Source organism: Chelonia mydas, chromosome 21, assembly GCF_015237465.2.
Source record: "Chelonia mydas isolate rCheMyd1 chromosome 21, rCheMyd1.pri.v2, whole genome shotgun sequence".
NCBI lineage: Eukaryota > Metazoa > Chordata > Testudines > Cheloniidae > Chelonia > Chelonia mydas.
In genome coordinates, this window is record NC_051261.2 from 3,343,327 (window position 1) to 3,487,505 (window position 144,179).

Genomic DNA, 144,179 nt, shown 5'->3' on the forward strand with positions numbered 1-144,179 from the left:
ATTAGTAAATAATAATCATGCCACAGACAGGCAATGCATCTGTTCAGCACCAAATTTCCATGGAAGTTGAGGAGACAGCATTAGCATCAGCCAGCCATGAAGCTCGTAGGAATTTATGGAACAGCAGGGCTCACAGGCTAGGGTTCTCATTAAACCCTTGTAAGGGAAAGAAGAAATGTTAGGGGCTGGGAGGAGCCTGACGCATCCACTAGGGATCTTGCGGTTGCCAATCTATTTTACAGCACTGCACAAAGCTTGTGATGCTGCTCACACATTTCTTTGGCTATTGATTAGGAAGGGCGGGTTTTTATTATGGTAGGTGGAGGCAGAGCAGGAAGAGAGATTGCTCGAGCCATTTATGGTGCTCTGTTCAATTCAGCAGGATGCTACTAATGTGTATCAGGCACTCCGATCCCACAACAATGGGTGCATAAAATTAATTAAAACAGGCACTTCTAATGAAAGGTTTGTTAAGGTTTTGACGTGCACAAAAAGTAAAACTCAGGGGGATCATTCATTGGAGGAACCGCTAGCCAATGTCAATAAGGGACTGCAGGATCAGGCCTTGTGCCAATACCATAGACCAGACCTGGAAGGCTTACTTCTCCCCCGGACTCACCAGTTTTGCTATGGCTTTGTTAGCCCAGTGTTTGCTTTTATATATTTATTTATTCTTCCATGTCTCAGAAATTTGTCGGCTCTTAATCAGAAAATGTTCTCGTGAGCCCGGCTGCCATTTGAACAAAGTGTCCATTCTTGCCTACAGCATTCCTTGAATAGTCTCCTCTTTCTTTTTGTGGCAGCGGGGGGAATATTTGTGTTCATAAAAGAAAAGCCCCCACGATTCAAGAAATGCTGAAGAAAGCAGGTAGAGATGACTCTGGAGATCCTGGGAAGAATTCTGAATTAGATAGCGCAAACCTGGTGTAATAGTCTTGGCCCTTGGTACATTGAGAAATCCCTTCTCCACGCTCTGTGGAAGATGCACTAAGAGAAACAGTTAACAGCTATCTTTAGGTAGAAGAACAAAATGCTCTTACATTCATTTCACTCCTTATGCTCATCTAATTACGTTAGTTAAGCGAGGTACCCTCTTATTGATTTTAATTACTTGCATCATTTGGGAAGTAATTCACAATGCATTCCTGCAGCGTGCCTGTCCCAACTGCATGAATCTTATTTGAGATCAGTGATCTCATGATACCAGAGAGAGAGAGAGAATCTGTCAAAGACGTGATTCTTAGCCCCTCACCTAGCCTGGTGATGTCACTAGTGTAGGATTCTTTTATTGGTGTTTTCCATTGCTTCCTTTAGGAAGGTTTAGCCTGGTTCTACAAGATACAAAATTAATTTCTCTACTGTCATGGGAAGAGTTTTTATAGAAGGGAGATGAGTCAGAATTGGATCACCAGTTGTTACTTGCATTAGGCGCCTGATTCAACTCCCATAGACTAATGGAAACATTCTCATTGTCTTAAATGGAGGTTGTATAGGGCCCTAAGATAGTAAGTTATTTCATGCATATATTTTGTAGCTTCCCTCTCCTGGTTTTGCTGTATTCATATCCCCATCTTCAACACTTTTCCTTTCAACCCAAGTGCTTGGCGGCCAGTGTAGCTACCTTTACCACGCTTATTGAAATTCACTCGGTTTCAAGTTAATAACGTCACTTTAAATGTACACCCTGATCTTTGCTCTGTCCTGAAGCATTTCATATTGAAGCCTTTCTTGGTTTTCAGGGCCACTGGTGTAGCTAGAATAAGACACTTTGGTGTCCAGGTAGAATGCCCTGCTATTGAATGCTTAAATCATCCTGGTGTGATGCATCCTCTGTGTTTAATGTTCTGTGTTTAAATATTTTAACAATGGTTCATAGCTTTGGTGATATGTCAATAAGCAGAAGTTGGATTGAGTACTTACACAAGGCATGAACACTAAATGCATTTCAGAAATACCACTTCTCCCAGAGATTCTGGCTTGCTATAGTCCAGATCAAAGGTAGCTTTTAAGGGAGAGGACAACTAAACTTTGCAACACTGAGAGCAGCGCTGGCAACTTGCTGGATCCTGATAGCTCTGTTTCATTTGTGTGCACGTTCACATAATTATCAAAAAGAAGAAAAAGAAAATGTCTCTAGGGCAGGAGGAAAGATGGAATTAGAAAGAGAAAGGGACACAACAAAACATAAGTAACAAACTTCAAGCATTTGCACACACCAATTCTGTGTGCATATCAATGTAAATCTGGAATAAGTCCCTTGAAGTCAGTGGAGTTATTCCAGAGTAAGTGAGGTCAGAATATGGCTCTTGGTCTTTGAAATCAGCCAGAGATAGGGGCCTTCATGGAGAAATTATTTTCAATCCTTAATTTCTTATCTGTTTCTATACCACGGTGAGTATAAGATAGATAGATAGATTAGATAGATAATATTTGCTCATGCTTGTCTGGAAACTGCATGGTGGTTGAGCTCATCAGCAACAGGACCCTGCAGTTGCTCACCTTTGTCCCTACTCCGCAGTTACGGGCACTGGGCATTTTGACTTTTTAGCATCCTGGCTAATAAGGCGGGGGCTATCCCCCTCTCCGGAATAGGAAAGCATGCCGTGCTGGTCTTCTCACGGAGATGCCAGAAGGTGAGGCGCTGTTTCCCAACTAGCACACTATGGTGAAATAGACTCGCCTCCCAGCTGCTATTGCCTGCCTGTCATTCAGTTTATGAATATATTTCAGGAAGCTCCTTGTCTCTCTGTATCCCTCTTTCCACCCCTACCTCCACCCCCTTCCACAGCAGCTGCAGATTAATTGGCCCTTTGATATCACCAGTGGTTTTTGCCAAAGACTCTTGTCTAGCTGAAGGGCGGGGGGGTTGGGGGGTCCGTTTCCCCTTAAAAGAAGGCCCAAGCTGCTCATTTTGTTTCCCATGGCTACTTTCCCTTTAAATGCCCTCAAAGTGAGCAGCTCTGCAGCTCCCAGAGGGTGGCTAATCAGACAGCCCTCGTAGTTGTAGGCTGCAAAAAATCCTTTTCTTTACAATTCTCCTTTGATTTTTTTAAAGCTGTCTTGGGTAGAGTTGGCCAGTATGGGATTTCTCCCCACCCACCCACACTTGTTTGGTTTGCTTTGCTTCAGAAGCCTTTGTGAGCTTCAGATTTAATTAGGATGCAAAAACAATCCCAGAGGAATGTTTAATTAATACTATATAGTGACAATGGGGGTGATTAAGCTAGTCTGGGCTGCTGCTATTTATACAGCAGAGCGTGCCGGGCTTGTACGAAGTGAGAGTATCAAGGCAAAATGACCCCACAGATATCTCTGTGCAATGTTATTTCTCGTTCTAATTGTCTGTTTCAGTGCCTTCCCCCCCTTCATGTTCTCTCAAGCAGAGCAGAAGAAACAAGGTTTTAGCTTGCAGTCTCTTGTTCTGCTTCATTACACAGCCAAAGCTTTCAAAGGGGGAATTCCCCACCCCCACTCCAGCCAAAGAGCATCCAAAAACAACCAAACAGACCTCTTGTGGACAACAGTGCCTTAAAGCTGATGAACAAGTAGCCTCCAGGAAGTCCCTTCAAGCAGAGAAATAACCCAGAGAAAAAGGACTCGGAGCTGCTCTCAGAGTGGGATGTCTTGGTACAGGAATACGCAAAAAAGAGTCATGGATGACGGCTTTGCCAAGTACAATCACAAGCCCTCTACCCTTTAGCAGAGAAGGAACTGTGTAGTAGCAGGGGATAACAGTCTTTTACTCCAGGGTAGCCCTATTTATATCCCGCCAGCTCAATCAGGCCATTTTTGCTTTGGTCCTTAAAGGTGAACAGCAACGCTCTATGAGCAAAGGCTCATATATATGGGCCTGCTTTCTTTGACATGCGTGTGAAACTTCACTGAGTTCCTTGGAACTGTATGGCTGTAAGCGTGAGGAGACTCAGGCCCCCTATAATGTAAACTCTTTAAGGGCTAAGCATGTCCTGCGAGATACTGAGTGCCCTCATCTCTCATTGAAATCTGTGGGAAGGAAACTGAGGGCACTCAGCAACCGTGCCGCCCTCTCTCTCTCTCTCGCTTTTTGTCCCACCCCCTCCATTACACCCCCATGAGAAGAGGAACGGGATTTCCAGGGGCAGTGTGCCTTACCCAAAGCTAGAGGCGCGGCAGCTGTCAACACTGGCTCAGCTACAACCCCTGCCTTTGTTGGGGTCAATAATTCATATAGGAAAGGTTTCCATGGGTGCTTCAGAGCAGGGAAAACAAAGACGGTCCCAGGGTCTGTGACCCAGCCCCAGCAAGTACTTTTCCAGCGCAGGGGTTTCCAGGCCATTCCATTCCACTCACTGCATTGCCCACCACCGCCCGGTCCATCTTCCACAAGCTAGTTCACGGGTTAACTGGGCTGTCTTTTTGCCTTCATAGGTTGAGTATAGGATCAGCTCTTGTGTTATCTGACCCTGTTTAGCTCACCCCTGACTGCAATTGGTACCCAGGGAGGAGGGTTTCTGTGCTGAGAATCAGGGCTTATCTGGTGGCAGGGCCCCTCCAGGGTTCAGCCTGCTCTTAGTTTTACCCTCCGTGAGCCTGCCCTAAGCTAATAACTGTCTCCTCTGCAAAGGAAGCCTGGAAACTGCTCCCTCTGGAGTCCCATCAACTCCACCTCCACTACTGTAGATAGTGTCACCAGGTGGCACCAGGTAGAGTTCTGGACTGGGGCTCAGGAAACTTGGGTTTTACTCCTGGCTCTGCCATTGACCTGCTGGGTGACCTTGGGCAAGTCACTTTCCTCCCCCTCCCTCAGTTTCTCCATCAGTAAAAGGGGGATAATGATACCAGCCTCCTTTGTAAAGCATTTTGAGATCCACTGATGACATGTACTGTGTAAGACCTAGGAATGATTATTCTATTATTATTGGCTCAGGGGCACCTGGAGAGTGACATGCAGAGTGAGTTTTGGCTACACTGGGGCTCTGGGATGTAGCACAGAGCACTCACTGTCCCCTCACCAGTGGGAGTGCTCAGTGGCTCAGGATGTCCTCTTGGAATCCTGTGACCTGGGAGTCCTTGGTCAGCTCAGCCCCACACTCGCTCCCCACAGTGGGGCTGACTGATGCAAACCCTCAGTGCATTGGAGCTCTTTGTGCCATGCCCTGCGCAGCCATTGTAAGACTGCAGAGAGAGGGAGAGAGAGAGCGCTGAGTGTTTCCACGATGCCTGCTGCACAGAGCAGAAATAAATCCCCAGCTGGCAGGAATAACACAGTAAGGAGACGCCCGTTCAGCTCCCAGGGTTGTCAGTGTCTATTTGGGAAAATCACTATGATGGGCAGCTCAGAGAGACAACAGCTGTTTGATGCTACTACAGTTCTGTCTGACGGCCTGGACACCCACAGGAAGCAATAAGCATTAAACCCTTTAACCAGGAATCAGGTCTCGTCCCTTCCTTCCCGCTTGACTCTTTCCATCTATTTGCTTTTCTTCCTTCTCATTTTGTTATGTTAATTACTTTGAGCTGTGCAGCCGAGTGAGCCTGGTGTCACATTCTGGGGTACAATGTAGACCAGTGAGGGGCTGTGTCACCATCAGCCCCACAACCTTGGGTGCCTCGCAGTGCTTTGCTGTTGTAGCTCCCAACCTGGGCCGCTCACAAACAGCATTCAGGTCACACCCTGAGCATGTGTACAGCTCTGAACCCAGCAGCCTGTGAGCAACACACTAGCCACACTCTGACTTCCAGCAGCCTTGTTACTACCCGTAGGGTGAGCCCAGCACATTCCCCATCCCGACTTTCCCCCCAAAACACGTGTTTTGCACTGTCTAGCCCTCTCCTGGGCCGCTCAGATATTAGAGGTCCATTACCCGTCCAAAGGGTCAATAGTCAAGTTTGCTTCTTTAACGGGAGTTACCAAACAAACACAACACTGGATTTGTTTAGATTAAAAATAGAATAAGTTTATTTAACCACAAAGAGAGAGATTTTAAGTGAGAACAAGCATAAGGTATTAAAGTCAGAAATGGTTACAAGAGAAATAAAGCTTCTTAGTACCTGAAACTTAACAAGCTAAGCTTAGTTCAAGGCAAAATCCTTACCACAGGTTCCCAGCAACAGGGCTGAGCAGATTCTCAGAATCTGCCCCCAAAGTCAAAGGGCTGGTTCCTTTGTCTTCTTAGGTGAAAGAGAAAGAGAGAAAGAGATAACCTGGGGTGGTTTTGCCCCTCACTTTTACAGTCCAGTCACCCTTTGAAATGCATCTTCCTGAGGGTTACCTCTAGATAAAGTTCCTTACACCTATGAGGGTGGAGACATGGAGTCTCATGGTGAAAGAGGTTCCCAGTAGTTGTTTGCTAAAATGCAGACAGATCTGTTCCTGCCCCCTTCATTCCCAAAGAATGGCTACTTGATGGGTGATTGGCAATTAACTTTGATGACAACTGATTAGAGGTGTCTGCTTCTCCTTTATCTTTGAGAAACTGGTTTACCCCCTCCCCAGACTTGTCTGGTAAACACATTGTTGTCACAATTTCAGTTCATGTTCGTAACTGTTAATACACATTTCACATGTACATTACAGAAGAATATTGATGATCAGTGTGTGGTTAGTTTTGAAAGGATACCTCACAAGGCATATTGTGCACAAAGGTTGTTACAGTAGCGTGTGAATACAGGGGTGCTTTCAGTGGAAGTGGAATGAGTGGAACCCTGGAATTGGGGGTAACAAAGAGGAAGATGGAGTAATGCCTCCCCACCATCCTATACTCAGGGCAGGTCAGAGAGGACGCTGCTCACATGCGTAATTCTACACGGCCTTGCCCCTGGTGTAGCAAAGTGGATGTCAAACTCTTCCCTCATTAGAGCAGTAGCATTTCACACCCACTCTATTCATAAATAGCTGCACCAGGTGCAGTTGAGAATCAGACCTGTGCATTGCCCCAGAAATCAGGTCTCTTCCCTTTCTTCCTGCCCACCTATTTGCTTTTCCTCCTCCCCATTTTTCCATGCTTGACAGTTTGGCCCGAGGGGGGCAACCCACGCCAATTTTGCTAGTTGCTTTTGTAGTGGGGGCGTCTGTCTTGTCGGAAACAGATTCATTTTGCCTGAGCCACCGAAGAACCATCAGCTGATGACTTTTGATTAACACCAGGCTAGACTGGAGTGGAACCTGCCACCGAAAGTGGAAAAGCTCCGTGACACTTTGCCCAAGCCATCCAGGCTCATAGCCACAAAGCTATTTAGGCACACACATCCGGTGTTAGGTGCACAATTACCTTTGAGGATCAGGGCCCTAGTCCTGCTGTGCTTTTTATATCCAGGGTGTTTTCATGCTGTCCCTGTTCCTTATGCAGCTGGAGATAGTCCTGGAGAGCTAGAAGCTTGGTGCTGCATGACATATAGCACAGGAAAGGCTAGAGGAGTTTGTGCTGGAGGCATAACCTCATATGATTGTCCTTCCTCCTGCCCTGAGCCTCCCAGCTTCCCAGACACATCCATCCTCTGTTGCTTTTCATTTCAGCAGACACTTGCCTTCGATGGGCACTTTGAGTCAAAGGATCTTTCTGTCTTTTGCATGGCTCTTGTTTGCCTGGCACTTAGCAGCGGAGAGGAAATGCTTGGCAGATGTTTTCAGTCTGCACACAGCACAGTCCACATGGCTCAGAAGGATCATGGGGACATACCAGAAGTGCCTCAAACTGCTCAGACTTTCCTGACAGCATTTCGAATGCCCCCTGATATTCCATTGCCTCTTTGTTTTTCTTCCCCCTCCCATTCCCTCCTTCACAACCTCTCTAGATGCCAGGGCATATTGCAAAGATGCTGCTGCCACTTGCTACCTTCCCATTTTCCAACACGAAAGCTGGGTGCTGAGCTGTCAATCTGCAAACCCATTCAGCTCCATTGCCTGCGAGCGCCAGGTACGCTGCCTTCTGCCCTGCTGCGCTGATGCTTGTTGAGAGAATCATACACATTGGAGGCCTATTAGCTCAGGTGCAACTGCCTCTGGCCAAGGCAGGTTTGGTCCATCCATCTAGGGCAGCGATTCTCCACATTTTCCATCCCAAGACCTCCATCCCATTTGGCCGGGATTTAACAACGTGGGAAGGGGAGGCCAGTCACAAACCCCATGACCCCTCGTGGGGGTCACAACCCCTTGGTAGGATGTCCCTGAACTAAAGTAGATCACTCTCCATAGTATCAACTCACTGTTAGTGCATCTTCTAGTGTTTGGTCCAGTTCAGTTGTGAATGTCCCAAGGCCCTCTCCTTAAATCCATCCCATTTCCCCAGACCTACCCCTTTACTCTAAACAATCCCCTTTTTGGTACTGATCCATTTCAAAAGTTTTGAGATCTTGAAGGAGGTCAGGTGCCTGCTTAGTCATTCTGTAGCCAAAGCGATAGACATTCTGGTTCTGCATCTCACCCCACCCATCACTTGGGCCATCACTGACACCTGCGTAACATGGGTGCTTTCCCAAACGTGCGGAAAGGAGGAGTTTTGGACAAAGGTCAGGTGGATTTGAGCCCCTCAGAGTCCTTGGGACCTGATCCAAAGCCCATTGAAATCAAAGTGACTTCTTGCATTTACTTCAGTAGGATTTTGATCCAGTTAAGTGATGGAAAACAACCCTTGGAATGAAGAGTAGGAAAGATAAAGACAGGTCCCGAAGGCGTTGGGAAAAGTTGTGGAACAAAAAGGAAAAGGGACAGTGTATTTCATTACGTTCTTCTCCTTTGCTTCATCATGTGATGTAAATCCTAGGTGTGTTTGTGCTGGTCCTTAGTGAATAAGTCCTAAGCATGTAATCCAGTTTGTGGGGTTTGCATAAGCTGAACAATTTCCCTATTCAAAGCCACGGCTTCTGGGCACTCAACTCTGCACTTATCACTCTTGCTGTAAGAACGGTCCCAGGTCTTCACAGATTAGAGTCCTGCTATCTCTTGAAAGAGAGAAGAATCAGATAACTTCCCATAGAAAGATCTCCCCACTCTTCTCATGCCTCAGATAGATGGCAGACAGGGTACTCAGCAGGAAGAGAACTTCATTATTTTGTTTTGCAATTTTTTGGCATCAAAATTGAAACTGTTTGGGTGAAATGTCACTAAAATTGTCAATGGGGCAAATTTGCACTTGGCTTTGTTGCATTTGCTTTTTTTTTTTTTTTAAGTTTGGTTAACAATTAAATCCTTCTGAAAATCAGGTAGTTGACAGGGGTGAGCCGGGGAACGTTACTAGAGATTTTCCTAAGAAACTCCCAGAACTGGGGGTGCTATTGCTCTGACTCTAAGCCCTGCCATTTTTGCACGGCTCCACCAACTTTGCTGCCTTGCAAGGCTCTGGGTCAATCACAGCAGCAGACTTAGCACAGAGCAGGACATTTCCCTTTGCAATGAAATTAGCAGCCCTCAAATACAGACATGTCATTGCAACTGATTTCTCCCACTGATCTGAACGGTGCACCTTCGCTTTCTGCGGGAGCGTGAAAATCTTCCCAGGTCCAAATCCTTCGCCTCAGGGTGCCAGGATGCTTCTCCTTTCAGCATGAGTCTGCCACTCTGCACTGTTTGCATTGCCTCGATTTGCACACGCAGCACAAGCAATCCCCAAGCACCCCACATGCCTGACCACATTGTTTCAGGATTGTTCTTCACAGAGTCTCGTCTCAGAACCCTGACATTTTGGTTTGCAGTCCTTGTAGGTCTCTATCTCGGACGGTCACTCAGCTTTACAATTTGTTTAAGTATAAATTCTAAGTGCTCTCTCCTGCATCCCGTACATGAGCAGTAAGAATAACTTTGTTAGCTAAAGGGCTGCAGGATAGACCCCTAATTTTTGTATCCTTATTATTATTATTATTCAGGTTATGGTAGCATCTAAGAGACCCAACTGCTGCACCAACACACGGTAAGACACAGTCTCGGCCCTGAAGTTCACAGTCTAAATAGGCAAGGAAGACCAAAGGAGGGAGAAAAGAGAGATCATTATCCCACGGTAAGGATGAGGCGGCACAGGGAAATCTTGCCTGAGGTCAGGCAGGGAGTCCATGGCAGAGCCAAGAATTGAACTCCAGCCTCTTAAGTACCAGTCCAATTCCTTCCTCCCATCCTGCTGCTCTATTGCGATAACTCTGTAACGTGTTTTGAGATCTGCCATCAACGTAATGAGAGCACATGGAGTTTGCATTATGGAGGTAACACACACACGTGCACACAGAGGTTGGAGAAACCCAGGGTGTCATACAGCTCAATTAGTTCCTCCTTTTTTAAAATGAATTTTTGTGTTGCAGATGTTCCATTGGTCAGACAGCCCTAGAGCCTCCATGTATCCACAGGCAGCCACACAAGCCTCACCCCTTCTGTCCCTTGCCCATGTGCCTCAGCCCTGACCAGGAGGGATTGCCATCTGTGGAGTTCAGTCTCCATGGTCCATCTAGCCCTTGGAGTAGAGATCCCTCAACTAATTCTGCATAGGCCACTGAACAGCCATGCGACTTTCAATCCATCCTCCCATGCACCCATTGGCAAATCACACGTGTCTCCCACTTCTGTGTCTCTCTGCCTCCTTGGGGCTCAGCAGAAGGGCCTCAGTTGCTCAGATGAGGAATGTGATGGCTAATTTAAATGGAGAGGATGAGGGTGGATGGCTCTCGGTAACCTGTGTGCATGAGGTCAGCGAACGAGCCTGGCAGCATCTGCCACGCCTTCTCTTTTGTCATGTGCTCCTAGTTAGTGATTCACGAACAAAGAAAAATAGCCTAAGAAGTGAAAAGTTTAGTTGACGCAGGCTGCAGAGTATGCTGGTGAGTGTCACCTCCCGCCCCGCATCCTAGGGTCATCCAGCCAGGACACATAAGATTACATTTCCCAAGAGGGCTAGATTATTCCAGAGATCAGCACCCATACTTGCGGCTGGATTCTCAACAGCACTCAGTCTATGGTGACACTAACAGTGAGGTTTTCAAAAGAACCTGACATGCACAACTCTGAAAATTTGGCCTTTTTTTTTTTTTTTTTTTTGCTGCCTCTCTGGATGTGCTCAGCTCTTTTGAAAATCTGGCCCCACTTGCTGAGCACCTGAAAATCTGGCTCAGTGCCAATCACTGTACCCCTCATCAACACAATTTGTTATTATCCCATTATCCGTGATTTGCTCAGTCTTGTGTCGCACTCTCTGTTCTTACAGATGACATTCTGTTTATTCCCCTGTAATTATTCTGGAATTAGATCTGATTGTAGAATTGTTACATGAAATCATAATGTTTGAGTCTGTCTATTTGCTTAAGATGTTGGCATTATTATATTGATTTTTCAGAAAATTTGTCATTTGCAAGGCATTGCTTTTTGGCTGGGTGAGTTCTTGCTTGCAAATCTGAGGAAATTATCTCTGTTTTTGCTATGGGTGGAATTTTCTCCTGCTGAATTAATAAAAAAATATTTCTAAAAATAAACAGCGAATGATTTTTTCTTTCCACAGACCATCCTCCACTAAATAAATCAAAAATCAAAAATGAAAGGAAATGGCAAATAGAAAGGCGATGGAGTGGGAAAGTGACAATGTGCAACTGCACAATACAATGGAGTACAAATGAATGCTTTTGAGGGGGAAAATCATTTCCAGGGGCAAGGGATAAGCGCAGCATTTAGGTTCCAGTCCTGCAAACACAGACAGCTGCTTAACTTCATGCCTGTGAGTATCCCCAGTGAACTCTCATATGTCAAGCTAACCATGTTTGCAGGTCAGGCCCTTAGTGGTTATACAGCACGTCTCAGCCATAGATCTGAAAGTGCTTTTGCAAAGCTAGATAAGCATTCTCCCTGTTTTACCAGTGGGGAATCTGAAGCACAGAAAGCATCCCCTGATTTAGCATGAACATTCAGAAGACCTGCCCCCCTCTTCTAACTGAAGGCAGTGAGAGCTACATAGAATCATAGAATATCAGGGTTGGAAGGGACCTCAGGAGGCCATCTAGTCCAACCCCCTGCTCAAAGCAGGACCAATCCCCAACTAAATCATCCCAGCCAGGGCTTTGTCAAGCCTGACCTTAAAAATATCTAAGGAAGGAGATTCCATCACCTCCCTAGGTAACGCATTCCAGTGTTTCACCACCCTCCTACTGAAAAAGTTTTTCCTAATATCCAACCTAAACCTCCCCCACTGCAACTTGAGACCATTACTCCTTGTTCTGTCATCAGCTACCACTGAGAACAGTCTAGATCCATCCTCTTTGGAACCCGCTTTCAGGTAGTTGAAAGCAGCTATCAAATCCCCCCTCATTCTTCTCTTCTGCAGAATAAACAATCCCAGTTCCCTCAGCCTCTCCTCATAAGTCATGTGCTTCAGTCCCCTAATCATTTTTGTTGCCCTCCGCTGGACTATTTCCAATTTTTCCCCATCCTTCTTGTAGTGTGGGTCCCAAAACTGGACACAGTACTCCAGATGAGGCCTCACCAATGTCGAATAGAGGGGAACGATCACGTCCCTCAATCTGCTGGCAATGCCCCTACATATACATCCCAAAACGCCATTGGCCTTCTTGGCACCAAGGACACACTGTTGACTCATATCCAGCTTCTCGTCCACTGTAACCCCTAGGTCCTTTTCTGCCGAACTGCTGCCGAGCCATTCGGTCCCTAGTCTGTAGCGGTGCATGGGATTCTTCCGTCCTAAGTGCAGGACTCTGCACTTGTCCTTGTTGAACCTCATCAGATTTCTTTTGGCCCAATCCTCTAATTTATCTAGGGCCCTCTGTATCCTATCCCTACCCTCCAGAGTATCTACCTCTCCTCCCAGTTTAATGTCATCTGCAAACTTGCTGAGGGTGCAATCCACACCATCCTCCAGATCATTTATGAAGATATTGAACAAAATCGGCCCGAGGACCGACCCTTGGGGCATTCCACTTGATACCGGCTGCCAACTAGACATGGAGCCATTGATCACTACCCATTGAGCCCGACAATCTAGCCAACTTTCTATCCACCTTATAGTCCATTCATCCAGCCCATACTTCTTTAACTTGCTGGCAAGAATACTGTGGGAGACTGTGTCAAAAGCTTTGCTAAAGTCAAGGAACAACACATCCACCACTTTCCCCTCATCCACAAAACCAGTTATCTCGTCATAGAAGGCAATTAGATTGGTCAGGCATGACTTGCCCTTGGTGAATCCATGCTGACTGTTCCCGATCACTTTCCTCTCCTCTAAGTGCTTCAGGATTGATTCCTTGAGGACCTGCTCCATGATTTTTCCAGGGACTGAGGTGAGGCTGACTGGCCTGTAGTTCCCAGGATCCTCCTCCTTCCCTTTTTTAAAGATGGGCACTACATTAGCCTTTCTCCAGTTGTCCGGTACTTCCCCCAATCACCATGAGTTTTCAGAGATAATGGCCAATGGCTCTGCAATCATATCCGCCAACTCCTTTAGCACTCTTGGATGCAGCGCATCCGGCCCCATGGACTTGTGCTCGTCCAGCTTTTCTAAATAGTCCCGAAGCACTTCTTTCTTCACAGAGGGCTGGTCACCTCCTCCCCGTGCTGTGCTGCCCAGTGCAGCAGTCTGGGAGCTAACCTTGTTCGTGAAGACAGAGGCAAAAAAAGCATTGAGTACATTATTAGCTTTTTCCACATCCTCTGTCACTAGGTTGCCTCCCTCATTCAGTAAGGGGCCCACACTTTCCTTGACTTTCTTCTTGTTGCTAACATACCTGAAGAAACCCTTCTTGTTACTCTTAACATCTCTTGCTAGCTGCACCTCCAGGTGTGATTTGGCCTTCCTGATTTCACTCCTGCATGCCTGAGCAATATTTTTATACTCTTCCCTGGTCATTTGTCCAATCTTCCACTTCTTGTAAGCTTTTTTGTGTTTAAGATCAGCAAGGATTTCACTGTTAAGCCAAGCTGGTCACCTGCCATATTTACTATTCTTTCTACACATCGGGATGGTTTGTCCCTGTAACCTCAATAAGGATTCTTTAAAATACAGCCAGCTCTCCTGGACTCCTTTCCCCCTCATGTTATTCTCCCAGGGGATCCTGCCCATCAGTTCCCTGAGGGAGTCAAAGTCTGCTTTTCTGAAGTCCAGGGTCTGCTGGACTCTGCTGCTCTCTACAGGTGTGCTCAGTACCTCTAAAAGCTAGGCACAAAGCACTCCAGGTCAGGGACCCAAAGACTAAAGCAACTAAATGCAGCGGCTGCTTCTGAAAATTTTGGCCCAGGGTCATAGACTAAGTCAGTGGAAAGGCAAGAAAGGCAAGGGAGTGGAGACTTGGTCTCCAGCAGTTCGGACTCTCTGTCCCAGGCCCTGTTCATTAGCCCATATTTATTCAATTGTGTTATTTCTCTCCATTTATCTCATTCCAAATCCTGCTTTGTCACAAATTCTAAATCACTTACTTCTTGTTGTAGGCAATGGGATGACAGTTGTGTGGGATCGAAGAGTGGAACTAAAACATTAGGATTAAATATGTATAAAAATGACAACTGTGCAGCATTCATTGAAAAGAAAATTACCCCACACTCAGGGAGATGCTCATCAAAGCCCCAATCCTGTAAAGACTGACACACATGCTTAACTTCAGGCACTCGGAGTTGTCCCATGGAAGTCTGTGTGTTGAGCATATGCGTTCGTCTTTGCAGGATTGGGGCCCACATGTTTATCTGGAGGTATTCTTGGTCGAAAGAAACTCTCACCCAAAATAATCTACATGCTGCCATGAATCACAAAAGAGTTTTAAATATACCAAAAGCCCAGTCTGTTATAGGCCGCTGGCAGAGTCAGGAAAAAGCCAGTGAACATTTGGCTTCAGGTGTCCTCCATGAGAGAAATACCCTTGCCAGAGAACTCTGCGTGGTAGTATCACACTGCCTGGTAGCTCATGTTTTATTCCCAGCTTCCCAGCCACATCAGGATTCACTGACTAAGCCAGGACAGATGCTCTTTGATGCACTTATTTTAATAGTTCAGTTATCTGTGCTGTATGTGACTGTGATGGGGCATTTAGAACCTGGGGAGAAATTGGCCAAGAAAATGTTAAACCTACTCATTGAGCAGAGGCGCTTCAACCAGTGTCTGCCCTCTGTGCTGTGATAGCCACAGAGCCCAGACACGGACTCAGCTGCAGCAAATTGCACCACTAAGGGGGAAGCAAAGGTTACAACAGCAAAGAGCAGACGCAAGCCTGTTTTCTTGGCTTTAGACTGACATTGGCTTAGGAAGCTCCTTCTGCCTTTATCTGTTTGACTAATTTTCCTGGGGCTAACTGTAGGGGATTTGTCTCATGCACTCGGGCCTAGTTCACCTGACCTGTCCCAATGGTGGAGGGGTAACGGGTTAGTCTCCCAGTGGGTGCGGAAGGGAAGCTGCAGCACTGATGCTAGGTCTAGGGAAAGTGGGATAGGAGCCCGCCTAGCCCAGTACATTGAAATGCCTGCTAGGGAGAACTGAGGGTCCTCCTCGCCTAGCATCTAGGAGGCCCTATCCAGGCACTGCTCCAGGGAGTTATGTTTGGTCTATCTAGGAGCTTACAGCACACTCCTTCCTCATTCATCGCTAGGGCTGCACAAGAACAACTGTCAACTAAGATCTGAGTGAAGATGATAACTCTCTGTGGCTGTGCACTCAGGTTTTTTTTGTTTTTGTTGGCTCTATTCCAATCTCAGACGTGCAGCAGGAACCCATCCGAGAGTCTGATCTCGTCATCGGAGCCTGTTCTAGAAGTGTTGCATATTGGACTTCCTTTGGAACAGCCTCTGTTACGGGGGAATCCAAATTTAGGATAAACCACGTTAGCATCAAGCAACACTGAGAAGACTAACAAGACAAACAACTGTAGGCAAGATATTTAGCTGGTCAGTTACCTCTTGAGAAGAGTCCTCTCTTCCTTTAGTCTCAGTTTAGGGAAAGAGTTCTGGACGCTAGATCACTTAATTTACCTTTAACAGGGGGAAGCCTGTTGAACAACCACTGGGTTGTGGGATCGGACCAACACTAGGAGTTTCCTGAAGAGGTGAGATTCAAGAATACAATACCTGGCTCTTACAGAGTGCTTTTCATCAGCAGAGCTCACCGTGCCTTATACAGGAGGTCAGTATTATTATCCCCATTTGACAGGGACACTGAAGCACAGATTGGTGAAGTGACTTGCCCAAGGTCACCCAGCAGGTTCAGGGGCAAAGCTGGGAATAGAATCTAGGTCGCCAGTGTGCCAATCTGGTGCCACATCCACTAGCCATGCTACCCTTTTGGTAGCCAGTTCAGCTGAGACAGAAACAGAGCTGTCGGTTGCAGTCCTCATGCTGGAGCTTTAGATACAGCCAAGAAACCAGGGGATATTTACAGGATAATATTTTTCTCACTTTTTTTTTTTAATCATAACTCAGCTGCCACAGCCTTCCCACTCCACCTCAGTACAAAACCCCAGGACCTGACAACCCAAGCAGCCTTCCAGCCAACAGAACACTTGGTAGATGTTTTTAGCTACAGAGAAAAAATACTGGAGAACAAAGGCCTGTAAATCAGCAGTATCAAGCGATCATGTACAGCCAGAAGTTGACACACTTATTTATTCTTGCTGTACATCAGAGGCCCTGATGGATTTTGTGTCAGAGCTGAATCAATATATTCAGGTTGGGCACCTCTGCACTAAGGCCAGCTGGAGCATTCATTATCCTTTAGTCCATTAAGGCTTGTAATCTAGAGGGGATGAATAAATGTCTCCCAGCATTGGAGTCATGCAGGGAACTGGTGTCTTCTGCCTGTTCTTGCCCCCCCGATTGATGTACATAAAGTCCATTAGAAGGGTTGTGGGATACCAATTGCTCCTCTTTGGGGCTTTTTGCCTTGGCCAAACATTCCAAAGCTTTCCCATTAAACACGGTTGGCATTCAATGGGACATCAGTTTATTTCCATGTAGGGTGGACTGTGCAGAAAGCAGGGCTCTGTGGGTAAGTTTAGCCTTTCCCAGTCCTTCATGTGCTGTGTGAATAGGAAATGGTCCTGTACGTTGTGTTTATAGCCACGCAGAATTACAGGACTTCTCTAGCTCAGCTACAGTGATTAGTCGCTGCTTTGTCAAAGCCCAGTCTTTGTCCTATGCTCTGTGCATGCCTGATCATATCTTGCCCTTTGTGGCTACCACCAATTATTAGCTGTCACATGTACCAACTTGTAAATATGGTCATTAATTATCCCCATAGTACAGACAGTGAAAATGAGTCATACGCTGAATGACTTGCCTGAGGTCACCCAATGAATCAGGGATAAAGCTGGGAATAGAACCCCGAGCTCCTGGCTTCTTGCCTCTCAATCTCTTTATTAACCTGATATCCTAAAAAAGAAAGTTGTAGTGGGGGGTGGGGCCTCCACTCTCTGAAACAGAATTCTGTCTGACAGTGAACACAGTCGGACGACGGGGGGAGAGTGAAGGTTGTTCCTGGTTGTTATGCATTCCAGTAGGAAAATGTCATGAGCCTCTTTGGTAAAGCTCCCTCTGCCCAGACCCTGGGCGGAGCCTAATTTAGTCATCTACACCATGGATCCCCTGCAACTCCTTGTGCCATTTTATCCTGAAAGGCTATTCCCTGTTGAGCTCCTGCCCCAACCCTTCCGTGTCACTTATTCCATGTTCCAAGTGAATATGCAGAAAATATACTTGTGGCAAACTGTTGGGTTTTCAGGGCTGCCTTTTAGCTTGTGTCTCAGGTTCTCTTCTGAGTGGGAAAATATGTATAAGACCAATACAACCTGCTCCCAGACCACTGACCTTCAAGCCTTGTATGCAACCTATCTCAGCCCCTCTTTTCCAGTGACACCACTAGGAGCTTAATAATTCAACTATTAAGCCCATTCACATGAGAAAGTCCAACTCCACTTAATTTCCAGTCATTTATTCCCAGGGAGTAGTGGTGCCAAGTAAACAGTCAGGGGTACTGTTAGTATTCCTGAGACACCCAGTATGGAGGGATTGATTCTTAGCCATGACTGACTAGGACGATAGACTTTTAAAGCACGTTTGGCACTGCTGAGAATTAATTCTGATGGCCTCTGTTTATGCCCAGCAGCCAAGGCAGTTCACCATCACTGTGACCCCGTTCTGATCTGGTGGGGGCAAGGGACAGGTCCAGTTCTCCAGGCCAATCCTTGGCCTCTCCAGCGAGGCTGCAGACAAGGATGCCAGTTCTGGGGTAGTTTCTAGGATGTTGGCATCTGTTCCTTAAGGCCTGGACTGAGAACTTCCACAGTGCAATCCAGGTCAGTGAGGGGCTGTCACCATCTGCCCTGAAACCCTGGGAGCTCCACAATGCTTTGCTGCTGTAGCTCCCAACCTGGGCTGCTCACAAACAGCAGACAGGACACACCCCGAGTTTCTGTGTAGAGCTACAGCCCTGGTCCAACAACTCTGACCCCAGAAGCCTGTCAGCCACACACCAGCCACACTTTGGCTTCCAACAGCCTTGTTACTACCTGCAGGGTGACCCCAACACACTCTCAGTCCTGAATTTTCCCCAGAAAACACGTGTTCTGCACTGTCCAGACCTCTCCTGAAGTCCTCAGATTGACCTGTAAAGGGTCAAACATCAGTTTGCTACTTTAACTGGAATGACCAAACATTTCATTTTAAACACAAACATTGGTTCTATGTTTAATATAAACAAATGAAGTTTATTTAACAACAAAGAGAGATTTAGAGTGAGAACAAGTATAAGGCATTAAAGTCAGAAATGGTTACAAGAGAAATAGATAAAATGCTTCCTAGTAACTAAAACTTAAACTAGACTTGGTTCAAAATAAAATCCTCACAACACGTTCCCAGCCACAGGGCTGACCAAATTCTCAGGTGAGAACACCTCCCAAAGTCCAAACGCTCCTATGTCATCTGAGGTGAAAGAGAGTGGTAGAAAAAGTGATCCCAGGGTGCTTTTGCCCCTCACTTTTACAGTTCAGTCCCCCTTTGAAATGGATTTTCCTGAGGGTTACCCCTAGATAAAATTCATTCCAGCTGTGAGGACAGAGACATGGAGTCTCATGGTGAAAGAGGTTCCATGTTGTTTACTAAAATGGAAATCGATCTGTTCCTGTCTCCCTTTGTTGCCAGTGAATGACCACTAGACTACTGATTGCCAATTAACTGATTACACCTGGCTAGAAGCATCAGCTTGTCCTTATTCTTTGAAAAAGCCATTCACCCGCCCACCAGATTTGTCTGGTAAACACATTTCAGTCATAATTTCAGCTTATGTTCTTAACTCTTAATATGCATTGTGTACATACATTACACAAGAACGCTGATGATCAGCGTGTTATTAGTTTTAACATGATACCTCACAAGGCATCTTTTGCACAGAGATTACTATTATAGCGCATAGGGTGTGAATACAGGGGTGCTTTTGGTCACAGACCACTAGCTGCTCTTCTAGGAATCCTGTTGCCCTAGAAGCCAATGGCTCCATATCCCCTTTTCAGACGTGAGATACGGGTTCCTAAAGAACATAGTTTAAGAAACGGCCTAAGTGGTTTGTCTGTGAGTTCCCAGTGGTGCTGAGAGGCTGTGTTTATGGACAGTGCAAGCAAACTGGGATCCATCCAATGTATTTTGGGGGAGTTCTATGGCCTGTGTTATACAGGAGGTCAGGCTGGACGATCACTATGGTTGTTTCTGGCCTTGGAATCTATGAATTTTCTGGGGTAGAGCACGTCAGTGTCAACAGCTGTCAGAGATGGCATGGTCAATGACCTGCAGGCTTAGCTGAACTTCTGTCACAGATACTCTTTTGGCAAGTCCGTCCCTATCCTTCTCTGTCCTCAGCTGTAACAGGTGGCTAACTACTTACCAGAGCTGGCTGGGAATTGTCTGTTCAAATTGTATATTCTGAGAAAGGAAATTTTTTGGAACTTTTCATGACACAAAAAGCCCTGAAAGGGGGCTGGGCGAAAGGGGCTGTGGTCTTTTTATATGGTCATTTCCAACAGCATGCTGTGGGGAGAAAAGGCAGATCAGCAAGGTGTGGTGATCCCTGGCACGGCAGAGAGGTGATTGAATGTATAGCCAGCAGCCTGAGCTGCTCTTTCCCCATCAGCCTGTTTCTAAGCGAAGGCGCTGAATCTCACTGATTTATAAAGTAAAGGCAACTTCCCAGGCAGACTAAATGTCAGGTTAAATATTTTATGCATTGAAACAGTTGCAGGTCTGACATAAGTCAATTGAGAGAGACAAGGTGGGGGAGGTGATATCTTCTATTGGACCAACTTCTGTTGGTGAGAGAAACAAGCTTTCAAGCTCCATGGAGCTCTTCTTCAGGTCTCAAGATAAAGAACTCTGTGTAAGCATGAAAGCTTGTCTCTCTCGCCAACAGAAGTTGGTCCAGTTAAAGGTTTTACCTCCCACACCTTGTCCCTCTAACATCCTGGGACCGATGCAGCTAATACTGCAAACAACGTGGGTCTGAAGCCAGGACTCCTCCTGTTCTCCGCTGGAGAACCAAGGGGGACATGAGGGAAGGTGCCCATTTCACTCACCATCAGCACGCCCTCCAGAGCACTGACTCTGTGTTACCTGTGAGAGGAGAGACGAGGGAGGAGGAGTTATCTTGGTGCCCAGGTTCCACAGGAAGAGATGCTGCACTGTGGTCAGCCATTCACGTCAGGACTGATGAATCAGGTCAGAATTTAAAGGAGACTCTGGGTGGAGACAAAAAAGCAGAATAGGTTGTTACAGGGCCGGAACCGGAGGTTTGTCGGTGTCCAGCAGCCTCAGTAGAGAATCCCCTTACTATTCATTACAGATAAATCCTACCAAATGAGAAGCTAAGACTCATTCAAAATACCGAGCTCAAATGGACAGAGGCAGGACCCCAGACGTTCTATCCTCCAGAAGCAACAGCAGGTGCCAGTAGAGGAAGAAAGGGAAACCCATGCAAGGTCGCAACCTGTGGGCATCAAAAATTGTAACCAGCAAATACAATCGAATATAGCAGGTTATTTTAACCAGGTGAGATACTGTGTTTAATTCCTGCACTTCAGCAGACCCCATTCCTTCAGGTCTCATCAGACAACAAAGGAGGAACTTTGTTTTTGAGACAGTGGGACAAGAAATGAAAAAAGGTGGCAGTAATGTGCTAGGGTGGGGGGAGGTTTCAGGCAGACAGCCTCCACCAAACTCCTGGTGGGCAAAGCAGCCCCTTTAAAAACCTAACTGCACCATTGTGGCCTTAAGATACAACAACATGAGTGCAGGAGACCATGTGTGGTTCTCCCCCGAGAAAGGACCTCTCTGAGAGCTCAAGAGACCATCATTGTCTCATCCCACTGCTTTTGTAAATGAACTAAGAAGATGCTCAGACGGCCATTAGCTGGAGCACTGGAGGGGCTGGCTCACGACGCTGCTGTAATGCTCGGCCCTGTAATGCTGGCTGTGCGCGTGGTGGGGTACAGTGCAGAACCATCAGCCTCTTCCGTTACCTTTTGTGACTCAAACTTCAGCTGTTGCAGTGGAAAGCAGCTGTCAGCTGGGCTCTCCTTGCGGCCGGCCTCACTGGTGCCTCTCTGAGAGCCTCCCTTGTGATGCACACAATGGCTGGACCCCAGCCAGAGGCAGGGGGACTGGGGAACGGCTGCTCCCCCATTTCCTTTCCTTTCCGCCATTAGCACAAAGGGGTCATTATTAGCCACAGAGTCACTGATACGAGGTCAAGAGAAATGACTTTTGGCCAGGGTCGCTGGAACAGTTTACAGAAGCTGCTGTGAATATCTTCAATCCAAGCTCCCCATCACGCATTTGCAGCTCGTGCAATGGGAACGCAGAGGCAACAAGTTTGCCATGAAAGAGAATCAAACTTGTTTCATGGTATAAAAGTGGAAGTAGCTTTCTCGGGAGGGGACACTCACTCAGGATCTGCTAGAGAGGGCAGGGTGGTTCTGGACAGGACACTGCCTTCGACAAGTCACTTCACCTCTGTGCTCCCTCCCAGGCGTGTCTACTTTGATGGAAGGGACAATCTCTCCTTACAGCTCTGACCAGCACAATGAGACATCGCTCACAGCTGGGGACTCCAGCTACTCCTGGGATGCAAATATAACAACAAGGGGTGCTACATTGCTTTGAACTTGGTTTCTCAGTTAGGGTATTAAGTAAGAAGGGGCTAAATTCACTCTTAGGATAATGGGGCACCAGAACTGCCACCAGCAAGTGACTATGCCAGCAACGTACTTTTCCATCGAGCCTTCTCCCAGAGGAGTCCCGAACTCTTTAGCAGAGGAATCACTTGTGCAGGTGACTGGGAACGTGAGCTGTGTCAGGCCCCCCTCCCTACTTCGTTTGGTTACATAATACAGACAGTGCAATCTGCAGGCCAGCCTGGATCATTGGCTCCCTCTTGTCAGTTCTGACATTTGTTTGTATTTTTGGAGGAGCAACAAATTTGCTTTTCTTCTCTGCAAGGTCAGCCAGGCGCGCCCCTCACAGCTATGTGCCCTAGTCAGCAGCAAGCCCACTCCATGCCTCAGTGCGCCTTTGAGGCGTGAGGCTGGCAGGGGGTGAGGGAATGTAAACAGGGGAAGCTGCTGGGACAGAATGGGCCTTTCTGAGTGGGATGAACTGGCTTTGTCCCATCCCTGGGAAAAATCCACCCCAGCCTTTCCCCTGAGCCTTGTGCCTGTAGGAACAGGGTACTGGTAATTTAGCAAGTGATGTATGAACACTTATACAGGTCAGGCTCTGTCCACAAAAACTGTAGGTTCATTGCTCAGTAGCAAATCTCAAGGCTTTGATTAAATGAGCTCCCAGCTAATGCAGGCTACAGCCCCCCCCGTCACACTAATTCCCTCCCAGAAAGGGGAACTGGCTTTCCAAGTGGCTGGTAAGTCAGCCATCCTTGCACACACTGCACATTAAACATTTTGACCACAGAATTTCTTTACTGATGAATAATTCAGACTAACAGTGCAGGGACACAATGGGCACTGAACTCAGCAGAGTGGTTATGAGTTCATTTTCTTACCAGTCAATTTGTTTTAAGAGGTCCTGCTGAAAGCACCCATAAGCTAAATAGCTGGTCAGTTCAGTTTCCCTCTCTCTGTGCACCATCTTCTCTAGAAACAGGCTCTCAGGCCTCATCAGAAACAGGCCTGTATGCAGCTCGGGAGCTGTGTTAGGAGGCAGGCTGGCCTTTGGTGGGTTTGGAGGAATAAGCTATGAATGGCCTGGGAATGACTTAAGAAAAGACACCTGAGAAAATACAACTCAGGCAATTGCACCATAACTGGGATACAGGCACAGGAGCTAAATTGCCACAGAGCTCCACCCCCAACCTTCTCTAGCCAGCTGTCAATGAAACACCAAGCTAGAGGCCTTGCACCCTCAAACGCCCACTGACTGGAGACCACTCTAAAAGGCAGGATGGGGGACATGAATGTCTGCTTCCTTTTGTCATTATTTTAATCTGTGACAAATGAATGCAGAGCAGGTGTGAAACGCCACCCTGCTGATGTGAGAGAGACAAGGCAGGTGAGATCATATTTTTTATTGGACCAGATTGTGTTGGTGGAAAGGACAAATTTCTGAGCATTCTGATGTGGTAAGACATGCCACTCCTTTGCACAGATGTAAATGCTAATGCCGCGTGCAAAGCAGTGGAAAATAAGCCGTCTCTTTCCAGCAGCATCTGAAAGCTGCTTCCCCTCCCTCCAATTACTCCTTCATGAAGTGAGTGTCCTATTCACCACACCTGGGATCCAATAAAAGCAAATGTTACCAGTTGCAAGGCAGAAGCTATGTAAATTTGTATCCAGCAAATCAAGAGCGGGTGTTCCTTCACTGTTGTTGACCGAGGGATGTGCTTTCCCTTTGGTGATACATCATGGGTGTCCTGCTATGTGGAAGCAGAGTCCTTGCATATGTCCTTGCTTAGGTCGGGCTTATTATATTGATTACGAACAAGATCCTGTAAGATTCTCCCCAAATCAATTTGATTTTATTTCTGTAACCAATGTCAAAGACACCAGTGTTGAATCCCAGCTCCTATAGGGGCTCTGGGACATTTAGCAGTTTTGTCCTCTTCTCTTGCATTACACTTTGGCTGGAAACATGCTCCCTGAGGCTCTCATTTTAGCCGATATGTTTGAGATACTCAAGCAACTAGAGATAATGCACAATGCATGTTACATCCCTGCTTCACTTTTGTGTCATGGTGGCAACAGTTTTAGCTATGTGAAGCTGAAGCTACAAAAATAACGTTACAGCCACCTTACGCAGGGGTCAGAAAACTTGCCCGGTGCAGTCATTGCCCTGTTTAGCTCAGGATTCAGGGCCAAATCCTCCCCTTCTTTTTAAAGCATTCCATGGATTTGCTCTCGCTTACTCCTTAGTGCAGGGCAATAGAGAACCTAGCCCTTGAATAGCCACTGGCACCCATGCAGAGCAGATGTAAATCACTACTTTGCCAATGAGGTAGCATTTTGCAACAATACATGCTGCAAAGCAATGGAAATTAAGGCTCCTTCTCTATCTACTTCCCTCCCCTTGTTTAGCACTGGCCTTTCCAGAATCCTGCCAGAGCCATTAGGAAAGGGATAGATAATAAGACAGAAAATATCACAATGCCACTATATAAATCCAGGGTACACCCACATCTTGAATACGGCATACAGTTCTGGTTGCTCCATTTCAGAAAGATATATTAGAACTGGAAAGGTACAGAGAGGGGAACAAAAATGATTAGGGGTATGAAACATCTTTCAGCTGAGGAGAGATTAAAAAACGGGGACTGTTTTGCTTAGAAAAGAGATGACTAAAGGGGTATTTGAAAGAGAGCTATTCAATCAGGAATGGGGTGGAGAAAGCGAATAAGGACAGGATTTTAATTCAAAGAAAACTGTACAGTCAACCTGTGGAACTCATTGCCAAGGGATCTTATGAAGGTGAAAACTATAACTGGGTTCAAAAAATTAGATAAGTTCATGGAGAACAGGTCCATCGATGGCTATTAGCCTAGATAGTCAGGGATTCGACCCTACACTTTGGATGTCCTTAAACCTCCGAGTGCTAGAAGCTGAGACTGGATGAGACAGAGGATGGATCACTTGAAATTGCTCTGTTCTGTTCACACCCTCTGAAGCCTCTGGCACCGGCCACCATCAGAAGACAAGATATTGGGCTGGGTGGACCATTGGTATGACACAGTATGGCCGTTCTTATCCTCTGCACCTTCCACTTTAAGTGACCGTTTCCTTGTACCTCTCTCTTTGCCTAATTGCTTCTCCACCTCCTGTCAAATCTCAGCTGACAATGTCTTTTCTCTCTCTGTGTGAATGATTTCACCCTGCAAAGCGCTTGGGATATAGATGAAAGATAACGTCATATTATTGCACAGTATTTGTCTTTATCCCCTAATTGCTGACTACAAAGTTCCTTGCACCTTTCTCTGAAGCATTTGGTACAGGCCTCTGGCAGAGGTAGGATACTGGGATAGACGGGCCCCTCGTCTGATCCAGCTGCCTGGCCTCCCTGTGTTCCTCTGCTACACTTAATGCTTCTGCGCAACCTAAAGTGGATCAAGCATTTAGTTCAGAGAAGACAGACATGCGCATCAGCACTAGACAGAATATTGGCTGGAACGGAGGGATGAGTCCCATAGAGCTAGGATTAGTTCTGCGCAATCTGACCCACGTGGCTCTTACACTTTGTAGGGGATGCTAGCGGGAGCACTTGCAATTCTGCCCTCAGGAGCTTCGAGACGTTATTAGCAAGCATCACCCTATACATGCCGTAGATATATAGAAGGGTGAAATCCAGAGTTCCTGTCATGTTTGTCTGTTCAAGGCTTTTTCTATGAATAATGCAGCCGTGGATGCTATTAGGAGCCAGCTCCTGAGGCTCCCAGCAGGGGATAAATAGAGGATAAAAAAGATGAAGCTATTTCCACACTCATTCCCCAGCCTAGTTTAAAAAAAGAAGAAGAAAAAAAAGACTCACCTAGCCCATTAAGGAGCCCTTGCATAAGACACTGCGTTGTAGGGAAGCACGGTGAAAGGGGAAGCTACAACCTACATTAATAGCCTTCAGGACGAACTCCAGGGGATGCTCCGCTGAGCAAAAAGAACACTTAGCAGCTCTGCTGAAACGCACGCTCTCTTTTGCTCCTAGAGTCTGCACGAGCCTCCTAATTCCTTAGCTCAGCAACCCACACACAGCACTGCGTGATGATGCTTAAAACGGGCCGTGGCTAACACTCCATGCATCTGAAGTGGTGGTGTTTTACCCATGAAAGCTTATGCCCAAATCAATCTGTTAGTCTTTAAGGTGCCACCAGACTCCTTGTTGTTTTCATGGCTAACAGGGTGCCACCCAAATCAGCGTGTGCACCAGCGAGGCATTCCCAGGGTGCTCAGCCCCCCGTGGCCAGCTGCAGCACCTTTCTGGGCACGTCAGTCCCCACGAGATGATGTGGTGGGGTGAAACTGTTAGACTGACAGGCCTGGAGACAGGTTGCCCTGGCTAGCTATAGACTTCTGTCCGCAGCACTCCTGCACAACCCCACAACAACAAATCAGCCCATACAGCCCTGCGCAATGAGAGGAGAGAGAACAGTCTGCCAATGCACAAGGGATTCCAGCTCAGACAGATGGCGGCTGACCGCATCTCTCCCCATCCCGTCGCTCCCAGTGGGGTGATGAGCTGAGCACGAAGGCCGAGCTGCACACTGCGCAGGACGTGATGCTGCCTGGCTGCATGTGGGATACCAATGAACCCCCTCCCACACTCCTTCCGCAGTGGCTAAAAACCGCTGCCTTGTGTGTCTTACACACCTCTCACCTCCAGCCTGGAGCCTGGCTTTGGTGAGCGGCAGGAGTTTAATGAAACGTAACACATGGTCATTTTCACAGCCTGCTTGCCCTTACGTATGGGCTCCCTGCAGTGAGCCCAGTGTTTGTCTAGGTAAACAATGCTCTGCCCTGCCGCAGCCTGACAGATTCCCAGGGTTCAAGCTGGCTGGGTTACCAGACTTTGCACTGTGAACGGGGACAGCACAGCAACCCTGGCTATGGCACAGGGTTAAAGCCAGGAGGGAGGGATCCCAGACCGTGCCAGGGACAGGAACACTGGCACCACGTTTGCCCTGAAGGGGTTCAATGGCTTTTGAGGTGGATGTCGTAGGGGCCAAGCTGTTGGCGATTACTCCAACCAGATGGTAACGGGGCGGGGGTCACTATTCTGTGTACTCCAGTAGCACCCGCTAAAAGCAGAGCTCTGCTGGATGGGGCTTTGCGCACACACACACACACACACACCCCACGCTGTGCATGGACAAAGGGCAGAAGGGGAACCAGGCACAGAGCAAAGTGATCCAGTCACCCAGCACGTCAGTGGCAGGGCCAAGACAAGAACCCAGCTCTCCTGACTCACACTCTGGTATCCTACGAACCGGACCACACAGCCTGCAGAAGCAGAACCTCAGAGTGGCACCACAGAGCCCCCGTGAACCATAGCACAATAACCCTGGCTGGATGCCGCCTCCTTCCTTGGGCTGCCAGGCTCATGGGTGGTGAAGGCCAGTGGATACCAACACCATCGCCACTTAGAGCCAAAATGTGATGGTTCTCGGGGTGCCTAGGACTGAGCGTCACCTTGTTACTCCCTGCCTCCAGCGTGAGGGAATCTTTCCTGTGGGAGCTGGGTGGCAGCTCCCTGGCACTGCCAGCCCTTCAGCCCTCTGCCAGCCTACTTCCCCTTAACACTTGGCACTTCCCAAACTCTCTGGAAGCATCCCCCTGTCATGCCCAGCCTCCGCCAATGGACATGCTCAGTGATTACCAGGGTCCCTGAGCCCAAGGGAACAGAGTATGCACGGATTTGTTTAATTCAACTGAGGATTCACACTTTGCTTGATACCACAGCTCCGAGGGGAATTGATAATAAAAATAAGTTGAACAAAGAACAGAAATTCAAATGAGTAGTAGGTAAGACAACTGGAAGTAGAATTGGTTACACATAAAACTAAACACCGAACGCAACCCTAGAGGTCAGGAAAGGATTGGGATTAGTTTTCCCTTTTCAGCAGCAAAATGGGGGCGGGCCAGAAAAGGGGAAAAAAAACCCCCAAAAACTGGAAAGCCAAAATCTGATTTTTTTTCTTTCAAAATGGTAACAAAAAAAAATTGTTCACAAAATATACTTCCATTTTTTGACTGGCTCTGATTATACGGAACAATCTTCCATAGAAATTGCGAGACTACTCATGATCCAGCTACTCCAGTATCCTGTCTCTGCTAGTGGCCAGCACCAAATACTTTAGAGGAAGGAGAAAATAAACCCAGTAACAGGTAGATGTAGGATAAAATGCCCTCAGAGGACATTTCCTCCTGACTCCCAATGCTAGATGTTGGTTTATGCCCTGAAACCCAGAGGGTTTATATTGCTTCCAAAACTCTTCTATTCATATTTATTATAAATATATATTGATATCCATAAATGCCCAATCCTCGTTTGACCCCTAAAGTATATCCTGTGGCAATGAGTTCCACAGGCTAACTGTGCAGTTTGGGAAAAAGTACTTTATCTGGCATTGGCCAAATATGGACTAGATGGTACCTGACCCATCAATCTCCTCACTACCATCTCTCATTCGAAATTTTGTTGCCACAAATCTTCCCACCTAAATGTTTCTTTGGGGAATAATTAGAGAGACCCCTCCCCTCCATACTAAAGGCAGGGCTGTCTAGTCACAGCAAGTGACTTGTTCTATTCATATTTGTGTAAATATCCCCAGTGCCTGCCTTCTCATTAAATCTGCGTTTCAGGATTTCAGTCCTGGGGAGCACCCATTAATAGCTCAATCACAGAATAAAATAGTCACTTAAAACCATTTCACTTTGGCTGAAATTAGCATAACAATGCTTCAGTTGACAGGGGCAACAGGGAAGCTGTCTGCCCTTGTCTGCCCTTGCAACAGGGACCTGAATTACGATCCCAGTGGGAAAACTGGCGCACACCCAAGCAAAGGGGTTTAAATGAAACATTCATCAGCAGCCTTGTAAAAATTAAATATTATGGGCTCACTGAATTGGAGCATGCTATAAAACACAGCAATAGGGAGATGATTCCATGTGTTATTTAAACTATAAGGATTTTATTGCTCACAAGGAATAGCTTGAGTCTTAATAAACCCATCTGGCCGGTGAAGGCGTATGAGGCTTTGGTCTGTAGAAACCATCCAGAACAATAGGAGGTTGCATTTCACAGCTTTTTATGGAGCTTCCTGGCTGTTAGCACTTCCCACTGCCCTTCTACATAATCTCTCTGTGATAACAAGGGATGCTTTGTGCAGCATAAATAATTTATTAAACAGAGAAAATTAATGGGACATTGCTATCTTAAAAATTCATTTTCTCCAGGCACAGTAGCCCTCCATGGAACCTCAGAAGTACTTGAGATAGTTAAAATTGAAACAATTTTTAAAACCCGCTTGCTCTATTTATACGGATAACTTCTTCACATTTCACGTTATCTCAGGCCTTGTCTACACTACAAAGGGTTTGCCACTATAGATGTAGTGGTAGAGATACACCAACCACCTTCCCCTTAGTGGGGAGAGAACTTATTCTGGCAAAAGAGGAGCTTAGACCAGTCCCCGGAGTGAAATAAGGCTCTGTCTGCACTTAGACGCTCCAGCAGCTGCTCCAGCACTTCAGCGTCGACACCCAGTGCAGTGACGGGAGGGGTTCTTCTCCCATCGCGGTGTGCGTAATCCACCGATCTGCTGCGACCTGCGCTGGGGGTTAGGACAGCTTACCCTGGAGATGCGCACCCATGCCAACGGCACCTTTCAGTGTAGCCCAACCCAAACTCTACTATCAAAAAGGACTTTCCCGCTGGTATAACTGGGCCGAGACACTAGTGCGTTTGCCGGCAGAGCTGTGTGGGTCAGGGGCGCGGTTTTTTCCACACTCATAACAGGCATAACTATGCTGGTGAAACTTTCTGGTGTAAACTAGGCCTCAGCCACAGAGAGCCAATGTCAGGGTCTGCATTTCTGTGGGGCAGGGTTTGTGTTGCAGACTTCCCAGTGGAGGTTTTTTTAGATAACAAGAACTATATCACGCACACGTTTCGGCCCTGTCTACACTTAAAAGTTTTGCTGGCATAACTGTCAGGGAAGGGTATACTTCCAGCCCCCCCCCCCCCATTCCTGACCAACATAGTTATACCAGAAAAAGCCCTAGCACAGAACTTTTGGGCCAGCATAACACTCTTTTGGCAGTACAGCCGACTGAGTTCAGAGACCTGGTAATAGCTATGCTGGTAAAAGCACTCTTACTGCTTCTACAAGCTGTCTCTACACTAGGAGGGTTTTCGGAGAGATCGACATCAGCCAACCCTTTCTAGCGTAGACGAGGCCTTATGTTTTGCAAGATTATTTATATGACCAATCTAATTAACGACCTCAATTGGTGCTGAAACTGCCACTGTACAACAGTTGTCACACACACCGCAAATGCTCTTCTAGCCTTAGCTAAACACCTGTCCATTGACTTCCCTGGGGTACAGCGGGCTGTAAACTAGAATTTGGTCCTCCCTTTAGAAATGTTTCTCCAGCTTAAACATGGAGTTTTAGGGTGGTGCTGGAGATAAGAAATCAAAAGCAGCAAGGGAAGTGTCGGGGGTATATTTGCAGATCCTTATCCAGAATGCCCATGCAACTCAAAGTTGGCGGGTTAGGCACAGGTAGAATTTGGTTTTCCGCAAGGCATAATCATGCAATAATTTCTTCTTACAGCCACAAGCCTGTTGGCACATTTGGGTTAAAAACAACATCTGCAACAACGTACAGCTCAGTTTTTAGTAAGACAGGAGTTATAGTAATATATATTAGCTGATCAAACTAATGTAATAATCCTTAGATGACATTGTCTCCAGCCAAATAAAAGATAAATGTGAGCTGATTAATTTCAGTTGGAGAACAGTGTTTGTACAGATGGTGGGAGAAAACATGAACTAGTTCATGAAAAGTGTAACTGTACTGCAGTCAATGGTATTACACCCAGGATGACTTTAGGGCCTCTGAGACTCAACTGAAATTTTAAATGTGCTCCCTCCCTAGTAGCTAAATGCTATTTTGTGTTATTGGATGTTTGGAACAGGAATACTTTAAAATCAGTGCTTAGGGAAGATCTTTACTCAAGAACGTTCTAGATAAATGCTGAAATAAACTCTTACTGAAACTGACAAAACATTAAATTATGGGCTTCAGGATACATCCTGTCTGCAAAGAAGAATATGCAGCTCCCACTGAAGTGAAGAGCAGAAGTATCTCAAGGCAGAATTTGGGCTATTTTATTTAAAATCCATTAGTTATATATATTTTTTAAAAAGTTATCCAATGAGAACACTAGATCTTTGTGTAGGATAGTAAGCAAGTGCATCAAGGCATCATTCTGGAGTGTGTGCCATCCATAAACAAGGAATTTTCAAAAGGATTCTGCTTTATAGGAAATAGATCTGAGAGCACGAAATCTGGACCAAAATTGCAGGGTGTTCGGCTTCAGCACGTGTTCAGATGTCAAGTTCTAGCTCATCTCAAACAGGAACTAATTTCACATTTTAAACAGTTTATTAAAAAAATTAGAGAAGTAAATTAAACCCCCCATTTTTAAAAACCAGATTTCTTATACTATGCATCATGCAAAGCTGTTTTCAAACAGTGTCACCCAGTGGTAAAATGAGAAATATGCAGAGAAATATGCACTCCTAGCTATCTTCGAGACACGACTGACTTCCTGAGGAAACTACAATCCATCGGTGATCTTCCAGAAAACAACATCCTGGCCACTATGGACACAGAAGCTCTCTACACCAACACTCCACATAAAGATGGACTACAAGCCCTCAGGAACAGTATCCCCGATAATGTCACGGCAAACCTGGTGGCTGAACTTTGTGACTTTGTCCTCACCCATAACTATTTCACATTTGGGGACAATATATACCTTCAAAACAGCGGTACTGCTATGGGTACCCGCATGGCCCCACAATATGCCAACATTTTTATGGCGGACTTAGAACAACGCTTCCTCAGCTCTCGTCCCCAATGCCCCTACTCTACTTGCGCTACGTTGATGACATCTTCATCATCTGGACCCATGGAAAAGAAGCCCTTGAGGAATTCCACCATGATTTCAACAATTTCCACCCCATCATCAACCTCAGCCTGGACCAGTCCACACAAGAGATCCACTTCCTGGACACTACAGTGCTAATAAACGATGGTCACATAAACACCACCCTATACCGGAACCCTACTGACCGCTATTCCTACCTACATGCCTCCAGCTTCCATCCAGACCACACCACACGATCCATTGTCTACAGCCAAGCTCTACGATACAACCGCATTTGCTCCAATCCCTCAGGCAGAGACAAACACCTACAAGATCTCTATCAAGCGTTCTTAAAACTACTATACCTACCTGCTGAAGTGAAGAAACAGATTGATAGAGCCAGAAGAGTACCCAGAAGTCACCTACTACAGGACAGGCCCAACAAAAAAAGTAACAGAACTTCACTAGCCGTTACCTTCAGCCCCCAACTAAAACCTCTCCAACGCATCATCAAGGATCTACAACCTATCCTGAAAGACGATCCCTCACTCTCACAGATCTTGGGAGACAGGCCAGACCTTGCTTACAGACAGCCCCCCGACCTGAAGCAAATACTCACCAGCAACCACACACCACACAACAAAAACACTAACTCAGGAACCTATCCTTGCAACAAAGCCCATTGCCAACTCTGTCCACATATCTATTCAGGGGACACGATCATAGGACCTAATGATCCTATGTGTAGCAGTTCACACGTTTAGCACCCACAGAGACTCCCCTGCATTCCTCTGTCACCTATTTTCCCCCATGCCTGGAGCTCTGTCCCACAAACTCATCCCCAGTCTCTCTGCACATCCCTGGTTCCCCTACTGCTTTACCCCCACCCCCTCCAAACTGTCCCCGTATTTTTGTTAAGAGTCCAGGCTACATACAACATTCCCAAGCAGTAAATTAAGCTGATGCCTCTGATATGTGAGGACAGCAGCAGGGGCCAGTAGAGACATTCGTCTGTGAGCAGCTGTGTGTGTGCGCGTGCGCTTCTCCTGCCCATCAGGCTTTGCACCAATGAGTGGGTTGGATGGGATGTTCCACCCATGTCACAGAGTCATGTGACAGAATGCCATCATGTTGTGTTACACCTTGCCTTGCTCAGCCAATTAGTTAATGTTTTGAAACTGTGGACTAAAAGATGATGTTCTAAGTTTACTAAGTGAGAGGGGAAAAACACCACCAAGTTCATACCACCACCTCCTGCAGCACCTGGATTTGTCTTGGCAGGCTCCCATCCTCATGCGGACCACACCCAACTGTTTCACATGAAGCAGGGTGCTTTGGCTAGGTTGTTGTAAAGAGTGCGCTAGTTTGTTTAGGAAAAAAAGATATTTCCCTTTTTAATGAAATGTTTGGGACCAGGATAGCTGTATTACTACAGCACCACCTAGTGGCTCAGTTAATTAGACAGTTAAGATTAGATTTCTATTTTTATACAACAGACATCCGTAACCATCATCAGCAGTTACTTTATTACTAAAATCATTATTAAAAATAATTTTACATTTAGTAAAGATATTGACTAACCTCCAGGGACCACGTTTCTGGTCCTTCTAGAGACAGAAGTGCATATTCAAGTCAGTGAAGGGACGCAGCTAAGCAACTAAACTTTTTCCTAGTAACTGATGAGCGTAGATACATGTGCCGTATCATTCTCATTCAAATTCTTTCATTCAGTCTTCTCGGAGCTGCATTTAGAACTAGGATCTCCGCATAATTCAGCAGCTGCACCACTACCACACCTTTTTGAAAACACGTTTAAGGAAGTTCCTGGTTTCCAGTAAAATTGCATATCGATTCCTGAACAATCTTTTAGCTACAATGCAGTTTTGGATTTTGTTCTTTTGGACAAAAAGGGCTACAGGATTGCTTGAATTTACTCCATGGTCACAACAGCGGAGATAAAGACCTTATTCTCTTCTGACCTACTCTGGGGCAAAGCAGGAGTAAGTCACCAAAGTCGATGGAATTTCGGCAGTGTAGATCTGAAGTGGGGAAATCAGGCCAAATATCAATAGCAGAAGGCTGTTATTTTTTTTGCTAGTACACAAACAAGAGTGAGTTTGACAAATACATATAGGTCTCTCCACTCCCCATATCCTGAATTTTGTGAAACCGGGAGGTTTTAAGTTAAACACATTCAGCTCGCTGTACTCATCAGACCAAGTTCACCAATCTCTTCGATACTAATATTCGCTGTGAGTTTTGCCTAAAAAAGTAATAGCTGGTGGTAGCTTCTGTGCAATTACATTTACTCAAAATCAGTTCTCCAGTCCACAGATTCACTTGAGATGTTGCACATAACTTCATTCTTGGGCTCCTGCCCCTGCAGCTTAACAATATTAAAACAAAGATTCCCTCAGTGAAATACACGATCATGTCAGACTGAAAGATCATAGACCTTGATACAGTACTAAACTAATTTTTTTACATACAAAAATAATTATACAGAGGGATATTTTCAGCAGAATACAATCTTTAAATATTCAAGCGAATTTACAAAGTATTTAAAAGCAACCTGATGGTCTTTACTGTGTAGTCTGATTTAATACATCAACAAGGGCCAGTGTGGAGACAAGTCATTAGCATAACCGCTGTGTGCTTGGGGTTTATTATAACAGAAGACTTTAACTACTGCAGTAGCAGGAAGGAATTCACAAAACATTTCTTTATGAAAACCAAAACCTGAAAACTAACAAAAACACACAAACAAAATTAAAATGTACTAAAATTTAATCATTCATAAAAGCTGTAATTTAATCTGTGACAGTAAAACACAAAAGCAATATTAGAGTTGGTTTAGTATATTATATATTTTTGCTTTGAAAGCCATAGAAATCAGTTATCCCAGTTTTTTCCTATAAAAGACCCATTTTTCCAAAGCATTATGCACAAACATTTTTAATTAGAATATAATGGCAGAATGAAAATAATGATATTCCATAACTTTTAAATATAAAATGAAGTCAATGATTCAAAAAGTTATTTGCTGCAGTGAGTTCAAAGGGAAAATTCATATAGTATATATCTATATAGTAATAGATATAAAGTATAATGGTTGAACATTTTTAGCGCTTGACGGGGAAGGATGATGATAAAAAGGTCAATATGAAATAATGTTAATTATAGTAGCAATATCTAACATTTGAAATGCATCCATGCTCTTTTGTATAATTATCAACTAGAGTCAATTATATTTATTTTCACATCTGTTAACTGCTATTGCAAAGGAGAAATACTATTGTCTTAATTTCCAAAAGATATACACAGAGCAATTTCTTTTTCCAGGGACCTTGTGCAAACCATTATAAGATCTAAATTCTTCACATAATATATAAAAACAGGAGAAGCCTCTTCAGATATGTTGTTACTTTGTCATTTTTTGACATCTGGAATGCTGGCACTTTCCAACTGGGCAACAGTTCTTCATTCCTGCAATCTACGATTTGTAAAAGGAAAAAAAGTTAGGGTCTTTCTTAAATCGTCATAGAGATGAAAGATCTTAAACAAAGGCCCAAAGATCATTGCTAACAATTGGCCACAGAAGGAAAAGCTGAGAGCAAACATATACCACAATGGACAGCATTCTGACAAAAAGGGGTTATTTCACTTCATCATTGTGATTTGTTTCCACTGTAACTTCTCCATATGCATTTAGAAGTAGAGGAAGAGAAAAAATTGGATTCTTTAGAGACTGTAAACTCTTTGGGACCGAGATTTTTATTTTGTATGTGTCCACAGTGCAGTGCCATGAAGCCCCTCTCCTGATTGGAACACCTGGGTACTACTGTCACAGCAACATGGTCTGCATTTCATCTGAGGCTACAGTATTCCAACTCATCCGGCTTGTATCCATTCACTAATGCTGGAAATCAGGAATGCAAAAAATGGCATTGCTGTGGTGTTATTTCATTAACAAAATGGCTGAATGGAAAGATCCCTTATGGTTTTCTTTAAATGGATAATGAGTTAGTGACCTCATTAAAGCCGCTCTTGAAAGCGTGGGTTGTAACAAATCGATTAAACAAATTAATTAAGACGAGGCTCACAAACAATGGCAAGCACAGTAGAGAATCTGATATTTTGAATATCTGTCTCAGACTTAAACATTTCCATTAACACAAAACTACTAGCAATTCGTCAACAAAACTGCATATCCACATTTTTACCAGTAATTTATCAGCAGCATGTAGCCTGCGTGTATACTCACTTTACTCCAAAAGTTGCAAGTGAAACACACCTGCTACACCACGTAACCTATCACAGTGTTCCATTTGTTCCAATGAAAAGGATACTAGCTGCAAAGCTGCTGCCATTAAGGACCAGCAGCAAATGACTTCTAGTACTGACAGACCAGCAGATGGCACCTCTTCTAAACGTCACGAGGTAGGTGTGTTAAGAATGGAGTCTGCTTGGCTGATGATACACTGGCTAAATTCAAATCCATAGCCTGAGGTACAGGAAAGGGGAGAGGTGTCTGGTACTATTTGTACCATGCTATTGATTTTTTTAAACCATATTTCTTTCCCCTCTTTACTTGTAAAGCATTAGGGTCTAGCCTGCAAATCACTAGGAAAGGATAAAGGTAAACTGCATAAAGCCCCAAACCACTAGGAACCAGCAAGGTATTCAGGTGACTGCTCCAACTCTGACCAATCTGAAAGCTATTTAAAGATGAGACATGTTTACATTTCATGAACTAAGTACATGATAGTTATAGAGATTAGAGAGACCCAGGACACAATGGCTGGGCAGAGGACCACTGATTCATGCAATCTTCAGAAATTAAACAAGTCATCTTAGAAATCTTATGGGAGTTAGTTTTTCCCCAAAGATACATGGCTGCTGCAGGACCAACCGATATACTGCTTCTCCAGATAAACTCTACCTGTACAACGTTAGCAGAGTTGCAAAACATGCATCTATTGATAGATTAGGGGGGAAGAGCAAGATACGTTGTTGGTAAAGTTTAAGGCAACTTTAAGGAACTGAAAGCCCAGAGCAGCAGCTGACTATGTCCACTTAATGCTGTCTCTAACTCTTTTAATCTAGCTGGGCTGGGCTACCATAGCTCGCACGGTACACAAGAGCATCTGCTTGTCTGGGGTCCTGAGACAGAGGGCGCTCTGCATTGCATCAACAACAACGTAAGATTTTTCTTGTTTTCTGCAGATGGCTCTCCTACAGAACGAAGTAGTTTCTGGACTGGAGGGGGAGATTTACAAAGTAGCATATGTACAGCCAGCACAGTAGCCTTAAGGGTATAGTGCATGGAAGCTGTGTCACGCCAGTCTCTGTGAAGGAGCACAGGCATGTTTCTGTCCAAAACACGAAGCGTAAGGAAGGATGGTCTCCTTTCAGGAGCACTTTATACCAATGATTGTAGCACAGAGCATCCTGCCGAGATACGCAGGAAGATTATTTATGGCACGTGTCCAACCGCGGTATTTTTTTGGTGGGCAACTTTTCATTTCTTTGCCATTCAAACTCCTGCCTCTCCCACCTCAATTTGTGATTGTCCATATATCCCCTCAGGCTGCGCAACAGCGGCAGCCACCCCAGAAGCCACAGGAAGGCCACTAGATTTCAGCAGGGGAGAAGAGGGCAACCAGAGGGCTCTGGGTCTTCCTTGCCTCTCACCTGGCTCAGAGCTGCTGCATGAGGTGGGTCTTAAAGCAGCAGGCATGACTTTTTTTTAGGCTTCTTCTTTTCCACTGGTGTTTTTCTATTTATCTGTCTGACCAGGTCATAAAAGATCTGAAAGAGAAAGGAGCATTTAGCAAACCACGAGTCACACAACACTTGAATTGCAGAGGAGGCTAACTAGGCTGGTTGGCAGGTTGGTACGTTTCCTTGGTGGCTGAAAACTTAAGTTCTGGAATTAAAGCTTGTGTTTCATTACAAAAGTTAAGGAGCAGAACATTCAGTGTCAACTTGGGTGAGCACAGGGGGTGCAAGAGTGACTTAAAGCTCACCTTTGCCTCCTCTGCTCCTAGTGCAGGCAGGTCCCCCTGCTCCATGTCAGAGCAGCACAGGGCTGCAGTAACTGATATCAGGCAGCAAACGGCCAAAAGAAGCTGAAGATCAACTTAAGGCAGGGGTATCCTGACTCTTGCACCGTTCCCTCTTGGAAGCTGAGCTGGAAGTGGAAAGAGGCCCAACACCACTGGGGATCATCTTTAGATAGGAGCTACCCTCCCGGGGCTGATTAATATGGCTTCAGGGCAACATTACACTAATGCCACAGCATAAAGTAGCTTCATCATATTGGAGCATCTGGCCCTCAAGTTGCTGCCTCGTCTCCTAAAAACCTTCCTTCAATCTGCTCTGTGGGAGATCTGCATTTTTCAAGTTCTGCTTTTGCAGTACACGTTGGGGCTATCTGGTGACTTACCTCATCCCTCTTCTCTGTCCCAAAATTGTGGGGAACCCCAGACTTGGCTAATCAAATTAGCACGAAAGAGCAACAGATAGCTGCCGTGCACTGAAAACTTCTCCAGAAGGCACCAGTCTCAGTGTCTCCTTACTGCTGTATGAGTGCATTTCCTGTTAACTCCTTTGCTACAGGTTTCAGAGTAACAGCCGTGTTAGTCTGTATTCACAAAAAGAAAAGGAGTACTTGTGGCACCTTAGAGACTAACCAATTTATTTGAGCATGAGCTTTCGTGAGCTACAGCTCACTTCATCGGATGCATACTGTGGAAACAGTATGAAGTGAGCTGTAGCTCACGAAAGCTCATGCTCAAATAAATTGGTTAGTCTCTAAGGTGCCACAAGTACTCCTTTTCCTTTGCTACAGTTTGCTCTGCCTACAATGATAGTTAGCAGCTTATTCATGGCAAAACTAGCTCTGCAGGAATGTTTGGAGCTATCTCACAGTATCAAAGAGGATTCTTTATCCCCTCGGAAACCCCCACCCAACTCATTGTTTATTTTTTCCTTTTCCGATATGGCTGATGACTCACAAATGCCTGCTGATTCCAAGGAGCTTTAAAGACAAGAAAAAAATATCTGTAGAAATGAACCGCAGCATCTGGAAATGGAATATTTTCCTGATATTATCTCCTTTACAGCACTGAAACATAGTCAACTGGTTTTAAATTAAACGATAGCCAGCATCATGGTCAAGCTTTAAAAATAAAATATGTTAACAGTATTTAACCAGCCTTTCCCCTGCTAGTGACAAGTAGCTTCCAGTAAAGTATTTATAAGCCAGGGACCAAGATTTTTGGTGCCCAATTTAAAGATCTTTAAAAAAGCCTGAATTTCTGAAAGTGCTGAGCAACCCCACTCTGAAAAAGAAGCCACCTAATAAATCTAGCTAGGCAGGCAAAAATGGAGGTACCCAACAATCAGAAGTCACAGTGGAAAAATCTAGGCTCACACTGTTAGGTGTTTTTAGTGGACGTGAAAGATTATTGCTAAATGTTTGCATAGAAGATCACAACAAAGGAATGACATTCCCTCAAAGAGTCAGCTAAATGTAAGAGTGATATAAGCCACCAGAAAGGTGAACTTTGAAGATCTGCTAATGAGTATGTTCAGCATCATCTTTTCAAAGAAGATGCTCAGAAGTTTTCTGTGTACATGCAAGGTTTAACAGTCCATTTTCAGATAATGGCAAAAGGAATTTAATCCCCCTCGCCTCCATATTTTAATACATTTAAAGAGCATCAAATCCAATATTAGCCAGAAAAATCAAAAGGTTGAATAGCCAAAGTGTTGCCCTTAATAACTCCAGCCTAAACAAACACATAGCATAATAGTTCACTTTAGAAATGGAGTGTTCCTTCTCTTTGCTTTTCCCAGCTTTTGTGTGTGTCACAACCAGATTATGAAAAATACATTTGTGATATTGTCTCCAATTCACAAAACGAGAGTGTTGTGGCAGTGTGTCCCGTCAGGCTCAAACACTATGGGGATAGGTGTCCTGGAAACTGGAATATCTGGTACAAAGACAAATTTCACAAAACTGATTAAGCTGCCACTTGTGAGTCAAAGAAATCTTAGTTCCCATGACAATGGTCCCTGAATAAATGCATGTGTAAAGAAGCAATCTTGGGTAACTGGGGGTTCAGATGCTTGCCTGGACTATATAAAGATTAAGCCTACAAATTTGTTAAAAAAACCCTATAAAGCCCCATTAAACAGAGTGCAGACATTAGTGTCCATGGTAATCGTCTTCTCTATGACATGCTAGTGGAGTGAATACACAGAGAGGGAATGGCAATATCTTGGTTCACTCATTAGGAATGATTTTATGTAACGGTCTTGTGACTGCATTTGATGCTGTCTCTCACGAGTTAAACATATTCATTGCATACAAGTGAAACTCTCTCCCTCCTGCACAGTTCCTGGTGTATGTTAATATGTTAAGATGCCTCTGGCCACAGAGTTCTCAGTCATCAGTATGTCGAGTGTGGAAATCTTATGTATTTAAAAAAAAAAGGGGGGGGGGGGTTCTGACTGTTCTGTGAAGCCCACTGTGAAGTACTCTGCAACTGATGCCCTGGGTTCATGGTATCATTTACACTGCACTGGGGTCCACGTTTTACTACAATTTTAATGTTCACTCAGGGTTGAGTTAACAGTCCCCTGCATCTGGGGCTGACTCCGACTGCCACTTAGTGCAGCATGATGTGCCCTTCTCCTTCTGACTTGTCACCTTTGGTGCTGTGAACTTCACATGAGCTGCCAATCCCAGGTTCTACTGCTTTTCCTCATCTTTAACCCCCCATTTGGGCCCACCTTGAGGGCGCTTCACCCTCCATGGCTGCAAACCTGGGCCCTGTCAGCCAGGAAATGCTCAGTAGAGGCTAAAGAGCTCAGTATTGCTGGAGAGCAGGTGGAGCCTGAATGCCAGAGCCTTGCCACCACAGAATGCTATACAAGGTACACCTATTTGCACAGGTGTTTTCCAGTTGGACCTGTCACAAACTGCCCTGACAACACTCTTGTGCTGGGACTTGGTCACAGTAAAATAGCAGCTTAAGAGAGGAGGACGATATGTCTGTTTGGTAGGGCACCAAGATACTACAATACAGCTAATCAACATATGTAAAGCAAATTAATTTTGAGCAGAGCAAACAACACGACTAGAAATATGCTGGGAAATACGCAAACGCCAGTATTCCGAAGACGGCATCTTAAGAAGTTACATACCCACTTGGATAAAGCTCATTTTGGGTGAAATCCCTCCATTTATACCCTCCACTTCTGGCTGAAGTGCTGTGCAGGAGCCATTTACACTGAGATGAATCTCACTTTTTGGTACTTTGGAGAGACTGAAGAAGGGCATTTCATTACAGTGAACGGAATACAGCTATTGTACCCAAGATCAAGACTCCAGAAGCATCCTAAACCTAGATGATCAAGACGTGTACAATGGTCTGAAGGCTGTATTAGTGATATTTCTATGGGGGTGGTGAAGTTAGAATATACAAAGGACAAAAGTGATTCACTATTGCCTAGCAATGGAACAGCTAGTACTTACCTCATTAACATTGATTTTAGACTTTGCAGACGATTCTAGAAAGGCACAGTTACACCATTGTCTTGCTAAGTTCTGACCCTGTTCTTTGCCAACTACGCGTTCATCTTCCAGGTCACATTTATTGCCAACCAGAATCATTGGAACCTGTGTGGAGAGACCAAGGAGAAGCATATGAGCAAACACTGTTCCAACAAACACACACTGCATATAACCTGGACAGGCCCAGAAAAGCCATCAGGGACAAAGGTTATTTCTTCAAAAATCATTGTCTCTGTTTGACAGGGCTACATTTCATAAGCACAAGAAAAATGATATAAGCTGGAGTATATAGTCCACAGAGTTAGAGCTACATTGAACTCACAGACTAGACTACAGTTCAGGGACTGCGGGAAAGGGGCTGAAGGAAAACTGTGGCATGCAGCCACCATGACCAAGTTTCACTGACAATTAATCACACCATCTAACAAATGGAAATACTGCAGTTTAAGAGGTTACATTATACAAGGCTTATTTTGAGGTCATCCACTAACATCACGCTAGTCAAAAACATAATGTATTGTTGAGATGCTTTCAAGCGACAAGAGGTTAAACTGCATGCCATCTTAACTTATGTTAGACAACAGGGTATACAGCATATTTCCAGAGATATATGCTGAATGTTGTCAGCCCTAGTGACCCGGCAGTCTGTTGTCAAGTCATAGAAAATAAATGGGGCCACCTTTGAAAAACACTGCCTTGATTTGGAACGAAAGGGACTAGATGCATGCACCTAGGAAAAGATTTCCATGGCCTTCCACATGTGCGGTCTCTTTTCCCATTAGGAGTGCAGGACCATGCTGCATTAACAGTTCTATGCACACAAAAGGGAAAGCCTCCTGCAATAACAAACATACTGGACAATTTTATGTTCATATTATAGAAGTAATTTAGCAAAAATTGCAACTAATTGTTTGTAACAGACTCATAAGAATCTTGATTAGTAGGACTGGATGAAATGCCATTTCTTCATTTAATTACACTCATCTTGTTTTAACATCAAAAACTGCTTACTGCCTTTGTCATATGAGTAACCCGCACCACTATATCCTAGGCCCACTGTAGTTAAGCTCTGCTCAGGAGGTTCAATGAGTAGAAACAGCTGTAGGTATGGCACAAAATGAGGGCAAACCATCTGTTAAACAGTCTGATGAAGGAGCTACCAACTGCTGGCTGTTTGAGGAGCCACCTGCCCATTCCCTCAGGAGGCAAGACGTGCCTAAGGGAGCCCAGGGTCCCTGCTACATTTCCTGGGGAGTGTTACAGGAACAGGAGTGCCTTCAGAAAGTGACCTTGGCTACAACACACACTTGTTACTGATTTATTTACATTAGACAGAACAGAATGGAGTAGTCTTTACACACATCCAAAGAGCTGGGACAGTTTTTCAACAAACATGAAAGCAAACAATAGATGGAAATGAAGGGTTTTCTTGCACACTGGGAGAGGGCCAATAAAATTCTTTTCTACTGTAAGTTCTTCAGGGCAGGGACTGTATTTATCCTATATACTGGACAGAGCCACACAGGTTGTCAACATTCAATAAATCAAACATTTCCCTTTCTAAGAATACATTCCCCAAAGCTTCCATGGCAAACAATCAGATGATTGTTTTGACTGTTTGATTGTTTCTACAGTTTTGACTGAACTAATTCTGAGTGTTTTTAATGGCTATCAGATTGTCACAATCCAATACCATGCGACAATCTGATAACCATCAAAAACACTCAGAATTATGAAGTGAGCTGTAGCTCGCGAAAGCTTATGCTCAAATAAATTGGTTAGTCTCTAAGGTGCCACAAGTACTCCTTTTCTTTTTTCAAAAAATGGGAACATTTTTTCCAGCAGGCTTTAGCAGTAAGACACCTTTGAGGTGGTAACAACCTGTGAATTTCAGAAGATTTTTCCTGTTTCCCCTCAGCCTTGTGTTCTATTGATGGATATCCCTGCACACCACCAGGGAAGAACACATTTAAAATGACAGGGAGGAAAGCCAAAAAAGAGTTGGTAGGACTTCATATTTAAAGCGTAAAAGAATGTTAAAGAAAAGAGCTCTCACAACTCTACAATGTCTAATCTGTTTTACATCTCCTGTAAATGAACTCTTTAAGCAACTACAATATAGTACAGAAAGTCCTGGGTTGCATACCATTCTTTAAAATCCTGCATTTCATATAAATCCCAGTTCCTGAAATACTGAAATGGAGTTAAGGTAAGAAATCTCCAGCTCCTTGAGCATTTTTAAGCACACAGGTAACATCAAGATCTGCACTACATTCCACTTCTGCATTTTACTTACATGCACAATGCACACACCACTGTTTCCCCATAGCACTGTAAGAGACAAAATTACAGAACTGCTGATAGTGGGTGTGCATGCCATTCCCTTTCTGCACACAAAACTGAGCCACAAAACCTGTACTTTCTGGATGGAAAATAAGTTGCTATACGTTTCCTTCAATAATGTATATAAGCACTATAAAATTTCAAATTACTTTTATTATTTAGACTTAATTTTGCACAGAAATGTTCTTAAGCAGAGTCTTAGTCAACTACATTTAAGACTCATTTAAACCTCAAAACAATATGGTTTCAAAAGAGATCAGACAACATTTTATTTTTGGGAACTACGTTTTGCTTATTACAGCAAAACCTGAAGTCATGAAACAGAAGCTGCAGGCAAAACAAAATCTCTGTTTCAGATCAAACCGTTCTACGCTACACAAAATATAGATATTCACAATTACATATGCTTAATTGGAATCTCTCTCATTTTGTATGAGACCAGAAGAAAATATCCATTTTCCCAGACATGGACACTGATGTAGAAATGTAAATATCTGAACACATTCAAAACTAACCAAAGGATGTTAAAAAGCGGTACAGCAGAAAAACGGAACACGTAAATGAGGTATACATTTGTCTAGATATGGGGAGATACGAGACACATGGTTGTTTTAAATGGCAAGAGTTAACTAACTGCTCCATACCAATGAGATTTCTAGACTTATTGCAATAAACTGAATTTGATTAAGTTTGGTTTTGATCATTTTGAAATTCGAACAAGACAGCAATTTATACTTTTCTTGCACATAAAACATTTAACAGTTAAAATGCTGAAATTTTAAGAGACTCATTCTGCTAGCACTAAACACAAGGTCATCTATATTCTTTTTCTCATGAGTACAAGGAAAAAAATCTTGTTGGAAATTTGAATCCATGAACTAACATCCAACTAATTAAAATCAATAAGTAAGTTTTAATGATCATGAAGCAGAATTAAAGTAACCGTGTCCATTGTTTGATTAATTTGACCAACCTATGCTACAAATGCCACGGCAAGCAGTGTAGCCGGTTGAACAGCTCAGTGCATTGACCTAAATGCTAATAAAAGAATCATGCTACCAGCAAGCATAATCTCCACGTAATGAAGCTTAGTTTTATTTAAATAAAAAGTTTACCAAGTTAAACCAGAGAGGGGATCAAAATAATTTAAAAAGCAAAGTAGCCAAGGTTAAGGAACAATGAAGATTTACTGGTAAATACAAAAGTTAAGAGACTACCCTCAGTTTCAAAACACATTTAGCACCAGGGTAAGTTTATCCTTCAGAGCAACCTACTGGATTGTTCAAACAGCTTTTTCATGAATGGCTATTTAAATACAATGCCTATGGCTTACTTATGATCTGGCCTAAATATGTGCAACAACTCCAGGTCTGTTTACTGATCCTCAGCACTACTCTTAACTGGATGAGTGTAAGAAGATAAGGTAACAACATGTAAATGAGAAGCTACCTCTAGCATCCCAGCTCAGCTTCAAGGACCATATAAATGACTGAAGCAATCCACTTCAAAGAAAACAGTTACTTTTGTTGCCAGTGGTTAAAATCTTTTTCACGCCCCTCAGGGTAAATCCTTGAAAAGATTACTAACTGTATTAGTCAGAGTTTAATTTCAGCTTCCTGTCATCTAAACATAAAATGATGAAGGTCACAAAACTCTACAATTCACCCCAACACTGTCCTGTAAAACATCTGCAACTTCAACTCCATCAGAAGTTTTAGAAATATAGACTTATTTAGAAATATAGACATCATGAAACACAGAACCATGCAACAGAACTAAAGCCTCTAACGACAGGAACAGTTCCATCCACAGGGTCCAGAGGCACAGCGTTATTGCATATTATCTCCTCCTACGATGTACAGGCTGATCAGTACTTTGCCAGCTAAAGGATTCAGTGTACGTTCTTTTTAAAATCATTCTTCACTTTTTTTTAAGTGTTCTAAAAATTACCTAACCAATAATTAATTTCTATCATTAGCTGAAAATTTTTCAAAAACTAAAACTAAAATTATTTATTCCACAGCTGTTAGACGCTCTTGGGACTATAAGGTTTTTGGAAACAAGGACTCTTGTAATAGAATAGTGGGAGGGACAAAGAAAACTGTCCTGAGTTTATAAGTCTCAGGAATTTTAAAAGCTATATATAAAAGTAGACCCTTGACACACACACTTGCATATTCAGAGTCTGAATTACATGTTCTCCCTGAGGCCAAAATTCCCACATCTGGGTGCCTAAAGTTAGGATCATAAACCCAGCCATCTAAATACAAGTTGCCAGATTTTCGTAAGTGATGAGCACCCACGTATCCCACTGTAATCAATGGGAGATGCAGGCTCTGAGCATATCTGAAGTCAGGCCACATAAATATGTAGGTGCCTAAATATGGACTTGGGAGTAAAACTTTCGTACTGGTCTAAGTCCCTCCTCCCAGGGCTACCATACACGTGTTTAAGTTTTCTATCTAAAACCACTGTAACTAAAAACAGTACTGCGTTCAGGAAACAGCCCAAGACATCCTGCTCTATTCAACCTTAGCAACGAGCTTTCAAGATGAGCCAGCAGGATAAATATACAATTGAAAAAGTAGCTATTGACAAACTGCCAGTCAAGTTTAAATGATATGCTGTTCCTGCAATAATCACAAGTTGATGGCCTTAATGCTCAAAACCAACACTGACAGGTTCTGAAATACAGCAATTTTTTTTGTTCATTGTAGAGTAAGCAGCAATGGAAACTGAACAGAAGCAACACAACCTCACCTTAGACCTAAAAAGGATTTATAAAAGTTGCTGCCCAGAGGGCCTTGAAGACTAAAATCCTCTCCTTCAGGACACAGATAGAAACACAGGATTCTCCAGGGAACTGATAATGGGATACAAAGCCTTTACCTACTGGTCAGTAGTGATTTAAAGTAGTTACCCATTTGCCAGCTGTTTGGTGGCCAATGTGAAAACGACTTCTTGGTGGGCAGGTATACACATCAGAAACACTACCACAGATGAAATCCTTCTTGGCAGTCTCAGCAGAGACCACAGACCAAAAGGCCATGGAAACTGGGTCACCTCCTCAAACCTAGATGCATGCAGATCACATGCCTTGGACATTCATTTCTACAAGGTAAAGATCACAATGAAAGCACAAATGTGGTTGGTACAGGTAGCTTGTTAGAGACTTACAAATATTAACTGTTCAGGTTTGAATTCTGCAATACAGTTTGCTTATGCAAACAGAAACCAAGCTACTACTCAGCGTCTAGAACCAAGACTTCCTGATCAGCAAGTGCAAAATGAATTTTTATTCCCCAGACCAGCTACTACATAACATTATCACTTAAAAGGTTACAATAGGTGCATGACAAATCTCCACTCACCCTAAAATCACTCAGTTGATATTAATGCAAAGTAAAAAAGTATTTTCAATCTCCAGTGAGGACTGGGGAAATTTTCTTGCAGAAAGAAAACTGACTTTGACCCAGTTTATGAAGACAGGAAATTGAACATGTTTTCAAAATAAAGTTTTTTAAAAACTAGTCACTGGCCCACATATGACTATAAGCTCTTTGGGACAAGCTGTTTATCTGTATTCTGTATTGTTACAGCCAAACAAAAACCATCCAACACACACTGAAATAAGCGAGTCCTCGGTCTTGGTCATGTCTCAAGCGAACTCATGGGGAGAGGGGGGAAGAGGAGAAGGGGTTCAGTATTCACTAGAGCAGGGTAGGCAACCTATGGCACATGTGTCAAAGGCAGCACGCAAGCTGATTTTCAGTGGCACTCACGCTGCCCGGGTCCTGGCCATGAGTCCGGGGGGAGGCTCTGCATTTTAAATGCCACTTCTTAAACATTTTAAAAACCTTATTTACTTTACATACAACAATAGTTTAGTTATATAATACAGACTTACAGAAAGAGACCTTCTAAAAACTTTAAAATGTATTACTGGCACGCGAAACCTTAAATTAGAGGGAATAAATGAAGACTCGGCACACCCCTTCTGAAAGGCTGCCGACCCCTGCACTAGAGTAACAGATCATACGAAACACATCTCTGCCTCATGCAATATGACCTAAGGCTATGTAACTAAGCACACTTCTCAATGCTGCCATTATTATCCATACAGCTGGAATAAAGGTAAGAAGCTTGGCTAACAAGACTTCTTCCCTCCCACATACTCAAGCTCTTATTTCAGTGCAGGTTGCCTCATCTTTAGGCCATATAAAAACATACGTAGAGTTAAAAGAAAGCTTGGCAACACGCTTTAACCAATTTTATCCATCACTAAGTTTGTGACCCACTGCAAAAATTCGATTAATCTTTTTGGCGACTAGGCTGAACACGTCTTTTCCACTTATAGCCCAGGTACAACACATTCAGGATGATTCTTCACATGTAAGCTTCCTCCTCACTCTATGGGAAAATTAGAGGAAAAGAAACTGAAGTACAGTAAAATTTGTTTAATTTTTTAAAACAATAATATTCTGATATAACCCATCTAGAAAAAAGAAAATGCCTATACTGGGAAAGACTATCAAAGTTAAAAACCAACTAAGGACAGATTTCCAAAAAAGTTCCGCAACCAGCATTTCCCATTGTTCTCACCAGGGCCACCTGGATGCTGAGCATGTCTGAAAATCTGGCCAAGTTGTTTGTATGCCCAATGGGAGAAGAGCTCTTTTGAAACAAAATCTACCCCTAATTTTGGATGCTGAGCTCTTGAAAATCTGCTCAATAAAGTTAATGTAAAAAAAAAAAAATTAAGTTTTTCTAAAACATCTAGCACAAGCTTACTACACAGTAAAAAACATTCCTAGGCAACAGGAGTCTTCAGTCATCCATCAGCTTGCTCGAAAAAGCCAAATACCGGCTTGTTTACTTATGGAAGGATTTCAATAGCTCACAAAGCAAAAAGTCCTTTACTTACATCTTCAGTGTCCTTAACCCGTAAAATCTGTTCCCTCAGGTCCTGTAAGTCATTAAACGTGGACTGTGCTGTAATAGAATATACTAGTGCAAACCCTTGACCGTTCTTCATATAGAGATCCCTCATTGCTGTAAATTGCTCCTGTAATCAAATATTTTAAAAGGTAATTAATTAGCTATTAATACATATAACAAACGTTTCAAAAGGAATCCTTTTATTCTAATAGAGATAAGAATGTAGTAGCTAACATTACATTTACATTTTTACCCCTTACAGAAATTCAGTGAAGCCTATGAATTTAATGAAAACATTAACTCAATTCCTTCCCTTCTTTCTCGCCCCTCCTTCAGGAGGAAAAAAACCCCTGTTAGAACAGACAAAAATAGCAAGAAAAAAAGCCAGAGGATGCTATAGAATTAAATCTGGTAAATATCTTGCAGTGATAAATATGGACTAATGTACATCTAAAGCATACTACTGTTAATATTTGGTTAATATTTGAAATACCAGCGCAAATGTGTTATTTCGCTGCCAGAGAAGCGACAGTCTGCAAATATGTCCCTGCTCTAGTACTGTGCAGAGACTGCCTAGGTGCCACACACTTGTGGTTTTTTTTGTGAACACCAATGTGTAGAGGAAAGAGTGAGCTCACATTTAAGCACATGTAACTGTACAGCAGTCATTTGCTGCACGTAAATGGCTTGAAGGTTCAATGTGATGAAACATAAGGGTATGCAAGAACGGGCTGGAAAATCCAGGGACTGACCCAAGAGCTATCTTTTGCACAAGTCAGTGAAAGAACCTTCACTAGAAATTCTAACCATACTTTGATTTCTATCTGCCTGTGCTACTTTCAACATCATGGTATCCAAGTGCTTCCCAAAACAAACAGCAATTGTGTTTTAAAACTCTTTTAAGAAGCAGATCCTCCTCCCATAGTGTTCTCAACCACTGGAGTCTGTTTGTTTAGTGACCCCCCTCCCATAGGATGATAAAAAGGCTTGGTAGGCTTTCAGAAAGCTCGCCTCTTAGTGGATGCTAGGAGGAGGGGGATGACAGGGCTTCCCCCAGCATGGAACAGCTGGGCAGCACAGAGAAGCAGCAAGAGGGGCAGTTGATCTGGGCAGGAAGGGATTCCCACAGGAGGCACAAGGCCCTTACATACTCCAGTCACATGGGCTATGGGGGTGGAAAGACATCCTCAGCTGCTGCGAAGGAGAAGCCTCTCTTCAAATTTGCGCTCTGGACAGGCTGCTGTTTCATCGTGCCCTCCTAACATGGAAAGCAGCTGAAGGAGAAGAATGTCCCTTCCAGCACTATCTGAGGAAGAGCCACAGCATGGAAGGCCCTGTTTGTTGGAGGAGGGTCCTTTAAGAAAGGAGGAAGCAGGCCCAAGTGCAGCGGCTTGACAGGGAACTTTCTTTGTTTGAAAAAAATAAATACATCATAGTTTCAATGATTCAGGACCTTCAAGTCGTGTCCATTGTTAGCTTATGGAATGGTGTAGTTTTATGATGGTCATCCCATACCCACCTTTGTCCTCTTATAGCTTGTTACCATCCCTCATGTCTCTGATTGCCAGCTCTTTGGGGTAGAGACCATATCTTTTGTATGTGTTTGTACAATGCTCAGCACACTGTGAACTCTGGGCAACACCACAATACAATACATTACGAATGATCATCCCTAAATTCTAGCATCGTGTTATAAAGATACCAGTTTATTCCTATGCAGAGTTGATAAGGTGTTTAGAATTTGGAGGAACACTAATCCATTCATATCCCATCTGTGAGAGAAATTCAGCTGGGTAACATCTACAGTCACTGAAGAGACAAGGTGGGTGACGTAATATCTTTAGTTGGACCAACCTGAAACAACCTTTCAAGCTACACAGAACTCTTATTCCAGTCTGGGAAAGGTACTAAGAGTGTCACAGATACATACAAGATCGAACAGATAGTTTAGTGTAAAAGTAGTTAGCACATATTATAAGAGACCATTCAAGGTGTAGTGGCCCACTAACATCCCACTAATCATAGGACAAAAAAGGTTTCAGAGTAGCAGCCGTGTTAGTCTGTATCCATAAAAAGAACAGGAGTACTTGTGGCACCTTAGAGACTAACAAATTTATTAGAGCATAAGCTTTCGTGAGCTACAGCTCACTGCATCCACTGCATGCCTCCGATGAAGTGAGCTGTAGCTCACCAAAGCTTATGCTCAAATAAATTTGTTAGTCTCTAAGGTGCCACAAGTATTCCTGTTCTTTTTTCGAGAACATAGTGATTGTGTGCAGTTTTCCTGGGTTTGGCCGTGTTCAGGTGACAGATTCACCACACTGGCTTTTGGGTTACTTAACAAAACACTGCAGTTTAGTGCAGCTGCAGTCAATCTAACATTTTCTTTTTGACAGGATGGGGCTATTTCACTGACAAATCCTTTTAAAATGCAACTTCATTTTTAACTTTAAAAATTCTATATTTTAGATTTTTCTTACTGTCCCTGCTGTATCGAGGATTTCAAGCATACACTGTTGGCAGTCTACTTCCACTTGCTGGAAAAAAAGGAAGAAACAAACAACAGTAAGAAAAAAAATATATAATATGCTCAAAAGTGTGCAAGTGTGAGACATATAGAATTACAACCAAAGAGCCCTTTAACTTACGTTTTCCTTCATCCCTCCTCAAACCCACAAAAAAACAAACCTGTTAAATTTTCCAAGTGTTCCACTTACTAAAAATAATTTCAGATTAAAGAGGGTAATTCCAGAAAAAGCAACTCTTGAATACGAAGGTTTTAACAATTTTTTCGCTTTATTGTCATGCACAAAAAGCATCACTTTCTTTCGTTTTCTGGTTTGGAGCCTTTAATCGTGACAACAATTATTCTTATCTCTAAAAAATGTGGTTCTTTACATCAATCTGAGTGGAGAATGCAGCTCTAAGGATAGAATTACATCAAGCCACTGTATCAAGGATTCGAACAAGAGCTTCTGCTTTGTAATTGCAAGCTCATTTCCAAAAAGGCAGTGAAAAATGTCATATGCCTTCAAAGTAAGCAACACTCATTTAAACTAAACAGTGAAGTGGTCTGTTTTTTTTAAAAACAATGACTATACTTCAGTACTTAAATCTGTGATATTTGTGTTATTTCCTTTACTTACAGTAGGAAACGTTGCAAACGCCATGGCATGATAAATTCGGATTCATTTATTTTTAAATGGCAATCAGTGTTATGTCAGCATACCATGAACTAAGACTCCATGACATTAAGGGTATGGCTACACTGTGATAAAAAATCCTGTCGCACCAAGTTTTAGAGCCCGGACTGCGGGGCTAAAAATTGCAGTCTAGACATTCAGACTTGGACCTGAGCCTGGGCACCCTCCCCCTTCGCGGGGTCTCAACGCCCAGGCTCCAGTCCAAGCCTGAACGTCTACACGGCAATTGTATAGCCCAGCAACCTGAGCCAGAGTCAGCTGACCTGGGCCAGCCGCTACCAAGCTACAGGTCTTTTAATTGCACATACCCTAAGGCCCTGATTCTGCAAAGTGCTCTATACTGGCACAGAGAACCAGCTGCATGGATCAGTGTGCAGGACTGGAGGCTAACAAGCCAACCTCACTACACTAACACAGATCCAAACTCACACCCCTTACGCAGACAAAATTCGCAGGACATGGAGAAGTTTTGCCTGAACTTAAAAAAAAAAAAAAAAGAAAAAGAAAGATGCAGTATCAGGCCCTAAAAGGGTTGATAGAAAATAGCATAATTTTATACTGTACCTTTCTGTATGAATCTTCTATTGTGGGGTCATATTTTTCAACAAAAATTCCCTGAACAAATTGTACAGTCTGAAAAAAAGGGAAAACAGTTAAAGAATAAACTCCGATATGGCCTACTGACCTTCAAGTAGCAGCTCTTCAAAAACAGAATAGTGTAAATTCTGCATCACATCAGTATTGCCAACCCAAGCATTCAAAGTCATGAGCCAGGACAAAAATTTAAATCTAATAAAATCTGGGGGTTTTGGTTGTTTGTTTTAGTTTTGAAGTCTTCAGTGTGTACGGTCATAGTTTTAAGAATTTCTCAGCAACCACGAGGGCTAGAAACTTAATTATTTTTTAAAGTGACAGCTGAGCGTCTCACAAAATCTCACAAAGGAACTGGGCCTTCAGGAAAACCACCAAATATTGAGAGACACAATAAAATCTGGAAAGATGTCACCACTGTGAAAGCCTCTGTATTTGAGGACTAAGTTTCATTTAGAGCATCTCAGTCTTATTAAAATGCAGTAACTTAGACTGTAAGCTCTTTAGGGCAGGGACAGGGGTGTTTTGTTCTGTATTTGCTCAGCATGTAGCACTGGGGTCCAGGTCCATGATTAAGACTCTCCAAGGTGCTAAGATAATACAAATAAATAAAATATTAATACTGACAAAGATATACAGCAAGATTTCAGAATGACATATTTAAAAACTATCTTTAAATCATTCACCTCTTAGTAATTGTAATTGTTTTTATAAAAATCAAAAAACAAATACAAACCAACTAGAACAGTGCACCATACATTCAACTACCACAATTTATATTGAAACAGAAGAAAGGAGATACCACTCGTTTCAAAACTGAAGTTCTTTCCTCTCCTATGCACGCACTCAGAGTGAAACTAGAATGGGAAGCTTTTGACATGGCTGGTATCTGGATATCCAGTATTTATCTTAAATTTGTAAAGGACCTTATATTTTAACTCTGTTCTTTTAGGGCTTTTGGATGGAAACTTATGCTTTTCCACCAACCACGCTATGATTTTCTACTTTTGCCTTGTGAGATAGATGAAATTCCCTTTCACCTATCCCAGGGCTTCGCAAATGTCTTTCATAGTATGGATCAAATCTGAATAGAAAGGCATGTGCTTTAGATATTTCCTCTCCCATCTGTGATTGCAAAGCATCCCTGTAACAGCAGCAGCAGCATTTGCTTACATAGAAGAGTGAGGTTTTTAGCTTCTTTTAATGTGATTTAATAGCGGGAAATGAGGAGAATGTAGCACCAAGTGCAACCAGCCAGATCTCTGCAGGTCACAATTTGAGAAATTCGGAACTGCTCTATTTTCAGGGTGGCGGATTTTTTGTTTTAACCAGATACTGCTACATAATCTACTAGATAAACTTGGGTCTGTGAACCAGGAACTACTAAATTCTAATGCTAATCTGTCCCTGGCTTGCTACATAAATATAGGTAGTAGCAACCTCTGTGCCCCACACACACACACACACACACACACACACAAATAAATAGCAGGGCTCAAACATGCTTTTGCTCCTAAATAGATGGTTTCAGATTTTGAAAGAGTAGCACACAGCCAGGAATCTGCAAAAGACATCACTATATTCTGGAGAGTACAAAATGCCCACTGGTTTCTTTTAAACTAGCAAGAAAACAATTTTCTAGCTTTCATGCTAGAGAAGATTTCCTGCAGATGGGAGGCATGTGGCCTCACTCAAAATCTCAACTCATTCTGTAGTCTAGAACAGTGGTTTTCAATCTGTGGTCCCCAGACCTCTGTGGGTCCGCAGACTATGTCTAATACTTCCAAAGAGGTACATTATGCAACTCCATTCAAAAATTTTAAAAGGTTGAAAACCACTGGTCTAGAAAGACAAAGTCTCTTCTTCTCTACCATTTCCCTATCACACTGTATGGTGGTTATCTCAAAGGTCTCTTCAGATAGAAGATCCCAGAAATACCACTTTAAATGAGATCATCGGTAACGCAATCAGCCATGGTGTTATGTAAGGCAACAGGAGCCCCACCACAACAGACAGAACTCCTTAAGAGTGTGGTGATTACACCCAGAGACTTCTGAATGGTTACTACCAAAAAGGGTACAAAGACTTTGTTTTTGGTTAAGAGGCTAACACTGGAAAATGTGATTCAGTCATGACTCAAAAAAACCAACTGTATCTCATTGGTATACTGTTAATAGTTTCCCCAGGTTTGTAAGTCAGTCTTCACACAAAGGTGCTAGAACCTGGCAGACCACTCTGAACAGCTTCTCCTTCTAATGTACTGTCCCAACACAACTCATTTTGTAATCAATGTAGGGTGTATCTAATAGAAGAAAGTTATTAACTGAATCCACAGGGCCTGGTTTTCAGAAGAAACTATTCAACCGCAGCTCCAACCAAACACTACGCGAGCTGCCGGGATCAACACTTCTGAAAATAAAGTTCCTTGTTTTCCCCATGTACAAGACTGCCCATTGCACTGGAACATCACTGTAGTTACATTTAACTACACTGTGGCTCTATTTGTGACCTAGGATTACTTCTTCACCTTCCAAGCACTCTACAATATTTGCTGATCTCCACAACACTCCTGTGAGGTAGGTAAATAGTACCCCCACTTTATATGTAAGGTAACTGAGGCAGACAGGAGAAGAGAATTCAGAAGTTCCTGGCTCCCAGCCACACCTTGCTCCATTACTTGTATTACTCTCCCTTAGCACAGAGCTTGAATGTTTGCTCATTTTGTGTTTGTCCAATTATACATATGACCATTTGCAGCCAGATGCTGGTAACTTTACTTTCTCACTGATTGGCCAAAGGATCTTGCTTGCCATTAGAAAGGAGCAGAAGTCCATCACACAACAGATGACTATTAAAAGAAAGCTTTAAAATAACGGCACATTCGTTACTATAAAGAACTTTCATTATACGGCCATTAGTGCCAGAGGGCAAGCCAGGAGAAGTGTTGCACTATCAGCATTATATTGGGAAGCAAGAGTCAAAACAAGAAAGGAGGTTTTGCAATAAAACACCACCACATTGTGTTCTCAACTGTCATTCAAATACAGAACTGAATACCAATACCAGCCTCTTTATAAGTCATTTTAGTTTAAGTCACTTGGGGGTGGGGGAGGAGAGAGAAATTTTAAGATTACTATTGGCTAGGGTGATCAGACAGCAAATTTGAAAAATCGGGACGGGGTGGGGTTGGGGGGTGAGAAATAGGAGCCTATATAAGAAGACGACCCAAAAATCGGCACTGTCCCTATAAAATCAGGACATTGGATCACCTACTATTGGCAGAAAACTACCATAGTTATACTGTGTTTTAATCCCTTCCACTGTATTATTTTAAAGCCCATCAGAACCTCTCTTCTGATGGCTATCTTGTAAATAATTTACTATTTTGTTACCTCTCAATGCCATCAGATCTTGACTTGTTTATTGTTAATTTTTTGTTCCCCATTATCAGCATGTTAGATCAATCTGTCCATATGCAATGCAATGTATGGTTATATAATGTCAATAATGGCATTTGGCTTACCAAATATCACCGGACATGCACACTGACATTATTCTTCATTCATTCCAGTTGTATCACTGGTACAAAGCTGCTGATCAGTGGAGTCACCCCCCCGCCCCCAACTTTACAGTGTTGTAGGTGAGATGAGAATCAGGCCATCATACATATTACTTATAACAAACAAAAAACAAGTTTATTTGTCCACAGAAAAGATCTGAGAATTAATGAGTCTGAAAAAAAAAAAATCTAACTTTTACCTAAAAGTTAAATATTTGGAAAAACAAAAGTTTGTTTTTCAATTAAAAAAAGCTGCGAGACTGAACTGATTTAGATTTTACATCACAAGTGAGGAAACTTCTCCAAAGTTTGACATCTGTCTGACATTTTAGTGGCATGTACAGTAGGTTAGAAAGAGTCTCATCGCAGGACTCCTAAATCACAAATATTATATTCCTGATGGGAAAAACAGACATAGCCTAGGGGACTATTGGGGGACCAGGGGGTGAAGAGCCTCATTATTAATTGCTGAAGTTACCATGGAAGAGCAGGGTTTTATACAAACACGTTGTTAAGAATAAAGTTTTACACCTGCATGACACCTCAGGTTATTATGGGGAAAACGATTAAATAGTGCATCAAACCAAATGTATTGTTTAACAACCTGTATGCTTTACACCTCATCTGTCTTCTCTCACTCACCCTCTGGATTCTGCAAGTAACTTACCAAGTACATCAGCTTTTCATCTCCACGTGTAAGTGAAAGGATGCAAGAGAAAACAATCTTACTATCCTTAACACCTTATTTTTGCCTACATTAAAAACAATTGGACAGCTACTCCCACCCCTACGTGACAGGTGGCAGGGTGAATTTGCTTGCTTTAATAAATTCCCACTAGTCCCTCCCTGCCTACTCCTTTCAGTAGTGAGCTGGTTGATTTAGATGTGTGATACACAGCTTGACGCATGCTCAGTACTACAATGAAGGACTGAAGTCTCCATTACAGTGCATTGGCTTTGCTGTCAGCACTGCAACACAAACCACTGCGAAGCAACACACATACTTCAGAAGTGAGCAGCGCCAGTGTTATCCTGCTACACTACCAGTGGGCTGTTTCTTGCCACATTAGTTTCAGTCTAGTTCCATCTGCAATGGAAAACACGCAGCCTTCGAGGAATGCCAGCTACCCTGCGCCTCAGGCATCCGCAGTTCACAAGCATTCAAGCCAATACTCTGTGCTTCATTTTATTCTAGATTACACATTTTCAATTTACAAAATATATATTTATATGCTAGGTTATATACATGCAAACTGAAAATAAAATAGCAACACAAGTCTTTTCACTGAAAACAATCTCAGTGCTCCATCTTTAAAGATTTGGTAATTTTAAATTTAATACATTTACTACTTGAGCAGTTCAATAGCAGTAATCAAATCAAGTGTTGGGTATGCAGAAAGTAACAAAAATGTCCCGATAGTGTAAAATAGTACTATTTGCAACGAGACACTGGTGAAATTTTTGATACTGCCCTCCAATGCACAATTTTCAAGTCAGATACTGAATGCTCACTCACCAAAGCAGACTTCCCAACGCCTCCTGAACCCAGGACCACTAGCTTGTACTCACGCATGATGTGGTCTGTTCAAATACAGGTAATCTGAAAAACAGGGGGAAAGCATGGAATTAGGAGCAATGTTTGCAAGCATCACCTCAGAAACATTACATGTTTTCCCGAAGAACCGCTGACATAGCACGTTTATTTGTAGGACAGACTAAGTACAAAAATCTCTTGTATAGCTAAGTACAAAAATCTCTTCAGCAGCAACAAAAAGATTTTTATTTTAAACCTGGGTACCCAAGCAAATGTGTACTTTGATGGCTGTAATTTACTGGACTCAGTGTAGCAACCTTCAAATTCAAAAAAATAAATTAAAAACCCACAATGTTCTTTTCACCAGGATGCTGGTAGATCTACAGAGTCTTTTTATTGTTTCTGTTCAGTATTATTATACGGGCTGGGATTTACCTTTATTTGTTTTACAGACGTTCAGTTATTCACCTATTTCAGGGAATGTGTGAGGAGTCTGACTCTGGAATTCATTTCTTCCCTTGGGACACCAAAACTTAGATCTGTTAACTTTCTGGGAATACTACAAAGTTAGTCTTGTCTTTCAGGTATTTGGGAAGAAAGAGGGTCAAATGTGGAGTTATTATGGTGATATGTTTTGCTGTAATGATAAACGGGCATTTTGATATGTATCCATCCATTAAAGAGAAACAATTCTTCCCTAAAATCTATCTGCACAAAATATTACTACTCGCTTATGGCACCTTTCCTTCACTCTTCCAACGCTTAATTGCATAAAACTACAAGCAATTAAACAAGAAAATTGAACCAGTGAAATAAAAGCATCAGAGTTTACTTCACCCACCCACCCACCCGCAACAGGGAATGATTTAGGAGGTCAATATTTTCTTTCTGAAAAAGGTCAGGCCTGACTTAATGCTGCCAAGTCAGAAACCTCTCTGCTCTTCCACGCAACGCCTGTGCCTTTTTATGGAAATCTCTCAACTCCCTATGCAGCACAAGAAAATTTCTCATTCTCATCAAGATGCCCTGACAAATAAGGAGAATGACAAAGCCAGCGATAAACATTTTACACTATGTTTACATTATAAGCCAGGCTTGGCTGCCCCATCAACAGAGCCCAAGCAAACAATGACCTCACCAGCTAATTATCTGTTCATTCGTCCCCCAGTAAAATAGCACTTTCTTCCCAAGTAAGGATTCAGAAATATGAATGCTATGAAACTGGATAGGTTTAGTTTCTCAAAGGGATTTCAGACTAACTTTGCCACATGATTTATGGGCCTTTCTAGGTATAATCTTATGATTTGTTGTAAAAATAAAGATTTATTCCCTGTAGCAGGATATAAAAATAAACGAACTTGCTCACTGGAGTTAACAGTGTACAGAGGGCATGGTCTGTGTTCCCAGCTCTGCCACTGATTCACTCTGGGACCATCGGCAGGTCATTTATAACCTGTCAGTGCCTCAGTTTATACATCCATAAAATGAGGGTGAAGGTTGTAACACAAAAATTCTTGACAAGAAAGTTGCTCTATGACTGCAAAGAACTACTGATGGGAAACTGATCCTGAACTCCAAAGATGCCTTGTAGCTAAATTACCTGGAGTTTATGTTCTTGAACAAGATGAAGAATCCATAAGTACATCCCATTTGTTTTAAGTTCAAAACTGACATAGTATGAGACAGAGAGAAATCTAAAGGCATTACCTAAAATTACCAGGCTGGATGATACATAAACAAGTCTGATGTGTTTCAATTAGAGGATCAAACAGTCCCTCATTATAAAAAACACTAACATCAGCCTTGATGGAAACATGCAAGATTTTGTAAGTATGCATGCAAAGTTGTACATGCACTGTTGAACTCATCCAGCTTGCTCAAACTCTAATCTGCAAGTGCAAGTCAGATGCTGCATGCACAAACCAAAATACGTACAAACATGTGAACAGATTATAGCACCTGCCTTTTAGAAAATTTAGCCCACTATGTTTACTGGTTAGGAACAGTAGGGATGGACTGGATCGTCACTTTAAGATAAGCCTTTGTTTTAAAATGTTACGTTTATAACATTTTGCCCTACGATAACTGCAGTCCTGCTGCTTAAATGCTCCATTTTAACCCTTGTTATAACATGCTTGACCTGTGAGCCAATGTTGGGTAACCCACACACAAAACTGATCTTGCCTAACAATCTCCGTTTTATTTATTTCTCGCTTTTAAGCTAGTAAAATTTACAACGGTTCTACCTTCCTCCCAACCTTAGATCCGATCTAGCAAAGCACGCAGGTGTGTCTGTGTGTGTGGTGGTAATGGTGGTGGAAGAGGTGTTTTCTGGATCAGGGCCTTAATGCTCAGCGTTTTAAGAGCTCTGAGTACTGTAGTGAGCTCATCACTGAAGTGAACGTTCATATAAAGCTATATTAATTTAAAAAAATGTATCCTAATAGATTAGTACAGTGCGACAAAAAATTAAACTACACTTGTGGAAATAAATACAAGTAATTTTAACAATGTAATACTATAGCTTTTTTTGTTTATACGTTCATTTACTCATTAATTTGCAACATTTGATTATCTGCAGTGGGGCTCCCAGTCAGGGTTAGCTAGAAGATTCTACCACACAATGTCAGTGGAGAAAAATTTACTGCAAGTATCATCTCTGAAGCCCTGTCTTGTGAGACCAAAAACCCACAGAGGAATGCGCCACTAACATTTTTAGGTCAGGTTGATTTATATAGAAGGCTACATCTTATGGCCATTAATGTATCAATGCCCTTTATAACTAAAACAATAAATCTAAAATCTTGGTCACTATTTTAAGGAGCCAATGCAGTAACAACCTACAGGAATTCTTTGCAGAAGTAAGATTATTTGAAAGTTAGCATTTTGAATGAGACCTAACTACTCACTGTGGGATCTGAGTAACTCTCAGACAACGAGTTTATCCTCACAACGTGTTTGTGAAGTAGGGAAGTATCCCCATTTTACAGATGCAGATATTGAAGCTGAGAGAGATTATGTGACTTGCCCAAGGTCACACAGGTCTATGGCAGAGCCAGTTACTGAACCCAGTTTGCTCGAGTCCCAGACCAACACCTTAACCACAGACCATCCATCCATGCTCATGTGGTAATGGATGCATAATACACCACAGAAATCAGAGAAAAGAGACCTTTTAGGTCAAATCCCATCTACAAAGATACATAATTTATGAAAGCTGGACACAAACCAGAATCTCCAACTGTCACATCAGTTCTAGTATATGCCTCATGTGGCTAGTGTGTTTAACAATTGATTCATCTGTAGCCACACAGAACAGTAAAATATGTTGCAAATAACTCTGCTCCCTGGGCCCTCTGGAAAAAGCCTTCTAGTTCTCTGCAGGATTATCCTAGCAGCTTTTATTGAAAAAATAGTTGCAACTGATTCTCTTGAATATGAGACTGTCTAATGAGTCATTGTGGTTCAATGGTGCACAGGACAGAGAGTCAACAATCCAGTGCTCTAGTCACAGTGATTCAATGGCAGAGCTGGGACAAGTCAGGCAAGTCACTTCCCCTCTCTGAGCTTTAGTCTGCTCTGTGCAACAAGGCTCCTTATGGAAAAAGGCACTTTGAAAGTGCTAAGTGCTATTAGTTAGTAGAAGTCTTACTCCATGTGGTGTGGCCTGAGGCTCTACCTCTTAATTCACACAGGACTCTGCTAAACCTAGGCCAAACCAAATCCATCTCTCCAGGTGGGACTCCACCTCCTGCTTTGGACAGGAACTCTGTCCCAATGCAAGTTTCTCACACCAGACCGAATGGTCACCTACTCATCTCTCAAGGTATCCTTGTGCCTCCTTTGTTGTGGCATCAAAGCTCTTGAACGCCTCTTTTTTTTCCTTTTCTTTTCTTTTTTAACTCCTTGAACATAAAAGCAGGATTAATACCCTCTGTGCCGCCTCTGATCTTCAGTGGCCTGGAGTGAATAGCCTTCATAAGTCTGTATATCATTGCGTAACGGTAACTCAACAGGAAATACTAGCGTTTCAGAAATAGTGTCAGCGGACTTGGTAACACGGAGGGAGGGGAGGGAAAGGAAAGCAAAGCAAAGCAAACCAGGAGTTGAGAGCAACCAAGTCTCATCTTAACTACTAGATTCTACAAAGACACAAGTCCTTTTTTTTTTTTGGTGGTGGTAGAGGAGAGCTAGGGAGGAGTGAACACTAAGGCAAGTTGAGTTCTATGGCACAAAAATTACAAGAGGATCTCAAGTTATTAATGAGCCAGACCACAGCAGCAATGCACGGAACACACTGAGTACACAGAAAATCACTGACAATGTTAGATGCAAGAGCTTTTCAAAGGGAGAGCAGTACATCCTCACTGGACTGGCAAGATAAAGTTTGTGCAGTCCAGAGTCTGACAAAATACCTGACATCATCCTCTCTAACTTGTTAAACAACAAGTCATTGGGGAGGTCTTCTTATGTTCAGTTCAGGGCCCTATCCATTGGACCGCAGAACCTCTTCTTATGACCTGAACTAGACACAGGCAGAGGCTGTTTTGTTTTAAATCAGTACGCTGGTTTTGAGGCTAAAGATGCATCCAAGTTTTCTTTGAAAATTCATTTTGAATGATGATTTTGCACCTACCACCATTTTGATTTGAGCCTCATTTTCCAAAGTTATAAAATACAAACAATACTAAGGCCAGGTCTACGCTACAGACCTATATTGGTATAACCACGTCACTCATTGGTGTGAAAAATCTACACCCCGGAGCGACGCAGTTATATTGACCTTACCCCTCCACCCCCTTGCATGTAGACAGCACTATGTCAATGGAAGAGCTTCTCCCGGCTAACTTAGCTACTGCCTCTCAGGGAGGTGTAGTATTGTACATGAAGACAAGCCCTTACTCACCTACCTATGGCTGTGAACATCTTAAGTCCTGTAGCTCAGATCTTGCTTATGTTCAGTATCACTGTCTTCCCCAACCTCCCAGATTTTACAGCTGGGAAACCCGAGTCAGAGAGGTTGAGATCAACATTAACTTTGGGTTCCCATCCTTACACAACTTGGGGCTGTTTCTCTAGTGCTGATGAGCACCCCACTTTCACAGACTTCCACTTTGTAAAAACCGTGAAACTAAATGCAATCTGTGCAGGATTCCCCCAGTATGGCAACTAAATATCTAAAACCAGTTGAACAATATTTCCCTGAGTAGCAACATTTGCTTCCTTTTTTCAAAACCATCATTTTGGACTGAAAAAAAGAAGGGGGATTCCTTTTAATTAACTGTGGGTAATATCGAAAGTAAAATCTATTATTAGCATTTAAAAGGGAATGGATTTTAAGGGAAGTATAAAAGCAGCTTGTTTTATCCAGTCTACCCTTTTTTTTCCACACTCTGGTCCCTCCCATTCAAAAGCACAATAATCAAGTTAAGGCTTAGATTTAGCCATGAACACTTTCGCTTCTTTTTTTATAGTCAAAAACACATGTGGGAAAGTTTCAGATAGGGATATTACAATAATTCTCACTTTTCTACAGTATTTTCCAGTTATGTTTTTTTTTTTGGATACAACAGGAAATCAAAGATCTTGACCTCTTGTGACTAATCTAGGTACTTATACGGCCATTACATGGATTAATTATCCATGGCACGTTTGCAAGATATTAATATCTGTTTATACAGCACCAACAGAGTGCTAGGGGCTTTTCATACAGGCATTACTACTATGCAATATCCTGGCCAATTTTTCATTTGGATAATTTCATTATGTCTATCTAAATTCCCCTTAGGTTTCAGTTAGACGCAGTATCATTCATTTCCACCCATAACTTTCTGTAGTGGTACTATGTGCTGTTAAGCAGTGACTACCCTTTAGTGGTGTATGCAGTGAGTCCTCTGGATAAAAAGTACTTCTTCCAGCTCAGTGATGGAGCACATTCGCGAAGCAGTTTAAGAAATCTTATATTGCTCTATGTATGGTGTGGATAAATAGAAGTTTTCAGTCCCCAGGGCTTTCCATTGGGCACCTATTACAAGCACTAATTCCATTTAAAAACGAAGAACAGAAAAATATATAAGAACTACAAGTCCTCTCTGGGGAACTGAGTAACAGCTGCTTATTTGATAGACATCCACTTGAAAGGGCCAAGAAAGCCAACAGGCAATCACAATAAGCACACTTAAGTTACAAGACATATGTAGTAGACAGCATTTTGACCGGCATATGTTTGGTATTATATTAGTCAAATAGGCCAGGATACAAATAATTGAATTAGAACTGCCCTACACACATGCAGAAAAAGCTACCTATTTAAAATAGATACTGAATGGGCAAAGGGCTGGTTTCTGATAGTCAGCTCTTGGAATAAGCAGCAACCCTAAATTACTGAATATCTCAGGAAAGCAACTTTCAAGAACAGCAGTTATAAATCCGCTAGGTCTGGATCTTATCTGCAGCAATGGACAAACCTCATGGTCATGTAGAGAGCGAGCGAGAAAGCGCGAGCGGGAAAAAACGAGTGCTCTACAGCCTTAGCTAACAGCCAGCTGCCCATTAGCTCATGCAGTAGAGGTTCATGCACTAAGCTCCAGACATCCCCAGTTCGATCCGGCCTGCCTACGAATGGAGTCTGTTGGCGTTACAGTCACACCACTGAAAATTTGGCATCACAAGATTAATCTCCCCTGGCTTGTTACAGTTTTTCACTTGCCCCAACAATCAAAATGTAGCTGTTTGAAACGATGATTTTTAACACAGAAGGAAGGGTGTTAACAGACAAGACAACTAGGCAATGAAAAGGACCTGTTTCTAGAACCAGAATTAAAATACCCTCTTATTTTCTTCTACTATTACTGTCACAAATGACAACTTCCTCGAAAGCATAAGAAACTGGGACATCTGATCATTTATGGCAGCATCCACAATGTGCAAGGTACTTTGCAGACACTCAAGAAGAGATGGTCCCTTCCCTGTGGAAGTCAGTCTAAAGACAAATTAGGAGAAGGGGAACAAGTGTTATTTTAATACAAGTTAATTAGATGCACTATAGACAGCCTAGCAGAAGTGGGTCTAATAGGGTATGTCCATACTGCAAAAAACTAAACAAAAATCACACCACAACAGCGAGTCTGAGGCTGGGCAGCTGATTTAGGCTCACCCGGCTCATGCTATGGAGCTATAAATAGCAGCGAAAACATTCCCACTCCCTCTGAAGCCTAGGATCTGAGACCCACCCCCTGTCACTAGGTGTCATAGCCTGTCATAGCCAAAGCAGGAACATCTAAATGGCTATTCTTGGTCCCATAGCGCAAGCCTGAGTCAGATGACCTGGGCTCAGACTTGATGCTGTGGGAGGCTTTTCTGCAGTGTGGATCTATTCTAAGAGAGACATAAAGCCCCAGTTTAGCAGAGCACTTGAGCATGTGCTTAGGTCCATCCTATTCAGCAAAGCACTTGAACGCATGCTTTAATCCCAATACGTTAGCATGTGCTTAAGTGCTTTGCCAAATGAGGGCCTAAATAAGCAAAGCGTTAGGTGTCAGTGCAAAAGGAGTTGGGAAAAGGCATGCATAAGGGCCATGTGGGAGAAGACACACAGGGTACGTGTCCACAGATATTAAATACCTGCAGTGGGCCCAGATCAGCTGATTTGGGCTCGCAGGGCTCAGGCTGTGGGGCTGTAATACTGCTGTGGAGATGTTTGGTTTCAGGCTCCAGCCCAAGCCCAAATATCTACTCAGCAATTTTTAGCTCTGCAGCGTGAGCTCGAGTCAGCTGACCCAGGCCAGCCATGGCCATGCCTCAGGTCTTTTATTCCAGCATAAAAATAAACCTTTTTAGCAAAAACGCAGCAAAAAGGTTGATGAGATATGTTCCTGTTGATGTAAAGGACGGGACTCCTGCTCACTAGGTAAGTGAATTTGTCTATTTTAAATCTATTTCTCCAAGCACTGTGTATCTTTGGGGCAAAATAAGTCATTCTTTGTTCTGAGAAAGTGCTTCGGTGTATCACTGCAACCATGCTCTCAGAGGATCCCAGTGAGGGTCCAACTATTGAATTATTATTATTATTATTGAATTATTACCAGACCTATATGTTTGGCCAATTGTTAACTCAGTATGAAAGCAGAATGAAAACTGTTTGTTATATTTATTGGGATCCCAAATGACACCATTTTTCAGCAAGACAGCAGATGCCAGAAGTAGCTCAGAATGCCTGTTTTAATTACACAGTCTCTTCACACAGTTCACACGCAGTGAAAGATAGCATACTATCAGAAGAGGACAATTTTATGTATTGCTCAAATAAAGTGAAGTGGCATTCCAGGTTTAAGAACTGTGTCATTTACCAAGATGAGGATTTAACACATTTGTTGCAATACAGAAACAAACATGCATGTTTGAATTGAAAGGGCTGATCAAAGGCTGATCAATCCTATGAAGGGGTGACCAAGAGCAACGACAGCATGCAGCACTTAAAACAGCTCTTTACATTTTTAAAACACTCTACAACCACAATTAATCCTCGTATCATCCCTGTGAAGTAAAGTAATACTCATTTTATACCACGTAAAAACCGAGGCACAAAGTAGTAACTAGCCCATAGCCACAGGGGAAGAGCCAGGACTGTAACTTGAGCAATGGACTGGGAGCCAGGAAATCTAGTCCATTACATCATATTCCTTCAGACAGGAAATACTGCACTAAAGGGCTCAATTGCATTTTCACACACTGTGCTATTTAAGACCAGCTAATGTGCTTGTGCACAGACATTAAGACAGATTTTACACAAGACTTAGGTAAATACATATACTGTAGCACTACAGAAGCAGAACAAAAAAAATTAAGACATTTGTCAGCCAGCCTCTATTTTTAAAAGCATTTACTCACAGCCATTAAGAGGATTTAAATAATTCTGACTTTATAATAAATATAAGGATGATCTCTGGGAAGCCCTTCTGGAACGAACAGCTAGTCCAACCCCTTTTTCTACTCCCCCCAAAAATTCTAGTCACTCACCAGGAAATTCCTAACCTGCGCCAGGGGAAAAATAAGCAAACCCACCACTGAACAGATGTTGGGTGTAAGAATTTCACACTAACCTGAAATGTGACACAAGCTCTTTCAAACATAACTGTTGAGCACAATTTTATATGTTTGAAGAAGGCGGTTTACGTTTGGTTGGTTCCCCCTTCCTCCAGCAACTGCTGACGGAGCCACAAGTAACATTAGGTATGTGTGTGTTGCTCAGTGTGCGAAGGCCTCAGCAGAAGTGTGGTTTGATGATTTTGCATATCCTGGTGAAATGTGCAGCATGACTGAAGACACGTCCCCCATTTAAGCAAGACAGTGACAAAGGACATTTTTTAAAGCATAGTAAGTATCTACATTGCTGATTGCCCCTTTGAGAATACAGAGCTGCCTTCACAAGTGCATGACTCGCAACACTGTGAATGGAGATAGAAGTAAAAACACACCAACTTTTTGTAACTGCAGGAAACACAGAGGTTTTTGGGTTTTTTTAAACACACTTGTATTACACATTTAGTAATTCTTAAACCTTCCCTTCTTGCTAATCCAACCCCCATACTTTTATAACTGGCAATCCCATTTAAATATGTGCTGAGAACATGAAAAACTCATACCTTGGCATACAAGATCTCTCATCAGTGTTAACAGCCCTACTGGACGTTTTTTCCAAGCTCCCTACAGGGGATTTGAAAGGATAAAAAAAAATGCAATTTAAAATATTTCAAAACACTTTTTAAAAGGATACTGTACCATACAGTTTACAGAGCAGTCATGGTTTTGGTTTGAATTTCAAGCCATTAACTATTTTGTTCCATCAAACAACTTTTGGCTACTGGAATCAAACTACCCCAAACACACAAAGGTGCACTGGCATCACCTCTGGAATAATGCAAGTTTGACTGTTTTAACACACATTGAATAATAGATTCACAGTTTCTAAGGCCAGAAGGGACCACTGTGATCATTTAATCTGACCTCCTGTGCCCACAGTACTTCCCCCAAATAATTCCTAGAGATCTTTTACAAAAACTTCTCATCTTGATTTAAAAACAGTCAGACTCCACCATGACACTTGGTAAATTGTTCAATGGTTAATCACCCTCACTGTTAAAAAATTACCTCTTATTTCTCATCTGCAATTTGTCTAGCTTCAGCTTCCGGCCATTAGATCATGTTGTACCTTTTGTGAGACTGAAAAGCCCATTACCAAATATTTGTTCCCCAGGTAGGTATTTATACACTAATCAAGTCACCCTTAACCTTCTCTTTTCTAAGCTAAATAGATTGAGCTCTGTGAGTCTATAACTATGAGTTATGTTTTCTAATCCTTTAATCATTCTCATGGCTCTTCTCTGAACCCTCTCCAATTTATTAACATCCTTCAACTGTGGACACCAGAACTGGACACAGTATTTCAGTAGCAGCTGTCCCAGTGCCAAATGCAGAGGTGAAATAACCATGGGTTTATCTTCAACCTTCCCAAGGTCCTCCAAGTCCCTAATTTTTCTCTCCCCTTTCACCTCCCAAGGATAGGCCATACTAGTCCTGCAGAGCTCCTCAACTCAGCAGACCTGGGCACAAAGACCCAAGGAAGAGCCTTGAACACATACTCTTCTCTTGGTACCTTTCTAAACAAAACCATTAGTGTTAAGTACGTCCACGAGAGGCCAGGGTCAATTAGGAAACCTGAAAGTGAATACAGTTGACCAGTCCCCTGCATTCGTGATCTTCTCAAATCACCCATGGAAATTGCTTTTGAAATTGGAGACAATGTATATTGGATCAACAAGATTTGGAAAAGACAAAAAGTAGAAAATAGTTTTATGGTATGACTTGCAAGCTCAGTCATAAAACACTTTATACAATTACAGTTGCATCCGATGAAGTGGGCTGTAGCCCACGAAAGCTTATGCTCTAATAAATTTGCTAGTCTCTAAGGTGCCACAAGTACTTCTTCATACAATTACTGTGATACATATAATTAAGGAACTGAATCATTATCGTGGCCATTAAGCTCCTTTCTAAAGAGAAATTAAAAGTATAATGCTCCTAGACAGAGGTTTCCAGAAGCTCAGAGAGCAACACACTTCCCCAAATTGCAATGGAACAACATACTTTTATAGCAAGCCTCAATAATTTGATGCTGTTCTCACCAGCCTACCTCCTCCCATTGTTCATTCTTACATCACATTATGCAAATGGCTAAATAAGCGGACACTGTATAGAAAGTATTGTGTTATACTAAACCAGTGCTACAACGTAAGGAAGGTTTTTACAAAGTGTTTTTATCAATTGCTTTATGTTTTGTTCCAATATTTACTCTCTAAAAAACTCCAAAGGTTTTTGTTTCTGTTCTTTTTAAACTTAAAATCAACTCCACAGTGTGAGGCAAAGGCCATGAAATATTCAGCTGCTCCATAACCAGATATTAGTCAGTCTTTTGAGCAAAAACCAATGAAAAACACTGGCCAACCAACAAAGGCAATAAACAAATGCTGAATTGAAGGAATGCCAAGATACCATGCTTTCCAACAGCTGGATTTACAGATACAACATTGCTCTCCTATCCCAATGGAGCTGGGATAGGTCTTCAGAAAATTTCTAACCCACAGAACTGGGGAGGGCAAAACTGGACCTTCGCTTTAGAAGCTAGCAGGGCACATTGAGAGCTACGTGATGCTCTTGCTTCAGAGCAAGTATTATAACTTCCAAGAATTACCTGGTTTTCTCCTTTCCCAACAAGCGTGCGTGCACAATTCACACTATCCTGCCAGTGTTTCAGACACTCAGGATACCATGTTTTTTGCTTATTGCCTCTGCTCATGTAATCTGAGGGCTCCGGAAGTATCATTTTTTTTACTCCCCGAAGTCTTTCTGTTCCCAAGTGCACCCAACAGCTCTAAAACCAAAACACAAATAAAAAGCCCACTATATATTGAAATCTCATGATATTCTGGGGCCTACCTCAATGTTTGAACCCTGGAGTTGGCAACACTGTACTCCATTATTGTCCGAGTCCAGAACTACTCTGTATACTACAATCTTGCAGGTGTGAAATTAACACAGGCTCCATTACAGGACACCACAACATGTATATAGCTCTCTTTATACTGTAGTTTGCCCTGTGACTCCTCACAAACAAGACTTACAAGCCAAAAGGCACTTAAAGAAAAAAAGACTGGTGGGTACTTAGGGACCGTGGTTCTCAAAGTTTTTCTTATTATGGTACATGCTTCCATATCAATTCACAGGTTATCTCCCATCCAACTGTCCCAATTCAAGTCAGGCAACTTCTCTGTGGCGCTTGGTTATCTGAAACAGTATTTAATAAATATCAAGGAGACAATATTAGGAAAAAAAACAATAACTTGATTTAATGCCTTGGTGGTGATGGCTGCTTCATTATATTCCCAGTATTTTAGAGCTGCTGTTTATTTCCTCTTTGTGACTAGGACTTCAGACTTAAAACTGAATCCTCCTCCTCCCCGTCCCTCCCCATTGCCTGCATCCAATGTTCAGATTGTTAACTTGCTTTAAAGGTTGTGACCTTTAATTTTGGGAGTCTGTAAACTGAATTGCACTTGCCTCTTCACCAAAGAAACACTGGAAAAAAACAAAACAGCTGTGCAGAGAGCAGAAAGAGGTTTAGGTTTTTTGAGTTTACTGGATCCCAAAAGCTCTTGAAAATGCAAAGAGCCAAATTAATTCTTAGTGTAAACCGGTCCAGATTGATTTGCAGAATCCTGAAATTGTGCTATATTTAGCAGGAAACTGCTTGAAGACTGAAAGATGCTTCACCACAGGAACAGCTGCAGCTCCATGGACCACCCACAAGTGATGCCATGAACCACAGTTTGAGAACCACTGGTTTAGCCCCACAATGTAACTTTGGGCCTATTAATAAAAATTTTAAAATTTTAACCTCCCAGCACCTCTTTATAAACAGCCCTTTTAGAAATAAACGTATTGAACATAAAAGCTTTCACCTTAAAAAGATTCTCTTCAGATCCCACTTCCTTATACTTGGCAACCACCTCCCCACACACAGGCTACATCATAGCCGTTAGGCTTCTGGTAGATGCGTGAAAAGGATTTTCTTTGGAGCCAAGCAAGTCAACTGCTGAAGCTGACCACCACTAGAAACTCCCTTCCTGGAGCCGATTGTATGGCCCACACAGCACTCCTTGCCCTTGGCTGTCCTGGAGTACAGTCAGACTGGGAGTTAAAGAAGAGAGCCACATCTGGGTTACAGTGTGATGTGGGCCCAGAGTCAGAAGGTGAACTGAAATTGCTTTGTCTTAGCCTAATTTCACCAGAACAAACTGCAAAATAATCACCCAATTTTGAGGAGTCTGTTTCTCCCTCACTGTGCGCAGGCCACTACCATCGCTGTCAGCGGGGAGTTTGGGAAATGGAACAGTAAGTATTTAGTGAGCACACACAGCCCCTAACAGGGTCAGAAACACTGAAAAGCCTTGGAGGCATTCTGGTTAGTTCATTTATTTTCTCTTTTTAATGTTGTGGAATTGTAATGTTTATGTTGAAACAGGACTATGTTCCTCCCCAAGCGCATGCACCCAACCCCATGTCCAAGAGATCGGAGTAAGGGTATTTCAATTTAGGCCTTGCAGGGATGGGACTGTCAACAACACTCAGTACTGGCCTCCCTCTGCTCCCATTGACTTCAATGGGAGTAGCTTTAGGTCAGCATATATTTGAAAGTTCCATTCTACAAATCACCCTTGTCTAGCACTCCTCAAGCACTCTCATCCTAATGGTTTTTTGTTTGCAATGTAGATGTGACAGCCCAGTTATAGAAATGCAGAGATGCATTTCCTAGAATGGCTGTGATGCCACTTCCACACTATAAATAAAACATTCTATAACCCTGGCTTCCCTTCTACCCCACAATGTGCCCTGGTTAGTACTGTAGTGTTGATGGGACATTGTACTTGTGCCTGGATAGAAAGGAAGAAATACTTCTTTATATCTCAAGCCATGGTGATCATCAGCACATTCAAAAACTGGGGGTCATGTGTCTTTTTATGTGTGTCTTAAAATTGGGTATTTAGATGGCTAAATGTTCGCAAATGCACGTACAAAACTGCACTTGCAATTAAATGATAGTATGAGAATAAGGCACAAAATTATTATTAAATAATGATACCTATTTCTTAATTAGCACTTTTCATCAGTAGATCTAAAAGTGCTTCGCAATCTTTTTCATGTATTGATCCTCACAACACTACTCTGAGAGAGAGAACCATTATTATCCTCATTTTACAGACAGGGAATTAGGGCACAGATAAGCTAAATGACTTGACTAAAGTCACGCAGGAGGGTCCATGCTGGAGCAGGGAAATAAACCCGTCTCCCCTATGGCCTAGGCCAGTGCTGTATCCACTGGACCACTCTTGCTCCCAACTTGGAGCCTCTCTCGGGGGGTGGGGGTGGGGGGGGTCATGGACTTTCAGGCATACAAGCCATTTGTATTTAGTACAATAACATTAAGGCAAATTCTGTCCCTGAACTTTACAGGACAGGGCCATATCATTTCTGTGCTGGTATTTCTCTCACTCTGTCATCCAACCGTACAGCCCACTGAGGGAGTCTCCATATTGATGATGATCAGCCTAATTATGATTTACAAGTCTAGTGCTTTTGAAAGAATACGAGAATCCTCAAGCACTTATCACCTTGCTTTGGGTAACATATACCTACAATTCAGATATAAGCCTAAAATGACCCTATGTTTCCTCTCTAGTTATCAAGCATCTTGTAAAACGCCCTTGGTATGCACATCAAAAAGGCATCAGCAGCTCAGAACTGCATTCCAATCCAGTCTTCATCACGTCATGTTAACCAGCGGAGAAGCTCCACGACCACAAACTCCCTCAGGGCAGCTTTTTATGTGTTAGTGCCACTGCCAGTTTCTTTAGAAGTTTCAGTTACTAGCACAAGTTAATTAATCTAGGTGTAACTTTTAGTTTTATACAGAAATTCCATAGAAATAATTCTCTTTTAATGGACCCTGACACCTACTGTTTGTCAACCACCAGAAAATGACAGAAATAAATCGACTGTTCAGAGATACCTGCTTGAAACACTTTTTGCCAGTCTGTGGAGGACAGTAACATTCTCTCTTCCCATGAATCATTGTAAAATCAATGTTTAAATAGCCTGCCTGCTGTTCCTCTTGTATTGAGCTTTACTAGTCAAAGATGCATGGTATGTTGTTGCTTTTGTCCAGAGTTATTTGCATCAACCTTTCAGTAGCTAGGTTTATTCTCAAATCCAGATACGCTTCCAAAGCCCTGTTCTTTTCCTTTCCCTTCTGCAATACCATCAATTTCTTCCCAATAGAGACATTCACCTCTATTGCTGTCCCTTGATTTTAAGTATTTTTTTACACCATAAGGAATATCCCCCAAGGCCCAAATGACAGTTGAATGGTCTACCTCCTACTGAAAAATCAATAGAAGTTGGGTACCTAACTGCGCAAGTCTATCTTTGAAAATACTCCTCATTTTGTCCATGCCCTTCCCATCTACTACTGAATTTGTTTTTACAAATACATTGAATTGTTTACATTTTCCCCAAGTGCAAATTTGGTAACAGATGGGATGCTTTTCATAATCTCTGGCCTGCAGTACAGAGGGCTCAGTTTGTATCATTTGTCTCTACCAACAACAGCTATTTGTTGTTGTGTCTGCAGGTGTGCATTTACAGACCATGTTTTTCCTGGTTTATGTTAGCTTTAATTATTTTATTGTAGATTGAAATTCGCATTGCCATAACAATTTTTCAGAGGAAATTCAAAAAGATAAAGAGCTTGCACTTTAACTATCCAAACCATACCCTACAAAAAAAGTCTTAAAGCACTTTGTTGTTTAGGTACCTGCTTAAATGTAGTATAATCTAGCAGCAATTTAAATGCTATACATTCTAATAGTAGGGCTTTGGTAACATTTGAGAATTTGTATGTCTAACACTTCCCAACTCTCAAACTCAAAATAATTTACAAACAATCAATCAATCTTCAAAACCTTCCCAGTGCAGTAGGTAAGTATTATTATACCCATTATACAGATGAAGTTCAGAGGTGAAGCAACTTGCCCAAAGCCATGGAAAGAGACTTAGTGAAAGAGCTGAGATAAGAATTCAGGAGTCCCTGGCTTTTGGTCCTGTCCTAAGACCATACCGTTGTCTATTCTCTCCCCCCTGGCCCCAATGTATAGACTTTTGCTATTAATATGCTGCCCTCGTATGTTCTAGGTTTATAATAATAAAAAAAAAATACAAGCCAAAATGTCAAAATTCAAAATCATGAGTATCAACAAGAAAGTGTTATGAGAATAAGTTTGAAAAAACCACAGCAAGAGCCTCTGGATTTTACACAGGGGAATATGGCTGCAAGAGTCATCTTTGGTCTCAAATACAATGATTGAGGGGAAAACACCTTTGAAGTTTAAATCCTAAGACCCACTAGTCACTACTGAATAACAACTTTTAAGAAGGAGAGAAATAAATACATATTTTGAGAATCATGTCTTCATTTTAAATGAAACAGCCATCATTCCAAATGCAAGTCATAGAAGCGTACAGTATGGCTATGTTCAATAATGGTAAATAATCTATAGTGCTGAAAGTTAGCTTAAGAGAAATTCTGAATGGGTTCTGAGTGAATGCTTAGATCTTGAAAATCAGAGCAGGTCATATTTATGATTCTGGAAGTGTTCCTCCTGCTGGAATCGCACAGGGATAAACTTAGTGGGTCCACGCCCAAGAAAGTAAGTTCTGAGGTGTCCCTTGTTTCCATACAACTGGAGACAAAACTCATGTGTCAAGAAGAAACCTTCTCCTCCAATAAAGACTTATTCCAGAGAGAAGCCAGTTTAAAAAAAAAAAAAAAAAATCTATAGATTCAGTTTATATCATACTGACTGAGTTTCTGAATAACTGCAGAATCTTCTACTTGCATTCGTTCATTGCATTTCTCAGTGCATGCAATGTTACGAATAGCGAGTATGATTTTTAGATATGCTGTGTACATGGCAACTCCCAACGAAGATGGCTCAGTACCTCTGAAAGCCAGCCACAGTATCTTACTGGTTATGTCTTCTCAATATCAAATTACTCAGAATTATTACTAATCCGCAGTTTATGATATTTCAGTGATGTCAGCTTGAATATACTACACCTAGGCCTTTCAAGTTATTAGCATTTGCAACAACAACAAAATAAAGCTTTTTTTTCCTGGCACATCACTCCCCGAATCCCAACCATTTAACATTCCTTCAGCAGTCCCAGTTTATGCACTTGTTCTTCAGCTCTGAATAGCTCCAACCCATGAAACTGACTAGAAATGGCATGAAGCAGACAGATAGGGATCAAAAAAAGGAGCGTGTTTTGTGTGTGAAGTGACCCAGATTCAGAATAACCCAAAAGAGAGTGATTTTTCCATTTTGTCAGGATTTTGCAAGTTATTAGTTTAAAGGTTTACAGCTGTTAAGTCTGATTCAAATCTCTTGAAATGTCACACCCACCCACTGGGGAGCTCAGCTGGCAGCTAGGGCAGTTTGCACACTGAACTGTCTCAAATTTCCGCTCCAACATATATAAGCCAGGAAGATCTACAGCTGTAATTTCAGGTACAGCAGCAATTTACCCTATAAGCCTTTAAACACTGGCAAGTGTGCGGACACATTTGGATTTCCTCTTTGTAATGAGTTACTGATGTCAGTCCATTTTCTCTAGTGGATAATGTGGGCACAACTATTCTGGTCAGGCTCAGCAAAGAAGCCATAGGTACCAACTACACTCTCACTTTGAAGAGGGCCCTTTGAGAGCAAATCATTACCTGTCTCCTTCCATGAAGGATGAACTGAGCAGATTTCAGCAAAGTCTGCTAGTCTGTGCATAAAAACAGCTAAACAAACTCACCCCGAAGTCCTCTGTACCATTCCAACCCCATTTAGACCTCAGCTGGAGCTTTGAATTGGAGCTGAGGTGCTAGAAGAAGGCCCCTCTGTACTAGAATAAGTTTCACCCTAGAAAAATTACCCATTAAGGGAAAAAATCTCTCTGAAGAATGAGTTACAGCTTCCAGATGAGCAAGTTCTTTTTATTTTAGTCACTAAAAAATGAGTCATACGCAAGTAACTTGGCTAAAAAAAAGTGGGGGAGAAGGGGCAGGAACATGGAGGAAGCTACTCATATTTAAACTCCGACTTACTGAAGCGAACCTTGCATCTTAAACATGCTGTACTATTAGCTGGGTAAGACGGCCAAAACAGAGCAGGAAATGATACTGAGGGCGGTGACTAATGCTTCCACTGAGCTTCAAGTACACATCAAATGGGTAGTTTTATACAGACATGGCCACATCTGAAAAGATCAGAAAACTGAACCATTGCCGTCAATTGGAATTATTCAAACAATACTCAGGCAGATGGAAATATTTTGTTCTAAAATTCTGAGTGTTTATTATGCAGAATGGACAAAGCTAAATATTTACTCCTCTCCCACAGTTTTTGTTCTCCCCAGAACACAAAGGGAATTTCATTCTTCAGGAAAGAAGGGTGCTGCTTATAAACAGCCTTCTTCCCTTTGGATTTTTTCACCCTTTTGCAGTGCACCCAGAAACATCAAACTTACCTTGAAATGGACTGATTGCAAACTTGGATATGGCTATTCAGAAGATGGTGGGGAGGTTATTATTGTTGCTACCTTTAGATTTTATTTTGAACAAGCTTTGCACTCAAGCCTTTGAAAGTTTACTTCATATATTCTAGAAGTGTTGCAGAAATCTGGACACTCTTGGAGTCCAAAAAGGAATCTCTAGTCCACACAATTGGAAACTTTACTCTTATGATCTGAAGGGACATTAGAAAATGGCCCCAGGATAACAAACTTTTGTTTTCAGTGATTACTCTTTGTAAATTTATGAGAAATGTTACAATTGAGCAGTTTGTTATTGTAATCAGATTTAATGTAGGTATCATAGGGACCTCTATTTAGAGTTGACATTGGTCACTAGGTTGCATGTTTTGTTTGTAAAATATGTGAATGCACCCAATACAATATCTGATGGTTGAAGTATCTAAGTTATACTTAAGCCACCATTTGTGTTAGTAACCTGATTCTTAGTGATGTTATTGTGTCCAATGCATTTTGAGAGATGCAAATCACGTTTACTTACTGCAAGGAGCTCATGAGAATAGTTGAATTGGGACAAAATATTTTAAGTTTACGGCTCAATTGTCTGATTAATCTTAATGTGCAGAGACTGTAGCAAAGCCACATGGGTAGATCAAAGTTGCCAAGTGAAAAACTAATTTATGCAATGCCATCTGTGAATTAACTTATCAAAATTGTTTGATGTAGTCTTCCAGAGACTTTAAAAAGAAAACATTCTCATCTCTACAAGAGAAATTTGCAGCTTTCCTATGAATGAACAGTAACTTAACACACCAATTGTATTCCGTGTATAGGTGAGTGGGCAGCTCTGCTACTGACTTGTCATGTAACCCGGGCAAGTTATTTTACTTCTCTGCCTCAGTTTATCCAAATGTAAAACAGGGACAGTGACCCTGCCCACCTTTGCCCAGTGCCACAGGCTCTACAGATGAAAAGCATTGTATAAGAGTTAAGTGTTTATTATCAATAAAGCCAGGAGCAGTATTCACTAGGAAGTACTATTTTAGTCAATGGAACTTAGTAAAATTGGGAATCTAGTTATAGACCTTTCTTGTGAAATCACACTTGACTTTCTGCTAAAGAAACAAGAATTTGTCAATACATGTTAGCCAATAACTGAACCAACCATAAACCTGAAGATGAAGGACCAGTCATCTTGCTTGTTAAGATTGGCCTAGAAATTGGGTTCAATTGCCAGCTGTTCCACAGCCTCTCTGTCTGATACTGGGCAAGTCACTTCATCTGTCTGCACCTCAGCTCCTCCTGCCTATTTAGATTGTCAACTCTTTGAGGTAGGGACCATCTCTCACTAAGCACCCAAAATAAGGGCTACTAGGTACTCCTCATACAAATAATAAAAAGTCAGGGACTAACAAGAACATGCCACTTTCCTATCTGAAGGTGGAGGAGGATAGGAACTGAATCCTGACCTCAAAAGATTCCTGAGTGGATGTTGCCTGAATGAGTTTGTCATTTGAGTATGGAAAGACAGACCCAGGTATGGCTCTTTTCCGAGATGAGACTACATCTCTTTACATAACCACCCACTCATGTTGCCAGGACCTTCCCATTGAAGGCTGCTCAGACTGCCAAAACACTATTGCAAACAGCACAGCTCCCCCTCCTCCCCTAAAACCAGAAGGGAGCTCTCCCAACCTGTTCTCCCTGGTTTGAGTAAGCTGTGCTCCCTTCCGCCTTGATTGATGCAGCAAGAGTTGCTCCACCCTGTTTGCATCTTTATCTAGCAGCTGTAACCCTTTGAGATTGCTCAATCCAGAGTCATAGGCTGGTGACAGGGGTAACAGTCCTTGTCTAAAGGATGATAAGGGTGCACGTCCCTCTACATTACATTACTTTCAATTTCTGCTGAAGCTAAAGAAAGCCCTGCTTTGCATGTGTAATATCATGGTGCAACGAACTAATTATGTTTCTTCTCCCACCCCAACAAAAACTACATAGGAAGAAAACAAATCTTTTAGTCAAAGAACTGGAAACAAGAAAAGGCAAAGTTTAGCTCCTACTTACTCCTTCCTTCAGAGAAAGAGAGAGAGAGTACACTCTTAACTATTCACTGTCCTGTTCCCAACCCCCAAGACATCTTCAACCTTTGTGCCCCATTTACAGAATAATGAGTCTTTCCATCCCCCAAATGTAGGGAGTCAGCCAAGCTATCCCCCACCAAGGCAGGATTTTTCCCCACTGTATATTTATCCTTTCTTGATGCCTGCTTCCTGTGTGCCAGGACCCACTCCTCTCGTTTAAAACCACTCTTAATAATCAGGACCCTCACAGACTATGTATTCCAGGCCTTTATTTTTTGTACAAAAACTCATCCAAATTACGAAGACAAGGCTCCTGACCTGGGGAAACTACCTTGGGTTTTTGTAAAGCTCTTTGTACACTTGCAGCATTCTATCACGGTTAAATATTAGCCTTTTAAATGCTTTGAAGGGTATTAAATAACAACATGCAACCAGGTCCTCTCAATTTTAAATGATAGGTAGACAACAGCTCACTTAATTATACTGGCTCTGGTTAAGTTCAAGGGGTTAATTAAAAAAAATTATACTTGTGAATTATCAGGGGGTAGCCGTGTTAGTCTGTATCCATAAAAACAACAAGGAGTCAGATGCAGCTGAAGAAGTGTTTTTTACCCAAGAAAGCTTATGCCCAAATAAATCTGTTAGTCTTTAAGGTGCCACCGGACTCCTTGTTATACTTGTGAATGTGTGTTTTTGTTTTACTTGTTATGGGTAAAACCTAAGGTGTCCAAAAGACACCATTTTACTCTATTCTGTTCAGCTTGTTTTCTTTGTGCATTTGACAGCATTTTGAGTACACCTGGTATCCCTTTCATCTGTGCATGGCCCCGAACCTACAGACAACAGTGCCTGGGCAGATTGCTGTGTTTCTGAGGAGCCCACTAAAGTCAATGGGGCTCCATGAGGGCGAAGCAGTCTGCCCACGTGCTCAGCTATAGGACTGGGGCCCACTCTGTTTCCCTTGTTTGCACCAGTCTTCTACACAGCAAGAGAAATACCAACTTTTTGTCAAGTTGACAGTGTCTCTTCAGACCTTATTGACCCCTAGTCCCTACCCTTGCTATGGGGTACTAGCGTCCTCCTTGCAGATAGGGGCCCGAGACATTTTCTTTAACATTTCTCAGAAGTGCTACCACCAGTTAGTAACAACAATGAGCGTACTAGGATTGTCAGGCTTCAGTTGGCAGCTGCCACTTTAAATATTCTGTTATAGAGTCCTACACATAATAAGGCTACATCACAAATAATTGTGGCTACATGGAGCTCTGTTTACACGAGGGCTCCCATTACTGCTACCCTTGGTGAGAAAACATTGGAAAAAAATGCTAGTGTAGATGCAGACTTAGCGGTCTTCAAAGTATTCCTTTTTGGAAGTGCTGACTACCAGATTCCTTCAAAATACTAAAAGCATGAGCACCATCAAAATAAAAATACAGACTACTTTCAATGGAAGTAGCATTCAAATCACACTGGTAAATCATTACACTTTGAACTTAACATTTTCCAAACTTGGCATAAAAAGAATCTACACTAAGACAACATATATGGTTCTCTTGCTTCAAGAATTTGCTCATAGCTGAGTTACATATACTTGAAAATAGGGAGCTAGAATCAAAGTGCTGACACAGACTCAACTACAGGCTTGTAGACAGAGATGCTATAATTAAACAATGTGGACTGCATTTTTCCTGAAGAACTGCAACCCTTACAAAAATTAGACCTACAACCCTACTTTTAAAAAGTGTGGGGGAGGGAAGAAGGGGAAAGGCAGACACCAAAAGACAACCAGCAAAAAACATCAACTCCTACAGAGAACAACAACATAGCCACCAAAATGTTTTGCTTCTACACGTATTTGCACTGCAAACCAAGATTATTATTCAGTATTTCAGTCCTCTGCTGTTCACTTGAAAGGCTCATGTTGTGGCACTACTGAGATACAGATCAGCTGAAGGGAGGAAAGGAAGTAGAAGGCGAGCAAGCATCAACATTTACCAAATTGGCAGGGAAAAAAAACAGATGCTACTCCCTTTTTGTACTCTGGCTTCTACATCCCTTGCAACACCCTCTTATTGTTGGTAGGCTACGTCTGTGCTGAAATCAAAATATTTAATTTTTCAAATGGAAATACGTTGCTAGTGTTTTAGAGTCTGGGGATAGAGACATTTAAATGAATGCCTGTAGATTAAACTGCCACCAGTTCCTTCAAGCTGTCTGTACTACAGAAACAAATGTCACTTTCTCCATTTCCCGCCAAGAGATGGGCAGACACTTGGAACATTACAGCCACGTGTTCTCGTTATTTTTACCTTGGAGTTAAAAGTGATTCACTGCAACTATTACTATAAACAAGCCTGTTTAATTTTGAACATACGAACCTCATATCACATGCCAAGTTCAAAGTTACTATAAACCAAGTCATGAAAAATTTCTTATGATTTCCTCCAAAAATTAATCTCTCACACAAATACTCAAGCCCCAATCTAAAACCCACCATTTTTGGAATGGGAAGTTTTGTCTTGATCAGCACTGTACTAAAACGGAAAGCCCACTCTTCTTAAAGAGCTGCATACTGAAATGTACAGGAGGAAAGATGGTCTGTGTTAACAGCACAGGACTGGAAACAGGAGACCTGAGTTCTACACTCAGCTTTGCCAAAGACCTGAACTTCCCAAATTGAAATCTATGGACTATTACCGGTCCATTGAGAGATAGCAGGACATATAAGCTGGCTTCTCATTTTCAGCTGGTAAACTGTATTAAGAGAAGCTAAAAGTCTATTAAATACTTTCCTAATATGAATTCTTCATGTCAGCAATTGTGCAGTTGCCACAGAATGTTATACAGTCGAGAATGGGAAGGGACGTGGACTGTGTAACCATAAATAGAAGGGAAGGTGTCCATCAGACTCACACTACAGAGACACGGTTCATATGAAAAAAAAAAAATTACTGAGTCCATGGCAGAGATCTCAGCAACACCTCTGGCAAGTCACTTAATCACTACAATCAATTTCTCATCACTTAAACATGCGTATTACATCCTCCACCCTTTGAGAGGTTTTAATGAATTTATTTTTGTGAGGCAAAGACCACCACAAAAAATCACTATAAATAAATGGACAAAGTGGACTTTTAGTGCTTTTCTCAAATTGAAATTAAAACATGATTTGACCGATGTCTGTTCATCTCACAGTCTATCTGCATTATTGCAACAGTCCCCATCTCTGTAGCAGTTGACTTACATAAAATTATCTTGTATAGTTACAGCAGTGGTAAGAATCAATTGCGCAAATACTCAAAAGTAACACAGAAGAAGTAGTATCACTATTGCTTTAATTATTTTCAACAATGTCATAGCCAATATGGAATAAAGTATAATGCAGAAACTATATAATTAACTATCATATACATATTAGAATTGTTAAACCAGTTACTATGCAACACAGCAGACTACTTACTCTGTACTGCAGATATAATCTTTTCAGTTAATAGGGTATTTTTTCCCTTTTAAATTCAATCCAGGTAATGGCCTACATTATTTCTTTTAAGAACAAGAAAACCATTTAGTTCCAGGAACTCCAAAGAGACCAAATTAGGATTTTTGTACATCTGTAAATTAAACATTAGGCAAGTGTTTTTTTGGACATTCATACATAAATTTGTTCCTGGGGAGTGCAGACACTTTGTACACCAACACTTTCAACTAGAAGTGAATCTTCATAGGTGAGTAATAATGCCCTAAAAATAAGACTTATGAATATGTTAAACAAAATAATTTAACTACTTTATTGAATTGCTTCTTGGCACTGAAATAGTCCAGGGTCTAATTCTATTACTAAGTGTTTAATTCAATTTGAAGTGCACATGGAAAATGCATTATTTGATTTAAAAAAGGAACTTTCAGCCAAGATTGATTTGGTTATGGCAACATTCTAGTTACACTGCTTGCTCAAAATGTATGGTAACCACAACAAATCAGTTTAAATAACTCTTAAATAGGTCAATTAATCTCTGTTTCCAAGTATCAGATACCACAATAAGTTCAGTGGACACATTTACCCACTTGGCAAAGCTAATGACTAGCCAAGAAAACTATCAGCTATTTGAAGATTGCTTTTGTTCTTCATGTATGTCATTGGATATGTAGTTTTACAATAAAAAAAGGCAATGCTCAGAGTTCAGTATGTAAGGGACATCTCAGGCTACATGCTAGTGCTACTGCTTCTGTACAGTCTCCACTTAGTTCAGCTGGCACAATGTTCACCTTCAAGCCCTCTTCCATGAAACATTCACACAAAAGGCTTTGGACATATCCTTTCCTATAATTCAGCTGAGTATGTGCCCTCTATGAACTACTCTCACAAAGAATCCTAGTTCCTACAATAAACCTTGAAGGATCTCACATTATGCGAGTTGTGAGAATCACTACCACCTGAGACTTTTATAACTTAGGACCCAATTCTGCAAAGCACCTGAGCAGTCCCGGTCAGCTTCAGTGTGACTACTCACATGATTAAAGTTAAACACCTGGTTAAAAGTTTTGCTGATCTGAGACCTTAGTTCTGTACTGCAGTTCATTCAAGATAAATCTGAGAGAAACATTTAAAAGAAGCAATTCATTAGTCTTTGAAAATACACCTGCCTCAGCCTTTTTCTTTTTCAAACAAAACTTTTAGTCTGTAAGCATCAAAATATGCACTTCTAAGAGACGGACTGCCCACCTCCTTGCCGTGCATTTTGAAATGCTTGCTACCAGCACTTCAGCTAGGGAACAAACACTCTGTGCATCTACAGCCTGAAGTGCTCAAACGGCGAGGGTTATTTTGGGTCCTGTTGGTCTGCATTTCCAGAAAGTTGCTAGGGACATGTGCCAAATAGACAAAGACAGAGGAGAGAAAGCCAGAGGCAAAGCTCAGAGACCAACACATACTGCATCCTCAAATTAGACCAAATCACTATGTCACTGGCTGTAACTGGCAGGCTCCCCTCAAAATGGACTGCAGTACCACTGCAGATTTAATACTAATGAGCGCGACCCTGGGAACAGAAGGACAGGAGCCTACCTAAGATGTGCTTCCACAGGAAGTGCTGTGTATCTCTACTGTGGAAACACAGCGTCACAGTGAATTACACCGTTCAAATGTAGCAAACCACACAAGAATAAAAGGTCCCCCTGAGAAGGCATTAACACACAGCTGCATTTGGGCATTTCTCAGCTTTTGACCTCGAGCTACTAAAAGTTTTCAGCACAGGATTTTTTACAATATGGAAAAGTTCTTGAGGAAGACGACTCAGATCTTTCCTTTCTCCCTCCACCACCATCAAAACAAGTAAATGTTACCGGATACAAACACTAGACAAATTGATTTTGTGAGTGGTCATCTTTAATTTGTTGTCTGCTGACTTGTACTGTATGTCATTCATTTCAAATCATATATAATTTTCATGTTTCTTCATAAGGTTGCTGTGTAACTATTTGGAGATATTTGGTAAAAGATTCAACATGGAGCAGAGCTGAGGTTGCTTTGTTGAAATGTGTTATTCTTACCAAGTAATTTGTTATATAGACAGGTAAGATTGACGATGTTTTTAACTGTTCACTTCCTTGTTTATGTACTTAGGTTTTTTACATGACATGATAAGATGGTAGATGGTCACTCAGCAACCTTAACTGGTTTTAAAAACAATGGATGTTAGTTCTAAAACAACAAACAATCACAGATAAACCCACTGGCTTACTCTCTTCCAAAAATGGCATTCATCTTAAGAGGAGAATTTTGGCAAAAGACGACTTTACGCCATTATTTCTTTAATCCCATATAATGTATCGATACAATATTTTTTGCCAGTAAGATACCGGAGGATACAAGTTCTTAAGTTTAAAGGATTTTTTTTTTAATTCAAATTATAGTACAACACGATGTTTTAAAAGCTGAGTTTTCATTCTGCAATTATTCCTCGAAGGAGCATTTTAGATTCACACTACATCTTAAATATGAATATCTCCCAAGGTTAAATCAGTGTTTTTTGCAGCAATTAAGAAAGGCTCACTTTAAAGAAATGCATGTATGGTTAATATGAAATAGTATCCCATCAACTGTACTTAAGGACTGTTTAACGCCATCAAGGAGTTTTAATGAGATCAAACAAAATTAAAGTGAAAGAAGTTTGTCCAGGGCAGTATTCTAACATGGTTAAAAAGCCCACCTTGTCTAAACTGGTTGCCATTTAACTCCTTCTGTCTCTCTTGCTTAAATCTCTCATCTTCCCCCTACTGTGCACTTTGTCTTTATCCTCTTCCCCCACCCCTGGTGTTTTCAAGCTGTCCCTAGAAGCAATCTGCCAAGCCACAGGGAGGACACTTTGGAAACTAACACTGACATGACTATGCATTTTAAAATTTCTTTTCTTCTTCTTGCATTCAGGCTACCACAGCTTTCAAGAAAAACTTAGGCTACCTCACAAGAGCTGTATGTTTAAATGTAAGTCTCAGTGGTAAAGAGTAAAGTCATGGACTTTTGATGAAAACAAAACGTATTTTTAGATAGCAAATCTTGCTAATTTGCTCATCCACCTGTTGTGTGTGATTACTGGTTTTTGTGTACAAGTTCTCAGCTACGATGTCTATACATACAGAGCTACAGCTGCGTCACTGCAGTGCATCTGGTGAAGATGCTCTGTGCCAACGGGTCTCCCGTCAACATAAAAAAACCCACCTCCGCAAGCGGCAGAAGCTTTGTCGGCAGGAGGAGCTCTCCTGCTAACACAGCGCCGTGCATATGAGTGCTTGTGTCAGTGTAACTTATGTCGCTCAGGAGATGGAATATTCACAGCCCTGAGTGACGTAAGTTTTGCTGACAGGCTGTAGTGTAGACCACAGGTTCTCAACCGTTTTCTTTCTGAGGCCCACCCCCACCCTCCAACATGCTATAAAAACTCCACGGCCCACCTGTGCTACAATAACTGGTTTTCTGCATATAAAAGCCAGGGCTGGCATTAGAGGGTAGCACGCAGGGCAATTGCCTGGGGCCCCATGCCACAGGGGCCCCCGCAAAGCTAAGTGCTCAGGCTTCTGCTTCAGCCCCAGGTGCAAGAGCTCAGGGACCAGGGCTTCAGCCCACACGGTGGGGCTTCAGCTTTCTGCCCTGGGTCCCAGCGAGTTTAATACTGGCCCTGCTTGGTGAACCACCTGAAACCTGCTCTCGCCCGCCCAGGGGGCCCCGGACCCATTGGTGTAGACATAGCCTAAGTGAGTTCTCATCTCAGTAAACCCTCATTACATTACTAAATACACCATAGCACATTTACTAGTTTTTTTATTAGAACTGGGTGAAGGAAGGAAATTCCAATACGCAGAGAAATATTTTTTATTACAAAATTTGGTTTCATTCCAAATCAGAATGAAATGCTTAGTCTAACTAAAGTCACGTTTGGGTCACATTTTAATGGCTGTGATATACAAGAGGTCAAACAGATGCTATATGGTTCCTTCTGACCTTAAACTCAAACTCTATACAATTCTCTGCAAAAGGAAAAGGAGTCCTGGCTCCAGGACAGTCCACCTGGTGAGCTGCCCCAAAGCCACAGACCTTGGGAGCCTGGGCTGTTGAAGAGCTATGAGGCAGCACATCCAGGACTTCCAGGTTCCTATCAGCTCACCAGGCAGGCTACCAAGGAGCTGTGAGCCTGGAAGCCTGGGCTGCCACGGAACAGGGTGGGCAAGCTGGCGGGGACCCTGCCTGGATTCTGTCGGAACTTCGTCAAAAAACAGTCTCCACAAAATGGTTCAATTTTGATGAATGGGCAAATTCAAATAAAAAAAACTTCATTAGCATTTTTTCCAACAGGCTGTTTGTTATTAATCCAAAAACAGCTTCTATCCCAAGCGGATGACAACTGTATTCTCATTCAATTTTGGTGTAACGTTGACACTTAAGTATTCTGGACCTCTGATCCCCATCTGTAAAATATTAGCAGTTCTCTACCTCATCAGGATGTTGTGAGGATAAATACATTAATGAATGTGAGGCACATAGGTATTATGGTAATGGGGGCTGTAAGTACCCCTGGCAGAGTGAAGAAAAAGAAAGAGGAGAGAAGACAAGAAGCCAAGACAGAAGGCAAGGAGGGAAGCACCCTTTGTGCACCACAGAGCTGCCATGTATTCCACATTAAACATTTAAAATGTGTTTTACATAAGAGGGAGGGAAAAACGTTCAGCCCTTAACTCTAGGTCAGTGTCTGCTAGATTATAAACTAAATTCCTGAAAATACTAAGATTCCTTGAATAGCTGAAGCTGTATAAATCAAATGTATATACACAACCCGATTATGCTATGCAGCCTGCTCTAAAGGTCATGTTTGCATATGTAAGTCTAGGGATTCTCACTACCTTAAAAAGCGCTTCCAAGTTTACTGTATAAGTAACACACAAGCAACAAAACTGTCCCTACCCTCTATGCACATGGGCTAATTAAATGTCTGTTCTAACGATTATTGTTGAATGAAAAACATCCACTTTATGGTAATTAACTAACAATTTTATGTGTACCATTTTATATTTCAATGCCTTGGGTGATGAGCACCCATTTCAGAAAAAGAAACCCCTAATAAAAACAAAATGCGGTGCTAAAATAAATTTATTCCTAATCAAAGATGCACCTCTTACAGTTCTTTCACTAAATAGCAAGAGTAACACTGAGACTTCACAGGAGTCTTGCAGTATGTTAATTACTCCACAGAAAAATAGTTTTAATAACTTCATTTTATTGCAAGTGAGAGCATCTAGTATGCCTGCTAAATCCTATATTATTCATCTCTCTCATTTAGTATTATTCCCGAGAGCCTGAGAAGAAAACCACACACACACTTCATTCCAGCACTAAAAGGCACTGAAAACCCATACACAAAACATCAAAATACCAATATCTACATTGAGCATAAAAAGCTCGGTTTTCCCCTGGAACTCTCAACAAGCAGCGCAAAGTTTGTCTTAATTACCTGTTTGGTACAGCGTTCTGAAATCTTTCAAGTCTGCTTTTAAACTACCTATTTTGCTCATAGCACAAAAAACTATGGAAGCTTTAGGTAAAACTCAAATATGTCCTCTTCATAAAGGGCTTTGGTAAGTTGAAGACTACCCATCACCCTGTATCTGTGAATCAGTTCGAGGGGATAGCCAGGCACAGTGTGAGCAGGCGGTACCTAACTCACTCACATAGCTCGAACTGCACCTCCATCCATTCTTGTGAGCCAACACCCACGATATTCCAGTCTTGGGCCTTTCTCAAGCAGACACTGCCAACTGTGTGGCAGAATTGTGAGAGATGCAGGAATAAAGGCTAGGAGGAGACCAAGTTTATTTTTGCTTGTAACCTCAACTTCACACAGCTCTCCATATGGTAGCATGAATTTGAAAGTTTAATTCGAGTATACATTCTGTACAGGGCATGTGGCCCTGCTTTCACAGGGGCCTGGCTTTATTTGGCACACGCAGTTTAGGCTGGACTCAGTCACATGTGAAACGGTCATAAACCTAAGTGAAGTAAATGTCTCTAAATTGCCTACCTCCCCACAAATGATACCGGCAACACCCTCAAGCAAAATATTTGCCACTGTAAAGCACCAGGATTACTTTAACCCCTAAATTAACTAAGATCTTCTTTTATATAAGTAAAGGCTACACAGAGCAGGTGGTTCCACACTTGATGACACTATGACAACATTTATACAGCACTTTTGCAAACATCTGATTAAAAGAGGATATATAGATGGGGAACTGAAGGGATTGAGACGTTGACTGTCTCAAGATCACACAGCGAGTCAGTGGGAGTGGGGACCACCACCAAAGACTGTTCTGCCCTTTAACACATGCTACCTAACTGCACTACCACGCAAGTGACCTAGGTTCTATTTTTAAGGTTGGTCTCTTGCTTCCTTGGGCCAAGCCCTGCTATCTTTACCCAGGAAAGACTCCCAATGACGTCAAAGAGAATTTTGCCTGAGTAAGGACTAGAATATTAGCTTTTGGTTTACAAGGACTGAAAGCATTGCTGGGAAAAAAGACTAGGTCACAGGGAGACAAAGGGTGCTAAATCACACTGTACTTACCTCTCTGGCCAGTTTTGGAACCATATTGCCAGCCTAGAGTTGGCTGGAAAACTCTTGAATTTTTTTTTTTTTTTTGGTGACAAAACTGAAATTCTCTCTGATGCTAATTTTAACTGAAGGAATATTCAGGTTTTTGACATCTCTGTGATCGATTCTGAGGAGAATCACATTCAATCTTTCTTGGGCAGAAGAAGGTCCTACAACACAGGCCTTAAATGTTCTAAAAAAGGGATACCATTACTTTCATGCTGTGAGTTTTAGACCTCTTGCCAGATTCTCTTAAAGGTTTAAATCTCTCCAAAGCTGACAGGCTTAAGTGGACAAAACAACCTTGGCAGTCCATCCCTAAAACTTCTTAGGGAAATTAATTTTGCACCCATCTTCAAAAAGGAAAAAACCTTCCCATAGTTTAACACAGTTTTGTAGAGTCAGTTTTAGCTTCTAAAAAGATCAAGACTCATTTCAACAGAAACAACTGTTAAAAAAAAAAAATCTTATGGACAATCTGGTTTCAAAAGATGACACTGAGTTTAACTTTAGAGGAAAAAGAGAAGGCATCAATAATCATACACATCTAATCAATAGACCAGGTAAGCAGCAATGGCAGTGATCCAGAAATACTCCCCTGCTCAACAACTCTCCTAGATGGAATTAAAAACCATCTCCAATAATGGCAGTTGCAGAAGTAATTTCAAGAGAGGTTAAATATGACTGAGGCAGACAAAAGCCAAAAAAGAAAAAAAAGTCCCTTGAAATGATAAACCACAAGCAACTAGAAAAGGAAATTTCACCAGTTTTAGTGCTGGAGATTCTTGCTGCAGTCAAAAAAAAAAAAGCTCACAGCTTAAAATGCTTCAAAAGAAAGCTAAATTGCACTACATACAACCTTACACAGAGAACTGTTTTGCCTTTAAACTATCACATTCACTTTAACTTCATAGTAGATGGTGTATATATATATATAAAAGGGTATTACCTTGGCTGTCAGTTGTTTGTAAGGAAAGGGTTTTTCTGACTAGCCTCTCCCTAAAACTACAAATGTATTCACATTAGAGAAGAGAATGCTATAAAAAGGGGCACAAGAAGTGCCAATTTGAACCCCTACTGAAGTCAATTCAATAAATCTAGCTCAACTCCTCCTCTTCCCACACGGGCCTTTCCAATTTTGTGAGCAGTCAACCATAAGCTCTATTTTCAAGTAATTTGTCAAAAAAAGGTACATGATACCATCCAGGTCAACTGTATGAAACAGCAGAGTTCATCATAGCCTGATTTCCTGAAGTGCTGAGAGCCCACAACTGGGTGACGGGAATGAGAGCTGTGGGTGCTCAGAACCTTTGCAAAATCAGGCTCTATAGCTATGAGAACACATGCAATATTGCAGTTTCAATGACAAATGTGCATGTTCTAATACTGAAAACATTCAACATGGGTGATATCTTTGGATCCGACAAATACTTTAACAAAAACAAACATTCCAACAAGCCTCTAATCTGTGGTTTCAGCCACTCAAAAATTAAATGCAACTGGTCTGTTCTCCTGTAGTGCTCTCACAAGCAGCGAAGTTATGCAATGCGGCTGATTGACAAACACAGTAACTGCTACTAGGTGTAACAAATTTCCAGAATGCAGTCTCCTCCAACAGCATTTGACAAAACGGTAACAGTTACCTACTATTCACTCACTCGTTCCAGTCCCTCAACACATATATTAAACGCTGAAGCTGCATACACATTCAACAGTCCCACTTAAAATGATGCAATTAAATTTATCTGCTTCAGTCATTATATTCATCACTGTGATCTTTTCAGCAACTCCACGATAACAGAGCTGAAACTCCTGTAAGGCAATATAAGCTCTGCTTATTGAGAAAAACAAATAAGCAGGCCCAAAAATCACATGTATGCCAAGTGCTCACATATGAGGATAAGCACAACACCTAGACACACTCTATCAGGGTAATCCAATTCACTTCCCAACAAAGGACTGAGTAGCACAAGAACTAGTCTCAAAAACTTCTTTTCTCTTTTAGTAGTGCCTCTTAAGTGACAGTAAGACAATAAGCTATCATTGCTCAGAGCAACATCACATAGCACCTGTTCACAGAAATGTTTCACTATAGTCTAGGAAAATGCATAATAAAGGCCTAATAATAATAGTAGTTGGTTTATTTGCGCTGCCTTAAATCCAAGGACCTCAGAGCATTTCACACACATTGAGTTAAGCCTTGAAACACACTTGAGAGGCAGAAATACACCGAGGTCACAGTTCACCTAATGTAAAGCACCACTGAAGGCCTCACTTAATTAGGCTAAGCAGCTTTCTCATCCAGTTGCAAAAATGATTTAGCAAAGCTTCATTTTAACATTAAAATTTTTTTACATTACATGTATCCGAATAATAATTAAAGACGTCTGTCATTAACTATCTCTCTCGTTAATGGAGTAATTCTTTGCAGAGCAGGTTTTATTTAAGTGTCAGGGATTCAAAATGTCACTTTAAAAAAAAAAACTGCACAAAAACCAGATTAGGCTCTCATTTATATCAGTGCCAATCTGGAGTCACTCCACTGACTTCAGGTAAGAACTGAACTTGACCTCAGTTGAAAACTGATTTCAGTGGAGGCACTCTGAATTTACACAGTAACACAAAACAGAATTTGGCTTTAGATTTTAAAAAGTACCTAAAAGTAGTCAGTCAAATTCATTTTTAGAAAGCAAAGGTCAAAGTCAATTACTGTATGTACACATGATCCTGCCCTCATCATATACTGGGGTGGCCAACCTGTGGCTCCGGAGTCACATGCGGCTCTTCAGAAGTTAATATGCGGCTCCTTGTAAAGGCACCGATTCTGGGGCTGGAGCCAAAGGCGCCAAATTTCCAATGTGCCGCGGGGTGCTCAGTGCTCAACCCCTGGCTCTGCCACAGGCCCTGCCCCCACTCCACCCCTTCCCGCCTCCTCCCCTGAGCCGGCCGTGCCCTCGCTCCTCCCCCCCCAGAGCCTCCTGCACACCACGAAACAGCTGATCAGGCGGTGCAGGGAGGGAGGGGGAGGGAGGCGCTGATTGGTGGAAGGCTCTGGGAGCTTGGGGGGGGCTAATGGGGGGCTACTCATGCGTTACTGTGGTTCTTTGGAAATGTACATTGGTAAATTCTGGCTCCTTCTCAGGCTCAGGTTGGCCACCCGTGTCCTATACAAAGTCAATATTTTAAATCTGACCATGGCACCCACTTAATACAGTGATGTGTACAGTAAAAAAAACCTAGAAAGATGAAATAATCCAGGTATCGTAGATAGAACATTAACTCAGAGGATAGGGCTGACCCAATAAATGGGCAGACTACTCTGTGGTGTTATTGGGACATGAAAGGCACAAGTTTCTCTGCAAGTTTTGTATCTCGTTTAGTTACAAATGCCAAAGTTACTGTAATAGAAGCTGGCAAGGAATGTATATCCCATCCCCCACCCCCAGTGTTTTCAGTCTGTTCACTCTGTGCATTTGACAGCATTGTGTGTGTAGAATATTATTTTTCACTGTTTCCACAGTACATTCTGCTTCTCCCTAGCGGCAAAGACCATTAGAGCTAAACCAAAATAAAATGATTACTGACCAAAAATAAGCCATCCCTCCACTTCTGCCCTTAACCTACCCACACAATTTCAAAATGAGACTTAAAGGTAAACAAACTTTCTGTCAAAACCAGTGCAAGTTACTAATTTAATAGTCAAGGGCTCCTCCCTGAAAATCTTACCCCGCCCCCAGCCTCTTTATGTTAAATGCATTAGCTAGAGTATGTCAGAGAGCCTTAAGTACCATGGTATCATGTGGGGAAAGGCAGTCTCTCAGAAATCAAGGTCTGACCCATTTAAAGATGTGATAGATTTAAACTATCATTTTATACTGCATCTGGAAATGAACAGGAATAAGTATCTAAAACACAGGTATTAGGTGCTTCAGCAAGAAACATCAGTTACCAGCAGGTGGTCAGCTATATCCTAAAACAGATGAAGTTTCGCCACCACCTCCTCCCTCCCCTCCCCTCCCAAAAATGAGTTTAGAGAATGGGCAATAATTAACCAGATTATCAGAGTCACAGGGAAGCTGGGACAGTCCTCGAATAATGGGCCTGTTATCTCTCCATAAGGTTTTATCAACCACCAGAGACATGGACCCAACTGAAAAGTGGTAGCTTGGGGTCCCCGTGCCCCACCGCTACAGTAATACCAATTGAAAGCCTAGCAGTGAAGACCTTGCTCTCCACAGAAGCTAAAAGCTCAGTCTGTTCTAATTGATCTTATCATCAATGTACAACAAAGGTTCCTCATGGTAAGCAATGCTCTGCTGCCAAAGACTGCAGTCAGCAACCATTTGTCAAACTATCCACCATTCGATATAAGCCCACAGATCAGAACTTTCTGGATGCAATGGTGGAAGCAAAGTCACAGTTTTTCACCCTAAACAGTCACAGCAGGAGATGAACAGAAATGTTACAAAGTGGTTTCATAAGCCTGTGATATGGGACCAATAAAATAAATCACCTGACCTGATGGGAGAGGAGCAACCCAACCTCAGTACCCAGGAGGTAGTGGTTAGTCTATGAGAAAGGTCTGGCCCTCTGCCCCTTCCATTTCCATAAAACAACACTCCTCAGCTAGATGGAGCAACTGTGAAAGTCCTATGGTTGTCATGGCAGCCATAACAAGATACTAAATAGTTTTACACTGTTTGAATAAACGGAAAATGTAAGATGTATGGCCTAAATTTTCAAACTAACTAATGATTTTTGGGTGCCCAACTTTAAACGCCTTGAATGAACCTAGTTTTAAGAGAGTGGGTGCTGAGCATTTACTGTAAAAAATCAGGCCACTGGAAGATGTCTCAAATTGGGCACCCAAAATTACTAGTCACTTTTGAAAATATTGGTCTACGCATCAGAGTCTTTGTTTAATTGGAGTGAGGAGAGCTAGAGAAGAAAGCAATTTGTCAAGCATCCACAACTGCCCGGAGATTTTTAATAAGATGCTTTTAAGAGTCTACCTTGACCATCCATGTATGAACTCCTTTAATAACTTGTCAAATATGCTCAATTTCCAATAGTGTAAGGTAAACTGGTCTTAATGTCATTAGCTATCTGCTTTATCTACCAAATCAGGTTTAGTATGAAAGAATTTTTAGCACATGCCAGTCAATGTACACAGAAACCAAGTTGCCAGCTATACAAATAACAAATCTCATTTGACCTTTGAAGATTCTCTGTTGCGGCCTGCTTAGACACTTATTAAGAAAAGCACGATCAAATCAATTCAGAACATATTCATCTGGGGCCTTACAGCTTAGATTAATGCCATTTAATCTTGTAGTTTTTTTCAAACACGGGAGATTCTCTATGGAACAGAATTGAGACAACGTGATTTATATACTATAACCCGGTTTTATTCTGAAAGCCTTATATTACAACAACCAATACTATTTCGACTAGTAAACATGACATTTAACATAGTACGTGTAGAAGCAGCATATTACATGTCCCTTTATAAGGATCACAACTTTGTTTTAGAAACCTAAATTGATCAGACACAACCTATTATATGTTGTTGGAGGAAAGGAGAGTTAGAAAATAACCTTTATAGAATAGATAAGTTAAGATCAAACTATAGAAAGTAATCTCCTTTGTATAATTCATAAAGAATGAACTAAGAAAATCTAATTAGGAAGGACAGAATTGCACATGTTCACAGTCATCTTCGCAGTTTTTACCAAGCATAGTGGTTTTCCACAGCATGGCTGAAGTGGGGCATTGGGCCTATATTATTAAGTTAACATAAATAGAACTACATCAAGAATGAATTTGGTTTGTCTCAAGTCTTGGAGTCTGAGTCCAGAGATATTGTAGAAATGGTAGCTCCCTGCCAAAGCATCTCCATCCACAGACATCTAGGATTTTCCATGGGAACCCATGTTAGTATTCCAGGGAGGGGTGGAAGAGAAACAAATAAAGGCCCAGAATGAAGGAGTAAGGGGATCTTTAGGACCAGAACTGGGCACAAAGCCAAGTTCAGATCTGAGAACCTCCACTTAAATTATAAGGGAGGGGTCACCAGAAGAACAAACTTCAACTGAATATTTTATGTTTTCTCTAATTAAAATAATTTGACGCTCAAAGCTTGTAACATTAAACAACATCCAAATGAGTAACCATTTCTGCAGTAACTTGTTTATACGCCCAAGGATACTTTTATTTTTCGTCCAAAATTAACCCTGAAACTGTCAGTGTGGAAGAAATGATCTAGCCATTCTAACATCCATTATTTCAACTTAAAATTGATAAGATGATACGCTGACAAATCTCATAGATATGCAATAGGGTTACTTCTTTTAGTTTGTCCCCTAAACTAAAAAATTCTAAATTTAGTCAAGAGTAAAAATTCAGCAAGAAAAGAAAATAAAGGAACTTAACTCTATGACTAATGACAACTTCTGTTCTTGTACAAGTGTGAAGAAGGGGGAACAAGTTTATTTCTAATTGTATTGATTTAAGAAATCACCCATGTTTGAAAACACTTTACACACAAAATTAAGTCCCTTCTATTGGGCTGATCTAGTCAAAATCATAGGGATTTATCATTAATATGTATCATATGTACAAGATTGAAAAATTCATCTTGCACAGTGTTTTATGCTCTATTTGAAATACAGTGAACTTCATTATATTTGCAGTCAGCAGCAGAAAGCATATTACATTTTCAATCATATCCAATATCAGCAAAAAGCTAATAATGCTATAATCCCCTTTCCATGGTATGTCTTTACGTAAAGAGGCACTTCTTTCTTTGTCCGCACTGCACTCACTGTAAGAGGAAATAGTACAAACTCATTTGAAGTGTGGGCTTTTAGGACATTAATTGGCACTCTAGAGCCAACATGGTAGTTTAGCAAATTAATGAAATATTCTCAAAGTTTGGTTGCCACCCACATGGGTTATGGCAATAAATAAACAAACAAACCCTAACCTCTCTATGTATGGCATCTGAACATAGAAAGATTGAATCAAATAAGGTAGCCAAGTAAGATTCAATTTTCTTTCCAGCTTGTGACACCCTTACTTATGGGATTTGGTTGGTTGGGGGGGGCATGTGCCCAAAGGCCTGGTCTACACTATAGAGTTAGTAAGGCAGCTTATGTCGACTTAACTCAGTAAGCATCTATGCTAAGATGTCACTCCCACCGATGTAACTTGCTGACTTACACCGACTTAACTCCACCTCCGCGAGAGGTGTAGCGCTTAGGTGGACATAGTTAGGGCAACACAGTGTCAGTGTAGACACTGCATTGCTTACATTGCCTGTTGCTGCCGTTCAGAAGCTGTCCCACAATGCCCCACACTGACAGTTAAATTGGAGCAAGTGCTCCTAGTGAGGATATGCACTACTGATACGAGTGTGGTGTGGACATGCAAAAGCAATTTAATTACTACAGTGGCTATAAGTCGACTTAACTTTGTAGTGTCGATTTGCCCAAGGAGTCATGTTTCTAGGATCAGAAGCTTTCACAAGTTATGTACACAGTTGGCTAATTAAACCAAAAGCGGACTAAGGCACAAGGTTCACTGAGCACCCTTCTAAAGAGAAGGTTTCACGACAGTTGTGCTTTTTTTCTTATCCTTCTGCTAAATAATGACAAACATTTCAATTAAGCTAAACCATATGAACATAAACGTCATGAGTTTATTCTGCAGTTATCCAAATGCATTCTTAATAATAAAATACCTGTCTTACTGCCACATCAGAAAAACACTAAAAACTTAACTGTTGCTCATCAAGAACACTTGCAACTGCTGTATAAACTGTTATGTGAACACAGGCTACTAGACAAGTTGTCTTCAACAGAATGAAAAGAAAAAACTTTAAATCAGAGTGAAAAAAAAATCAATACCTATCTCACAGCTTAGTATAAAGATATACTCTTGGCGGAATTCTGTACCACTGCACATGAGCGGAATTTATGTCCCCTGCAGATTTCTTTGCTTCCCGACAGAAAAATGACTTTCTGACGGGGAAGCAAAGGGAAGCCACAAGGGTGGTCATGCAACCCTCCCCAGCAATATGTTTCAGGGGCCCAGGGCAGCTGGAAGAAAAGTACATCACTGTGCGGCAGGAGGTGGGACTGGGGAAGGCTCAGCTGGTAGTCGCAACTGGGCTGGGAAAACAGGACTTCCTCTTCCCCTGCACAGCATCCGGGGTCAGGTCAGACCCACCCCCAGATTTCTCCTCCACCTGAAGGAAGCTCTGCAAACTTCCCCCTCACCCGCACGCTTCCTTTGCCCATTGCTCCTCAGCTGCAGGGGGAGGGACCCCTGTACAGGAGCTGCTCTCCCACATCCACCCAACCCCGTGCATCCAGACCTCCTCACACCCAGACGCTCCTGCTGAGCCTCACCCCTCCTGCACTCAGAACCTCCCCCCAAAATGAGCCCCTCTCCCCCTGCACCACCCCAACAAGACACCCGCACCTGGATCCCCACCATGCCCCAACCAGCTGCATCTGGACCCTTCCCCCCCCCAGCCACTGAGTCCCCCAGACCCATACCCCCCTGCCAAGGTCTCTTCCCCCCCACACCACCCCTCCCCCACTGAGCCTCAACCACCTTCACCTGGACCCTCCTGCAGAGTCCCATTACCATTGCACCCAGAACCCCCTAACAAGCCCCTGTGCATCCACTGAGCTACCCATACCCAGACTGTCCCACAAAGAACCCTCTCAACCTACACCTGGATCCCCCCACACTAAGCCCCTCCACACTTGAATCCTCGCGCTGTGTCATGGTTGGGTGCAGCCTCACCGCTGAGTCCATGTCCCAAGGGAGCTGTACAGTGATCTCCCACCTCTGTGCAGCCAGTGGCCTGTGCTCCCCAATGCCATGCTGTAGCCTCCCCATTTATTTGACAAATAAAATGTGCAGAATTTTAAAATATTGTGCATAGAATTTTTATTTTTTTGGCACAGATTGCCCTCAGGAGTAAGAGAGACTTCAAAGAACTGTACTCTAGTGAGAAAAAAGCAACAACAAACTTCCCTTTACAAACAAAAGTAGGTCTACAATGGAAAAACAACTATCTATCCAGATACAACCCTGGGACTGGCTGAATCAGGTTACCTGCCTCCAAAGTCCACTTCTATTAGAACTAAGTACACAAAGTCATCAAAAGTGCTTAAGGAAAATTGAGGTTCATACCACCTCATATTAGAAAATACAAGGACATGCATAAATACAGAAACTCTCTATAATAAATAAAAATAATAATCATCTAATACCACTATTTTTTCAGTCCCAGTCCTGCAATCAGATCCACAAGTGGATCCTTGCACCATGCAGAGGGCCAGTGAACTGTCTTTAATAGGGCTCCATACGGCACATGATGCTGCCTACAGCAATCTGATTGCAGGACTGGGGAACAATTTTGAGTTCTAAGTGGGCACCTCTGCAAACAGTATCCCAAACGTATGGAGTAAAGATTTAAACTTTAAATATGTTCAAAAGAGATTCACTTCCTGCATCACTAAAAATAGACACACATTCCTTTAAACCAAGACACTATGGTTTTTCTTTTAAAAAATAATTAAATTGGTGGTTGATAACTTGTCTGTGGTTTTATACAACACTAAGTAATCTGGAAAAGAGAGACTATGTATAGATCCATTAAAGAATATATGTAATATTGCACTGAATGAATTTATTCTCCAGATAACACATCATGTCCTCTATGTGGACGTAGTATTACTTCCTTCCTGTACTATGATGCATCAGTACATTCTAAATTTTAGATTTCATTATGCATGAAGACTGTGTTTCAATGTACAGTTAAAACGCAGACATTATAGTATGCTCACGTTACATTAATGCCATCTAACTAAATTTCAGTTCTTTAATTATATCTGCAATGCCATCCTCGTATTAGGTGAAGATGCATCAAATATATCACAAAATAGTCTACATATATCAGTATATTTGAAGCCTTTGGTTTCAATTCTAAACTATCCTGACATATTGTGTAAACAGCAGTGTCCAAATGAAAACATTAACATGTCACTGGAACTACACTGTGCTAGTAAATTATGCCTTGTTCAGCATATATTCCTCTCTAAAATCTTACCAAAAGATACCTGACCTAAACACCACCAAACTGAAGCCAAGAAACATGATTAAATAGTGTGTGTTTGGTTTAATTTGAATCCTCAAACCCAATATAAACTTTGCTCTTCAAATACCAAGTGGGTCTACTAAACGCTAGCAACGTTTTTGCATTTCATGTAGCCCCTAGGTTAGTTCAGTTACAAGCTTTTAGATTCAGCTATCCTAAATTTATAAACACCATGAGACATAGCTATGAAAATATAAGGATAACTCACTTCACTGCTGAGGATCTTAGTTTGATGCAACACCAATATTCCCCTTGTCCCTGTGTGTCCCGCTTTGATGAAAATACTGTGTATGAAAACAGATTATTTTTAGACTCAGTATGTGAAAGCACAGTACTTCCTGTCTCAGCTCCACCTTAAAAACTACACTCTTTTTGAGTTCTACATCTAGTATTTCATAACCCCTGCTATCAAATGCAATGGAGGGGATGTCGAAGGGACAAGGTGTTAGAAACTTGAAATGTCAATTCCCTAGTCCATAACTCAGCACAAGAAAAGTTTGGTTAAAATACACTGTCACTCTTAAGGCAATCATGTCATATTAAAACGATGGCATTTTTATCTGTCACAGCTATGAATAGACTCAAATATTTTTATTTATAACACTGATCTTTTCCATAGCAACAGGATGTGAACATGGCATTCCCAGTATAATGAAGTCACTATAGCAACATGATAATGATGTCAGAATAATCAGAAAGTATTTCATACTTAGGAGATGGTGCATCGCACTAGCTGTGCATAAATTAAAAAGTTACAGATACTGTAGAATCTAGCCTGTTCTGCTTTAAATTTATCTTTCACTTAAAACTCACAGAAACAACATTAAGGTATATAGTGTGTTTGATTATTAATATCTGTTTCTTAGTGACTTCAGTCCTTATTGTCTCACAATTTCAGAAACGTCCATACTAAACATATTTCGCCTCTTGAGGAGTCTGCCATGGCCAATTGGATAAAGAATCAAGTGCTATTCCATTAACAAAGGAGGAGAATTTTTTCAGAATATTACACAGCAAAACAGGGCAGTTCACAATTCAACCCCGGTCTTCCTCAAATAATTCAACCCTGGTCTTCCTCAAATAACACAGTGAGTTAGATTACTTGATGCTGCTAAAGTTCAAACACATTTGGTGCCACATTTTAGACTGCGAACAATACACAAAGCCAAAATTACAAACTACTACTCTGGTTAAAAGCAATTTAATAAATACACACACAAACAAGAAGTTGTGGTACCACATTTACAGATTATTGAAAATGAAAGAATTTTTAAAAATCTGGTTCATTACCTGTGGTGTTTGTTTACTGTTTGCAGTTCATTCCAATATATGACTAGAACAATGAAAATAGACAAGTCAGTTTCAATTTCTGTTTTTCAGACATTAACACAAGACTGCAATGCTGGGTTACAAACATTGCATAGAAAGATTTAAACTCAAACTCAAAATTATCTGTAATTAAGTTTTTAAAAAAACATACTGGCAACATAACTATAGCTATTAGGTTTTGTCAAATTTCCTAAACAAAAATACCCACGAAATTTGGAGCTAAACAGCGTGCCTTTCACCATGAATAATTTTTGCAGTTCGATGAAGGGGGAAAAATTAAATTTGATGGTGTCTGGAGGCATATAATAGTTTTTTCTATTGAATACTACTGGAAAGACTACCCTCCTGGTAATTCTTGTGATAGTCAGCTCCCTATTTTAAAAGTTTTAGAGTGATGTAGATAATGTAACACAACCCAGCCCCAATAAATCATGTGATGTTTAAAAGTTTCAGTGCCGAGCAGAGGTACATACTATTCTATGTACATGCCAAAGTTAGCCAACAAAAAATTCTGAAAGATTCCTACAAGTCGGAATTTAGCTATCAATAATGAAAGCAGCCCTTGAAATATATACTTTGATGTCATATACTACCCAGACTTGGAGGGCTGTAACTTACAAAATTGAAACAACCCCGTTCACCCCCACATTTAAATAGAAGAATGGCGGAAGGCAAGGAGAGAAGACAATCCCCCCTAGAGTGACACCTTCAGAAAAGTGACAATGTAATAAAATGTTTGAAAATAGGAAGCACTATAAAGACATGATCATGCAAATGAAAGATGATGCTCTTTTCCCCTTTCACCTACTGCCCAAAATAGCAATCCACAGCTAGCTTGTTGCTTGATAATTCAGGTAACATTTGTTTTGTTTTTTGTTTTGATTTAGGACCACAGAAAACTTTAAACCCATGTTGGAGAACAGTTTACAAACTGTCTCAATGGCCCTTCCCAAACTTTCCTCTTCAAAGTCAGGACAGTAGGAACAGGAAAATAAACTCTCAGAATCGAACATTCAGAAACACAAATCCAAGTATCACCCACCTCAAATAGATCTTTCCCACACAGACCACCTAAGCCTTGTCTCACATGTTAGCCCCAAGTTATCTTCAAAGACAAGGTATGAGAACCACAGCAGCCTTTTATGTCCCCTTGCAATGTCTTTGGGAGCAGTGAGATGGCCTGTTCCCCTTCAACTTGGGTTCCTTGCCTCCCTCTTCAGTCTGGGCTGTAAAGCCCCTCTAGGACTGAGAAACACCCCATACTCCATGGACCAGTAAGAGAACTGGAAGATTTTCTAGGCCCAATTATACAATCTGGGGAGAGTTTCTGCTACTGCAACACTGAACGCACCAATACTGAAAAGACAACAGGAAGCGGTGAAGAGTCCAGGAGCGAGGTGGGTATGCCAGGTTGCCAGACAAATTCACTCCCTCCACCCTCCGCACACCCCAAAATAGGGAAATGCAGCATCCTTGGCATCTGATTGTCCCCACATCTGGAGGTCTGAGAGACGCTGGGGAAGTCCTGGTTTCACTTCCTCTATTACCATGGCTAGCATGCACTAGGTGGGTCTAGGAGGTGTGGGAGAGTGGCTGATGGCAGCATCTCAAGGAATGCACTAAACTACCCTGCTAGCTCCCATGTGGGGCACGGGCACGGCCCACGCCGGGTCAGGCCACCCCGAATATGCCTGACGCCAGCCAAGCGCAGTGCCAACAAGGCAGATGGGCAGCCCAGGCCCAGTGCCCACCCCCTCGCCCAGCCCCAGGAAATCACAACAGAACTATTTGTACGGGAAGGGAGAGGGAGACCCGCTGCCGGGCAGCGCTGCCAGCCCAGGGACGCCCTGGGGGCAGTGCCCCGGCCGCCTCCCCCTTTCTTCCTCCAGTCAGTGCCCGCCCCCCACACACACCCCCGCCCCGCTTCCTAGAGCCGAGCCTGCCCTGGGCGCCCCCTTCCCCCTGGGGGTCAGCGGGCCCACTGCCTGCCTCCCTCCCGGGGCCCTCGGTTTTCCCCTGGGGGCAGGAATCCCGCCCCCTCACTCCCCTCCTCCTGCAGGGCTGGGGGAGGACACAGGTCAGCGGCCCCCCAAGGAAAGGTCAGGGCCCTCTTTACCCCTCACTCCCAGCGGCCCCGGGGGGCGCCCCCGAACCCCCCCCCCGGGGGCACTGAACGCCAGGGCCCCTCCCATGTCCCCTTCCCCAGGGGTCCCACTGACTCGCCCCGCTTTCCCCCGGGGGCCCCCACCCGGCGCCTGGCTCCCTCCGGCTGGGGGGCCGGTACCCCCGGGGGTCCCCGACCTCCCCCTGGCAGGGGGGGGGCCCGGCCCTTCCCCGGGGACGGGCCCCCTCGGCCTCGCTGCGGGGGAGCTGGGAGCCCCGAGCGGGCCCGGCCCAGCCCAGCGCCGCCGCCGCCGCCCGACTCACCCGCCGCCGGTGCCCGCCGGGCCGCCCCGCCGCCGCCGCCGCCTCCTTCCGCCGGCCGCTTGCGCTCGCTGCTCCGCTCGGGGCTCGGCTGCTGTGCGCGGCGGCGCCGCGTCCGCCCCGCCCTCCTCGGCCTCCGCCTCCGCCTCCGCCTCCGCCCGCCTCCCCCGGCCCGGCGCCCGGCAGCGGCAGCGGCCTGGGGAGGAGCCGGCGGGGCGGGCCCGAGACGGCCGGGAGAGCGGGGCGCCGGGAGCCGGGGTCCCTTGGAAGGAGGTGGAGGGGTCCTGGGCTATGCGGGGGGGGGAGCTGGAGGGGATGGGGGCTGTTGGAGGGGGCGACCTGGAGGGGTCCTCGGCTATGGGGGGAGGAGCTGGAGGGGTCCTCGGCTATGGGGGGGGGGGAGCTGGAGGGGATGGGGAGGTGGAGGGGTCCTGGGCTATGGGGGGGGAGCTGGAGGGGATGGGGGCTGTTAGGGGGGCGAGCTGGAGGGGTCCTCGGCTATGGGGGGGGGGGAGCTGGAGGGGATGGGGGCTGTTGGAGGGGTCCCGGGCTATGAGGGGAGCTGGAGGGGGCAAGCTGGAGGGGTCCTGGGCTATGGGGGAGAGAGAAGCTGGAGGGGATGGGGGCTGTTGGAGGGGTCCTGAGCTATGGGGGGGATCTGGGGAGCTGGAGGGGATGGGGTGTTTGGAGGGGGATGTGGGTAGGTGCTCAGGCTGGAACTTTTCTATTGGAAATTCCTGTTAACAATTTATCTGGTTCCTACTGGTCTGAATCATTGACCAGAGTGAGGGCAGAGCGAACTGTGCTGCTGGTTTTTATTTTTCCTATCACTTGATGTCATGTTTTATTTATTTATGCAGGGCCCTTTGTGTACCTCATGCTTTACAGACAAACAAAATAAAAGTTACCTGCTTTGAAGAGCTTATAGTCTGTCCCCAGTTCTGCTGTCACTCGTTCTGTGTGGGGGGACCTCTCCCCTCTACTCCTCCAAACCCTGCCCCATCCCCAGACTCCTCCAACCGCCCGTGGGTGGACCCCTTCACCACGGTGGGGCACTAAGCAGGTCCACCCATCCTCCCACATGGAACCCACAACAGGCCTAAATGAAAACAGGCAAAACCAAATATACCCAGGGAGGCAGGGCAAGAGGAAGACATCAGTGACTACACACAAGCGATATGCTTTGATGGGGGCTTGCATGTTGTTTTTTCAAAAAGAAAAGGAGTACTTGTGGCACCTTAGAGACTAACCAATTTATTTGAGCATGAGCTTTCGTGAGCTACAGCTCACTTCATCGGATGCATACTGTGGAAGCTGCAGAAGACATTATATACACACAGAGATCATGAAACAATACCTCCTCCCACCTCACTCTCCTGCTGGTAATAGCTTATCTAAAGTGATCATCAAGTTGTTTTTGGTATTGTTTCATGTGTGTATATAATGTCTTCTGCAGCTTCCACAGTATGCATCCGATGAAGTGAGCTGTAGATCACAAAAGCTCATGCTCAAATAAATTGGTTAGTCTCTAAGGTGCCACAAGTACTCCTTTTCTTTTTGCGAATACAGACTAACACGGCTGTTACTCTGAAACATGTTGTTTTTTGTTGTCAGTAGTACTATTCCTATGCGTAAGTGCTTTGCTGTATCAAGCCCACATGATCAGCATTTTGCAGGATGAAGCCCCACCTAGGAGTAGCCTGGGAAGAGCAGAATATATCTAGTGAGCATGATAAGCTAGTTTTAGCTATGCCTTCCACTTGTGTAGTGTGAAATTCACTCCCATGTGTCGGGCTAGCCCAAACCACCCAGGACCCTCTCTGAGTGGTGCTTAGGACTTGTATCAAGAGGTAGCCATGTTAGTCTGTATCCACAAAAACAACAAGGAGTCCAGCAGCACCTTAAAGACTAACAGATTTATTTGGGCATAAGCTTTCGTGGGTAAAAAACTTCTTCAGGTGCACAATACCCACACAAGCTTATGCCCAAATAAATCTGTTAGTTTTTAAGGTGCTCCCGGACTCCTTGTTGTTTTTGTAGGACATGTACTGGCCCTCTGCAAAGAGGTGCATTCCATCCGTGACTCTGGAGAAGACAAGTAGTTCTTCTGTTGTCTCGGGGGGCCCACAGCCCATTTTTTCAGCTAGCGCTCGGCCTCATAACTTTTATTTCAGCCTGATTCAAACCTAGAAACGCTTCTCAGCTTCAAGCATGGATTTTTTGGATAATGTAAGGCAGGGGTTCTCAGCAAGCCTAGGAGTGTGACCCCCTTATAAACACATTTTTAAAATATATTTATAACTATAATAAATGCTGGAGGTGAAGCGGGGCTGGGTGGTGGAGGCCCCGACGTGACCCTCCACGTAATAACCTTGTGACCCCCCTAAGGGGTCCCGACCCCCAGTTTGAGAACCCCTGATATAAGGTGTTTATTATGTGCACATGATTGTTAAATGGCCCACTGCAGTTTCATTTGCTTTTCATACATAAATGTGCTGATCTCTTTCAAAATTCTTTCAATTTATGACTTAATTAAGACTTAATCTATTTTGTTACACAATCAGGAATAAACCTGGCAAGCCAAACATAGCTGCTGGGCCGGGACAAATTTACAGACAGAAAAAAGCATACCAATTTATTTTGGACCATGGTGTAAACCATTTAATTTTAATGCCATAACTCCGGTTTAATAAATATAATCTCAGGAGAGTATGAAAGTGCTCATAGTTCAAGAGTATGATTGGATTTACTGTAGCAGCACTGTATAATCATTAAATATTGTGTTATAAACAGCACTTTACACTGAGAGATTGTCAGGCTCCAAAACAATGTAAATATTTATATGGAGTTTACTAAACTTCCAGTTTAGTTGAACTAGTTTTTAAGCCCTAGTTCTGTTAGTATATTAAACTCTCAATTGATTAGATGTTTTTGGATGTGCTGCCTGGGTCTGTTCTTTGTTATTTTTTCTTTTACAGCACCCAAAAATGCCTTACTCCTTACAGCACAAGGTAAATTGCACGTAGTTCCTAACTTAGAGAGTTTGTACTCCTTTCACTCAGGATGTAACCAGGGAAACAAGCAATTGGCTGAGGGGGGTACTGCTGGCAAAGAAACAGCTCACACTGTAAGATGACATTGTTACTTGTTTTTCAACAAAGGCATATGGCTCAGCATAGTTATAAAATAATGTAAATAAATATGTATCGCAAATGTCTCAGAGTGAAATTCACCTTCTGCAAAGGGTCAATTCAAGGCCTATTTAAGGTTGAAATCTTAAGTGGGACTTGAATGGGAAACAGGACTTTTGCAGGGTGAATTTCATCCTAGTAAAGCAAGAATGTGGTTGACCCACTTCACATGGCTGTCTTGGTAGAAGTAGATCTTAATGAGGAGTGGGTAATGGCACTCAGTCTTGCTTTAGTTCTCCTTTTAGCCCTGTCTACTTCCAGATCTCATGCTGGTACACCAAACACGTTCTGCTGAACTAGATTCATCCATGGTATAACTCCTGGCTTCCCTATACAACAGCAGGTAGGAAAGTATTTAAATAACAAAGACAAACATCATGAAACTAACATGACGTTTGCTACTATATTCTATCCCTTTCACCTACCCTTTGTCTGTCTTGTCTCTTTAGAGCAATGGTAGTCAATAGGCAGACCATAGGCCACATCTGGACTGCCAGATGCTTTTGAATGGACCCCAAAATCATTTTATTTACTTATTATTTTTATAATTATTTTCTCTGGAGTCTGGACCTTCACTATACCTTGACCAAGAAATTTGAACCTTGACAAAAAAATAATTGACTACCCCTGCTTTAGACTGTAAACTCTTTGGGGCGGGGGCTCTCTCTTATTCTATGCTGTACCATGCTTAACACAGTAGAGGCCCATTCTTGACTAGACGCTACACACTACTGTAATAAACATGATAAATAATAATAGAAAACCCTGGCAGGTCCAAATTCATTTAAGGGGTGGACCAAGGAAAGCTGAGGAAAGGGACAAAGTAGCTGAGTGAGGACATCCCAATCAGCATGAGAAGACACAGATAAGGAAAGAAAAACACCCTCTCACTTATCTATCAAAGCAGTGTGTTGACAGTTAACAGGGCAGGGTGGGGTGTAATGTCTGCAAGAGGTATTGTGAAAGTGGAACCATATTGAAGAACTGGTGACATGATGTAAAGTTTTAAAAATCAAAAATACATAATAGGACAGCAGTAACATTGAAGAACAGGAATATATATTCTTTCATCTCCTTCCTATTTTGTTTTTATGTTGATTTTCAGTTAGACTGTAAGCTTTCGGGGGGACTGGGTCTTCTGTAATATGCAGAGAATCTAATTCAAAGCCCACTGAAATCAACGTAAAGATTCTCATGTTCTGAGGGCTGTTAGACTTCTTCCCCAGTTCTGTGTAACTTATAATTCATCTGTAAAATATAGGTTTGAATTTTGCTCAAGACAAGCTCAGATGTAAGATAAACCAGTTTTAGAAATTATGCAGAATGCCTGTTTTTGCCAGTTTAAAGCTTTAAATGCCCCTGAAAGTAAAGCCGTTCAGTCTCTCTGAATTTGAATGTTTAGCTCTCAGTGAGTATTACTTGAAAACAATAGAAATATCTCTATGCATTTTAAGCACTGCTTTTTCTAATTACATAACCAGCTGTCAAGAGACATAAGAACCCCAGCCACTACCTCTGGAGATATTCCAGGTTAGGCTACACAAAGGACTCTCAGGCTGCTGAGAGAGGTGATGCTAAGCTGCCCTGCAGCAGCTGCAAGCAGATAGAACGAGATGACGCATGGTCCTTCACTATGCCCCTCATTTGTCTACTCTGCTCCTATTTCACTTGTGAACTTCAGTTGATATGAGTAGGAGATTTTCATGAGGACTGATTATAAAATAGTAGTACTTTGCACTTACATTGCCTTTCATCCAAAATGCTCTAACAGAGATGGGTACATATTATTAGTTTCATTTTAGAGATGCAGAAAAGGAGAGGTTAAGTGACTTGCCCATAGTCATACAACCAGTCAGTGGCGGGGAGACAAATAGAATCCTGACACCCTCCTCAGCTCTAACTACTAGATAATACTGCTTTCTCACTTCTCCTTTCTGCAGTGGAGATCTATAATGCAGCAGAATTTTGCTTCTAGCTGCAATTCATGGGTTTTGATAATGAGCTATAAAGCCCTATCATTTGGGGCTTGAGTCTTAGCTACCTGGAACTCATCTCTCTCTCCCTCCTTGTACCATCCTGACAGATGAATCACTCTTGCTCACCATCCCTCGCTTTGTATGGTTCAAGGCAGGCTGTTCTCAGCAGAGGGCTCTCTGAATTCACTCCTCCTGTAGATCTAACAGAGTGCAGACTAGCTAACCTTTAGGGTACTATTGACTCAGGCTTTTGTCTGAGCGCGGTTAGTATGGAAAGAGCTGATGTCCTTAAGGAGAGCTCCGACTACAGGGTGGGGATGTTCCCTTTGAGTTTATATATATTACTGTGGAATCTGTAAAATGTAGGGAGTGTTCTTCTGACAGAAAATTACTGGCTGCATAAAGTCAAAAATAGGGGGCCAAATCCTGAAGCCCGCTCCTTACACAGGCAAACGGTCAATGGGAGTTGTGACTTTGACTGCTGTAAAGTCAATAGGGGTGAAATTCAATCCTGTGTAGAAGGCCAGCACAGGGGCGAGGTATGACTTAAATTCCCCTATTCCCTCAATGGGGCTTAATGGAATTGAAGTGCTACATAAAATTTGTGCTATGCCTTGGCACAAGGGTGAATTTCACCTGAGGCATCTCTCTAAATATATAATAAACAGTGCCCCTGATATCCATCCCTCCGTCTCCTTTCTGACTCAGCATTACTGACTCTTCCTTTACTGCACCCAGTGAGTCATTCACTGTTATCTATTTCATATCCAGCATTTGGGATCATATTCTATGTTTCAAAACAATAAGGAGGGATGAGGCACTCAGGGCCTGATTCAGCAACAGGACCTGTTTAGCTTATGTTGCTGGGAAGGTTGATTTGTCCAAGTTTCTGCTGGTTTACATGGAACCTGAGCAGATTGATTGCTGAGTCAGACCCTGCAGGTGTGTGAAATCAGATCTGATGGAATATGTACTTTGGTAACAAAGTGATAAACTCTTTTAAAGAGAGAGAGAGAGAGAGAGAGAGAGAGAGAATGAATGTAAGGCCAGTTCCAATGTATTGCAATTAATGGGAGTTTCCTATTGAGTTCAGTGGGTGCTAGACTGGGGCCTTAGGTCTGGTAAGATGCACGATCCTGACATCTCTGGAAACAGGATTCCCTCCATTTATCAGCAGAGCAGGTATGGCAGCAGTAGCACAAGCCTCCATACATTGGGCCTGACTCACCCCTATGTTACTCCACTCTCCCTTCTTCGCTGGTAAGGAGACTGAGATCGGCTCACAATGGTAAATATTGTAAACACACCCAGCATCTTTTTGAGACTGGCACGTTCTCTAAATGAAAACAAATAAACTCATTGCACACACACCATTGAGCAGCCATCCCCTGGTACCAACTTGCAGGCCTAGCTCTCTTGGGCTGGATTTGAGCCAGCATCCTTGGCACAAAAGACTGATTTGCTGCTGCTTTGCAGTTTTTGTCACTACTTATACCCATGACCTATATCCAAATGGTAAGAGATTTACTTACACTTTGCAGCATAGGTGTGGGGGTGCTGCGAAGCCACCCACCCCCCCGCCCCCCCGGCTTGAAGTGGATTCCATCAAATACAGGGGTTAGAGTTTGGTTTGGCACCCCCCACTATGTAAGTTTTTCCCAGCGCCCCTGCTTGGCAGTGTACATGACAACACGAGCTGCAGGGCACAGAATCAAGCCTTCTATATCCCTGTTACCCGAACCCTGAGCCTTCCACTCCCTCAAGTGATGCTGAATTTTACAGTTTCAGCAAGTATCGAAAACTAGCTTCAGTCTTATTTCTACAAAAGACCCGAGTTGTTGCACAAAATCTTATTTCCAACCAAATCCATCCCTGGTGTAAATCTACCAATGTCAATGAGGTTATTACACCAGGGACTGTTTGGCCTGCTATGTTTTGGGATGTGGCAAGAGTGAGACTAAATGCAAAACATGGTCATCCTGACCCCCTGCAGTGGGCTTGAAACCCATCGCCTGGAAAGGCTTCACCGGTCTGTGGGTTAGACGGATGTTCATACAGACAGATGAAAATGAATCAATCCCCTGGGATGGTTTTTAAAATTACAATTGCCCAATTGGATCAATTATCACAACTTCAGCTGATGCAAACATCTAGTTAATATCCATGTGCCAACTTAATGAAATCCAGAAACAATTTGCAATCTCATAATGAGCCTGGATTCCTAGCTGATAGAATCACAGGACTGGAGAAGAGCGGTCAGCTCAGCAAAACAGATCAATGGTACATTTAAATGAAAATGTGTTCAGCACTATACAGGCTCCTAATATGTTGTTAATATTATCATCATCAAGTGAAGTGCCGACTTCATTATGACTGTTTGAGCTATGCAAACTGTGCAGAAACAGTTGGTTTTTTACCCCCTCCAAGTTGTGTTTGATTTTTAAAAATATAATCATTAAATAATTGTTACAAACAAAATCATGAGCCTTTAAAATGCAAACAATTTTTCCTTAACATATTTATTGTAATGTATCATTAGAAATGATTAATTATATTAGCAATGCATAATAGCTAGCATTTTTATGGCTCTTGCACACAGCATGTGTGCGTGTATATAGAGATCAGAGGCATTGCAAGTGCACTTTGCCTCATGTCACCATGCTATGCACCACCGTGATGCAATGCACCAAAAACATTCCTGCTGGAGGTTAGACGATGAAGATCATTTAAAGTGCGCCAGCAACCTGCAAACTGTCTGGAGGAAGGTGAACTGCTAACATACCAGAGACATCACAAGATCAGGCAGATGGGATCAGATGGGCTCCTAAACTGAATACGTCCAATGCCTTCAGACTGTGGTGGGTCTAAGCATATGCACTGGCCTATGACCCACAGTATGTGTGAACCTATGTGGCTAATCATTCCTTCCCCCAACTTCTGGGAGTAGAGGAGACCCTGACCGGATGGGTCACTCCAAGGGGGCATGGTGGTTGGGGAGGCAGTGTTGATTCCAATGCATCATTCCCTCATCTCTCCCTGGTACCCTACAGAAGCACCTCTGCCAGTATTCAATGTGGCTGCTGGGAGCAGGGGCTGGGGCCAAGAAGAGGGGTTTTTGCTCTGTGCCGTTCTCCTCCAGAGTCAGCAGATACATCTTCAAGCAGCTTTATGGGTATTAGGGCTGGATCCCAGTGGGAGGCCTTGGTTCCAGTGGGAGTTAGGGCTCAGTCCTGGGAAGTACTAGGCATTCCTAGCTGAGACTCAGTGCCTGCACCTGCAAGCATGAGGCAGCTTCCTGGAAGAAAGGGCCAAAAAAGCAGTGGGGGGGGGGGACTGACCATTCACAAGGCTGGGGCTCGCTTCATCTTGGAAATGCAACATCCAGCAGGGTTGTAGTCTGTGACCTTCACTGCTCTGTGCCCTTGAGGGGAAGATAGGAAGGGAACTCCTTAAGATGACCCTCCAGGAGTTTCCTCCTCTGCCTCAGCAGGTGCTGTCTGGCGCAAACTCTCCTTTCAAACCGGCCAGCTTGAGATGCTGAGCAAAGCATTGTCTCATGCCCCTTTCTTGGTGCATTTGCACAGGGAGCTGATGTATCTCCTCAGAGCCTGAGTCTTGCCTATAAAACTCCCAAAAGGCAGCGAACTTGCTAGGGAGGGCAGCATAGATCAGGCCTCCTGCGGTTTGACTCTAACAAGACACTGCTCATAAGCACAGACAGTTTCCCATTTTTTGGGTGAATGGGATCTTAATGGCCTGATTTTATTATTTGCCCTCCACAAGCAAGAGCTTCCCTGTGTGAGGCTCTGAAAACGTGCGTTTGCTGCCAAGATCAGCTGTTGGCAATGGGAAAAGCCCAAGTGAGCAAAGGATATGAACCTCTTAGCTCTAATTATGTCGCTTGCTTGCTTTCTAATCACAGCCATTGATTTCATAGCTATATTTAAAATAGTTTTCCAAGCAATTTGTTATCCAACCCCTCCCCATCTCGTCACGGCAAATCTATTCATGGAAGAGAGATGTGCTTTCAAAGTAGAGCTTGGAAGGTTTATTTTTGGACAGTAGAAGCAATTTTGTATTGCTTAGGCGTCAGCCAGCCAGTGGGAGAGGCAACAGGCCCAATTCTCCCCTGCCTGACACCTCCTGCAGTCACTCGTGCAGAGTGGGCGTAAGCTATTACCACCTCTGGGAAGACATGGAGAATTCCATGTGGGGAGAAATTTACTCCTGCACTGGGCAGGTTTAAGTGGCTAAACCAGGTGAAATGCCACAGAGAATGGGGCCATGGGAGTCAGGACTCCTGGGATGTCCAGCCCAGTACTGGGATGGAGCAGTGTCTAGCAGGTAACAGGAAGGGACTGGGTGTTGAAACAGCTGGGTTCTGTTCTTATCTCTGCCACTAAGGTTCTGTTTGTCTTTGGGAAGCTCCCTTTGCCTGTCAAATGGGATGGCAGGAGGTTTAATTAGCTAATGTATGTAAAGATCTTTGAATTTCTCCCCTAGTGCTGGAGCGGTGCAGGAGAACAGAATGAGAAGGCCTGGTGGGAGACCTGGATAACGAGCTAGCATGCTGCAGTCCCAGAGGGGCATAGCCAGACCCTGGTTTCTCTGTACCCACGCTGCTTTCAGCAGTAAGTGCTTTTCCATTTCGGTAAGAAGAGCTGCGGAGTACCTTGCCTGTGGCACCAGAAGTCATGTGATGGCTCAGGGACTCTCCACTCAGCTGCTATTGTTTTTCCACAGTCCTGCTCCCAACATACTTGTAAATGCAGAATTTTGGAGAGAGAGAGAGAGAGATTACATGAGCAGCGGTGCAAAACTGCCATGAAAATTTAGCAGCCCAAGCACACAAAAAAAAAAAAAAAAAAAAAAAAAAAAAATCTACGCATCCGCCCTTCTCTCTGATGCCTGGTGGAAATGAAAATAATGAATAATATTTTACTCATCCATAAAAGAAGAAAGTTACTCACCCCCAGCAAGAAGAATTGTGTGAGGCTGTATGATGGCATGGTGTGGCCCAGTGTTCATTTAGAGAAATGTAATGAACAAGAACACAGCAAACAGTGAAACAGGCATTTATACAATATTTGACAACACATAAGTCCTAATCTTTATGCAAATTCTCTGTAACGTCTTCAGGCATAAATCCAGCTACCTGTTTCCTTCACTACAATATATCCTTGGACCTGACCCTGCTCTCCCCTTTGCACGGGTGTAACCTGGAATAACACAGCTGAAGCCAATGGATATGAATCAGGAGTGAAAGGAGAATCAAGTGTGAATCAGGTGAATCAGGAGTGAAAGGAGAATCAAGCCCCTAAATCTACAGACCAGTTCTGACACCAGTAAAGGGTCACTGAAGAAATTCTCTCAAGTGTGCAAGGGCTGATATGCCAAGTTCAAAATAGAGAAAGGAGAAATATTATTCCTTCATCTGGCATCAAGCTACGTTTGCTGATTCAGTGATCAAAGGCAGTTGCAGGCACAGTTTCTGCCCTCAACCAACTTCCTGTTGCACCGTACTTTGGATCCTAATATTCGCTCATTCAACTTTACTCAGTGCTACCAAGAATCAGTGTCTAACCTCACCACCCATGATCACCTTACAAACTCTTCTTTTTGTCTGCTCAAAGACAACATGAGATGCAAAACCTTACATGTGAGCTCACATCCTGACAAGGTCTCTTTCTGTCTGGAAAGAATTTCGGCCTTCATGTTGCCAATCAGAGCTGAAATCAGGGAGTGCGGAGGAGTGTGACCATGGGGAGGAGGAAAGGTGGGGGAAAAAAGGAAAAGGTTAAATGAGATTTTATGAACTTCAGGAAAAGTTTTGGAGCTTCAGTTTGAATTTGAAGTAAAGTTCCTCATTTCATACAAACAGGGACTGCAGGAACTAACAACAAAACAGCAATGGTTTGCTTATACACAGCACTTTCCATGCACTAGTCTTCAAACACACATCTCTCCTTGCACACTGCTGTCTCTCCCTCTCTCAGGGGTAGGGCACCACATTGTTATCCCCACTTTACAAAGGGAAAACTGAAGCACAGAGAGCTCATTCTCTTCTCACACCAGCATAAAATAGAAATAATCCCTCTGAAGTCAATGGAGCTGAAATTATGTGAGAACAGGGTCTGGCCCAAACAGTTCCCTTGACTTTCTGAAGGGCACACAGCAGGATAACGGCAGTCAGGAATAGTACCCAGGGGCTGGATTCCCCATTGTCTCGCACTGGAGGGAGTCACACTTGTGCAAAGGCAAAGTAAAATGCTACAAATTAAATGGCACCAGTTCACTCTCATTTTGCACTGGTGTAAGGCTCCAATTCAGCAAAGCACAGAACATACTTAACTTTCGTGGGACTTAAGCATGTGCTGGAGTCCTTTGCCAGATCAGGATCTGAGTGGCTCCACAATGTTCAAGCCAATGTAAACCTAGTCAGCTTGGATCAGGTGCCTGACTTCTCTTAAATCTGAGGTGTATGTAAGTCACTCTTCTGATCCAGAGCTGGTGCTTACTGGTGTCAGCACCTAAAGATTACAATGAAGTGAGCTGTAGCTCACGAAAGCTTATGCTCAAATAAAATTGGTTAGTCTCTAAGGTACCACAAGTACTCCTTTTCTTTTTGCGAATACAGACTAACACGGCTGCTACTCTGAAGCAAGGAAGGAAAGTGTGAGCCCTCAGCTACTTCACTTTCTGCCTCCACTCCTGACAGCCATCCTCCAGGAGCATAAAGATGGAGCATTTAGCACCTGTCTAAATTAAGTGAGGCAGGAGACCTAATTGCCTGGGGTTGGTTTGGGCAGATGTCACTGAGGCTCCGTGGCTGGGTTTATAAGGACAGCTGTGAGTTAATGCAATCACTGGTAACTGGATAAGAGAAGTGGGTTTTCATGTCAGGCTGCTGTGATATCCAAGGAGGAATTATTCATCCCACAGCCTTGGTAGCCATCTGGCATGCAACGGCAGGGCCTCCCCACCTCTGCTCCTTCAGGTGCAGTTAGCTGCAGTGCATCCTGCAGCAGCTGTTTCAGAAAAGCTCATTTCACCGCTCTTCCTATTAACTATTCCACTATAATTACATTTAAATGATAACACTTAGCCTTTATACAGCAGTCTTCATGCTCTGGAAGCAATTGGAGGATGAGCCAATAATAAATATTTGTGTTCTGTTTCTCCACCCACAAAGGACAAACAGATATGTTCATTCAGGGTGGCCTTGATTTTAGGCTAAGAGAAGAAAGCAGGAAAGAAAAAGTGCAGCCTGCATGAGAGAGAGCGAGCGCGCGCACAGTACGTGTGTCTCTCCTCTCACTGTCTGCATGGAATTAGCAAAAGAAAAATGTAAAAATGTCTGCTGAATTCCGCACTCAGGGGGAGAGTGGTTAACACTTTAACCATGTAGAAAACAAGGCTTCCCCACCATTGCGAATGGTGATTAACATCTCCTGAAAAAGGATGGTCTAGTGGTCAGGGCATTTGGCTAGGCAGCATCAAGAGATGTGGATTCTACTGTGCCCCAGAACATCTGTGCCTTTGGATAAGCCACTTTGGGGCTGTCTATGTTGTAGCTGGGGGGTAGATCTCCCAGCTCGGGTAGACGTCCGTGCACTAGCTCCATTCGAGCTCACCCTCTAAAAATAGCAGGGTGGTGACAGCAACTCCGTTCAGCCCCCAGAGTGCAGCCCCTCCCAAGATCCTCGGACGCACCCAGGCGGCTCGCCCAAGCTCCCGCCACAAAGGGACTGGTTGTACTTGGGGGCTAGTCCAAGTGGCTGCTGTCACACTGCTGCTTTTAAAGCACTAACTCAAGCAGAACTCCTGCATGTCCCGAGCTACAAATCACAGCACCCCGCTGCCGTGCAGAGGTACCCTCACTCTGCCTCAGTTCCCCAGTGGTATGGCAGGACAATATTTCCCTGCCTCACAGGGATGCTGTGCAGATGAATACATGAAGGGGTTCAGCTGCATTTTGGACGTGTTTTGGTGCGTTAGCAATGTGGTGAAAGCTGAGGCTGTGCTGGGAGAGGAAACTGCATAAATAACTGATGGATTTTAAAATAGCTCATCTACCATCCCAGTGTTTAGCGACAGAAATGAGGAAAGATAACACACTAGAATAAGACATTAGAAATATAGCAGGTGGGCTTCTGAATAGCTGGCCATCCCTTGCATTGCTTTCTAGTTATTGAGCTGCCTTTGTGTCGCTATCCAGCTCCAGACAGTGCAGCAGATCAGGCCAGATTGCTTGTTTCCTTCTAAGATTCAGTTACATGCATTGCAGCTATTAGCACTGACAATTTTTTCAGCATGTGGGTGAGCAGTTGACAAGACAGAGGCAGCCATAGTGCAGGGAAAAGTTGAGCAAGCTTCCCACATACACCTCTCCCAATGTATCTCAGCCCTGATAGGCAATACCTCCAGATAGCCCTGCCTTGTGCCATCACACGGCAATACCAACGTACCGCAGTGTGACAAGCAGCATTTCCTGCTACTCCCATCCTGAGACCGCTCCACATTTCAGCCCCCTACCCCTGCAATGTGCCTTATTCCAAACCAGCAGCACTCCTGCTATTCCAGTTCTGGGGCCTCGCACAACTCTCTAGAGTCACCTTAATCCCAGTTTGTGGCAACCCGGCTAGTCCAGTGCTGGGCACCTTTTGAGAATAGACGGCCAGCCACGCTACACTGGATGTAGGTGGTGTGACTTGGGTAAGTGAGGAGACTAAAATGCAAACCTCCATGTTCACTGAACTTGTGACCCAAGGCAGGGTTTGTGACACTAACAATGGGATCAAGGTACCTAGAAAAAAAGCTTCCTAAAAAGCTGTTTGCTAATGATTTCCACATTAGAAGGAAGAATTTAATGACGCTACAGTCCCACTGAAGCAGGGCCATTTTAAAGACCATGTCTGAGGTGAGAAGATTTACACTTGAACGACCCCTAGATCGGGTCTGTTCATGACCAGTCGCAGGATACATTCGTTACTTTCCCTGCGTACACAAGCAGGGATGAGACCTCTAAAGCTTCAAGCCTTTTCGTTCATTTTGTCAATGGTCTTAGTTCTTCCCAAGATACTAGACACACAAACAAGATGGATAAAAACGAGAACCAGCCTTATCTTGCCTCCAAACTCAAACCTGATTGAGTCGGTTCCATCTTGAGGTGCAAATGCAAACGTCTAGTTAACTTTATTGCATGTTTATTTTAACTTTTGTGGCTTGTGCTTCTTGCTTTCAGCCAGGAACAGAAGCAGAAGCATCAAAATGGTTTGAGAGAAGCTGTTCAGACCTCAAGAGATTGTGAATCACCTGGTACCTTTTTCCTCCTACTTTCAAATGATTGACAGGCAATAAGAGGAGACCTTTCTCCAGTGGGCATCAAGCCATCACGGTTTTGTTTAGTGACTCGTCATTCACTTCAGACATATTTTTGTTGTTGCTGCTTTTTCCTCTAGCTTTGCTGAGAAAACACCATCAAGCCAGAGGAAGAAACTCAATTTCTGCTTTGGGGAAAGTTCACATCTCTATCCAGCTGACGTGAAATTGTGAGCTGAGTGATTTTTTTCCCCCCCCCATTTCAGAAAAGTAACAAAGCATTTATTATAAACATTGTTTCAGGCTTTGGCTACAAAGCATGGCTCAGCTGCTAGAATGATTCCTAAACTTCCTACAGCAGAGACATGGGAGGGCTAATTTACGGTGTGTATATGAAACTTCACAGAGTATACACCTGGAACATTCCTGCACGGTGATCTTTCAGAAGGCACACCGTTGTCATTCATGTTGCTATTCTGTTCCCCTCATTCTATTAACTAATAAAGGCTCCTGCTTACCAGAGAAGAGGATGATTTTTTAATTAAATATTTTTGCATGTGAATTTAGTCCTGGTGAAAACATAGACTTGACATCCATAGAGATTAAAGCGCATAGGCCAGGTGTAGCACAGACAGCATTGTCTGGTGCAACTATGGATACAGGATTAGTAACCCCTTGCTAGCACACCTCAACCACATAAAAGGATAATTCCTTCTCCGTGGCCCATACACACTCACAGCCCCAGTTTCTGCCAGTTCTGGGCATTAATGTCATGATGGAAATGGAGCAAGGTCATTGAACTAATAGCACATGGGCCCAGGGTGACCAGCTTTTTGATGCAAAGTGAGTGGGTGTTTGAAATACCTGGTACCTCAATTGGGGTGTGTAACTGGGCTCAGACTCACCAGCGGCACCTCCTGCTGGTCATCTCAGTGAATTAGCATTCCAGCCTCCAGAGCGCCCTCTTCAGGCCAGTGTCTCCCCTTGCTGCTGGCTCCCATGTCCCTCCCAGGACCCCAGTGCACCTTTCACTGGGTGCTGACCCCTGGCCATACCCCACAGTTCTGGGTCTCCCCCTCCCAGGGGAACCCCCCTCCCACTACCCCTACCTCACCTCAGTTGTAGGCTCCTGCCAGTCACCAGCTAGCCCCCGCACCCTGGAGCAGACTGCAGTGTGAGCCACACATCACAGGCAAGGTTGGGTTTGGACCTGCTGCCTCTGCCTACCCATGGCTGCCCCTGCAACACCCGTACCTAATAGACCTAACCAGGCCCTCAGCCTGGGGCTTTCCTAGGCCAGAGCTCCCAGGCTCCTTTTCCCCAGCCTTCCTCCAAACTAGGTGTCCTGCTCAGCACCCTGAAGCCAGGCCCTTCTCCCTCTAAAGGTAGAGAGAGACTTTGGGCTTCTGGCGCACAGCCTTTATAAGGCCCACTGGGTCTGTTTGCAGCATGGCCCCCAGCTGTGGCTGCTCTGCCAATCAGCCCAGCTCTTCCCCTGCTCCAGCCCCCTCCAGGGCTATCTTAAATCCCTCTGGGCCCCACCGGGTGTCCACCCTGCTACAGGGTGACACCACCAAAATACATGCAGGCAACTGGGTATCCCACTGGCTGCTTAATACTCCAACAAATATTCTGTGCTGCAAGCAATAGCATTGTGAGCAAGACACAAGTCCTGCAAGAATCATTGTAAGGCACATAATAGAACTGTGCTCATGAGACCATCATCCCAAGGAACAAATATGCTGCAGATGCGGGACTTGTTTTCCAGTGGCTTTTAAAGTTGTTTACCTCCCATCAAATACACCAGCTTTCAGGGATCCCATGCTATCCACCAGCTCATGAGCTGGCAGGAAGCTAAATCTTCAGTTACTATGCCTTTAAAAGGCTTCACTTGCATTTGCAAAACTAAAGCGCAAATACAGCAAAGATATATCAGGCTGTTTAATCTTCCTGTTTTATTGGCTGCAATTTATTACGCATTAAGATACGGTACCTGACTGACCGGTTCTCACTGCAACAGCTTTTAAAACCATGAATATATTATAGCTGGGGAAAAATACACGCAGCATTTCAGACAGAGGCAATCAGGATTCTCTTGTACTAAGTGGGCATACCCATTGCTGATTATCTCTACAGCATACACCCATGCTGATTTCTCTCCCATACAACACATCTGCTGTTACCACAGGACTCCAGCCAATAGCTATCTCTGCCGTTCTGAATCCATCTCATTGACATTCTAGCTGTGACACTGATCTGCCCTTCGATGGGCAAATAGAAACGCTTCCTATCGCCCAAGTTGCTATGTAGCAGACACACCCACGCAATTGCATAAGCTCCAATCAGATGTCAATAGTCCTCTGACTCATACCATGCTGGGGCATTGGATCTCTCTCCACTGGTATATCTGGATACTTGTCATAACCATCTAACAGATGTTCTGGAAACTAACCATTTTTTTCCATTGTGGTTTAATGCTTAAAGAAGGGCTGATCTCCCCATAGGTAGGTGCTGTGAAAATGTCCCCTGCATGGCTCTATCAGTGCACATGAATTTTGACCTGTGATATCCCCTATTATTCCATTACAAATTTGCCAGTAGCATGGAACCTGGGAGGGGTGGCCTTGTGACTTACACATGTGTCCTCATGGACCAAAATGAGACAATCACATTCACACTTGTGACAAAGTCCACTTGGAGCTGAGGGCAGCAGTGCGAAAGCCCCGATTCACTATCCCACAGCACCACTGACTAACTTGTGGATGAGCCACAGCACCATCCACCTACTAGTGCACAAGCGTGCTGTACCATGAGCTAACAGTGAGCTAATCCATTGTGTTCTTTATTAATTAGTGCACTAGCCCTCCACACCATCGGTCCACCAGCACCCGATCACATTTGGCCAAATGTCCTCTGCTCAGATCCCTTTTTAAAGTGCAGTGTTTTCCTCTGCTGACAGTGATGACATCAGAGATGGTGAACAACAGTGTAAACAATTAGAGTGAGCTGTTAAGGCTTCAGACTAAGGTCCCCCCCTAAAATAACTCTAATGGAACTAGTACTAGGTTTGTTCTGTATAACGCTGCAAAAGGGGGAATTCTGTTGAAGGATGAGCCGGTGGGATCACTAGCCAAGAATTCAGGTGAGCTGGGTTCACTTCCCTGCTCTGCTGCAGACTTCCTGCATGACCGTAGACAAATCACTTTGTCTCTCTGTGCCTCAGTTCCCCATCTGTTAATAACAGCACTTCCCGCCCTCCCTGTGGTGTTGGGGGGATGGGGTCCATAGAGGATCCTGTGGGGATGGGGCCCATAGAAGTACCTTAGAAAGAGTTGGGACTTGAACCTAAGAGTCTTGACTCCCAGCTCTGGCAGCTCTAATTCAAGAGCACACTCCATCCCAGAGCTGGGAGCGCTACTCTGACTCCGAGTGCTCTGCTCTAGGCACGAGAAGGCACTGCTTTCTAGTCAGAGCCAGTCTTAGTCATGAATGAATTGCTGGCTCTGTTCATGGCAAATATGACCTGCCTAGGAGATGCAATAGGCAGGAAATGGACCAGGGCCAGTTTCCTTTCCCAAGGGGGAGAGAGGCAAAGAGAGCAGAGGGGCTGGGCTACGTTTTGCACCGCTGGAGCACATTTCCGCTGGGCTGTATGGCAAGGGTGTTGTTCCTGGGCTGTGGGTGGGTAAGCTTTGCCAGCAAGAAGACCAGTGGCCCTCAGGCTAATGAGCTGCCACTCCCTCTGCGAGACTCTTCTCTTCCATTTCACTCTGGGAAAAGCAGTTGCTTCAGGACTGTCCTTGTGGGAGGACAGGATCTGATCTGAGTGCTTCCTAACTGGCCTGGTTTGTGGTGCTGAAGACAGACAAATGTGTGGGTGTGAGTGAAGTTCTGACCTTTCCAGCCCATCCAGTGAGGGGAAAGGCATGGAGGTGAGCTGGGCTGCATCTGTAATTTACCATGGAGCCATCCTCCCTTTTCCTGCTAGCAACAAAATAAAGGCTCTCCGAGCACGTTTCTCTACAGAGCAAGGCTATTTGGTTCACCTTCGGCAACTCCTTCACTCACCCACAGAGGATCCGCTTTCCAAGTATTGAATACAATTACATTACACAGCGTGTAGCAGCCTCTCCGAACAGGCCCCGTGGCCCTCCAGCTTTGCTGCAGCGCTCCGGATTGACTGCAGCAGAAATGTAATCCGCTTCGTGATCGCAGCGAGTGGAATTGAAAGTGCACTCTCCCAGGCTCTGCTATGCTCAGCGCTGCGGGCTAGGAGCCCACAAGGATGCAGGATGCTCAATGCATGATTTTTTACCAAAAAAAAAAAAAAAAAAGGAAAGAAGGAAGGAAGTGAATGTAGTGTGGGCGGAAGGCACTGGGTTTTCAGCCCTAGAGAATGAAATGCACTGGCTGCAGAACAGGTACCGTAAAGGCAGACACTTCCCCGAGCCTGGCCTAGAGGGAGCAAGTCTTGGAGTAAGCGGGTCATTGAGTGTCTTTGTCTATTAACGACTGTGGCCATGTCTACAGCAGCACAGCGACGGCACTGCGATTACGCCACTGTAGCACCGCGGTGCAGACCCTTCCTCCAGTGACAAAAGAAGATTTCCATTGAAGTCGTTAATCCACGAGGCAGTAGCTAGGTTGATGGAAGACTCCTTCTGTCAGCCCAGCCGTGGCTACACCAGGGGTGAGGTTGACCTAACTGTGGTGCTAATCGTGTGAAATTTTTCACAGAGCAGCTAGGTCGATCTAATTTTTAAGCATCGATTAGGCCTGAGCATCTCCTCCTTGAATGCCAACAAGGGTGCTATTTAATGCTGCTTGTGATATGGACATAAACAAAAGGACTCCAGGGGATGTAGCCACCTGTCTATATCAGGGACATGTGTCGTGCTGCATTGTATCTCCAGGGGGGTGTACACTGGAATAGCTTGATCAGTGTAGCTACACCAGCACAAATACCCCTCTCTTCCACTCCCTGCATAGACAGACCATAAGAAAGGGACACTTAAGTTGAACATCTAGAAAAAGTCCCTAACAGGCGACTCTTCTAGGGGGAAGCGTGGAAAGCTCCATCTCTTGGACCCTTTAAAATTGCACGGGACAAAGCATTAAACAACAATGCTGGCACCAAAGTCTTTCACTGTGATGAATGCATAACAGGAAACATAGTGCCTGCTTCGTCTTTCCTTTGCTGCAATTTTACACGACAGTAATTCCATTGACTTGGAGCAGAGTTACTCATGAATTGCACCAACATGAGAAGAGAATGAGGCCCATACATTTGAAGTAAGAGCACTCCAGAATCTTATTGATTGTATTTATGTTGATTGATCCTTATATATATTAATGAGAGGTAGATTTCTGCTTGATCACAGCTACTCTCTAGCTAGCAGTGTAGCCTCTGGAAAAGCGAAATGATAGACACTCTGCTCCCCATTTGTCATGCAGTCAATATCACCCACACGATATAAACAGGACTAGTCTTGGGCTAAAAGAACCTTTTTATTTTGCTAGAAACAGTAAAAAAAAAAAAAAAAAAAAAACACCTTAAAAGCCAGGTGACATTTGCTCAGCGTTATGCCAAACAAGGTTCTGGATACAGTGTGAAATGAAGCTGCAGCTTTATATTCCAGGCATGTTTGTGCTGAGCTCTGCTTAACAAATGCTTAAATAGTCCCCAATTAATCTGTAACTCATTTTTGCCTTGTAAAATGCATGTTCAAGTCAAGGGAGCTCTAAGTTAAACAGTGAATATTTGCTGTCAGAGAAAAGGAAATTATTTACTACGCCTAAACCAATATTTAGAGAAGGAATATGGAAAATTTAGTGCAAGCCAGAGGGGGAGCACATAAAAATAAAGTGTGTGGGATAGCATAGCCCAGTGGTTAGAGAAGGGGGGGTGAGCACAGGACTCATGGTTGAAAAGCTCACAGGAGCAAGTTTGCTAGCGGGATTTTGACTACATCCTGATTTCTGATGGGCCAGAGATACAGTGAGGAATCTTTTCTTGGAGTATTTAAATATTTCCACCTGTGGACCCAGCTGACGTCAGAACTGCAGAGAGGTATGCTAAAGCATCCACTCTCCACATATATAATCTCCACATGTTCTAAGCACTGTCCCAATATTCATTAATCCTCCCAGCAATGGGAGGGGAGTGAGCATTATTAACCTTATTTTACAGATGGGGAGACTGAGGCACAGAGATTGGGGGCCTGATTTACCGCAGTGCTGGGTACCTGCTGCTCCCATTGATTGGAGCTGGAGTTTTGGGGCTCATGACTCTGCAGTCTAGACCACACTGCCACTCAAGCACAAAGAGAAATAAAAGTCATTTTCTCGAACCTAAAAATTTTTTTTAAAAAATAAAATCACAGGGCCTCAGCTGCTCGTCAGTGTACTAGGAGGCCTCTCAGTTCATCTGAACCAGTTCCGCAGGCCCTAGCTGGCCAGCCTCCCGCCCAGGCCCAGAGGTTTTCTGATAGCTCAAAAAACTGACTAAGAGCCCGAAGGTGCCTAACCCTCCAGGGAGGCCCTGATTCAGTGCCCACTGAAGTTAACGGGAGTATTTCCAGTGACTTCAAAGGGCACTGGATCAGGCCCTGAATGTGGTACAGTTGGTCTGGCCATGCACTCAGGGGAGCACAGGGACTGACACCTCCATATTCCTGGGCCACAGTGCACTGTGCCCCTAAGAGTGAGGAGGAGGCAGGACCCTGGCGTAGCCTACTGGTCAACATGTGTCATGCATCTGGTCTCAGAGCAGACTCTCGCCTGGCAATCAACTTGTGGTTCAGTGTGGGAACCCAGGATCTCCTCATTTGGCTCCCACTGCTGACAGTTGCTCCAGGCCTGCAGCAGTCTACTTCTTTCTCCTTACTTTCCTCACCAGCCTGGTCACATATGGTCCTGCCCTTTTTGGGCTATGCCTATAGCCCGGCGGTCTCATCCCAGGTTTCCAGCCCAGCAACAGATTTCAGTCCTTTCCAGCCCTTATTTCCTGGGATTCCATGCCACCTTTGTCATTGGGCTGGTAGGGGAACCCACACCTGCCTCTGCTCTCCAGGCTAGGGACCCTGCGATAAACAGCTACGGTCTGCCTGTTCAGACCCACTGCTTCCTCCCGACTCAGAGACCTGTCTCTAGCCCTTTCCAGCAGGGCCTTCCTGGGTGCACAGGCAGGATTGTGTCATTTGTCTTAAAGGGGGGCAGTGCATCGCATCCAGCGCAAAACAGAATCCTCTAAGATTGGGGTAAGGAGCTGACTTTTCCTCTATCATAGAATCATAGAAATGTAGGGCTGGAAGAGTCCTCAAGAATACACAAAGTCCAGTCCACTGCGCTGAGATAGGACCAAGTGAACCTAGATATTGGCATATGCCATTGGTAAGACCATTACTGGAATACGGTGTCCAGTTTTGATGCCTACACTTTTAAAAGGGTGTAAAGAAATTGGAGTAAATTCAGAAAAAAGCCACAAGCATGTTACCAGGTTTGGAAAATGTATCTTACAGAGAGATACTTGAGGAGCTCCGTCTAGTTAGTTTACCAAAGAGAAGGTTAAGAGGTGATTTGATCACGGTCTACAAGTGGTGAGAAGATCTCTGATCATAAACATCTCTCTAATCTAGCGGACAATGGCATAACAAGGTCTCAAAGGATGCCATTTTTTAACAGTGAGGATAATTAACCCTTGGGATGGATTACCCAGGGGTATGTTGGACTCTCCATTGTTTGACTGCTTTAAATCAGGATTGGATTTCTTCCCAAAACATTTGCTCTAGTTCACCTACAAGTTATTAGGCTTGTTGCAAGAAACACTGTATGAAATCTCATGGTCTGTGTTGTGCAGGAGGTCAGACTCGATGATCATACTGGTTCTTTCTAGGCATAAAATCTTTGAATCAAGCACCCAAGAGTTTTAATGAAGGGCTTTGTATGATGTCTTTAAACTTCCCTCTGTTCTTTGCAATCAAAGACAGTGTTTCAGGGCACAATTTAAGGTGGCTATAAATCATCCATTTACCCGAGTGACCCACTATTTTGGGAGCTGATTAAAATGTTTGCCTCTGGTAGCCTAGTAACCTGCAATGCTATGATTTATTCACCTACAGCATTATCTTCCGTGGACCCTTGGTTGCATGCTTGCCAGACGTATGGTAACATAGCTGCCTTGGAGAGACTTCCTCCCTTAATGACATTGGGCAGGCAGTGGGAGATGGGATTTCCTCAGCAAATTAAACTTCCAGAAGATAAGGAAATCAAACATTTGCTGGTGAGCAGCAAACAGCATAATAAAAGGCACAGTGCTGCTAAATGGCCCAGAGACCTTTTGTTCCATGGAAGCCTCACTCCGTCTCAAACACAGAACTCAGATATGAATTCTGGGGCCAAATTCTGTACTGGAGCCAATGTACTGGTGTAACAGAGAGCCTAATGGATCCATAAGGCCTAGGGCCTGACTGTGCGACCATTAGTCATGCATATGGATACTTATTCACCTGAGTAGTCCCACGGAAGCTATATCCAAAATGATGTAGCAACCCATGTGTATGTTGTCCACAGACTTTGTCCCATCTCAGATGAACACCGAAAGCTGCTCCCCAGAGTTGCTGCAGCAGCAACACAGATCCTTGAACTTCAGGCTCAGCGGGGAAGAGTTGTTCATTTTGCCTTTGGGGCTGATTGTCGTCATCTCCTGTCGAAGCTGCTGAGGTGCTTAGCACCTTGCAGGATTAGGTCTCGTGTTACTAGGGCCCCGTTCATCAAGGCGTTGAGCCACTGACTTCCATGACTCAGGCCATTGTCACCCACATCTCAGCATTAATGGACTGCGTTTCCGCTCTGAAAATGGGTAAAGCTAAAATTAGCAGGTTCCCTCCCCCCCAAACTTTAGGCAGCATAAGAGGAAGGACCCAAGGAAAGGAAATTAGTGATGCCTTATCTTGCTGTATTTCAGGACACACTTTCCCCCTATTTCTTCTTTAGCGAAACCTTAATGATTGTGCCTGCACCACCTCCCATAAATACAGCCTGTCCGTCACCTTGCAGGCTCCTTATTGGGCTCTGCTGTGCTATAAAGCACTAAATCCCATTCACAGGCCCCTAACAAATGTTTCATTATTATTTAGCAGGCAATCCACGTGGTTTTAATTCCCCTCCACTTAGAGGGAGTATGTTGCAATTTCCCCAAAGCCACCTTAACTTATAGCAAGCGTTTGATGCATTTTTATGAGGCTCCGAGATTTATCATTGAGAAAACGGACAGTGAGCAATCTATTTCCCTAAACATTGCTGCTGAAGTCTTGGCAGGGAGTGAGGTTAGCAGAACTGAGTTTTCTTCTCCTCTAAAGGGAATGTGCCTGTGTGCGTGTGTGGCTGCAAAGAGATTTTTTTTTTAACTTAACTCCGTTTTAGAGGAACAGAGCCCCTGTCAAGATGCTTGGAGATGAAAGGAAGTTGACAAAGCCTCCATTTCTGGTCTACATAACGGAAAGGATTGGATCCAAAAGCAGAAATTAAAAATAAAATGATATAAACAGTGTTTCCTTCCCAGAGAGCTTCCCCGGCGAACTCAGAACACTAACAAATTCTCAGCGATCAAGGTGCATCCAGTTTATCTTCTTGTTTGCACAGGGACTAGTCCTGAAATGTGCGGCCGAGCTCGCTTTGAAATTCATGGGAGTTCCATGCACTCCAGACCTTTTCAGGATCAGAAAAAAGAAAAGGAGGACTTGTGGCACCTTAGAGACTAACCAATTTATCTGAGCATAAGCATAAATCCAATGAAGTGAGCTGTAGCTCACGAAAGCTTATCCTCAAATAAATTGGTTAGTCTCTAAGGTGCCACAAGTCCTCCTTTTCTTTTTGCAGATACAGACTAACACGGCTGCTACTCTGAAACCTTTCAGGATCAGAACTCTGGAAAGCAATTTGCTTTCAAAAGTGCCTGTGGTGCTACCAAAGAAACCCTTCCTTCCTCCCTGCTTCACTACTCACATCCTCGTATATGATGTCTCTTTATTTTCTTCCCGCTGGAGATTGTTGCTGGTATATATGTGTATAGATATTGGACGCGCTCATCCCTTTGCACTTAGAGTCAGGTTTAACTTTCTTATTATAAAATATTTATTTCCCCAATACCCCCAGGAACTAGCTGACTACGAAATGAACGTTTCTGTTGCAAGGGACACCACCATTGGATAGACTTATCCAGCTAGGGTTAGGTTTTCAAAAGTGCCTAAATGATCTAGGAGCACAAATCCACGTGACTTTCCATGGGATTTGTGCTGCAAAATCACTTACACCTTTGAAAATTCCACCTCTAGGTTCTTACCTAGCACTTGGCCCCTTGGTATCTGAGGGATGGGAGTCAGGACTCCTGGGTTCTATATCTGCTTCTGCCAAAGACGGATTATGTGCTCTCATGGCGCAAGTCACATGACCATTTGGGGCTCCAATTGGCTCCCCTGTAAAACGGGTATAATAATAATAACAATACTTTCCTACCGTGCTGAGGAGCTGTGGCGTTTTATTATTCATGTTTGTAAATCAGTTTCACACAAAAAGGCTACATACGTTTAAATGACGACTGTTTGGGGGGAAAGAAGGTTGTGCCTCCACCTGTGAAGAAACAGACACAGGAAAACACTTCTTCCAGTTATGGCCATGTAAACCCAGAGGGATTCCAAGTAGTCCTTCCAATTTGAAATCATTGGGGCTACTCTGTATTTACACTGGTGAAAACAAGCACTCTCCTAACTCAGCATTTTGCTCAGAGTATTATTTTGGGCTAGAGGGAAGCATTTTAAAGATATGCAGAAGAAACATAAGCTCCAAGGCTCTCAGATACAATGGTGATAACCATGGTATAAGAACCTAGAATAATATAGAATAAAATAAAATAGAATCATTACCCTTTCTTGATAATTACTATCGTGAATAATAATATCTAGCTCTGATATAGTGCTTTTCATCAGTAGAATTCACATGCTTTACAAAGGAGGTCAATATCACTATCCCCATTTTACAGATGGTAAAACTTAGGCACCGGGCAGGGAAGTAACTTGCCCAAGGTCACCCAGCAGGCCAGTGGCAGAGCTGGAAGTAGAATCCAGGTCTCCTGAGGCTCTGTCTAGTACTTTAGGCTGCAGTGCCTCCCTGGTGGCCTAACCTAAAAATGCAAGTCAGAGAGCGGAGCCTCACTGCACAGTTAAATAACACAAAGACACTCCTTGTCCCACAGGCCTCAGAATCTAAGAAGTAGGCAAAACATGACCGGTGACTACATAGAGAAATGGAAGGGTGGGGAAACATCTGGCCAATTCCTGCAATGCGTGCTCACTCCTGACTCAGGCTAAACTCCTACTGAAGTTAACGGGGGAGTATCATAAATTGTCAAAGTGGGCCAACTCCTGGCAAAACTTTAACGGGAGGAGGAATTAGCTGAGACGTGTATAGGAAAGGGGGGGATAATCTTGAGGTTGCAGAGAACGCTGGGCTTACAGACGAGCAATATGGTTTGGATAAAAAAAGAGCAGAGTTAGTTCTTGAATCCAGGCGCTCAGCAAAATTGTTTTGAGGCTTAAAATAGTTCAGATCATTTGTTCCCCTTTATTGTTCACTTCCAGGCACCTCAGCACTTCCTGCTTATGACCAGGACCAGACGCAGAAATGCCAAAATACCATTTGAGAAGTTTGCTCTTGCAAAATGTATGGCCATGTTTTGCAGGGGGCCTGGATAGTTCAGAAAGGAGCTGGAGAGCATCTGAATTTCTGGCTGCTTCTCTGGCACAATCATACCAAGCTCCGTCCATCATTAACTCAGGCCTCCTGTGTTTATTAAAATATTCATTTTTTATTTAGCATTTATATTGCCCAGAGGCCCCAGTCAGGATCTGGTCCCAGTGGGGCTAAGATGTGGAAGTACATAATTTTTCTCTCCGGCTAGCCAGACAGCAAAGCAGAGCCCTTTGAACAAGGGAAAGGACAGAATATTGGAATGCAAAGGTTCTGCAGACTGGAGAACTCGGAAAGTTTGACTCTGGATGTGGTCAGTAGGAGTGGCAGACAGAACTGTGCAGAGGGAACCGGAGGGCTGGGAATGACTGTTGGGAGGCAGAGTCTGAAGCAAGTCGAGAAGGCAGCAGAGTGAGAACCACCACTGAAGAAAGGTGAAGAGGAAGCACAGTGCATGCGAAGAAAATGGTCAGAGCCATGAAAATGAGCTGATGAAAGAAAAAAGGGATGGAACCAAAGAAGAAACCAACAGAATCAGGGAGCAAGTGAGAGCAGAGAAAGTGGGAGAGAAAGAAAACCAGATGGGAGAAACCCCACCTGCGAAGGTAAGTGAGCCCCTGATTACTATCTCTCAGTGCCCTGAATGTGTGGGAAGAGCTTGCATTGCTGCTGGGCTTGTCCTTTGTTTGCCTAATGATCATTGTCAGTGTTTACCCAGCTTATTTAATGGAGCACACGTGGCAAAGAGCGAGGGAGATTCCAGAGCATGACATCATCCATTGTAAAAGCGAATGCTCCTTCCATGACCAATGATGACTGGTGTTTGCTTTTCTCTGCAGGAAACAGCAGCCGGTGTCTCCAGGTGTGAGCCTGTATCATGGAAAACCTATGAGATTAATTAACAATCTCTGTCACAAGGACCAGACAGCCATTTGAGATGAGAGGTGTTTACACTGGCCTTTCTGCAATGCATCTAGGTCTCTCCAGCAGTGTCAACGGGCTTTAGATCAGGCCCCTTCTCCTGTTGAATGGAATTAGATCCACTCTTACTATTTTTGCTTAGTCCATAAATCCCTTTGTTAGTTGTGGGGTTTCTGAAGGCTTTCCCCCTCTTCATTTGTGCAACTTCACTGGCAGTGGGGACGGGGAGGGAATTATTTCCAGGGGATTTTGCTGCACAACTGCAAAATGAAGCAGAACTGTCACAAACTTTTTTGCTGGAGCAATTAAATATTCAGGGAAAATTTGGAAATACAGTGACCAGGCCCATTTGTGTAGTCAGGTTACATGACTGTGCATGGAAGGGAAGAGCTCTTCCACAGAGATTTCTGATCTGGTGAGATCGGGGGGCAAAATCTCCTGAAGCCAGTTCAGAAGATTTCAGAAGCTTTCTAATCTGAAACCCTAACACTGGTTCAGCCTCAAGACCACACCCCACGCCCTAGTTTTAATTTAATCTGGATCTGCATGGGGATCCAGCTGCCACAGCCTAAATCTGTTTGAGTTCTTACATCATGCCCATCACTAGGATGTATGAGCAGCTGTGTGGTACCTGAGGGAATAGTTCTATCAGCCATACGTTTCCAATGTTTGGGGCCTGAGTATAGCCCCTGTCTGAACTTCCCATGCATCGAAGGAACAGCGAGAAACGCATTCTTGGCTGTCACCACAGCAAAATGTTACAACAGCTCCATGATCATATTGACCTGCTCTTTTCACCGCCTCTACCCTCTGCATCCAAAACTGAATTTGCTCTGATCTGTTCTTTAATTCCCCCACCCTGGGGAGCCTGCATCTGCATCCTCCTCCTCCTGCTGCCTCCCCACTGGCTGAGTCAGCATGTGTGCCTGCGTGTTGGCTCAGAAGGGTTTTATGTGTGCAGTCCTGGCACTACTTTGTGTTAGAAGTGAAGAGCTCCATGCGTTATAGTTACTGTCAGCCAGCTGCAGCTGCCAGCATCATGACTTATTAGCTGAGGAGTTGGGCAGTGGGTGAGCAGCAGTTTCTCCAGGAGCACATGCCAGCGCTATTATTCAGAGAGACAGCAATCCAAGGAGGCAAAAATAATGTGGAAGCATTGCTATCTGCTGCTGTCTTCATTCCCTTTGAGTGCACACAATGGATTTCACTCCCGTGCCTCTGACCTCATGGGGTGAAGACTTCATCCTTCAGTGCATCACACATGGGTTTAGTTAACACTCTTTGGCCCAGGGTACAGAATCAGAGCAGCACTTGGCTTTGTCTAATGCTGTACACACAGGGTATCCCAAAGAATTGTTACTAAAGCCGTGAGCTACATCCTGGCAGAGCTGTGACTGTGCCGGCAAATGCAACAGCCATACTGAATTCAGCAACAGCAGCCGGGGACATTAGAACTTGTCTTAGTGAGAAGAAATGATCTATCCATCCATCCATCACCTTTTCAATCTTTCTGTTTTCATATATGCCTCCCTGCTTTCTGCTTCTCTATCACCATATATAATCCTCTGCCTATTTATCATGGTATCTAAATGCTGTCAGCCTGGCTCATCCTCTACATTACCCAGAAAATAACATGGGATCTTTCTTTTCCGTCCCGGCAGCCCTCCCAGAGAGGATCAGAAGGAACCCCGGCTTGCGTACCTCCTCCAAAGGGAGGCGGAGATTAAATGAGATATCATTTCTATTTCTTTCAAGTCCAAAGCCCTGATTCTAACGCTTAACCTGCAGCGTAAGTGTAGGGAAAGCCAATGGAGTGACTCCAAGTTTACACCAGTGCAGCAAAGAGCAGAATTTAGCCTAAATATTTCAGAGGTTGCACAATTCAATCCCAGATCTCCACAGGCTCCAATGCTTTGCCTCTGAAGCCCAGACAGGCTTACGGAGTCATTCCCCTTGTGATAAGGATCAAAGGGGTGGGCGAGGTGGGCTGGCTGGTGCCCATCTTCACATAGAGGCAGATGGGGGTTGTAGCTGAGCTGACAGCAGTACTCCTTTCTGAGGCGATACAGGCGGGATGGAGGTGGTGTGGGATAGGGGATGGGAGGGGAGAGGTTTTCCTTCATAGGAGCTCAGAGGGATTGACTTACAGCTGGAGCTGCCTGTGTATCACAGCCACTCATCCCTGAGCTATGAAGTACAGATGCAGATGCAGATCCGAAATTCCCAGCTGGCCCCGGAGATCTGGCTCAGGCCTAACTAAGGAGATATGTCAGGTTTCAGAGTAGCAGCCGTGTTAGTCTGTATCTGTAAAAAGAAAAGGAGGAGTTGTGGCACCTTAGAGACTAACAAATTTATTAGAACATAAGCTTTCGTGATGAGCTGTAGCTCACGACAGCTTATGCTCTAATAAATTTGTTAGTCTCTAAGGTACCGCAAGTCCTCCTTTTCTTTTTAAGGAGATATGTGACTCTCTTCAGATAAAATAAAATCTCCTTCTAAACTTGAGGCCAGAACTCAAAGTGAGCCTGAGCCTCTGAACTTTTCCTCAGGTGGGAAATAGTTTCGTCAGCTTTCCCCTCCACGTCCCACTAGATTCCCTTTTCACCATGGAGCCTCTGGGGTGAAATCCTGGCCCCTTGGTTGTTAATGGCAAAACTCCTATTGATTTCAGTGGACCAGGATTTCACCACAAGTTTCCAAGCAGGCCAGGAGCTCCAGTGGTGAAATACAAGGAAGAAGGCTCTTCCTTCAGTATTTCCAGCCCAGGAGGGAGCAGGAAGAACTGGAAATGCCACCTGGAAAAGGAGCCTTTTATGAGCCTTACAGCCCCATTTCACAGACTCACTGCATCTGGATTAGCGCCTCAGATTCTGGGGTTTGTCCAAACGGGCCTTCTAGGCCTTCAGCAGATAGCTGATTCTTCATCATAAGGGGCCATATCATCTCCTGTACTTCCATGTGCAGAGGAAACACACACAGGAGGGGACCTTAGGGTCATGTTTTGGGGGCATCACAGAAGAGGGAAATGCCCCCTCTCCTGCATTGTCACCCTGACCCCAAAAGTCCCACAGGACTTTGGCAAGTAAGTTAATGGCAACTCAGTCAACTTTTCCTCTCTACCCTGTACATCCTCTCTCAGAGGAGGTTGCAGGGGCCAACCCTTGCAGAACGGAGCACGCTCTTTGGAGGGCTGAAAACAGAAGGAGAACCCAAGAGGCAAAGATAGCTCTGTGCCTTTGTAAATCCTGGGGGATCTGCTGATTTTGTGAAGGACAAGCCCTGTTACTTCGTTGGCGGGACAAACCCAGCATCCTGAGGGAAGAATGCAGAGGGAATTGTGGGAGTGCAAACTCCAGCATGGGGAACATGCTGCATACACAGTCGCTGTCACTTCCCTTCCTCCAAGCTGATTGAGAGCTCAGCTTTGCCAAGAGAAAGCAGGCTCTCAGCAAGTCAAGCAGCATGGTGTGGCATGGATTACCCAGTTTCCCACCACTGGACTTGCCATGTCACCCCTCATCCCTGGGAATTAAATGACTCTGTGTTGGTTTCTAAACCAGCCACAATGATCTGACTGACGGTTTGGCTGGGCCAGCTCAAGATGACCGAAATTTGACCCTGGGAGCTAATCAACCAAGAAACATAACCCAGACTTTGCAACCAACAAAATTTGCCTGAAAAACCATTACAACACCCCTGACTCACTCCCGGCCCTGGTGAAGATTAGGAGAGTCCTTTCTTGGGCATTTTGTTGCTAGTTCTCTTTAGAAATTGTGTTTATTTGCAGCTGGACAATAACTGCAGAGGAATGATGGAGGAACACTTGCAAAGAATCACAACAAGGAGACAGGCTCAGCTAGGCGGAGGTAATTGGTATTTGCAAGGAATCAGAGATTCTGTATGAGATTTTTTATTAGCACTCATAAAAAATATCACATTTTATATTGAATGTGTTCTCTTCACCGTGAAGGAACCCAAAGTGCCTTACAATGTATACTCGAGGATTACTTCACTCATCACTGCACTGTAGCCACCTCTGGAGTCGAATGGACTGCGGCAGCTATTTAACAGCGTACAGCAACACTACAGAAAAGTGTAGGGCTAGAAGAGTATCAAATCCAGTTGAATCCATAGAGGGATTTAGGGAGGTGGAATGTAATTTACCTGATTTTAAATGTAGTAGCCAAGACAATGGAGTTAAGACTTCAACTTTCAAAGAAAGTTTCCATGGGACTTTAGTTTTACATCTGACCCAAGAGGTTGGATCTTCAATCATTTGTCCAAATTTTAGATTTTCAGTAAGAAGAAAAAGCAGGTATTTTAAGAGTTGGAAACTGAACAAGTGCTGTGCAGAGCACTAGTTAAGAAGCACTGATATAGTCTATTACCTGGCCACTTTCTGCAATGTACAGGTGTGTTCTTTATGACTCTGCATTTTTCAAACCAACCAAGAGCATTTGTGGGTTATGCTGTAGATAAACATTCAAACCTAAAGAAACATATAGTGTACATGATTGAACTTATAAATCTACTGAAGTGCATACAAATGTGGTGTGTGTAGGAACTTCAAGAGATTGGTTTATCTATACTGTATATATAAACAAGGGAAACAGATCATTCATTCTTTAATCTCATTGACAGTGAGAACTTCTGGGGCCCAGGTTTGATCGTGAGCGAAATGAGTTTGGGGTAGGATCAACTCAGCCAATAGTGGATACTTATCCATATCAAGAAACTCCTACACAACAAGTTTATAACACATGGTCTTGAATAACCAAGGGCATGAAGTGCCTCCCAAAAACTAACCTGTGACGTTTGTGGGGGAGCAGGGAGGTAAGTGAGCTTTGGCTAGTACTGTTAGTCTGCACCAAGTTGGTTTAAGAAAGGAGTATTGATATCCCTATTTGAGAGATGGGGAAACTGAGGCAAGGTGCAGTTAAGTGATGTGTCCAAGGACGCTGTCAGAGCTGGGAACAGAGCACAGGTCTCCTGCCTCCAATTCCTGAGCTAAAGCCCTGCATCGTACTCCCTCCCTCTGAAATGTTAATTTCATCCTGGTTAAATGTCAGAGTTATCAACCATCAGCAGAGATTCTTGATTAAATGTCAAAACAGTTTCTATTGTGTAATCCAGATAATCTGGCTAATTTATTGGGTTGATTTAAAGGCCTAAACCTCTCCTCCAGCACCTCAATTTATTAATTTTTTTAATGAAGAGGGAAGGAAGGAAACTCCTGGGCTACGAAGTGTCTTATTCAGTGAGTTGCATATGATTGACAGCTGCCAGAACCCCTCCAGGAGCGTTTGTTTGCAGCTGCCTGTCAGGTACACGGTAACAAGAAAGTGGAAAGGCTTTCAGAAAGAAAGTGAGAAGTAATTTCCTCTAATGTTATGTGGGAAATGAACACTTAAGACTATTATCACTTGATGGGTTTTGTGTCTGTGTCTCCTGTGCACCGGGCTAGAGTATTAATCCCACGAACCAAACACTCCGAAAAAAGTTAATTTACTGAGCATTACAAAATAGCTAGAAAGAGTAAAATAAATCATTTCAGTCCTGTCTGTGTTTCTTCAAAATAACCACCTGTTTATTATCATTGTGCAAATAGGAAATTAAATAGGGAATGGGAGACATGGGATGGAACACCTGACAATTACCTGTTCTGCTCATTCCCTCTGGGGCACCTGACATTGGCCACTGTCGGCAGACAGGATACTGGGCTAGATGGACCTTTGGTCTGACCAGTGTGGCTGTTTTTATGTTCTAAACTGAGAGAAAGTGTGACTTTGACACCCTCCCCTGGAAGTGTAGAGTAGTGGACAGGGAGTCAGAAGAGCTGATTTCTATACCGACTCTGCTGTTCTCCTTATGGGTAAGTCACTTCATCTCTCTGTCCCCTGTTTCCCCTCCTGTCCCTTGTCTATTTAGATCCAAAGCTCTTAGGGGCAGGGATGGTCTCTTGCTATGTATTTGTACAGTAAGTAGCACGTTGGGGCCGTGATCTCAATTGAGGCGTCTGTAATATAGTAATAATGACATATAGTGCCTTATTGAAAAGTCTGAAAGAATTTAATAGGTTAAACTAATAAGGTTCTGGAGAAGTTACTCTAAATGCTATAAAATATCAACTCAACGGTGTATTTTCTGTAGTGTTTTTTTAAGTATTCCATAGAATTCTAGAGCAGGGACATAAGTATTAAATTTTATAGTCTGGTCCAAACAACTTATAATTTCCTATTAAATTCTACAGGACTCTGTCCAAAAACAAAAAACAGAACTCAAAGGTTTGCAAGGGATCTAAGCCCTCCTCCTTCTGGGCATAAATCAACCTCTAACTAACGCGGGATAAGGAAGAAACGTCCTCTGGAGGCAGGTTAGCCCACATTTTCCCACTACTGGATTTCTGACACCATCCTCAGAAATAGCTGGCTCTGGCCACTGTTAAACATGAAATACTGGAATGGATGAAGCTCAGGTCTGATGTGGAAAATGAGACAGGTTCAGCTGTACCCCTATCCCAATGGTTTGAATAACCTAATAACTCAATGGCCTGCATAAAACGGTGTGTGTGTCTGTGCAGGAGGTGTCAGTCTCTTCCTTTGTAGTGAGCTACCCATTTCATAACTGACTGTAACTGGCATCACCTTTGATGACAGCCTCGGCTGAGAGGCCAGGTTGTGCCTTTATCTTTTGCCCCACACCTAGTGCTGGCTGGGCAGTCAGGGATATGTAGTTAAGTGCACATTATGCCTTTACTCCACAGGTTGCTGCAATTCAGTTGGGGACTGGTTAGGTGCTCCGATGCTGGGGTAACAAGGGCCATGTAAGCACCTACAGTAGATATTTGGTTTAGCTCCTGATTGGAACTTCCTTCCTAGTTTCCCCTGCTGAGTGCCTATGGCTGCATTGTGGGGCACCCATATTGGCATATGATTATTCCAATACTTTGTTACCCTGGAAGGCTTAACACAAGGCATGCAGGTCACGGCAACACGTGCAACCGTCTCACCTCTTACTGGTTGGAGGCCAGCATGGAAAATAAAAATTTCCTTTAATCTTTAAAGACAGCAACAGGATATTCCCCTTTAGCTCTAGCATTAACAGCTACAGGGGTTTGGTTGGAGTCCCTGCAGGAGCCAGATTCCCTCACTGAATGTAGGGAAATGCCAAGTCTCAGAGATCCCCATGCTCCAGTTTGAAAGCTGTTAGAGTGTTTTCAAGCTGGGAGCTTTAGACATTTATGTTGTATGATTGCAAGGCTTTAGTTATCCAGGATTTTTCACAAAGGGCATGTTGCAATCGTTTGGTTGGCAGAACTGTTATGCATTAAGAAAGGGAATGGCTTTACTCTGTAGTCATGATTTCAAGTAGCAGACAAAGGGTATTTTGTTAATGCGCTGGCCTGGAGGAATTAAATGCATTTTTGCTGGAATGATTTGGGTCCATTTCGTCAGGCTTGGCAGAACTGTTCAGCTTAGATCTGAGACAGAGCTGCAGATTCAGCAAAGATGTAGCCACCTCTCCCATATCGCTTGGAATACTGTGATTGCTATCACAAACACTCGCACACTCACACGCATTTGAACAGGTACTAGTATGACACCTGATACACTGGGGGTATCTAAAATAACAACCAGGCTAGGGAAGGATTAGTTCTTTAAATGGTCAAATTAAGGAGAACACACTTAGGACTAACTTGGCTTTCCTCATAGGGTACATACACAGGAGATCTGATCTCAACTGAGAGGAGGGGATTAGATTATCCCTAGCTCTATGTTATTTAACTTGGCTATTTAAACAGCTAATTATCCACCAATGGGTCTACTTTGCCAGATATCACATTTTTATCTGGCTGAGTGGTTCTCAAACTTTTTCAGACAGATTCGTTCTTTCTTTCTTTCTTTCTTTCTTTCTTTCTTTCTTTCTTTCTTTCTTTCTTTCTTTGAGAGTCCATTCAGTTCTATGAATACAATAGGAACATTCATAATTACAAGCAAAAAAACAATTAATAATGTACAATACATGTGTCAGGGATGCAGAAAACTTTAGTAATCAGTTCATAATCACAAATGACCCTAATAGCATTATTTGTGTCCTACAGTTGGTAAAAGGTGCGAAACAGATAATAGAATCCTTGCTGACATGATATTTTAGTTTTCTAATAGAAAATTAATTACTTTTGGTTTTGTAACTTGTGTCAGGGATGCCTGGATAGACACCCTTTTCTATAATTGGAGAACTCCATCATCGTCATCACAATGATAATAGCAGCCACAGATATGAGCACCAGTCTCAACTCAGTGCCAGCAAGTAATGAGTTAATCATAAAAATCATAGGACTGGAAGGGACCTCGAGAGGTCATCTAGTCTAGTCCCCTGCACTCAAGGCAGGACTAAGTATTATCTAGAGCAGTGCTTCTCAAGCTATCTGTTGTGGGGGACCGGCAATTTTTTTTTTCCAATGTGCTCGCAGACCGGCACTTTGAGTAGCACTGATCTAGACCATTCCTGACAGGTGTTTGTCTAACCTTCTGTTAAAAATCCCCAATGATGGAGATTCCACCATCTCCCTAGGCAATTTATTCCAGTGCTTAACCACCCTGACAGTTAGGAAGTTTTTCCTAATGTCCAACCTAACCTGCCCTTGCTGCAGTTTAAGCCCATTGCTTCTTGTCCTATCCTCAGAGGTTAAGAAGAACAATTTACCTCCCTCCTTCTTGTAATAACCTTTTATGTCCTTGAAAACTGTTATCATGTCCCCCCTCAGTCTTCTCTTCTCCAGACTAAACAAACCCAATTTTTTCAATCTTCCCTCATAGGTCACGTTTTCTAAACCTTTAATCATTTTTGTTGCTCTTCTCTGGACTTTTTCCAATTTGTCCACATCTTTCCTGAAATGTGGCTCCCAGAACTGGACACAATACTCCAGTTGAGGCCTAATCAGCGTGGAGTAGAGTGGAAGAATTACTTCTCGCGTCTTGCTTACAACATTCCTGTTAATACATCCCAGAATGATGTTTGCTTTTTTTGCAACAGTGTTACACCGTTGACTCATATTTAGCTTGTGGTCCACTATGATCCCCACATCCCTTTCCGCAGTACTCCTTCCTACGCAGTCATTTCCCATTTTGTATGTGTGCAACTGATTGTTCCTTCCTAAGTTTAGTACTTTGCATTTGTCCTTATTGAATTTCATCCTATTTACCTCAGACCATTTCTCCAGTTTGTCCAGATCATTTTGAATTTTAATCCTATCCTCCAAAGCACTTGGAACCTCTCCCAGCTTGATATCCCACAAACTTTATAAGTGTACTCTCTATGCCATTATCTAAATCATTGATGAAGATATTGAACAGAACCGGACCCAGAACCGATCCCTGCGGAACCCCACTTGTTGTGCCCTTCCATCATGACTGTGAACCACTGATAACTTCTCTCTGGGAACAGTTTTCCAACCAGTTATGCACCCACATTATAGTAGCTCCATCTAGGTTGTATTTCCCTAGTTTGTTTATGAGAAGGTCATGCTAGACTGTATCAAAAGCCTTACTAAAGTCAAGATATACCACGTCTACCTCTTCCCCCCATCCACAAGGCTTGTTACCCTGTCAAAGAAAGCTATCAATCAGCTTGGTTTGACATGACTTGTTCTTGACAAATCCATGCTCACTGTTACTTATTACCTTATTATTTTCTAGGTGTTTGCAAATTGATTGCTTAATTATTTGCTCTATTATCTTTCTGGGTACAGAAGTTAAGCTGACTGGTCTATAATTCCCCGAGTTGTCCTTATTTCCCTTTTTATAGATGGGCACTATATTTGCCCTTTTCCAGTCTTCTGGAATGTCTCCCATCTTCCATGACTTTTCAAAGATAATTGCTAATGGCTCAGATATCTCCTCTCAGATCCTTGAGTATTCTAGGATGCATTTCATCAGGCCCTGGTGATTTGAAGACATCTAACTTGTCTAAGTAATTTTTGACTTGTTCTTTCCCTATTTTAGACTCTGATCCTACCTCATTTTCACTGGCATTCGTTATTTTAGACGGCCAGTCGCCACCAACCTTCTTGGTGAAAACCAAAACAAAGAAGTCATTAAGCACTTCTGCCATTTCCACATTTTCCGTTATTGTCTTTCCCCCTTCATTGAGTAACGGGCCTACTCTGTCCTTGGTCTAATATACAAGCACAAAGGGAAATACATATTTCTGTAAATAAATGATGTTATTTATAGGCATGATGCAACCAGCTGCAGAGTAAATGTGTTTTTCTAACATCAGTTGCAATGTACACATTATGACATGTCCAACCTTCACATTAAATGATTTATTCTGAAGGCTGGACATGTCATAAGATCATCCAACCAGCAGTGAAGAAATGTCTAAGAAATGATAGTGCAGATTAAAGAGGGGAAGCCAGGGGAGGGGAAGGATACCACAGAGAGGGCAGGGAGAGATCAAATCCTGAAGACCAAATGAACTATAAATGCTGTTGGAGAAAGTTATAGAAGGTGACATGGCTCAACTTTTTTTATTTTATTTTTATGCACTGGGAATCATTGCCCTTATGACATTGCTTGAATTATTCTCTCACTCATTTTAATTGTTTTTAAAATATTATGACCAGATTGGCTGAGTTTCCCTTCAGGACAATGGGCTGGCAAGATAGTATTAGAAATCAGGGAGGGTTTTTATTTTATTTTAATGCTTTGTTGATTAATTTAGAATTCACCAAGTTAATTACAAAAAAAGCAAAGAAGCATCAGAAACGGTAAACATCCTCTTTTTGTTATAATGGTGACAGGGGGCTGGCCTATATACAGCTTGCACCACGATTTAGGTGTGTCCATGCTAGGAGGGTTTCACCAATGTAACTAACTCTGTTCCGAGCAAAAACTGTGTCTTATATAAATTGTCTCTGATGACACTTGTCTATTGTTTCAAAGACATTCCCTCACAACAGTTAGGGAAATAAGTGCCATTACCCACTTTTTACAGGTGCTTCATCAAAAAAGGTCAAGTGATTTTCCCAAAGCCATAGAGGATTCAGTGTCAAGAATTCAGTCTTTGGAACTCAGGGTCCCAGAGCTAGGGTCAGACTATATTTTCTCTCCCTTACGGAAATTATCTTTGATATGAGGTTTTCTCCAGAATGAGATGCAACGTTTTAATTAGCAGCAAATTTGTTATGCTTGATTGGCAGTGTCAAGGCATGCTACATTAATGGGATCTCTGATGACAAGTCCTCACCTACCTGTACAGAAGCATAAAACAAAAACCAAAGGAAACACTGTGCTTTCCACTTGACTTCCCCACGTGACGGGATGCAACCACTTCGTCTCCATGTGATGTGTCGCAATGCAAAATATCAGCCTGCACTAATGGAAAAGGAAAACCATGGCCTGAGAAATCGGTGAGGGGCTTAGATACGTGCACAAATGTAGGTCAAGTGCTTGCAATGGCACCTGATTCTTTTTGGCAAGTAACGATTGGGTTAGTAGGAAAACACAGCACAGCACAGTACTCTGTCAGCCCAAGATATTTCAAGGGCACCAAATCCAATGGGACAATAAGCGATTGGATAATCGGGGGAAGGACACTTTCATGCTGTTGGGACCTAATTATGACCCGGGTATGATGGATTTCTAGTGAAACGGGCCCCTGTGTTACCTACGGCACCCAAAGTCTCAATTTCACCCGCTTAAAGAGATGCAGCCATTGAACACTTTTAAAATGCTAATTACAATGTAATTAAATATGAAATATAAACAATCATCCATCTTTCCTTCAGAGTTAGCACCCCTTATCCTTCAGGACTTTGCACTGCAGCCATCTTCCTCAGATAGAGAGTGAGGACTGAACATCAGGAGTCCTTGCAGAGCCCCCAGAGGCCACCCCACTATTGTCCAGGGGGAGTAACCATAGAGCAATACATGTGAGGCACCCCTTCTCCTCACTCCACAGGGGTTGTGCTTTACAATTGCCTGAACTGAAAAAAACCCAGGTCCAATCATGCCAAGGTTCCAGGGTGTTTAAAATCCAAAGCTGAATGACATGCCCAGGCGGAATCGTGTGGGGTGCATTGATTCCCCACCGACTCTAGAAGCCCCTTGTGTAAAGGTTTTGCTTTGGGTCAGATCCCCAAGGGTAAGTGTTCCGTTCCCAAAGACACGCTGACTTGGGGGAAGCATCCACCATAGGCAGAATGTCTTGGTGCTACTGTGTTTCCCTGCAACAGATCAGGGATCTCTGTCTAGCTGTGTCCTCAGAGAGCACTGGAGCAGACAGCCACTGAGAGGATACTTCTCCTGCAATTGAAAGGATGCCATCCCCATAAATGGAAGTGGCCATTACAGTGTGAGTTTTCCCAGGTCCTCTGTACTTAAAAGGAGTTAAGTTCTTTTTGCAGCCAGTGGGTGGGGGCTGAAACTGGCAGCCTGCTCTCTGGAGGTCCTAGGTTCAAATTCACTTGTTATGAAACTTCTGTTCAGTCCAGCCTCTTTCTGCTCACACAACAGAACTGTCAACAGCCCGAAGGGCTGGGGCCATGTTTCTTAGAATTGTCAAGTTGTCAAGCAATTAATCCACTCTGGAGTGTCTCGTGAAGTCCCTGGGAGTGATGCCGGAGGCTCTACCGCTGTTTACAGTATAAAATGTTCCAGAGCGGGAGAGGCAATGCCAGGTTTGTGAATGCTGTGTCTATTAGCACGTGAAGGGATCCCTTCAAGTTAAAGAAATAACCCAGAAGTGTCACCAGATCTTAGCTCACTAGAGCAGAGAATCATGCCCTGAGGCTCCAGAAGAAGGGAATCCGTTGTCACATATGTACACAGGATCTCGCTTGGGGGAATGGGGAAGGATTTATTAGTAAACTGTTATTGAACCATCCCTAAAGAGATGACTTTGACTAGATGGCAACTCCTGTTCCTGTTCTTCCCTCAGTGTCTAAGACCTCGCTCACCATTGATCACTGAACAGATTTGTATTGTGAGCTCTCTGGGGTTCTGAAAATAAGGTGCCCTGCTGTCTCTGCAAATGTGGGGTGAAGGTTGCTAGATCAGTTATGGGGCTTAAGCCGCAATAAACAACCTTTTCTTTCCCAGGACTTTTGAATCCCCAGCAAATTCAAAGATCAACTCACGCTTGTCAGATATTTGTCAGATCACTGCTGTGATATTTTTTGAATAAATTATTTGACTGCTATGTTCTTCATTGCTCCCCTGGTTCTGTTCAGGGATCCTTTCAAGATCCCTCTTATTAATGATTCATATGTTCTGTTTTCACTCTTTCTCCAAGGTCCCAGTTCAGCAAGGCATTTAAGCACAGGCTTAAGTTACTCATGAGCTTAAAGGGGAAGTAAAAAAACGCATACACATTTTTCATTAAGGATTCCGACCGCTCCATAAGCTGATTGAAAAACAATAACAATATTCCATGAAAAGTTTTGGGGGAAAATGTGCCAAAAGTTTCAACCAGCTCTGCTGCTAAAGTGCTTTATCAGCCAGGGCCTTATACTTCTTCCAAGCCCTCGCCTGCCACCTTCACTTCCTGACATACATGTCCTGTATCAGGCCAGGAACCTGCTCACTGACTATACTATTCCCTCACTGGGGAGGCGTCAGCAAAGTCATCAATACATAGCACGCTCTTAAAGAGCCCACAGAGAAATACCCAGGGTGTGATCCTGCCAACGTGTGAGTAACCTGAACCATGGAGTAGTCCCATTGGCTTCAGGGGAACTTGTCCTGTGAAAATCTGGTGCTTAATGACAGGTTTCAGAGTAACAGCCGTGTTAGTCAGTATTCACAAAAAGAAAAGGAGGACTTGTGGCACCTTAGAGACTAACCAATTTATTTGAGCATAAGCTTTCGTGAGCTACAGCTCACTTCATCGGATGTTTGCAGGATTGTGCCCTTGAGGATCAGTGGTTTAGGAGGCAAGTTTCTTGGGAAGCCAAATAAAGCCCCAATAGTGGTATCTGAGATCCACTTCTCTCAGCACTTGTGTTTGCTTTCCAGGAGCTTGTTCTAATGCCCCAGGAAGTCAGTTAGGAGACAAAAATAGTGCAACGTCTGGTCTTGTCACAATATCTCCACCTCCCAGGAACTGACATACCAAGCGAGCACTGGAGATTGCATTATTTTAACCCTATAGTTGGATCCTTGAGGCTAAGAGACCCATGAAAATGGGAGAGCAACAAAGACGAGCACATTATTGTCATGATCACTGCTAGGGCTCAGCTTTGTTTACTTTATGATGTTTTAATTATTGTTTATTTACTCCTGTACTTTAATTGCCTGTGTGTCATCCTCATGGGCCTGTGGTGGGGTTATGAATAAAATGATTTATTCTATTACTAATTATTAT

At 43.2% G+C, this 144,179-nt stretch overlaps 1 protein-coding gene across 6 annotated transcripts; it reads right to left on the bottom strand.

Moving 5' to 3' along the window:
* Positions 1-34,836: 34,836 nt before the first annotated feature.
* On the bottom strand, positions 34,837-102,770 carry RAP1A (RAP1A, member of RAS oncogene family). Of its 6 annotated transcripts, none has more exons than XM_037884802.2 (11): positions 102,662-102,770; positions 100,196-100,238; positions 99,114-99,189; positions 67,466-67,526; positions 57,804-57,887; positions 52,702-52,770; positions 51,415-51,471; positions 48,921-49,061; positions 41,615-41,758; positions 37,762-37,878; positions 34,837-35,560 (listed from the first exon to the last, which is right to left on the bottom strand). In XM_037884802.2, the coding sequence occupies exons 5-10, from the start codon at positions 57,858-57,860 to the stop codon at positions 37,792-37,794; spliced, it is 555 nt and encodes a 184-aa protein (XP_037740730.1). In that variant the 5' UTR covers positions 57,861-57,887; positions 67,466-67,526; positions 99,114-99,189; positions 100,196-100,238; positions 102,662-102,770; the 3' UTR covers positions 34,837-35,560; positions 37,762-37,791. The 6 variants fall into 6 exon arrangements, with proteins under 6 accessions (XP_037740730.1, XP_027677858.1, XP_037740733.1 ...); XM_027822057.3 differs by lacking the exon at positions 102,662-102,770 and adding an exon at positions 101,277-101,472; XM_037884805.2 differs by lacking the exon at positions 67,466-67,526 and having other exon boundaries at positions 102,662-102,766.
* Positions 102,771-144,179: the final 41,409 nt, after the last annotated feature.

What these genes read in the sequence shown, in the direction of transcription:
- RAP1A (XM_037884802.2), bottom strand. Translation starts at nt 57,860, where the DNA reads ATGCGTGAGTACAAGCTAGTGGTCCTGGGTTCAGGAGGCGTTGGGAAG. An exon ending in TAGAAGATTCATACAGAAAG is followed by an intron (nt 51,472 to 52,701) that starts GTACAGTATAAA and finishes CTTTTTTTCCAG; the next exon opens with CAAGTGGAAGTAGACTGCCA. An exon ending in GGGTTAAGGACACTGAAGAT is followed by an intron (nt 41,759 to 48,920) that starts GTAAGTAAAGGA and finishes CTCTCCACACAG; the next exon opens with GTTCCAATGATTCTGGTTGG.